This window comes from Ovis aries, chromosome 14 (genome assembly GCF_016772045.2).
Source record: "Ovis aries strain OAR_USU_Benz2616 breed Rambouillet chromosome 14, ARS-UI_Ramb_v3.0, whole genome shotgun sequence".
In the NCBI taxonomy this organism is placed as follows: Eukaryota; Metazoa; Chordata; class Mammalia; order Artiodactyla; family Bovidae; genus Ovis; species Ovis aries.
This window is the reverse complement of record NC_056067.1, coordinates 54,073,302-54,212,521: the sequence shown is the minus strand read 5'-3', so window position 1 is coordinate 54,212,521 and position 139,220 is coordinate 54,073,302. Positions and strand designations below refer to the sequence as shown.

The 139,220-nt window shown below is 52.6% G+C and overlaps 6 protein-coding genes and 1 long non-coding RNA gene across 18 annotated transcripts in view; 4 read left to right on the top strand and 3 right to left on the bottom strand.

The window, feature by feature from the left end:
• Positions 1-3,964, top strand: part of KPTN (kaptin, actin binding protein) — a 9,068-nt gene extending 5,104 nt beyond the window's left edge. The window contains exons 9-12 of the mRNA XM_015100617.3: positions 45-120; positions 1,069-1,204; positions 1,600-1,782; positions 3,564-3,964. Of these exons, the coding sequence (XP_014956103.2) occupies positions 45-120; positions 1,069-1,204; positions 1,600-1,782; positions 3,564-3,692 (524 nt within the window). The 3' untranslated portion in view covers positions 3,693-3,964. The remainder of the gene's footprint in view (positions 1-44; positions 121-1,068; positions 1,205-1,599; positions 1,783-3,563) is intronic.
• Positions 3,965-7,043: 3,079 nt separating this feature from the next.
• SLC8A2 (solute carrier family 8 member A2) lies at positions 7,044-40,962 on the top strand. Its single transcript, XM_027978539.2, has 10 exons — positions 7,044-7,177; positions 11,505-12,198; positions 16,629-17,293; positions 23,735-24,157; positions 30,214-30,317; positions 30,464-30,481; positions 31,898-32,022; positions 32,328-32,427; positions 36,800-37,078; positions 39,465-40,962. Exons 2-10 carry the CDS (start codon positions 11,521-11,523, stop codon positions 39,839-39,841), a joined length of 2,769 nt encoding a protein of 922 aa, XP_027834340.1. The 5' UTR covers positions 7,044-7,177; positions 11,505-11,520; the 3' UTR covers positions 39,842-40,962.
• Positions 40,963-41,638: 676 nt separating this feature from the next.
• Positions 41,639-47,269, top strand: LOC105608443 (uncharacterized). The gene is made up of 2 exons (XR_001045259.3): positions 41,639-41,737; positions 46,913-47,269. It is a non-coding gene; the product is annotated as an uncharacterized LOC105608443 (long non-coding RNA).
• Positions 47,270-55,464: 8,195 nt separating this feature from the next.
• MEIS3 (Meis homeobox 3) lies at positions 55,465-66,828 on the top strand. 4 transcript variants are annotated; one of them, XM_027978538.3, is made up of 13 exons: positions 55,465-55,957; positions 57,650-57,825; positions 58,020-58,179; positions 58,283-58,333; positions 59,542-59,592; positions 59,822-59,920; positions 62,742-62,853; positions 63,040-63,188; positions 64,127-64,203; positions 64,433-64,491; positions 64,589-64,672; positions 65,242-65,311; positions 66,386-66,500. In XM_027978538.3, exons 1-12 carry the CDS (start codon positions 55,946-55,948, stop codon positions 65,289-65,291), a joined length of 1,080 nt encoding a protein of 359 aa, XP_027834339.1. In that variant the 5' UTR covers positions 55,465-55,945; the 3' UTR covers positions 65,292-65,311; positions 66,386-66,500. The 4 variants fall into 4 exon arrangements, with proteins under 4 accessions (XP_027834339.1, XP_012045974.2, XP_060254131.1 ...); XM_012190584.5 differs by having other exon boundaries at positions 59,771-59,920; XM_060398148.1 differs by lacking the exon at positions 65,242-65,311 and having other exon boundaries at positions 66,386-66,828.
• A 15,005-nt stretch (positions 66,829-81,833) lies between these two features.
• Positions 81,834-112,572, bottom strand: DHX34 (DExH-box helicase 34). Of its 6 annotated transcripts, XM_042232234.1 has the most exons (18): positions 108,007-108,058; positions 106,352-106,398; positions 104,081-105,070; positions 102,817-103,128; positions 100,885-101,139; positions 98,375-98,477; positions 97,556-97,773; positions 93,776-93,950; positions 92,264-92,457; positions 91,503-91,604; positions 88,860-89,102; positions 88,491-88,664; positions 88,034-88,151; positions 85,749-85,855; positions 84,360-84,647; positions 83,136-83,312; positions 82,785-82,923; positions 81,834-82,099 (listed from the first exon to the last, which is right to left on the bottom strand). In XM_042232234.1, the coding sequence occupies exons 3-18, from the start codon at positions 104,783-104,785 to the stop codon at positions 81,966-81,968; spliced, it is 3,444 nt and encodes a 1,147-aa protein (XP_042088168.1). In that variant the 5' UTR covers positions 104,786-105,070; positions 106,352-106,398; positions 108,007-108,058; the 3' UTR covers positions 81,834-81,965. The 6 variants fall into 6 exon arrangements, with proteins under 6 accessions (XP_042088168.1, XP_042088169.1, XP_042088167.1 ...); XM_042232235.2 differs by lacking the exons at positions 106,352-106,398; positions 108,007-108,058 and adding an exon at positions 112,461-112,572; XM_042232233.1 differs by lacking the exons at positions 106,352-106,398; positions 108,007-108,058 and adding an exon at positions 112,382-112,494.
• Positions 108,383-120,181, bottom strand: C5AR2 (complement C5a receptor 2). 4 transcript variants are annotated; one of them, XM_042232237.2, is made up of 2 exons: positions 120,037-120,181; positions 108,383-112,597 (listed from the first exon to the last, which is right to left on the bottom strand). In XM_042232237.2, exon 2 carries the CDS (start codon positions 112,580-112,582, stop codon positions 111,569-111,571), a length of 1,014 nt encoding a protein of 337 aa, XP_042088171.1. In that variant the 5' UTR covers positions 112,583-112,597; positions 120,037-120,181; the 3' UTR covers positions 108,383-111,568. The 4 variants fall into 4 exon arrangements, with proteins under 4 accessions (XP_042088171.1, XP_004015386.4, XP_027834335.2 ...); XM_004015337.6 differs by lacking the exon at positions 120,037-120,181 and adding an exon at positions 116,409-116,600; XM_027978534.3 differs by lacking the exon at positions 120,037-120,181 and adding an exon at positions 114,467-115,438.
• Positions 120,182-123,630: 3,449 nt separating this feature from the next.
• On the bottom strand, positions 123,631-137,821 carry C5AR1 (complement C5a receptor 1). Its single transcript, XM_004015336.4, has 2 exons — positions 137,764-137,821; positions 123,631-126,268 (listed from the first exon to the last, which is right to left on the bottom strand). The coding sequence occupies exons 1-2, from the start codon at positions 137,764-137,766 to the stop codon at positions 125,213-125,215; spliced, it is 1,059 nt and encodes a 352-aa protein (XP_004015385.1). The 5' UTR covers positions 137,767-137,821; the 3' UTR covers positions 123,631-125,212.
• Between the last annotated feature and the right edge of the window lie 1,399 nt (positions 137,822-139,220).

The window sequence follows — 139,220 nt, the reverse complement described above, 5'->3', positions numbered from 1 at the left end:
TGGGACCTGTCCGCTCACACCTCCCCCACCTGTTCCTTCGCCAGAGATGGAGGACAGGCCACAGCAGGAGGAGTACAGCGTGCTGGTGGCCAGCATGTTGGAGCCGGCGGTGGTGTACCGGTGAGGGGCACATGGAGGCGGGCGGGCCCTGTGCCTTTGCACCACGGCCTAACCTGTTCATTCTCCACAGAAAGTAAAGCTTTGGGTGTGGTGGTTCAGGGCTGGGTGGGTAAAGGTGTCCATGTCCCAGGGAGAGAAGCACCGAGTGTTTTAATCTAGAACTTGTAGGAGATGTGCTGAGACCTCGGGGTGGGAACTGAGATGTCCAGCCCCACTGGGATGGGTGTGTGCTAGGTTATTCGGTCCGACTCCTTGTGATCCCCATGGACTGCAGCCTGCTAGGCTCCTCTGTCCATGGGATTCTCCAGGCAACAGAATTGGAATGGGTTGCCATGCCCTCCTTCAGGGGATCTTCCCACCCCAGGGGTCGAACCTGCATCGGCAGGTGGGTTCTTTTGCCTCTGCCACCACCTGGAAAGCTCCTTGGGGTGCAGAACATGTCGCAGATATTTAACCACCGGCTCTGTGTGGGAGAAAGCCCTGGTTTGTAACGTCTGCCCACGTCAGTGCTCTCACCATGGTGGGATTTCGAGTCACTGACACAATGCCAGCACGCTCTCAGGGTTTCTGAAAATGGCCTAGTCAGCTCCTGTGAGCCAGTACAAGCCAGCTGTGCACACCTGGTGGGCCGTGAAGGTGTCCAGTATTGGGTCCAGGCTCCAGAGGACTACGCATGTGTCCAGACTGGAGGCGGCAGGGTCCCCAGAAGGAATGGTGTGGGTTTCTACATGGGACTGAGATGATCCCACCTTCAGGGGACCGTGTGAGTGTCCGGATCGGAGATGCCTTGAGCACCTCTGGGTGGATAGGAGGATGGCCGGCTTGGAGACGAGGGTGTCCAGGCTTCAGCAGGAACAGAGCCTCCAGACCTGACACGTGAGGATCTGGTGCTCGGGGTGGTGGGCACTGCACCTGACCCCAGTCTTCCCGCCGTGTTCTGACCCCCAGCGACCTGCTGAGCCGGGGGCTCGAAGACCAGCTTCTCCTGCCGGGCAGTGACCAGTTTGACAGTGTCCTCTGTGGCCTGGTCACCGACATCGATCTGGACGGGCGGCCGGAAGTACTGGTGGCCACCTATGGACAGGTAGGGCCAAGGGGTGGGACTGTCACAGCCCATGCCCTGTGCCGCTTGCCTTCTCCCGTGGGACCCCAACCCCGCCATGTGACCCCAACCCCTCCATGTGACCTTGAGCCATATGTGACCCTGACCCCCTGTGTGACCTTGACCCCATGTGACCCCATCCCCCTGTGTGACCCTGATCCCCTTGTGACCCCGATGCCCACCGTGTGACCCTGACCACCCCATGTGACCTCAACCCCGTGTGACTCTGATCCCCCTTGTGACTCTGATCCCCCATGTGACTCTGATCCCCCCATGTGACTCTGATCCCCCCATGTGACTCCAGTCCCCCTGTGTGACCCTTTCCCACCCCCATGACCCCACGCCCACCGTGTGACCCTGACCCCCCACCCCTGCAGGAGCTGCTCTGTTACAAGTACTGCGGCCCCGGGCGTGGGCTCCCCGGGGCCCCGTGTGGCTTCCGCTTGCTGTGGCGACGGGGCTTCTCCAGCCCCCTGCTGGCCATGGCGCATGTGGACCTGACCGGGGACGGGCTGCGCGAGCTGGCCGTGGTCTCCCTGAAGGGCGTGCACATCCTGCAGGTAGCCAGGGGCCCTGAGGCGGGACTTCTCACCCGCCTCAGTGAGGGCGTGTCCTCAGGGGAGAGGGAGCTCTGGGGCCTGAGCCCACCTTCAGGCAAGGGGGGCAGTCTTGGCTGCAGGCCTCCTCCTGGGTGTGGAGGGCGGGGTGTGACTCCTGTTGGCCCAGGAGAAGGGGGCTGCGGCCTCATAGCGAGGGGCGAAGGGGGCTTGGCTGCGCCATCTGTCACCCCCGTCCCCCTGGCCTCCCTCAGCCCCCCGCACTTCTGTCCTTCCGTCCCCCCGCTCTGTCTGACTCTGCCCCTTCCCCAGCCTGGATCCGTCTGTGAGCTATTTGCACCCTCCCACTGCCCCCTGACTGACCTCGGCCCTCCCCCTGCAGCCACCCCCTCCTCCTCATGTGTGACCCGCTTCACCCTGCCCGGGAATCTCACTTCCAGCCTGTCTCCGGCTTTCTGCCACAGTCTAACCTCGAGCCCTTCCACTCTGGTCTAACCTCTGAACTTTCCACTGGGGTCATGCCCTTGACCTGCTGCCAAACGGCCAGCCTTCTCCTGAACTTTGACCTCTCACCCTCCCACATCAGCTTCACTGCCCTTATGGTTTAACATCCAACCCATTCCCGAGGTCCAAGGTCCAGCCTACAACCATCCCTTTCTACTTAACCTCCAACAAACATAGACAAGATTTCCCCAGTGGCTCAGCAGGTAAAGAATTCGTCTGCAGCTCAGGAGACCCAGGCTTGATCCCTGGCCTGGGAAGATCCCCTGGAGGAGGAAATGGCTACCCACTCCAGTATCCTTGCCTAAAAATCCCATCGACAGAGGAGCCTGGCAGGCTACAGTCCAGGGGGTTGCAAAGAGTTGGACCCAACTGAGCTACTAAGCACAGTGTAGTATAACCTCTGACCTTCTCCCTGTGGCCTGACACCCACCCTTCAGCTATGAGGTATCTCTGTCTCCTTATCTGCTGTTTGCCTTCCCCCTGCCTCTGGCCTGACTCCAGGCTCCTTCCCCACGTGGTCTCACCTGAGTGCTTGAACTGCCTCCTCTGAAGGTTCTGCTGGGGCCTCTTCCTTCAGCCTAGCCATCAGGGGAATGGTCCAGATTAGATCACATAGAGATAGAGGCCGGGCCCCAGGGAAAAGGCGTGAGGTGCATGGCATGAAGGGTGGGCCCCCGGTAGACCAGGATGAGGAGGGGTCTGAGGCTGGGCCAGAGTGGGAGGGGCTTCCCCTCCACCTCGCTCTCACGCACTAGCATCTCTTGCCGTGCTCTGTCAAGCTGTTGCGCAGTGACCTCCCCACTCTGACCCTCCAGCCCGGGTCTGGCTCCGTCCCTTGTGTGGTGACATATTCCTCTCTTGGCCACTGTGGTCTGCTCCTTCTCGGGCCTGTGGGCCTAACCTTTTCTGCCAGGGTCTCACCTCTGTCCCCGTCTGCCGTGCTCTAACCTCAGCCTCTGTTCAGTGGTCAGTCCTTGCTCCCGTGCACCTCGAGCTCCCCTTCGTCTTGATTCTTCCCCTCCGTCCCAAGTTCTAACCTCAGACCCGCACATCTGGGGCTGGGCTTTGTTCCTCCCGCTAGAAATTCACAGAAGGCCATGGCCCTGAGTCTGTGCTTCACCGCATCACAGAGACCCGTTCCCTCCGCCCACGTGGTGGTCCTCTCTCCAACCTCCGGTTGTGGCTAAGCTTCCAGCTTTGAGGGGTGCGGTGTAACCCTCACCCCTCCAGCTCCATCCCAGCTCTGCCCGCCTCCTTCCTCCTCCTCTTGTTCCCCACAGCACAGCCTGATCCAGGCCTCGGAGCTAGTGCTGACCCGGCTTCGGCGTCAAGTGGAGCAGAGGAGACGTCAGCTACAGAAGCTGGGGGACAGGGTGGGTTCTGGGCCTGCTGAGACCCTGGCTTCCTGAGCACCCACTCGTTGCCCACCCCAGGTCTGCGGTAGTGCCTTGGGGCGCTCACCTTCATGGTGGGGGAAACATCCTGAAGGAGGGGCTGGTCCGCCGAGACCCACCCTCGGAGTGATGGAGCCGTGGATCCTGCTCTGACCCTGCCCCCGCGTGCCCGTAACCCGCACTCCCCTCTCTGTGCCTCAGTGTTCCCATCTGAAAATGGGATGATCTCACCCTCCATGAGAATTGGTCAGTGGCGATGATTTCTATATCCAAAGGAACCAAACTCACTCTCGTCTCCATCGTTTTGTTCGGCAAGCGTTTGGCAAGGGCTCACGATGTGCCAGGCTGAATGTCGGGAGCCGGATTTCCCCGGAAGAACTGAGGGAGGGGACTCTGGGGACTGGGGATCCAAAGTCAGACCCAGGAGTGGGACTGAAGTGGAATCGCAGTGTAGATTTCAGAGAAAAGAAAGGAAGTTAGGCCCTCCGAGGAAGATGGAAGTTCATCCTCCAAAGGAAGACTTCGGGGTTAGATGTTTGCACGTAAGCTCAGGGTAGACCCCAGTGGGAAACTCTGGATCTTGGGTGAGGGCTCAGTGGGATGATAAGGAAATTGAGCCTCAGAGGAAAGGAGGTGGCTGGAAAGGACTGTCGTGGGAGACTTCCCTGGTGGTCCAGTGGCTAAGACTCCGTGCTTCTGATGCAGGGGGAAAGTGAAAGTGAAGTCGCTCAGTCATGTCCGACTCTTTGCGACCCCGTGGACTGTAGCCTACCAGGCTCCTCCGTCCATGGGATTTCCCGGGCAAGAATACTGGAGTGGGATGCCAGTTCCTTCTCCAGGGGATCTTCCCCACCCAGGGATTGAAACCGGGTCTCCCGCATTGTAGGCAGACGCTTTACTGTCTGAGCCACCAGGGAACCCATGTTCAATCCCTGGTCAGGGAACTAGATCTGGCATTCTGTAACTAAAAAGATCTCGTATGCTGCACCTAAGACAGCCCAGCCAAATGAATAAATATTTTAAAAAAGAAAAGACTCATGGGGAAGCCACAAGTTGTAACAGAGGGCCTGCGGTCAGACACCCTGTGAATAATGCTGAGTTGGACACTAGCAATTTACTATGGTTAGACCTCACACCTTCCCTGGTGGCTCAGACAGTAGGAATCTGCCTGCAATGCAGGAGATACAGGTTTGATCCCTGGGTCAGGAAGATTCCCCTGGAGAAGGGAATGGTTGCCCACTCTAGTATTCTTGCCTGGAGAATCCCATGGGCAGAGAAGCCTGGTGGGTTACAGTCCATAGGGTCACGAGAGTTAGACACGACTGAGTGACTAACACTTTCACTACTTTCGTACCTTACACCAGGGGTCAAAGTTAACACCCTACAGAAAGTGATTGAATTTAGGTCCCCACAGGGGAGTGCTGAGACGAGCCCCAGGAAGACAGGACTCGGGCTATACTGTGCTGGAAAGGACTAAAGGTAGTCCTAATTGAAAAGCCCGAGAATAGGAGGGGGCACCTCGCCTGGTGGCCCAGTGGTTAAGAATCTGCCTGCCAGGGGACATGGGTTCGATCCCTGGTCCAGGGACTAAGATGCCACAACTATGCCCACGTACCACAAGCCACGACTACTGAGCTTATGCACTCCAGAGCCCATGCTTGGCAACGAGAGTTTGTGCACCGCAATGAAGACTCAGCATAGCCAAAAACATATAACAAAGAAAAGCCCAGGGGATTAGGGGACCCCATGGCTGTAGGAATTGTCCTTCCTGTGGCCACTTCCATGGCACCAGAGAAGGAATCCAGGCCTCCATCACAGGGACCAGAGGAGGGCAGGGGTGACAGGAGAAATACTGCCAGGAGTAGAACCCTGTCCAGAGGGTTGGGGACCCATTCCCGAGCAGGGGAGGGGAGAGGGGGGTCCAGGTTGGTTGGGGATGGGGCGCTGCTTCCTCCCTGGCAGTTGGGGAGGGGAGGGGAGACTCTTGCTTCCTGGTGGGGAGGGGCAGGCACTACGGTCATTCTGGCCATCTGTCCACCTCCTGCCATGGAAGTCCACACGTCAGTCTGACCATCTGCACCACCAGTGAAGACCAGGCTGTCTACCAGTGCCCTGCAGTGGGTCTTCAGGAGGCTGGAGCCCACCAATTCCTGGCTGCCCCAGACCTCCTCACCTCCCGGAGCCCAAGCCCAAGCGTGGGAAATTGCACGCAGCTGGAGCTGGGTCGTCTCTCTCCCTCCTGGCAGTGAGCCTGAGGGTGTCCAGCCAGGACGGGTGGCGGTGGGCATGGGCCACTGGCCAGAGCAGGGTCTTCCTTCTGCTGCCTGTCTGCAGAGGAGAAATCCTCTATCACCTCCTGTCCTGGGTGGGAGTGGACCCTAAGGTGGGATTGGGGGCTTTTAACTAGTGATGTTGTGGCTTCGTGAAGCCTGTGCATGGGTGTGCACGTGTGCATGTGTGTGTGTCTGTTCTCCATTTCAGGATTTGTGAGTTTGGGTTCCCGGTGCTGCAACTGTGTTCCCGATCCTTTGCAACTCACTTCCTGACTTCTTGCCAGCCCCTGAGTCTGGGACTGTGTGTGGTGTAGCAGTGAAGGGTAGAAACTGAAGGAGCACTTTACCATTTTGTGCCTCAGTTTCCCTATCTGTAGAATGGGACGAGTAGCATTTCCTTCACAGGGTCTTCAGGCGGGTCCGTTATGTCAACACGTGTCAAGCACTTCCTAAACATGTTGTAACAACGTCTGGCACGCGATAAGGGCTGCACTGTTATTATTATTAATGGCTGCCTTTGTGGTTGTTTCTGGCTGGCTCTGTGAGGCTCTGTCTGCAGGCCCGGCATGTGAATTTGGATCTTGACTCTGGCTAAAAACATTTTTGCCCTCCCCCTCCAGTTCTGGGAGCCTGGAACTATTTGTAGCTCTTTCGCCTCTTTGGTCCTTGTATGGATCAGAGACTGTGTTGGTGGGGGGCGGGGGCATCGTGGACGATGCTGCTGAATGACCCCCAGAACCCCGCCCCCCCAGACACACACACACACACACACACACACACACACACACACACACACGCCCTCCGCCGCTGTCCATTGCCTGTGGTGCTGAACGCAGAGGGTGGGTGGGAGGCTTGGGCTGCCTCATCCCCCCCCTTCCCCACCCCTCCTCCCTGTAGGCCCCTCCCCTGCCTCCCGCGCCGGCCTCCCTCTCCCCGCCTCCTCCTCCTCCCCTCTTTCCCCGGCTCCGCCTCCGCCCTCTCGGCTCTCCCCCGGCCCCCCTCCTCCCTCTCCAGCCGCCTCCCCCTCCCCCGTGTCCCTCCCCCCTCCTCCTCGCCTCTCCTCCTTCTATCCCCTCTCCCTCCCCTCCTCCCTAGCTCTCCCTCTCAGTCTCCAGCTCTTCTCCCTCTTCCTCTCACTCTCTCTCCCTCTGTCTCTCTCTATCGGGCGGAGTCGCCCACCACTGCCAATCCAGTGCTGGGGGAACCTGCTCTAGGCTGTAGCCGCAGGTAAGAGACCCCCAGTGAGAGGAGGGAGGGCTGGGGGGAAGGATGAGCTACCCCAGGTGGGTGGAGGGGGGCGTTCGAGGAGCCGCTTTTCCCTGGGCTCCGTTATGGAGAGTAGGGGGCTGCATATCCTGGATTGCGGGTACCAGGGCCCGAACGCGGAGTCGGGGGCCACCACCAGCAGCCAACATCCTCAGCCCCTCCTGCGCTTCGGGGAGCGTGGCGGGCCGGGGAGGGGTGCCTCCTGGGCACTGAGGGGGTGCGAACACCCCCGCCCCGTCTGGGGCAGCCCCCCTCCTCGCGTTCTCCGCCTCCGCCCCCGCCCTCCTGTGTCTGGGTCTCGCCTTTCTGTGCCTCCACACCTCTCAGGGTTCTCGGTCCTGCCGAGTCTGCCTGTCTCTGAGTCCCTGACTCCCTCCGTCTCACTCTCTCCATGCCTGGGTCTGGTCCAGCTTTCTGTGTCAGTCCTGGGTCTCTCTCCCTGCCTTCCTCTTTCGCCATCTCTGTGTGTTTCCCTGGGTCTCTGGTCTCTACGCTCTCAGCCTTCCTCTCTGTCTCTCTCCATCTCCGCATGGGTCTTCCTGTCGCTCCCCTTCCTCTCTCATCTCCATCTCTGTCTCCAGGCACCTGCTCCCTGTTCCTCTCTCTTTCCTCCCCTCTTCCTCTCCCTGGTTAACTCTGCCTCCTACACACCTTTGTCTCCGCCCCTGGCCAGGGGAGACCTGGAGGAAGAAGATCCCCCCCCCCCCCCCCCCCACCACCGCCTCAGAGTGGGCTCGCCCGGGAGGCACGGAGTCCCCCAAACTCCGCTCCCTTCCTCCGCCGAGCTCCCCCACCCCGTCCTCCCAGTTGGCACCCGCCCATCCTTCCCCTGAGCTCAGAGCTCCTCTGCTTGCCCCTGCCTGATTTCTGGCATCCCGAGGCATTCTCGCAGTCTAACCGTGCCCTCTGTAGTGAAGACCGAACTGGTCCTGTCTTCAGTCTGCCCTCCCATTCCTCTTCCTATTGACGGGACCCCGTCCCTCTTGCCGTCTCACTCCTGTACCTCTTTTGCCATCTGTCCATTTCGTGACTCATTCATTCTTTGGACAATTACTGAGCCCCTTTCACTGCTCCAGGCAGAGCAATAATAGGTCCTGGGTCGGGCCAGGCCAGTCCTTCCTGCAGTCTTGCCTCCATCCCTCTCCTAGTGTGCCAGCCCCAGACCTGTCTTCCAGAAGGAGTGGAGCTCAGAAGCTTCTCCGCTGCCCCTTGAGGGCTCTGGAAAGGGCCCTTCTGAGTCTTGAGGTCCCTCTTCTTTCCTGTTGGGAAGGGGGGCCCCAGAGGAGGTGGGAGAGATGAGAGGTGTGGGGCTGAGCCTGTAGCCCACACTGATGGGGTGAGGCCCTCTAGTGAGTGCCCATGAGGGGCTCTGGGTGGGTTAAATCGAGCACAGGTTAGGAGCCCCGGGCCTCTGTCCTGCCCATGACTTGAAGCTTCTCGACTTGACCAAGCTCTTTGCCCCTCCCGGTGTCAGTTTACCAATGGATGTATCACAGCCTGAACACCAAGACTGCGTGTGTCTGTGTGGGATCCCCCAGCGGGGACACCATGTGCAGGGCTAGGGGGGCGGGGGGACCTGGGTCGCTCAGGGGCAGGAAGCGGGAGTGTTTAGAAGGCTGTGTCCCCACCGAGGGGCAGGCAGCAGGCACCCCCTGCCCCTGCCCTGAGCGCTACTTACCGACAAGAGGGGGTCCTACCTGGCCTGCCAGCCTGACCTCCCCACCCTGCTCAAGCTTGCAGTCCCCATCCTGCAGATGAGGTGTCTGAGGCCCCCAGATGGGGGCGAGGCAGAACTAGGGCACTCCCCACTGACCCAGCTGGCCACCGGCCCAGGAGGGTGGGGAGAGACAGCCCCAGGGACAGATGATGCCCGCCATCTGCCCTCCGGAGTCCCACCCTGGCCTCCACCTGATCCTTTTGCCCCTGGATACCCAGCTTAGGTTTCAGGGCAGCTGGGGAAACGAGAAAGGCAGAGGCAGGAGTCTCAAGCAGAAGCAGCCCAGCTGTCCCCAGTGACAGGGCTCCGACCTCTTGGTGGCTCATCACACAAGTGTTTATCCAGTGCTTTCTCTCCCTGACTGCTCTTCTCCTAAGGCTGCAGGGAGAGGAAACCAGGTGTTGCAGGAGAAAAAGCCATTGAACCAGGCTGCTTTGCCCAGCTTCGGGGCAAGGAGGGCGGGTATCAGAACACCCACTGGCTGACCCTGGTTTCCCCTGAGGACCGAGGCAGAAAGGACAGGTGGTTGGATGCGAGGCAGAACTTCCCAGGCCGAGGCCCTTCCCTGAGTGAGGGGGTGAGAGGCTATCGATGAATTCTTGACTCCCAGGTGGCCCTGGGTTCTCCTGAAAGCTAGGGGCTGATGAGGAGGGAGGGAGGAGAGAGAGTGAGTCTTTGCTTTGGATCCTGGTGGGTCTGTAATTATGCCTAAGTCGTTGCTAATTAAGGGGCTGCTAATTAGACGTATCATTAGAGGCCTTGCTGAGGGGGTAATTGTGCGGTGGCCCTTTAAGAATCACCCCTCTACCCCGCCTACACACACACACACACACACACACACACACACACACACACACACACACACACAGACACTCACTCACTCACTCCTTCTCAGGGAAGTTCTGCCAACATTCTGCCTCCCTCCCCCGGCTCTCAGTCGTGAGGATACCAGTGTGCGTTGGGGGCAGGCTGTGGGCTAGACTCTGAGAAGAACTTTCTCAGACAGAAATGGATGTTATGGGAGAAATGAGGCTGGTGGCCAAGAGAGGGGTCAGGGAGCAGGCGGCCCTGAGGACCCCTCCCTTCCTTTCTGAGGCCTGTTTTATAGGCTACTGGGTTACCACAGCAACACAAGTTTGGGGCGGGGGAGTTGGAAGTCAGGACCACTCTTGGAGAGAGACACTGGGAGCCACAGAATGGCTGCTGGGGGTCACTGGACAAGTTACTAAGCCTATCTGAGCCTTGGTCGGCTCATCTGTGAGATGGCTGGGGACTCCCCAAAGTTGGGAGGGTGTCATTCCGAACAGTGTGGTCAGGGAAGGTGACCTCTTAGTGGAGAGCTGAAGGAGGAGAGGGAGAGGATACGCTGGGAAGAGTGTCCCAGGAAGGAGGAACAGCAGGTGCAAAGGCCCTGAGGCAAGAACTTGTCCAAAGAGCAGGGAAGAGGCAGTGTGGCTGAGGCCAAGTGAGGGAGGGAGAGAGGGAGAGAAATGAGACCAGAAAGAGAACGAGGGGACCAGATTGTGCGAGACCTTGGACTTCAGTGTTTGGAGAGAGACTGGAGCCATGGGGGGCGTGTGGTGCTCGTGGTTCTGATCGGATAGAAAGATGTGAAATGATTTTGCATTTATAAAGGACACCTAGACACACAGACATAGCCACTCAAGCCCAGGACCAGAGGCAGGAAGATAAGGACTGACCCCACACCTACACACGGGGCAAAAAACCAACCTGGGGGTCACGATGTCACGGCTTCTAAGGAATCTCCCACTTCCCAGAGGCCCAGGTATCCTGGAGAGAGACACGTGCTAGCATTGCGGGGCAGAATGTGAGTGAGAGGCCCGCCAGCAGCCCCTCCCCAGCCCTACCTGAGACAGGAAGAACAAAGAAGCACCTATACAGTCCAAATCCCAAGCAGGAGCCCTCCGAGCACCAAATTGGGAAGCATAGGAATCACCGAATGAGTTGAGGGTCCCCCCCAGCACCTTGCCTCACCCACAGACTTACTCATTCTGCGTCCTTCCGTGCCTAGCTTCCCCCTTCCGTGATATGTCTGTGAGATGCATCTGCGATGTTGGCTGTATCAGTTGTGCACCGCCTTTTCGGTGCTGTATAACATTCCAGAAGTGTGCCTCTTCTGCCCTGTACCTCTCTTACCAATAGGCATCCAGCTTGTTTCAAGCTTTATTATCAATGAAGCTGCTGTAAACACTTGTGTATGGGTCTTTCGTTGAACCCTTGACTTATTTCCCTGGGTACATTCCTGGGAGTGGAATTGCTGAGTCCTGGGATATGTGATGTCAACTGTAGTTTCTCATAGAGGCTACATGTCCATCAGCAGCGCATGGTGCCTTTATCTTTCTATGTCTTTCTCAGCCTCTGCCTAGCACAGAGAGAGTGTCTCTTTGTGTCCCTGTCTCTGAATCTCTGTCTGTCTCTTCTGGTCTCTCTCCTCCCTCTGTTAGTCCCCAGCTTCTCCCCCATTCTCCGCCTGCAACAAGCTCTGACTCCTGAGCAAGAGGGAGGAGGGGTTTGCTCCCCTCACCCAGACTTCCTCCTCCTCCCCCACAGGACCCTGCCCCCCTCCATGGCTCCCCTGGCCTTGGTGGGGTTTGCACTCCTCCTGGGGACTCCGCCATGCTCAGGGGCGGCCACCCCGACCCCCTCCCTGCCACCTCCCCCAGCCAATGACAGCGATGCCAGCAGTACAGGGGGCTGCCAGGGCTCCAACCGCTGCCAGCCAGGGGTCCTGCTGCCCGTCTGGGAGCCCGATGACCCGTCGCTGGGGGACAAGGCAGCCCGGGCCGTGGTCTACTTTGTGGCCATGGTCTACATGTTCCTGGGTGTGTCCATCATCGCCGACCGCTTCATGGCCTCCATCGAGGTCATCACATCCAAGGAGAAGGAGATCACCATCACCAAGGCCAACGGCGAGACCAGCGTGGGCACCGTCCGCATCTGGAACGAGACAGTGTCCAACCTCACCCTCATGGCCCTCGGCTCCTCAGCCCCAGAGATCCTGCTGTCTGTCATTGAGGTCTGTGGCCACAACTTCCAGGCGGGCGAGCTGGGCCCGGGCACCATCGTGGGCAGCGCTGCCTTCAACATGTTTGTGGTCATTGCCGTGTGCATCTATGTCATCCCGGCCGGCGAGAGCCGCAAGATCAAGCACCTGAGGGTCTTCTTTGTCACCGCCTCTTGGAGCATCTTCGCTTACGTCTGGCTTTATCTCATCCTGGCCGTCTTCTCCCCGGGTGTGGTCCAGGTGAGCAAGGATGCACGGGCATCTCCTGGGCGCATGTGTGTCTGCACAGTCCAGAGGGGTGGCCTCCTGGGCTTGGAGAGTCAATGCCTGTGTTTGCCGAAACGCATGCTCACATCACCCACTCCAGTGTTCTTGCCTGGAGAATCCCAGGGATGGGGGAGCCTGGTGGGCTTCTGTCTGTGGGGTCGCACAGAGTCGGACACGACTGAAGTGACTTAGCATAGCATATGCTCACATCTGAGAGGGCCACCGGGTACGGTTGTCCAGGTCGTGCATTGCACAAAGGCATTGGGCCAGAGAGGGCAAATTGGGGCTGGAGTCTGGTGGGTATTCCCCAAGCCAGGTCTGGATGGCATTGCAAACTCTGGAAAGAGCTCATCCATGCAGAACCAGATGCCATTTTGTAATATGCCCATCTGGAAATGGCATCTTTGAACTCTCTCAAGGGTGCCATGTGTGCTAACAGAGTCCTAGTGATCCGTGTAAGGCATGTGACAGTCTAGTCAGGTATTTGCCAGGTATGGTCACATGTTTTCCTATACTCCCTGCCTTTCGCATAATTTATTTCCACTTTTGCAACTAGACATCCCCCATTTGCATAATTCATTTTACAGTTGCAGAATCCAGCCCTGTGTTTTCTGACAGTGCTAATTGATTTGAGTAACTTGGTGCAATTTGCATAGTTTGCCCATGGACTTTGTATCTGCATAATCTAGCTTTGTGTTTGCCAGACATGCAGTCATGGTTTACATAGTTCAGTCATTATTAATAATTGATTACTGACATTGAGATAATTTATACCACTTCACTGTAATTCATACCCATATCGAGTCCAACCTAGGCATAAACCCAGCCCACTGAAAAGACCACTTTGCATAATTTATTCCAATAGTAGGAAAAAAATTTAGAACCATAGCTGCATAATTTACACCCACATTCACATAATCACTTGCCTCTCATTTATCCAGTGTCTTAACGGGCCTATTGCTTAGTCTCCTTTAAAACGTTCGCCTAATTTATTTCCCACAGCCCCACGATTGCCACCTACATTTGCATAATTTATTCATGGGCCTGGCTTAATTCTCTCACACACATGCATAATTTATTTGAGGCTACCCAGGATTCCTTTATCCAAGTGTATAATCTACTCAGACATATCTGTCAAGTTTTGCCAGCTATAGTTTCTTTCCAGGAAAGATCTAAAGTTAGAGGTATAAATATTCTTTGCAGATGTTATCTAGGCAGGAGGAAGGAAGAAACCACAGTGAGGAAAAGAGGGAGGTGGAGCACCAGAAGACAGGGATGAGGGAGGAAGTGAGACGGTTACTGTGACTGACTCCTGACTGTGGTGCTGAGTTTCCTGGCTGCCAAGGTGAAAAGTACAGACGATGCTTCCCATGGTCTCAGGCACTATTTTAAAAAGGATGCTATCCTGACTCGGGTTGTCCCAAGTGATCCGTGACAAGGATTTACACCAAAACTGTGAAATGGATTTTAGACACTGTGGGGAGGAGGTGGGATCGGGAGGGAGGAGGTTTCTCCTGAGAAGGAGCTGGCTCCATCAAAGGGAAGACAGTGTGAAATGCCGCAGGTCTGGGTGCAGAAGTGGTTCTGGAGGATCCCTTCTGGAGTAACACGGAGACCAGACTTCTGGAATGCTTTCACGAAATAACCAAAAGAATGGGCATGAGATCAAGATGATGCCAGTCCCTCCTAGATGCTTTGAACGGGGGCAGGGAGGAGATGGGTCTGGCTCAGAGTTTTCTCTGGAAGTGCTGTGTGACCTCAGGCAAAGCCCATACCCTCTGGGCCTCGGTTTATACATCTGAACCATAGAAGGGGTTGGACTAGACCGTTGGTTCATCTTCTTTAAACAGTTTTATGTGTTGGCTGCACTGGGCCTTCTTTGCTGTGAGGGTTTTTCTTTTACTGCACAGAAATGGGGGCTCCTCTCTAGTTGGGCTTCTCAATGCAGTGGCCCCCTCTTGTTGCAGAGCACAGTCTCCAGAGCACAGCTTCAACAGCTGTGGTGCATGGGCCTAGTCGCTGCGAGGCGTGTGGGGTCTTCCCGGACCAGGGATCGAACCCATGTCTCCTGCATTGGCAGGCAGATTCTTTACCACAGAGCCATCAGGGAAGCCCTTCTTCTTTACATGAGGTCCTCTTTTTTCATTTCTGATTTTAGCGAGGCTCTCTTTTTCTTCAATCCATTAATTTGACTGCAGCATTCAGGATCTTTAGTCGCAGCATGCGAACTCTTAGTTGTGGTATATGGGCTCTAGTTCCTTGAACTGGAATTGAACCCAGACCCCTCTGCATTGGGAGTGCAGTCTTAGCCCCTGGACCACCAGTGGGTGCCCTCACAGGCAGATATGAATCTATTAGAATCACCTTTTGTTTACCTGCAGGGAAGAAAGCAGATCTCAGGTGTTGGAGATCTCGCTTCTGATTAAGAGAGAATCGCCCACAGCGTAGACACTGGCCAGTTCAATGAGTGCAAGGCAAGAGCTCATTTTACAGCTTGCGTGGAAAATTCAGTTTCTTTTCACAAACCTGCCGGTGGCTTTGTGTGGTTGTACTATTTCCAAGTCCAATTTTTTTCTGAACCAGTAAACACAGCAACAAGGGGCTGTGCAATGAGAGCTTAAAGATATTTTCCCTACCAGGCTCATTTTAAAGATACCTCTGGGGCCATCCGATTTGTAAATGCTCTTTAATCTTCTCTTCCTTATCTTTGATGAGAAAGGTGACATATGCATCTTTACATGAATATTTCAAGGAGAACTGTCAGGTATTGGTGGATGTTTCCTATGTGTACCTTCTGCCAGACCATGGACAGCCTGAGCCGCAGAGTGCAAAGAGCTCAAGATAATAGTAATATAGTGACGGTACTATAAAAGTAGAGACAGTGCATGTGGGCTTAGCCGTGTCTGAGTCTTTGTGGTCCTATGGCTTGTAGCCGGCCAGGCTCTTCTGTCCATGGGACTCTCCAGGCAAGAATACTGGGGTGGGTTGCCATGGCCTCCTCCAGGGGATCTTCCTGAGCTAGGGATCGAACCCGGGTCTCCTGCATTGGCAGGCGGATTCTTTACCACCGAGTCACCTGGGAAGCCCACTAGTAATAACGATCACATTAATTTCACATTTTGTCTATCTTCCACGTATCAGTAACTGACAAGGCTGAGTGCTAGGAGTGCGTGAGCTCATTCAGTCTTGGAACGTCCTCATTTTACTTATAAGAGCCTGGGCATCCCTATTCTAGAACCGGGGTCTAAACTCAGCCTTGCCCTGTCTCTCTGGGGAGGTAGCATGTAAACATGAGAACTTGCTTTATGAGGCTGTCAGACGATGAGCCAAACTTGTGCCTCTTTTAGAGTCAGAGTCCAATCCCTAAGGGCCAAAAAAATCCTACGGAAGGAGAATCTGGCAAAGGCTGTATTCACTGGGAGGGGGGGGGGGAGGAGTTGGAGGCAAGGAAGAGGGCAGACCCTGGGTGATGGGTGGAGTTTGGAGAAGTGGAGGCATCTCGGGTGAGGAGGGGCGGAGGGGCAATGAGGTGGGAGAAAAAGATGGAGAGAGAGACCAGCACTGCCCCTGGACAGGGGCTGGGACCACAGGGTGGGGCGTGTCCCTGACTTGGTGGTGGCTGAGGATGTCTGTGTTCTTTGCACGTGAGCAGCGTGACAAACGGTGGATGGATGGATGGATGCGACCAAGGGAGAGAGAAAAAGGGTGAGGGCAGGAGAGACATAAAGACATAAAGAGAGAAGCCGGGGGTACAGGGAAGAATCTCATAGGAGAGAGAGGTAGGTATCTAAAAAAGATATAAAAGACAACGGAGACAAGGAGACAGGGGCCACCAGAAAGGAAGAAACGGAGGAGGAAAGATAGACAACCAACTGACATAAGGACTTCTCCGGCGGCCCAATGGCTAAGACGCGGAGCGCTGCGGTGCAGGTGGCGTGGGGTTGACCCCTGTCAGGGAACTAGATCGCGCATGCTGAGACTAAGACCGGGTGCAGCCAAATAAAGAAATAAACATTAGTTATAAATAAATAAATACCTTTACAGCTTAAACAAACAAACAAACAACAAGCCAGCTGACATAGAGAATGAGACTGGAGGCAGGGAGAAAAAGAGATAAGGACCAGCCTAGCCAGAAAGATGGGGAAAGGCAGGGAGAAGCAGAGACGAGAGCCAGAGAGAGGGAGAGACACAGATGGAGGGAGAGACAGAGACACAGAGAAACGGGGAGAGGCTGAGATGAAGAGAGGCAGGAGGCAGAGACAGCAGGAAGGCCGGATGGGGAGAGATTCAGAAGAGGAGCTCGGGTGAGGGCAGGGACCCGGCGCTGCGGAGGTTGGCGGCGGGCGGGCCGCGAGCGCGCCCCCTGCCGGCGCGGCGATCCTGACCCGCGCGGCCGCCCGCAGGTGTGGGAGGCGCTGCTGACCCTCGTCTTCTTCCCGGTGTGCGTGGTGTTCGCCTGGATGGCCGACAAGCGGCTGCTCTTCTACAAGTACGTGTACAAGCGCTACCGCACCGACCCGCGCAGCGGCATCATCATCGGCGCCGAGGGCGACCCCCCCAAGAGCATCGAGCTGGACGGCACGTTCGTGGGCGCCGAGGCGCCGGGCGAGGTGGGCGGCCTGGGCCCGGGCCCCGCCGAGGCCCGCGAGCTGGACGCCAGCCGCCGCGAGGTCATCCAGATCCTCAAGGACCTGAAGCAGAAGCACCCGGACAAGGAGCTGGAGCAGCTGGTGGGCATCGCCAACTACTACGCGCTGCTCCACCAGCAGAAGAGCCGCGCCTTCTACCGCATCCAGGCCACGCGGCTGATGACCGGCGCGGGCAACGTGCTGCGGAGACACGCGGTGGACGCCTCGCGCAGGGGCACCCCGGCCGACGGCCCCGGCGAGGACGAGGACGACGGCGCCAGCCGCATCTTCTTCGAGCCCAGCCTCTACCACTGCCTGGAGAACTGCGGCTCCGTGCTGCTGTCGGTCACCTGCCAGGGCGGCGAGGGCAACAGCACCTTCTACGTGGACTACCGCACGGAGGACGGCTCCGCCAAGGCCGGCTCGGACTACGAGTACAGGTGGGTCGCCTGGGGGCGGGTGGGCAGGGAGGGCTGGCGGTCCGCGGGTCACAGGCTCCGCCGTCCAGCAGCCTCCAGGCTCCTCCGTCTCCTGGCTGCGTCTGGCGCCCATCCTTACTTTGCGATGGGCCGACTTGCTGGATCCATTCATTCATTCATTGCTGAGAGTCTACTTTGAACCACGTACTATTCTAGACATTTGGCACAGGCTGCTGGACAAGACGGACAGCGTGGCTGTCCACTGACCACCGTGGGCTGCTGCTCCCGGTCCATGATACATCTGTGCCGTCCTGTGCTTGACGCTGCTCTGCGTTCCTTATTATAGCTCCATACCATGCCACTATTAAAGTAAAAAAATATTTTTTTAATGAGTATTTTTTTGGCTGCACTTGGCCTTTGTTGCTTTTGCAGGCACTTCCTCTAGTTGCAGCTCACAGGAGCTACTCCTGGATGTGGTGTGCGGGATTCTCCTTGTGGTGGCTTCTCTTCTTGTGGAGCACAGGCTCTAGGCGCTCAGGGTTCAGTAGTTGCAGCTCGAAGGCTCAGTGGTTGCGGCACATAGGCTTGGTTGCTCTGGGGCGTGTGGAATCTTCTTGGAGGGATGAAACTCATGTCCCTGGCCTTGGCAGGTGCATTCTTACCCACTGCGCCACCAGGGAAGCCCTAAAAAAGTTTACCAATCACCTACTACATGTGCCAGGGGTATACCTCTGTGAACAAGATGGCTAAGGTCCCTACCTTCAAGTTGCAATAAAGTTATAAACTATGAAACATACAAAACCATCAGGTGATGGCAAGTGCTGTGGGGGAAAACGAAGTGGGGTCAAGAGGAGAGACGGTGTCCTCACTGCCTCTGGGTCTTTGGTTCCACCATAAACCCACCCGCCTTCTGAGCCCTCCTGTGTCTCCCTGCCAGCCCCTCTCCTCACCCCTCTTTGAGCAGAACTGTGACCTTAGCCAGCTATTCCTACTGTGCACCTACTAGGTGCCAGAAGTTTTTTAAAATTTTTGGTTGAAATGTAGACTTACAATATTGTGTTCATTTCCACTGTATAGCAAAGTGACTCAGTTATCCATATATATATTCTTTTTTCATATGCTTTCCATTATGGTTATCACAGGACATTGAATATAGTTCCCTATGCTATACAGTAGGACCTTGTTTTTTATTCATCTGCCATTCAGATTTTTTTAAGGGTTCAACATAGACAAGTAAACAAGGTAATAACTTCTGTGTCCTCATGGGACCACAAAATTCTTTATGTATTTGTGCAATAGATCTGTCTATACCACACTCTTTCAAGAATTATAGGTTTACAGTATGTTTTGTTAACTGATGTGCAAGTCTCCCATGCAGTTCAGTTCAGTTCAGTCACTCAGTCACGTCCAACTCTTTGAGACCCCATGGACTGTAGCACTCCAGGCCCCCCTGTCCATCACCAACCCCCGGAGTTTACTCAAACTCATGTCCATTGAGTCGGTGACGCCATCTAACCATCTCATCCTCTGTTGCCCCCTTCTCCTTCTGCCCTCAATCTTCCCCAGCATCAGGGCCTTTTCAAATAAGTCAGTTCTTCCCATCAGGTGGCCGAAGTATTAGAGCTTCAGCTTCAGCATCAGTCCTTCCAATGAATATTCAGGGTTGATTTCCTTTAGGACTGACTGGTTTGATCTCCTTGCAGTCAAGGGATTCTCAAGAGTCTTCTCCAACACCACAGTTCAAAAGCATCAGTTCTTTGGTGCTCAGATTTCTTTATAGTCCAGCTCTCTCACATCCATACATGACTACTGGAAAAACAATACCTTTGACTAGACAGACCTTTGTTGGCAAAGTAATTTCTCTGCTTTTAATATGCTGTCTAGGTTGGCCATAACTTTTCTTCCAAGGAGCAAGCGTCTTTTAATTTCATGGCTGTAGTCACCATCTGCAGTGATTTTGGAGCCCCCCAAAATAAAGTTTCTCACTGTTTCCATTGTTTCCCCATCTGTTTGCCATAAAGTGATGGGACCAGATGCCATGATCTTAGTTTTCTGAATGTTGAGTTTTAAGACAACTTTTCACTCTCCTCTTCCACTTTCATCAATAGGCTCTTTAGTTCTTCTTCACTTTCTGCCATAAGGGTGGTGTCATCTGCATATCTGAGGTTATTGATATTTCTCCCAGCAATCTTGATTCCAGCTTGTGCTTCATCCAGCCCAGCTCTTGTGGTTTCCTATAATAACAACATGTACCATGTGTCTTTTCTGTGCCAGCAACGAACCTGGGCAATGGAGACCAGCAATAAATGAAAGACGTAGAAATCCCTGCCTGTTCTAACACAGCTGACACTCTCTTAGGAAAGACAGGTCATTAGAAAGTGCACCTTCAGTGTATTAAAATATCAGTGGTGTGAAGAGTAAAGAAAAATACAGCAGGATACAGGAGAGAGCGCTGATGGCTGATCTTCTCATAAGTTTCACTTACTAAGTTGAAACCGAACTGTTCACATCTTTGTTCTGTCATCCTGCAGCATGGGACCCCTTTGGCCACCCATGACCTCCTCCCTCCATCCTTTCCCCTCATCCCACATCTCTAGCCTCCTTCGACTGAAGAGAAGGCATTCACCATGTGAGGGCCTGCAGTCAGCCCGCCTCTTCATCCTTCCACTCCAACCCACACCTCTGGTCCGCACTGCCCTCATCAAAACCCCAAGCCTTTGCAAAAGGAAGTGAGTACAGGTATCACTTGCTGGGATCAGAGGCTGCCTTCTCACCTGCAAATGACCTCGGGAAGGAGATGTTTGAAGTGAAGGAGTAAATGCTGCTCAGTGGTGGAGCCAGAGCTAGCAAGAGTTGACACCTTTCCCTATGTCTCTGCTCTCCCAACCCAGCTGATAGTCACAGGCCTGGCATCACTTATCAAGGCAGGTTAGGTCTAGGGCTGGGAGGGAGGACATGTAAGTTCCAGCCCCAGCTTAGCCCTGCCCCCTGTTCCTGGGGTAAGTTCCTGCCTCAGTCTGGGCAGGTAAGGCTGTCACGTACAGTTGTTGAGGTTGTGCACTGCAAAAGAGCAACATGTCTAAGGAAGTGCTATTCACATAGTGGACACTGTAGAGTTCTGTGTCTATGGCGACAGTTCCAGATTCATGGAAAGAGTGTCTTGAAGAAGGGATACCTTTTTCTAACTTGCCCGCAGGCATCACTAGGCTCGGGTGGTTCTGTGGGGTTTTAGTTTCTCCAAATTAATAATGACCTCTATGACCCCCAAATGGCACAGCTCTTCCAAGATTCTGAGATTTAAGCCTCTATAATCCTAACACACTAAGGGTCAAAGGTTTTAAGATTCCAGGATTCCAAGGTTTTAGTATTCTAATCTGTACCCCAGACCATCTCTGATCTGATGGTTCTAAGATTTTTCATCTTCTCAGATTTTGTGCATCCACAAAATGAGTCCTGGGAACCTAGCCTTCTATGATTCTGATACCTGGTTTCTAAAATCCCCATGTTCTTTTTCTCCCCAGCTTTTTATTTTGAAAAATTTCACACCTGCAGAAGGGCTGCAAATATATAGCCTGGTGAACCCTTATATAACCTCCACACAGATATTCACCAATTGTGCCTATTTTGTCCTGTGGGCATTCACGCTTTTCAATATATAATAATAGATTTTTTGAGGTGCTACTTTACTTTTTAAATTTTTTTGAGTATAGTTGATTTACAGTGTTGTGTTAGTTGTGGCTGTACAGCAAAGTGATTCAGTTATACATATGCATATATCCATTCTCTTTCAGATTCTTTTCCCATGTAAGTGATTACAGAATATTGAGTTCCCTGGGCTATACAGTAGGTCCTTGTTGATTATCTCTTTCATATATAGTAGTGTGTCTACATTGATCCCAAATTCCTAATTTATCCCTCCACCCACCCCCCCACCTTTCTCCTTTGGTAACCATAAATTTGTTTTTGAAAAAAAAAATAATAATGGTGGCACTTTATTAGGGTGAGGTGCAGACAGCATGACCATTCACCCATCAACAGAAGCATGCATCTCCTAAGAATAATGACATACTCCCACATCATCCCAACACAGTGATCACACACAGGACATTTAAGATTGAGTCCGTATTATGACCCAGTCTACAGTCCACGCTTGCATGTCCCCAGTTGCCCTTGTCTAACCCTTTATAGCTGTGTTTTCACTCCCTCCCTCTCTTCCCATCTGATCCAGAAACCACTTGGCATATTTGGTCGTCATGTCTCTCTCGCCTTCTTCAATCTGGATCACTCCCTCGGTCTTTCCGTGACTTTGGTGACGCCAACACTTTGGTCTGAATTTTTCTTTAGGCTGTGCCACATGGCATGTGGGATCTTAGTTCCCCAGCCAGGGATCGAACCCACACCCCCTGCACTGGAAGCATCGAGTCTTAACTATTGGACCGCCAGGGAAGTCCCACTCTGATACTTTGGCAAATGATAGGCCACTTACTCGAACAGTCTTCAGTGTGGCTTTGTCTGATATTTCCTCATGATTAGATTCAGGTGATGCACGTTGGCAGGAATCCAAATGTCCTCAGGGCATCATGCCAGAAGGCACATGATGCCCGTGTGCCCCTTTACGGACAATGTCCAGTTCCCCTGTACTAACTCAGTCCTTATAACACTACCACGAGGAAGACAGGGTTACTAACTCCATTTTACAGATGAGGAAACCGAGGCTCAGAGGGCTGCTAAGTCCTAACTGCCCAAGACCACACAGCTGGCTCAGGCAGCTCGGAGCAGGTTGGCCTGCCTTAGCTACCATGGACAGCGCCCTCTGAGCTGAGGGCTGCAGCCACAGGAAGCTCTTATTGCCTCCATCCAGGTCTTGCCATACAGTTCTACCCCTGCCAGAACCCTGGGGTCTCTCTACCTCCCCCACAGAGGAAGGGAGGGGTAAATGACAGATTTTTGACATTCGTTAACACCCCAGAGTCATTACTGTCCCGCCCAAGTTTCACCCTGATGAATCTCTTGGCCTCATTCCCTCCTCCAGCCCATTATACAGCATCTCGCTTGTGCTTTAGCAGCTTACAAAGCCAACACTCTTTTAAACCTAAGCCAGTTGATGTCCTTCCTCTCCTCGGAGGCCTCCATGGCTCTCCTCTCACTGGAGTAATAGCCAAAGTCTTCACCGTGGCTCACCAAGACCCCATGACATCTCCCCCTGGTCCCTCAGTCATCCCATCTCCCACCCTCTCCCTCTCTGCTCCCTTGGATGCGGCCACACTGGCATTCCTGATCTTCCTCAAGCACTCCTGCCCACTGCTGCCTCAGGACATTTGCACTGGCTGTTCCCTTTACAGGAACAGTCTTCCCCAGATCTCCTCCACGTGGCTCCCTCCCTCAGGCCTCTGCTCAGATGGCACCCCCGCCCCCAGACAAGCTTTCCCTGACCACTTTCACACAGCTCCTTCTCTGCACTCTCTACCCTTGTTCCTTTATTTTCTCCACATAGCATCATCACCACCTGACTTCATATGTTTTATTACTTGTCTCCCGCCCTGGAAGAGAAGCTCCACCAGGGCAGAGATTCTTCCCTGATCTGGTTTTGCTGCTGTTTCCCCAACACTACAAACAGTGCCTGGCACACAGCAGATGCTCACTACCTGTCTCTTGAGTGAATGGACTGTAATTAAGCCCTGAGATGTATAAGTGCCACTGTGATGTGGCTGTGCCATGGGGCTCTTCCAGTGTTCCCAGCACCACTGTTCCCATGTTCCCACGCTGAAAGCATGTGTCGAATGACTGAATGATGTCAAGTTAAAGACCGTGGATTTTCTCCTGGGGATATCTGGGAGCACAGAATGGTTTTTATGGGAAGTATGACAATGTCAGTTGTGGGCCGTATGTCCCTGTTACTCCAAGTATGGTCCATGTTGCAGAATCATTAGGGTCCTTTGGGCGCTAAGTAGAAATACACAGCCTTGAAACCCCGGAGCTACTGAACCACAGTCTGCATTTTCACAAGATGTCCCAGAGAATTCCTGTGGACACTGAGAGTCAAGAAGCATGGCTGTGAAACACTCCAACCTCCCTCTCCACCCTAAGATTTTGCATGTACTGTTCCCTCTGCCGGGAGGTCTCCTCCCCACTAAATCTTCTCCCATGACGCCTGCCTTGATCTCACCTTCATCACCTGTTTAATGCCCCTCCCCTGCCACTACTCCTGATGAGTTCCATGGTGGGAGGGAACCCCTCCATGGTTCTTGTTCTCCCTCTGCATCTCCTGCTCGGGAAAAGCCCGCCTTCATTCACCCTCGGTATTGTTTGTTTCACGTCTGTCCACCATCATACTTGTAAGTTCTTCGCGTGATGCGGCCCCCTCCTCCAGGAAGCCCACCCTGAACCCTCCCCCCACCACCTCCCCGGCCCACAGCCCTGAGAGCGACTTCACCCCTTTCTCTCCCCGCTCCTCCACCGCAGCGAGGGCACGCTGGTGTTCAAGCCGGGCGAGACGCAGAAGGAGCTGCGGATCGGCATCATCGACGACGACATCTTCGAGGAGGACGAGCACTTCTTCGTGCGGCTGCTGAACCTGCGCGTGGGCGACGCGCAGGGCATGTTCGAGCCCGACGGCGGCGGGCGGCCCAAGGGGCGGCTGGTGTCGCCGCTGCTGGCCACCGTCACCATCCTGGACGACGACCACGCGGGCATCTTCTCCTTCCAGGACCGCCTGCTGCACGTGAGCGAGTGCATGGGCACCGTGGACGTGCGCGTCGTGCGCAGCTCGGGCGCGCGCGGCACGGTGCGCCTCCCCTACCGCACGGTGGACGGCACGGCGCGCGGCGGCGGCGTGCACTACGAGGACGCGTGCGGCGAGCTCGAGTTCGGCGACGACGAGACCATGTGAGCGCGCGAGCCCGCCGGCCCCTCGCGGGGGAGACAAGGCGCCCGCGAGCGGGGCGGGGCCAGGCCGGGACGCGGTCCGCACGAGGGCGGGGCCTGGAAGTGGGCGCGGTCGAGAGTTGGCGTGGCCCGAACGCGGGCGAGGCCTCCGAGTGGGAGGATCTCGGAGAGGCGTAGTTTTGGAAAGGGCTTCCCTGGTGGCTCAGATGGTAAAGAATCTGCCCGCAATGCGGGATACCGGGGTTCGATCTCTGAGTTGGGAAGATGCCCTGGAGAAGGGAATGGCAACCCACTCCAGTATTCTTGCCTGGAGAATCCCATGGCGAGAGGAGCCTGGAGGGCTAGAGTTCATGGGGTCGCAAAGAGTCGGACACGACTGAGCGACTAACACACACTCAGTCTTGGAACGGGGTGGAGATTTGATGGAGCCCTGGAAATGGGGAGGCCTGGGGAGGCGGTAGAGCCCAGAAAAGGGGTGGGACGAAGGAGAGAAGGGAGGTGACTGGAGTGAGGAGTGGGGTCAAGATGTTGGCGGGTCCTGCTCGAACTGTGCTGGTTTGGGGAGAAGGGAGTGGGACACCGGGAAGAATGGCCAAATGAGGAGAGAGGAGAGGAATTAGGGTGGGGCCTGGGCAGAGGGACTTGGCGAGCTTAACCGGTGAATGGAGGAGTGTGCCCTGAGGTCCCTTTCGATTCCGTGGAACAGAGAAGGGGCAGGGCCCAAGGATCTAGGTGGGGTTTGAGTGGTGGTTGTTCAGTCGTTGTTCAGTCGCTCAGTCGTGTCCGACTCTGCGACCCCATGGACTGCAGCTTGCCAGGCTTCCTGTCCTTCACTGTCTCCCGGAGTTTGCTCGAGGTCGTGTCCATTGAGTCAATGATGCCATCCAGCCATCTCATCCTCTGTCACCCTCTTCTCCTCCTGCCCTCAATCTTTCCCAGCATCAGGATCTTTTCCAATAAGTTGACTCTTCGCATCAGGTGGCCAGAGTATTGGAGTTTCAGCTTCAGCATCAGTCCTTCCAATGAATATTCAGGACTGATTTCCTTTAGGATTGACTGGTTGGATCTCTTTGCAGTGCAGGAGATTCTCAAGAGTCTTCTGCAACACCACAGTTCAAAAGCATCAGTTCTTCAGCGCTCAGCCTTCTTTATGGTCCAAATCTCACATCCTGTACATGACTATTGGAAAAACCATAGCTTTGACTATATGTCAGCCAAAGTAATGTCTCTGATTTTTAACATGCTGTCTAGCTTTGTCATAGCTTTTCTTCTGAGTAGCAATCGTCTTTTAATTTCATGGCTAGGACGCAAGGCAAAGGCTGAGGACGGCGGAAGAGGGCGTGCGCTAAAAGGAGGTGGGCAGGGGGAAGGAGTGGAGCTCTTGGGTAGGGGGAATGTGGGCGAGGCTTTGGGGAAAGCCAGAGTAGGAATATGGGGGGGGGGCTAGGAAGAGACACGGGAAAGGAGGGCTGGGATGTGGGAGACCGAGTCTCCGGAGAGGAGTTGGCTAAGTGCGTATGTAGACAAACAGAACCAACAGGCGCACCGGGCACATGCAGACACGCAAAGTCACTGACACAGAGTCAGGACTGTTCTCAAGCCCAGACACCCGGCCACCCCCTTGCGCAGATGCCCGAGTCCCCCGGTGCGTGTGCCGGCAGCCTCACATCCCGGCTCCCGCCCGCTCCCTGCCGCCCCCGCGCGCCCGTCTGTCTCCCTCCTCCCGCCGCCCACGCTCACCCCACCGAGCAGAGTCCCCACCGCGCCCCCTCCCTCTCCCCATCCCAGCCTCTGTGGCTCGGCCTCCCAGCGCAGCTGCTCAGTGCTCACCCTGCCTCTTCTCGCTGTGCGTCTCTGCGTCTCTCGCTCTCGGGAGAGTTTGCGTCCATCTCTGGATTTCTGTCTGCAGGATGCAGCTCTCTGACGCGGGTTATATTTCACTCACAGCCTCTCCACACCTTTCCATCTCTCTCTGTTCTGACTTGGGTTGAGGACCCAGAGCACCATTCCAGGCCCCATCGCTCACACCCAAGAGGCAGAGGGCGTGGAGGGAGTTGTCTTTCTGCTCGTCCCAGTGCTACTGGTAGTCTAATCAACTTTTCGCCTGCGGCCGCGGGCTTCCACAGGGCTTCTCCTACCCCCGCCCCCACGGCTTCCCCAGGCTGGGACACCCTCTGCCCTCCGCCACCGCCCAGGCTTCCAGCTGTGGTTTCAGGAGACAGAGAGCAGGAGGCTAATTAGCGTTCAGGGAAACACATCCTTTCTCTGATGGGCAGGCGCTAATTAGAGAGGCTTCGAGAAACAGCCAGGCTGGAGGGCTGACCCCAGGCAGGATCAACACGGAGATGGAAGAGAGACGCCCAGAGATATGGGGTAGAAGGGAGAGATGCAAGAGAGAGAGAGAGGCAACCAGATGGGTGAAAGACAGGGAGACGGGAGAGACCCAGTGAAAGAGAGCCAGCGTCGTGGAGAGTGAGAAAGAGAGAGGGCAGGAGCGAGACAGAAAGATGCAGACCTAGAGACAGGTGCCACGAGAGATGTAAGCTGAGAGGGGGAAAGAGGGATTTCCCCGGTGGTCCAGTGGCTAAGACTCTGCCCTCCCAATGCAGGGGCCACAGGTTCAATCGCTGGTGGGGGAACTAAGATCCCTCCTGTCACCTGGTGAGGCCAGAACAAAGAGGGAAATAGGGATTGGAGACTGCGATGGAAGAAGACTGAAAGGAATAGAAGTGCGGGGAGGTAAAGAGAGACATTCTTCTCTCTGAGAGAAATCCAGGCAGACTCAGGGGAGGAAGACTCCTGCTGATGCTACAGAGAGAGGAGTTCAGGTCAGCACGAGAGAATGGGAGATAGGATGAGAAAGAGACTGGGTGTGAAATCAGAGCCTGTGAGGGATGGGAAAGTGGAGTTTCCAGTAAACAAGGAGGGCGTGAGGATGGCAGAATGTCAGGCTGGGGAGGAAGGCTGTTTCCTTTTTAAAAAATGATCAGTTTTAACTGAACTATAGTTGATTTACAATATTGTGATCATTTCAGATGTACAGCTAAGTGGTTCAGCCATATATATATATATATATATATATATATAAATGTATGTATCGGAGGAGGCAATGGCAACCCACTCCAGTACTCTTGCCTGGAAAATCCCATGGATGGAGGAGCCTGCTAGGCTGCAGTCCATGGGGTCGTGAAGAGTCAGACACGACTGAGCAACTTCACTTTCACTTTTCACTTTCATACACTGGAGAAGGAAATGGCAACCCACTCCAGTGTTCTTGCCTGGAGAATCCCAGGGACGGGGGAGCCTGGTGGGCTGCCGTCTATGGGGCTGCACAGAGTCGGACATGACTGAAGCGACTTAGCAGCAGCAGCAGCATATATATATTCTTTTCCACATTCTTTTCCATTATAGGTTATTACGAGATATTGAATATAGTTCCCTGTGCCATACAGTAAATCCTTGTTGCTTATCTATTTTCTATATAATGGTGTGTATCTGTTAATTCCGTACTCCTAAAGCTGCTTCCTTTGACTTCAGGAAGCCCTACCCTCATCTAGCTCCAGTTCCTCTTGCTGTCTCCTGCCGGTTGGGTTTCTCCTCCTCTTGGGTCCCGTGAGGACACACTTGTCAGAGTGCCAACTGGTGCGCGTTGTCACTGGGTGTCAGGGGACCACGGCATGTCTGCAAGCAAATGAATGTCAGAGGTGTGTGTATCACCTTGTCAGTGTGTCAGTGTGTCAGCAGCTGTCTACGTGTGTCAGAGTCTGTGAGGAGCATGTGTCAGGAGACGACTCCACCTGGCTGCAGTGTTTCAGCACCATGGACAGCTCCCAACCCACTCCTAAGTTGGGCGCGGGGGCCTGCCATTCTTTCAACCAACATAAACTTTTAAATGTCTTGAAACCGAGAGTGGGTGAAGGTGGAGGTGCGCGTATGCCCCCTCGTGACTGTCTTGTGTGTCCATCTTTGGGTGTCACTGTGTCCTGGGCGTTCATGTGTTTAGATATGTCTGCATGGTTGAGACCCTTTTGCTTAGATTGTGTCGAGTTTGGCTGTTCCATTCAGTCTCTCCGACACTGAGAGATGGAGATGGGGAGGGGGGAACACGGAGAGAAAGGCAGAGAACTGGGGAGAGACTGAATAAACAGAGACGCCAGGAGGCATAAAGAGTGAGGTATAAGGAAGGAGACTCTACATGGAATCACAGCAGGGGTCCTACAGGTTGGCATTGTTGCCCAGGCTGTGGTGGGGGTGTTGTGCTAATTGGCATCTGGTTCCGTGCGATTTTGCCGCCGCATGGGGAATGGCTGCAGGGTATGATGGTGTGTGGGTGTGGGCGGTGTGATTGGCTGTGCTTCCTCTGCTAGGTGACTGTGTGGGCTGGGTGTTTGTGTTTCTGGGTTCTGGGGCCAAGCCTTGTGGTTCCTACAGCTGAGATAGCTGCTAGTGGCAGAGCTGTGGGTTATTGTGGGGTTGTGGGTCTTCATACTTGGGGGGGGGCTTGGTGTACCTGAAGGGGATGGATAACTTCTAGCTGTTTCTCCCCTCCCATTCCCTGGTTGCTATGGCAGCCAGGATGCTGGGAAAATCAGTTAGTGCTCAGTTACCCCTGCAAATGAAGACAAGGGGCAGGAAGTTGAGGGTCTTCCAGGCTGAAGAATTTGAGTTAACAGCTGTCTATGGAGGTCACACTATATGCCAGGCACTATTCTGGGCATTGGGGATACAGCAAAGAACATAAATGAACAAAGATTGCTGCCTTGGAGGAACGTGCGTCTTAATCTGAAGAGGCAAATGGCAAACATCAAACAAGATAAACCCATCTGGTGGTGCGGTAGAGGATGATTTGAAACAACAAAGACATGGAGCATGGGAACGGGGCCAGGGGTGCTGGGGTAGGTCCAGGCGTGAATTTCAGTATTAAAGAAGGTGGAGGGAGTGGGTCTCATTGAGAAAGAAGGTAAAGTTTGAACAGGGAACTGGAGGAATTGGGGGAATGAACATGGGGGAACCGTGTTCTCAGTGGAAGGAACAGCCAGTGCAAAGACCCTGAGGCATGAGCAGGCTTGTTATTACGTTCTCAGAACACTGAGGAGGCCAATGTTGCTGGGATGAGTGTGTGAGGGGAGAGGGATGAGAGGCCAGGAAGGGAATGAGGGCCAGATTTCAGGGGGCCTTGTGAGCCATTCTCGAGACTTCAGCTTTTACTCTCTGTGAGATGGGAACCATGTGAATGTTGTTTTCTTTTAGGGGGGTTTTCTTGTTGTTGGGGTTTTTTGTTTGTTTGTTTTTTTGGTGGTGCTGGGTCATCGTTGTTGCACAAAGGCTCAGTTCCCCGTGGCATGTGGAATCCTCCCAGGTCAGGGGCCGAGCCCATGTTCCCTGCATTGGCAGGCAGACTCTTAACCACTGGACCACCAGGGAAGTCTGTGTGAATGTTTTGAGCAGAGGAAGCACCCAGTCTAACTTTGGTTTTATCAGGATCCCTCAGGTTGATACTTATTTTGAGTTTTTTAATTTGTTCTTTTTGTTTTGGCCACACCACACCACGTGTGGGATCTTAGTTCCCAACTAGGGATTGAACCCCTGCCCCTGCATTCGAAGTGCAGAATCTCAACCACTGGACCACGAGGGAGGTCCTCAGGTCAATATCCAATACAAACTCGGCAAAGATACGACTCTTTGGAAAAGACCCTTTTGCTGGAAAGATTGAGGACAAGAGAAGGGGGCGACATTGACTCGATGGACATGAGTTTGAGCAAACTCTGGGAGATGGTGAAGGACAGGGAAGCTGGCATGCTGCAGTCCGTGGGTCGCAGAGTAGGACTCAACTGAGCAACTGGACAATAATAGCAGCTTCTTCAGATGTTTCTGAGCTTGTCTCTGTCAAATAGGGATAAGCAGAGAACCTTCCCCCCAGGGTGGCTGTGAGGATGAAATGAGATTACAGAGCCTGAGATGGAGCGAGTGCCCGAGAAACCAATTGGCTAATGGGAGAGTTATTGGTGAGTCATGGGGAGGGGGCCTTATGCTGGGGATTCTGCCTCTTCCTTCAGGAAAACTCTTCAGGTGAAGATAGTTGATGACGAGGAATATGAGAAAAAGGATAATTTCTTCATCGAGCTGGGCCAGCCACAGTGGCTTAAACGAGGGATTTCAGGTGAGGGGTGAGGGGTGGGCTGTGGGAGAGGTAAGGGGTCCAGGGTTGGGGGAACCTTTGGAGATTCAGTTGTGGCCCCTTCAAGTTCATGGATCTGAGCTTCCCAGAGAAGATCTCACTTTCTCCCTGTCTCTGTCTCTCCCCAGCTCTGCTACTCAACCAAGGTGAGTGGAGTTACTTCTGGGCTTTGGGAGGGGGGTCACTGGAGGGAGGGTCTTGGGGGTGGGTCAGGCCTCAAGCTCCCCTCCAGATCAGGTTTGAGGCAGATTGCAGGTGCAATCAATTTGGTGGGACCAGTGTGAAATTGGGGTGACAGAGGCTTAAAGGCCAAGATCATGTTTTGTTTGTAGTTAAGATGGGGAAGAAAGTCCATCATAGAATCTGATGTGGGTTTGTGGTGGCATCAGAGGGAATCAGGTTTGGGGTCGAATAGAACCGGGTTGGGGTTGGGGTCTTGGATCAGTATTAGGACCGGGTCAAATCCCAGGGACGAGGGAGCCTGGTGGGCTGCCGTCTATGGGGTCGCACAAAGTCGGACAAGACTGAAGCGACTTAGCAGCAGCAGCAAAGCTAAAATTAAAACGGATATTGGCTTCTGAGTTTGTGATGGGATCTGATTAGAACTGGGGCCAGACTGAGGTCAAAGCTAAGTATGGAATTTGAGGTGAGTTTGAAGGATTTGAGGGTAGATCTGAGGCCAAGGTCAGAAATTTGGGGTGAGAGTTGGGACTAGGGTCAGGGGCTTGGAGATAGTGACCGAGTAGTTTTGGAGTTGAGATCAGAATTGAGGTTGGGGGTTAAGATTAGGGATAGGCTGAAGATTGTATTAGTTAGGGTAAGTAATACAAGCTGCTGTAAGAAGTAAGCCCACAAATCCCAATAGCTTAACACAATCAAAGTCACTTCTCACTCAAGCATAGTTTTGAGAATGTTCTTGGTTGGTGGGTGGCTTTCTTTTGAGACCTAGGATTGGGTCAGTGCTGGGCTTGGAGCAAAGGGTCAGTATAATATATGTATATATATATATATATGTGTGTGTGCTATTTAATCTATATAATCAATATAAATCTATTTTATATATCAATATAAATTTATATAGATAGATAATATATTTTCTATTATATATAATTATATAAAACCTCTTCCACAGGGTGGTAATGGTGATGGCAGTGATCATAATAAACTAACATTTTTAATTATTGTGTGCCAGGCATTGTTCTAAGCCCTTCACATGAATTAACTTCTTTAACTCTCATAACCACCTTATGAGATCGGTAGTTATTGTACCCATTTTTTAGATATGAACACTGAGGCACAGTGAGACTAAGGCACTGCCCATGGTCACACAGGCCCTCTACTATATGAACCTCAGAGTCCACCAACCGAACTTCATGGACCAGCGTGTGGGAGCTGGGCCTCTGGTTGGGGAAAGTGGTGGTCAGATGGGAGGTAGGGACAGGCTGAGGAAGCCTTACCAAAGAGGCATCCCAGAGAAGAGCGGTGTTTTCTTTATGGACGGGAAGAGGTAGTGAAGGCATCGCAGGTGCCCTGGAGTCTAATTCCCGCCCCTCACGCTGCAGGGGACGGGGACAGGAAACTGACGGCTGAGGAGGAAGAGGCTCGGAGGATAGCAGAAATGGGCAAGCCGGTTCTCGGGGAAAACTGTCGACTGGAAGTCATCATTGAGGAGTCATATGATTTTAAGGTGATTTTCCGGGGGCCCACTTTTCTGGAGTCTTGCCTGGATCATTTATTTGGGGATAGTCCAAGAGGGCATCAACTATGAGGGTCACAGGGAGGGGCACCCAAGGTCTGAGGGCACCCTCCACGTCCCTCTGTTAGCACCATGGACAGCACACGCCTCCCTTGTCCCTTCTTGCTAGTAGAACCCAGCTATGGAAAGTTGGGGACCCTTGAACATGGGGTGTGAGCCTCCATCCCCAGGACCCCTCATGGAGCTGCCCTAAGGTGGTCATGGACCATGGTCTCTCCCTACCCTCTCATCCCCAGAATACGGTGGATAAACTCATCAAGAAAACGAACTTGGCTTTGGTGATTGGGACTCATTCGTGGAGAGAGCAGTTTTTAGAGGCAATTACGGTGAGCGCAGGTAAGTGGGGAGGGAGGAGAGAGGAAGAAGAGAGGGATGAAGAGACAGAGAGAGACATAAAAAGGAGAAGGGAAGAGGGACAAGGAGAAAAGATCAGAGAGAAGACAAGAGAGACACAGGGAAATGCAAAGAGAAAGACCAAGACACAGAGAGACAAAGGAGAAGGCAGGGAACGAATGCAAATAGGACAGACAGACAAATAGGACAGACAGACACACAGAAAAGTACACAGAATCCCGAGGAAGGACAGAGATGCAGAGACATCTTTCAGATACATGAAAGATGTAGAGAATGAGGAGGCAGAAGGCCAGAGAGAGGCAGAAAGTTGGTGGACACAGGATCAGAGGTGGAGCTCTGTGGGAAGGAGGGGTCCCAGCCTGGGCTTTCTCCTGGCATTCAGGCAATTGGAAGGTGGAAACAGGTTAAATGATGCGGCCTCCGCTACTGGGCCTGGGCTCCTCTGTTACCATGGAGACAGTCACCAGGGCACCCAACTCTCCCACCCCAGTGGTTCTCACCCCTTAGGCCTCAGAAGGCCCACACTGCCCCCCTGTGGCCAGATGTATGATGACATGGATTCACAGGCTATCTTGGAGACCCTTTTTGATAGAGATTGGGGAAACTGAGGCCCAGAGACATAGGAGGGACTGGCCTGAAGTCCCACAGGGAATCGAAAAAGGGCCAGGGTGGAACTCAGTACTTCTGTCCCTTGCAAGCATCAGGTTTTCTTCAGGGAGGCCAACCCTGGTGGAAAATAAACACACACAAGGAACTGTGGTTAGAAAGAAACTGGTTGATGGGATCAGAAGAAGCCAGGTATCAGGGATGGAAAAGTGCCAGGTAGTGGGCCCAGAGACACCAGATTGGAAGCCTAATAGAAGGGAAGGGGCATCCACTCTGGAGCCACATTCTTCTTTCAACATCTATTTCTTTTATATATATGTATCATCCATGCGTTTATTCTATTGTACATTTATTTGCATTAGAATCAATCAGCTTTGAGCACCTAAATAGTACACTTGTTTTTGTCGTTGCTGTTCAATTGCTAAGTCGTGTCCGGCTCTTTGAAACCCCATGGACTGTAGCCTGCCAGGCTCCTCTGTCCATGGGGTTTTCCAGGTAAGAATACTGGAGTGGGTTGCCATTTCCTTCTCCAGGGGATCTGCCCGACTCAGGGACTGAACCCATGTCTCTTAGGTCTCCTGCATCTGCAGGCAGGCTTTTTACTAGCACCACCTGTGAAGGGATTCTCTGACCCCAGTCTGATGTAGGGACATTGCTGGAGACAAAGAAATGCTCATGACAGCTTGGGCCCTGTTCTCACAGAGCTCACTGTCCAGTGGGGGACACAGACCTGTCACAAGAGAATGATGAGCCAGGGTGCACAGGCCTGGGTTGGGGGAGCCCAGACCAGGTGTCTGACCCAGCTTGAAGGTCAAGGAGGGCTTCCTGGAGGAGGAGGCGTCTGATCTGAGTTTTCAGATAGGAATAGGAGTTGGCCAGGAAGAGAGTGCCAGGTGGAGGGAAGTGATGTGTATGGAAATGTCGGAGATTATGGCACATTTGGGGACGGTGATTGGTTTCAGGCATGAAGAAGAGAACTGGGATGAGGTTGGAGGTAGCAGGGTCCAGACCCCAAAGGCCTTAGAGGCCACAGGAGGGGGCTGGGGTGTCATTTTAGATGCAATGGGGAGCCATGGAATGTTTTAAATGAGGGAAGCTTCTGGAGAGAGAGAGCCTATAGAAGGAAGTGGGAGAGGGTGGGAGGGGTTATGAGCTGAGGCTGTCAAAACTGGCAGGAGAGACTTCCCTGGCGGTCCAGTGGTTAAGACTCCGGGCTCCCAATGCAGGGGGCACGGGTTCCATCCCTGGTTGGGGAACTAAGATCCCATATGCAGCACGATCAAATAAATAAGTAAATAAAAAACTGGCAGGAGGTGGGTCAGGCAAGGTTTCAGAGGATGTGGCAAACAGTTTGAGCTTCAAGAACAGTGGGAAGCCAGAACAATGTCTGTAGGGACGTAGTGAACCTAAGAAGGTTCATAAAACTGAAACTGTGGACATGAGATGGTGGTCATGGAGGCCACAGGTCTATAGAAAGCAGGTGATTAGAGGAAATAGTGATAATAATAACAGTAACAATAATCACTATGATGATGATAATGGTGAAGATGGGTTGAGTGCCAGGCAGCTTTGAAGTCCATTTCCTGTGGGAAGTCATTTAATGAGTGTCCCCAGAGTATCCGGGTTGGGGATTGAGCCTTCTGTGCTTTGTTCTGCAAATGGCTTTTGGTTCCCCATGTGAACACAAAGCATTCTGGTTCTTGCTTCCTTAGGGGATGAATCGTGTCCCACCTTGCGCGTAGAGGAGCTTTTGTATTTCCTTTACCTCCCATTCTCGGTGGAATGTTCTTTGCAGGCTGGACTTGGTTTTGAGCATCTCTGAATCCCCCCAGGCACTGGAAAAGGCCTTCAACAGCAATGGCCAGAACAATAGCAATCGCAGTGGAGGTGTGCCAGGTCCCAGGGAGACCGCATCACAGGGCCTGACTCATGCAATCATCACAGCCTTCTCGAGGCAGGTCCAATTATTGCTTCCATTTCTCAAATAGCTATTTGGAGGCTCAGGGAGGTTAAGACACTGATTCAAGATCACACAGCAGATCCAGCAATTGATACCAAAACGTCAGATCCAGAACCACAGCATACTCATAAAGCTCCCTCTAGATGAGAGGTGCTGGAGAAGTAAGCAGAGGCCAGAGCCTGTGGGTCCTGGAGGTGTGGGACTGTGGGCCTGGGTCTGAGAGCAATGGAGAGCTAAGGCAGGATTTGGAACAGGGAAGAGGGAAGCCCCAAGAGATGCAGTGATAGCAGCCCCCTCCTTTCTAAGAGTGTGTCCTTCCTGCTCCAGCCTGAGCCATGTGGTCAGTTAGGGATTCATTCAGTGACAGACAACAGAAAAGCTGACCATAAGTGGCTTAAGCACACTAGTTTATCTCTTACATGGAACAAAAAAAAAAATCTGTAGGAGGCAATAAAAAGTTAGCAGCAGCCTAGCAATGTTCATTAAAGGCCCAGGCTCCTTCTTTATTTCTCTTTCCCATTCTCAGCTGTTGCCCTCATGATCACAAGATGGCTGCTGTACCTCCAGGTCACAAGTCCATATTCCAGGCAGGGAAAGAAAAAAAAAGAAAAAGCAAGGAAGCAGAAAGGAGCAGAGTGCCTGTTGCATTTGCGTTTGCAGTTTTAATTCCCAATTCCGTTTTACTTATTTTAAGCCAAGTGGGTATGTGAGCTGGAAAAGTAGGAAAGGGATGTATGAGGCAAATGCACCAGGCTCTCTCTGTCTTCATGGCCACCAGCTGTCCTCTGCTCCTTGACAGTCCAAGGAGCCAGTGGGTGAGACCATGGCAAGTGGCTTCATCATTTGGTGGCTGGTCTTTTATTCCCTTGCTCTGAGCTGCTGGTCAGGGGTTGCAGTGTTTCTTATCAGTACCCCTCCAGATGTAATTCTTGGCACACTCAAGCGTGTTCATTGCTTCTCATTCATTGCTTTCTGCTTATCTGTTTCGGGTGAGGGTAGGAAAACATTTCATTTGCACTTTCCCATTACACAAATCACTGCAGGTCAAAAGTGGGTTAAATTTGGTCACCATAGGTGACACAAACAACTCTAAGGATGAGGCATCCTTTACAAAACTCAGAAAACACACCCATGATAACAGTACCCCTATCGGGAAAGCTAGAGCTTTCCAAAACCCTCTGTTTATGTCTCTTGGCCAGACTGGGTCACATGGCCCCTGCTGCAAGGGATTCTGGGAACCAAGTGTTTAGCTGAGGACATGACTGCTGCTGGCTGCATGGAATTCTGGGAACGTGAATATTTATATCCAAGGACAGCACTGTTGATAGCCTCAAGGGATTCTGGGGCAGTGACTAATGTTAGCTGGGTACGGGGTTCTCTCTAGGTGCAGAGAATTCTGAGAAAGTGGACACCGTTAGCTGAGCATGTGGCTACCATCAGCTGCGATGAATCAGAGGAAGTGAACACTTCCAGGTGCAGACATGACTGCCAGTGACCATAAAAGCTTCTGGAAAAAGCCATATCTTTAGCTAGGGATCTGGCCACCCCTAGCAGAAGGGATCCTGGGAAACTGGATATTTTTAGCTGGACACGCGGCCTCCTCTAGCTTCAGATGATTCTGGGAAAGTGAATATTTTTACCTGGGCCCAGACAGTCTCCTAGCTGAAAGGGATTCTGGGAAAGTAATTCGTCTGGGAGTGAGACTGTCTGGAAGTCGAACAGAAGGGGGGCTCTGTAGGGGAGGAAGGAGGCACGGGCGTGTGCCCCAGCTGGGTTGTGTGCCCACAGGGGACGAGGAGGAGGAGGAGGACGGGTCCCGGGAGGAGCGGCTGCCATCGTGCTTTGACTACGTCATGCACTTCCTGACGGTGTTCTGGAAGGTTCTGTTTGCCTGCGTGCCCCCCACCGAGTACTGCCATGGCTGGGCCTGCTTCGGTGTCTGCATCCTGGTCATCGGGCTGCTCACCGCCCTCATCGGGGACCTCGCTTCCCACTTCGGCTGCACCGTTGGCCTCAAGGACTCTGTCAACGCTGTTGTCTTCGTGGCCCTGGGCACCTCCATCCCCGGTAACCTCTTGGGAGACCACTTGTTGGGGGAGGGTCTCAGAGAAGCTAGGCAGGTGGAGGAGCCTCGGAGAAAGGCCCTGCAGAAATAAGGTGGTAGAATCACACAGAACCGAGTCTGGTGGGTCCCTTAGAAATAGGAAGCTGGGTATAATGGAATCTAGGCAGGGGGAGCCCATGGATTCAGTTTGTTGTTGTTATTTAGGCACTAAGTTGAGTCTCACTGTTTGTGACCCCATGGACTGTAGCCCACCAGGCTCCTCTGTCTATGGGATTTCCCAGGCAAGAATACTGGAGTGGGTTGCCATTACCTTCTCCAAGGGATCATCCTGGCCCATTGAATCCACATCTCATGCACTGGCAGGTGGATTTTTTTTTTTTTTAACCCCTGAGCCATGTGACGTGAATTCTCCCTGAAAGCAACCAGGTAGATTGTCCCATAGAAGTAAGGTGATAGGAAATGGTAGAAACCAGATGATGGATTTTATCAGAAGAAAGTGGCAGGACACTGAAGAGACGGTGTTGGAAGGGGAGGGGCATAGCAAGAAGGTGGGGACTTCATAGAAACCATGCAGTGAGTTCCACAGAAACAAGATATTAATATTCACCTCCCCTCCCCCTGCCAAGGAACCAGATGGGAGAGTCCATGGACCTCTGTTCCTGGGCATGATCTGAACCAGGCCACCAGGCTTTAACCCCACCAGTTAAAGCCATCAAAGCTTCAACTAAGATAAGGGGCAGAGCAGAAACCAGATATGGGAGGAAATGCCATTGAAAGAAGACTCAGAGATGGCAGCATATATTCTACTGAATCACCATGGCCAGGAATCTCTTCTTTTCCCCAAGTCTGAGGCAGGGTCCCTGAGAAACCAGGCGGCACAGACAGAAATTCTTACAGGAGAGAGAAGACTAAGCTCCGAGCCTGACACTTTTCTTTTCCTCCTCATCAAAGGCATTCACCAGCCAGGTGGTGGCGCTGTAGGCCCAGAAAGCAGGTGATGGGGCCTGCAGAAAGCCACCAAGGTGAACAGTTCTGAGGCCTGCCCTCCACTCTAGAGACCTATGAACTTAGCAAGATACCTAGAAATGGATGGAGGCCAGAGCAGCGAAGCTGTAGGCTCGACAGAAGCCAAGCAGGGAACTGATGGGCAAGAGGTGCCGGGTGGGGCCTGACATTTGTCCAGGCAATGGGGTGACCGGGCCTGTGGAAACAGGCAGGAGGAGGTTCATGGGAAACAGGTAGTGATTCCCATAGAAAGCAGGCAGCGAGTCCCAGAGAAGGTAGGCAGCGGGCCCCATAGAATAGAGTGGTTTCCATAACAATATAGAAGTGTGTCCCACTCGAAGTAGACTGAGTTCTACAGAAGGCAGGCAACAAATCCCACAGAAAGCAGGCAGCAAGCCCCATATAGAGCAAGCAGCAGAGCCCATAGAAATGGAGACTGTGGCCGGGAATAATAGAAAGTAGGCAGGGGACCCCACTGATTCAATGTGTCAACGGAATCCTCGCCCCAAGGCAAATAGTGAGATGTCCCATAGAGGTGGTGGGAAATGGTAAAAACCAGACGATAGATTCCATACAAAGAATGTGGCTGGCCATTGAAGAGACAGGTGATGGGAGAGGGTTTCATAGACTAAGGTGAGGACTTGGCAGAAATCACACAGCAGGTCCCATAGAAGCGCTGAGTTCCAGACAGTGGGTCGTGGATCCAGACATTGCATGCAGACCAGTCCCTTAGAAAGCAGGCAGTGGGTCCCCTAGAGACAGGTGATGAGTTCCAGAGAGCAGGTAGTGTATTCCATCAGATGTAGACACCTGCCATAACAAAGCAGGCAGCCGGGCCTGTGGCCAGCAGGCACAGGTCTAGCAACTGACTGACTTTTCCTGGTGGCTCAGATGGTAAACAATCTGCCCTCAGTGCGGGAGACCCACGTTCAATCCCTGGGTGGAGAAGATCCCCTGGAGAAGGAAATGGCAATCTACTCCAGTTTTCTTACCTGGAGAATCCCACGGGCAAGAGGAGCCTGGCGGGCTACAGTCCATGGAGGTTGCAAAGAGGCAGTCCCACACGACTGAGTGACTAACACTTTCGCTTTGCCTCCTGGGTGGGATCAAGGGCCCAGACCTCCAGAAGGGGAAATCGCCTGGTTTCTACCATTTCCCACCGCGTTAGTTCTATGGGACATCCCATTGGTGGCTTTGGGGGCAAGGATTCATACACATTGAATCCATGGGGCGCTCTGCTGGAGCTCTGACCACGCTGGATCCTCGGGGTCAGCAGGGTGCTGGTGGGCCTATCTGGGAACCAGGTGACTGACCAGTGCTTGCGATGGGGGGAGGGTGTTCCCCGCTGAGCCCCCTCTGACCCTCGGTGTCCCCGCCCCGCAGACACGTTCGCCAGCAAGGTGGCGGCGCTGCAGGACCAGTGCGCCGACGCGTCCATCGGCAACGTGACGGGCTCCAACGCAGTGAACGTGTTCCTGGGCCTGGGCGTGGCCTGGTCGGTGGCCGCAGTGTACTGGGCGGTGCAGGGCCGCCCCTTCGAGGTGCGCACTGGCACGCTGGCCTTCTCCGTCACGCTCTTCACCGTCTTCGCCTTCGTGGGCATCGCCGTGCTGCTCTACCGCCGCCGGCCGCACATCGGCGGCGAGCTGGGCGGCCCGCGGGGCCCCAAGCTCGCCACCACCGCGCTCTTCCTGGGCCTCTGGTTCCTCTACATCCTCTTCGCCAGCCTCGAGGCTTACTGCCACATCCGGGGCTTCTAGGGGCCTCCGCAGGGACTCGGCCTCCAGCCTCGAGACCGCTGCTTCCGTGCTGGGCTGCATCTCCCTGGTCCTCCGGAGACGCAACCTCCTCTCCGGGGACTCGGCCCCCCCGTCCCCCAGGGACGCGATCGCCGCCCCCTGCCCGCCACCGCCCGCACCCCCTCCTCCGTCCCCACTAACAGCCTTCACTCTTCCCCTGCGGAGCCTCCCCAGGTCCTCCTGCAAAGAACAGCTCCTCCAGTTACCTGCAGCTCCTGCCCATCCCCGTTAGTTACTGGCTATGTTCCTGGAGGCCCCTCCCCCGAGAACCCTACCCCATCTGTGACCCTCTCCATCTCTCCCTTGAGACTGCCAGCCTTGCTCTATCCCATAAGTCCCCGGGCCTCAAGAGGAACACCCCCACCTCCTTCCAGGAACCTGTGCCCCAGGACCTCAGAACTTAGCCCTCCCTGAGGGGCCCTTGACGGAGGCCTATCCATCCTAGGATGTCACTGATCTCAGGCCTTCCCCCAACCCTCAGGGAGCTTCGTCGGCCTGGGGGGTAGGGGGACAGGTGGGTGCGTGCATGGGGGAGGGGACACACCTCCCTCCTCCCCCACCTCCGATTTCTCCACTCAGGCCCTTGGGAGGACGCTAATTCTCTAATTCTCGAGGCTTGGAGAAGGGAGGGAAGGGGAGACGTTTGGGGTTTCAGAGCTGGAGGAGGCGCACTTTGGACCTGTCACTTCTCACATTCCAGAGCCCCCACTTGCCTCCACTACCTCTAAGAGCCCAGCCATGCCTTGGAGGGGAGGGGGCCTGTGTGTGTATATAGTGTGTTTGGGGGAGGGGGGATGCGGGAGGGTGCATGACTTGGGGAAAGGGGGGGATGACAGACTTTTCTTTTGAGAGGGCAGCAGACACCCCCAGCCGTGAGAAGCGGCTTTGGGGAGGAGGCCGGGGATCCACGGGAGTATAGCCAATCTCCCCCGACAATCTAGAAGGCTCAATTTGCCCTCAGTGCCAGCCAATTCGGGCAGGACCCTCGAAGAGGAGACCGAGGGTCCCAGAGGACCAATGCTACAAGCCAGCAAATGCTGCCACATCTCTGCCTGATGGGGAGCAGGGGTGGGTGGGAGGGTGGGGGGGGTCGGGGGGTCTGGGCGGGCGTTTTTAACTTTGGAGGCCACCTATCTGTTGGCTGGCCATGTACATATTCTTACGGTTGATGCTTCCTGCCCAAAGGACATACTTGGGGTGTGAGGAGTGCTGTCTACTTCTTGGGGCCCTGAGGATGACCCTGCAACCCCCATAACACCCTGCTTCCCACCGGTTTTTAGCGTCCTATCCTCCTGTTGTGCATCACCCCCAACATTCCAGACCTGTTGCCTACTCCCTTCTGTACACGCAGCTCATCAGCACTAGTCGCTGTCTCTGTGATTTCTGTAAAAGTTGCCATAAAACTGAAATTTTGCCTGGGAAAACGGCCTCCCTGTGGGAGGTTGGAATTCACGACGAGAGAGCTAATGAAGTCTTTAAGATTTGGGCAACTGGAAAATACACGAAGTAACCTGGGTTTTTCCATGTTCCCAGCATCCTCTGCAGGACACGCCCGCTTGCACCAGCCACTCTGAAGGTCCGCCCAGAGCTTCCCTTCTCCACGCCCCCACTTATTACCCTGGAGCTTCACTAGCCACGCCCCCATCCGTCACCCAAGAGCTTCCCTGGCCACGCCCCCACCCATCACTCAAGCGCTTCCCTGGCCCCGGCCCCACCCACCCAGAAACTTTCCATAGCCATGCCCCCATTCCCTCCGCCACAAACTTCTATGTCATCGGGTATCCTGGGAACACAAAAGAGGATCCTGCGTTGCCTGAGGAAGAGAGCTGGGGTTGATGGGTTTCCTAAAGAAATCAGGTAACTTTCTCAGAGAATTTGTGTGTGTGTGTGTGTGTGTGTGTGTGTGTGTGTGTGTGTGTCCTGATAAAGGGCACGGCCTGTTTAAAAGTGTCCAGCCTTGTGAGTTAATGACTGGTTGTCTTGCAAGTGGTTGAATCCTCCAGGCGAGAATGGAGTGTCGACACGTGGGGAGTGGATCTGGGAGGGAGGGACTGGACAGTGTGAAGAATTTCCAGCCCGGAGAGTGAGGGCTTGGAGAGCCAAGTGGGGATGAGTACAAAGGACAGGCTTAGAGGATTCAGGTGAGTTCATGCCGAACGTGAGATGCCTGTGAGACATCTAGAGGGTGAAGAGACATCGGTGGGGACACCTTGAGCTCAGCCCAGGGAGCTGCACTTGAGAGAGATTCAGGATTTGTTGGCAAGGAGGTGTCACCAAGCCACCGGAGGGGGTGGGGCTGCCCTGGGGTCTGGGTAGCAGAAGAAAGCAGTGGCCTTGAGGACCCCTAACATCTAAGGGCCACATGGAAGGTGGGAGACCTGTCGAGGAGAAGAAGCCAGAGAGGTTGATGGGAAGCCAAGTTCCTGGGTGGCGTGGGGCCGTGGCCAGGGAAGCGCTTGGGTGATGCCAAGAGAAGTTTCTAGAATGAGGGCATGGTCAGCAGGACCCAAGGCTGTGAAGAAGTGGAGGAAGATGAGAGCTTAGAGGCTCCCCTTGGGTTTAGATCTTGATGTAAGCAGTTGAGGGGAGAATGTGGGAGCAGAAGTCAGACTGAAGTAGAGTGAGGAGTGGGTAGAAGGTGGGGAAGCTGACTCCGAGCATGTAGATCAGAGTTGGGAGAATCTTGAGAGAGAGTTTCTAGAGGGAGTTATGGGCCTGAGAGGGCTTTTCCTGCAAGGTGGGAAGAGGAGTGGGGCAAGAGGGCACTGAAGGCAAGGGGTCTGAAGCTGGTGAGAACAGTGCCAACAGTGGCGGGCACTAAGGAGGGCCATGATGCTGGCACTGTGCTGGGCTCAGCCTTACGTGGTCTGCCACCAGTCCTGAGTCAATTCCTTCTACTGAGGCAACTGAGGCTCAGAGAGAGGAAGCAACTTGCCCACAGTCCCACAGCGAGGAAGGGCAGAGATGACGTCCAGGGTGCAGAGCAGGAGCAGGACACCTCTAATTCTACCAGACGTGAACCAGGACAGCAGGGACAGAGGCAGGGAAAGGAAAAGGAGTGAGGTCTCTGTTTCAAACAGGGGCGTTTCCGGGGCTTGGGATGTGGACACAAAAGAGCATTACAGATGCCAGTTCACCCAACCAGCAATGCCATGTTCCTCGCCTGGATACAAGGGGTTCCCAGGGGCAGCTTGGGAGCGGTTTGAATTCTTTGTCGTAGGAAATGACAGAGCATAATGCTTCACTGTCTCAGTTCCTTCATCTGGAAAATGGGGATAATAGAATAATAAGATGGGGCTTCCCTGGTGGCTCAGATGGTAAAGAATCTGCACGCAATGGGGCAGACTTGGATTCAGTCCCTGGGTCAGGACGATCTCCTGAAGAAGGGAATGGCTACCCACTCTGGTATTCTCGCCTGGGAAATCCCATGGACAGAGGAGCCTGGCAGGCTACAGCCCATGGGGTCACAGAGTTGGCGATGACTGAGCGACTTTAACAGTTTCACTTTCAATAATAATAGGAACTAACAGTGCCTAATAATAATAAGAACTAATAATAAGAAGTCCCTGTTTCACAGGATTATTGTATTGTATTTAATTGTATGATTATTGTATTAAATATACATATATATATTTTTAGACTAATACCTAACAACAGTAAGAGCTTAGGCAAGAAGGTCAGGGGGCTACAGAAGATGAGATGGTTGGATGGCATCACTGACTCAATGGACATTAAGTCTGAGCAAACTCTGGGAGATAGTAAAGGACAGGGAAGCCTGGTGTGCTGTAGTTCATGGGGTCCCAGAGACTCGGATACGACTTGGTGAGTCAACAACAAAGCAAGAGCTTAGGAGGTGGGAATAGTTATACTTTCCAGTTTATTTGCTCATTTACACACATACACCCCATCCAGGAACAACTAGCCTCAAAAGGACAGAGAAATGCAAGACTTCCATGACCTGCTTTGTCACCTGAGTCCCAGTTCAATCATCAAGCCCAGGGGACAAGAAATAGACAGGGGGAGTATGCCTTCCTCTCCCTGCAGACCCTGGGATTCTTTCATCCTCTTGTCCATTGGGTGCCTGCCTGTGTCTGGCACCGTACATGGGACACTGCAGTAACCAAAATGTCGCTGGGCCCTGTTCTTCCCAGGCTGACAGTGTGGTGGAGGGGACAGATGCCCAACAGGGTGCCAGAGGGACTTGCCAGGGTGCCACAAGAGGGCAAGGACTCTGTAGTAAGACACCGCAGGACGCCCATGTCACCGAACTGGGTGACTTAGGCAAGGGTTAAAAAGGAGATATTAACAAGGCTGTGCACAGTATAGGGAAACAGACAAGGGATGGTGGGCAGTCTGGGGCTAGAAGATAAGATGTTCCCACTCCTATCCTGCCGGGCTGGTTTCTGGAATCTGGAGAGGTGCTCTATGTAAGCCCTCTTAAGTGTAAAATGTTAGTCGCTCAGTCGTGTCCAACTCTGCGACCCCATGGACTGTAGCCCGCCATGTTCCTCTGTCCATGGAATCCTCCAGGCAAGAATACTGGAATGGGTTCCCATTTCCTTCTCCAGGGGATCTTCCCAACCCAGGGATCAAACCTAGGTCTCCCGCATTTGCAGGCAGATTCTTTACCCTTTGAGCCACGAGGGGAGCCCTGTAAGAGCTCCCTTATTCATATTTTTATTAATAGCAATTAGGTATGAGTTTAGATGTGACTAGCAGGGATCCAAAATAGTAGTGGTTTAAGTAAAATTAGAATTTACTTCTCTCTTGTGTAACAGTTACAGCTGGGTCTGCAGCTCTATTTCAGGAAAGTGAACGTGTTAGTCGCTCAGTCCTGTCCGACTCTTTGCAACCCCAGGGACTGTAGCTCCTCTGTCCATGGGATTTCCCAGGCAAGAATACTGGAGTGGGTTGCCATTCCCTTTTTCAGGGGATCTTCCTGACCCAGGGATTGAACCCAGGTTTCCTGCACTGCAGGCGGAGTCTTTCCTGTCTGAGCTGCCAGGGAAGCAGCAAAGCAGCTGCTCTACTAGTCACTCTGACAGAGCTGGTCTATGACCCTCAGCTATGTGGTCCAAGATGGCGCACCTCCGTGACGTCATCATGCCGCCGGAAGGAGGGAGAGGGGAGGAGAGGTCCCGGATCCACCGTCCTCTGCAAGGCTTTGACCCAGGAGTTCCACGTATTGCTTCCTTCGACATGTTAGTGTCCAGGTCTGAACCATCTGGCTTCACTGAGCTGGAAGAGGAGCTAGGGAAAATATCGTTTTAGTTCTGAGTCATCTTGCTAAAAGTCATAGAGGATTTTGAAAGAAAGATGAGAGATTGGATGTTGAGGAGCAATGGACAGTCTCTTCTGCAGAAAGCTTTGCAGAAACTCATAGAGTTGATGCTCTGAAAAGCAATCAGATTCTAGGTATGAAATCACCACTGAAATTAATGCCAAAGAGCCCCAGATTCTTTGTATCGCCCGCTCTTTAAACCTTCTCATTTTGTATTGGGGTATGGCCGATTAACAATGTGATAGCTTCAGGTGAACAGCGAAGGAACTCAGCCATACATATACATGTATCCATTCTCCCCCGAACTCTCCTCCCATCCAGGCTGCCACACAACACTGAGCTGAGTTCCACATGCTATACAGTAGGTCCTTGTTGGTTATGCATTGTAAATATAGCCATGTGTACATGCCCATCCCAAACTCTCTAACTATCCTTTCCCCGATCCTTCCCCCGCTCTGGCACCCATCAGCTTGTTGTCTAAGTCTGTGCATCACCTGTTCCGAGATTAAGGTCTTCATCTGGATCCAGTCCTGATCCTCTAACGTTCCCAGACTCTGAAATGCGCATTTCCTCTGCTTCATCTGTCTTAACAGTTCCCTGAGTCCTTAATCTATTTCATCCAAATAAATCTTCAGCCTAAAACCTCCCCTTAATCCCTCAATTTCCTCACCCACCTTTCTGTGACAGTCCAAGCATCTCATCCTGGGTACGTGTTGTTACCTAACAACCACCCCAAACTTAGCGACTTAAAAATGACAAGTTGTTATCTCTTGTGGTCTTGTGGTTGGCCCCAGTTCACTTAGCCTCTCTGGGTGGACTTGGGTTCTCTCACAATTGTGATCAGCTGTCAGATGAGACTACAGTTATGAGGGCAACCCACTAACTCCTAAGATAACTTCCTCGCGTGGCTGACAGTTGATGCTGACTGTCAGCTGAAAGCTGAGCTGGGGCTGTTGACCGGAGCCGGTGTCTTTCTTGACAATTTCTGTTTCCCTTTCTTTTGTATCTTGTCTGTGCACTGCTGTCTCCCTCCCCACCACGCTGTCTGTTTCTTTCCAGAGGTCTCTGTCTCTCTTTGATGCTGTCTCCTCCATTTCCTTAATTTCCCCTCTGTGTATCTCTGCTTTGCTTTCTCGATTGTGTCTTCATGCCTTCCCTCTTTCTCTCTCTCTTTCCAAGTGTCAGTCTCCCCCCGCCCCCCACCTCCCCCGTGTCTGCGTCTCTCTGTGTGTAACAGTTATCTATGACTGAGCAGCAAACCATTCTGAAACTTGGTGGCTTAAAACAATGATCCTCACAATTCTGTGTGTTGCTGCTGGTGGTGGCTGAGGTCACCGTGTGGCTGCATTCATCTTGGAGCTTGGCTGGGGTTCGAACGTCCAAGGTGCCTTCATCTGTGGCTGGCAGTGGGTACTGTCCGTGGGCTGGGCCACTTCAGCTCTCCCTGGAGCCCCCTTGGCTAAGTGAACTCTTTAGGGCATCGTATCTGGATTCCAAGAGAGCTGCTTTGAAAGCTGTAAGCCCATGTCTGCCATATCCCCTGGGTCAAAGCAAGTCACAGGATTCAAGGGGCGGGGTAATAGACACCACCTCTCAGTGGGTGGAGAGGGTGCCTGGAAGAAGGGGAGGAGTTGTTGGAGACCATCCGTGGTAGGCTGAATGATAGACACCCCCTCCCCCCCACTGCAAGAAGATATCCACGTCCTGATTTCTGGAGACTGTGAAATGTGTTCACTCATGTGACAAAACAGGATTTTTCAGGTGTGATTTCGTTAAGGATCTTGAGATGGGAAGATGATCCGGGATCAGCCTGGATCAGCGTGGATCCTCAGAAGGGGGAGACAGACAGGAGACAGTGCCACGCACAGAGGAGGAGGCTGTGTGGAGATGGGGCAGAGATTTGAAGATGCTGGCCTTGAAGATTGGAGCAATGTGGCCACAAGCGAGGGAATGCTGCAGCCCCCAGAAGCTGGAAGAGGCAAGGAACTGATTGTCCCCTGGAACCTCCAGAGGGGTTGTAGCCCTGCTTGATTTTGGCCCATGGGGACTGATTTTGGACTTTCAGCTTCTGGAACTGTGAGAGAATAAAGCTGTGCTGTTATAAGCCATTGACGTTGGGCTGGTTTGTTACAGCAGCAATTACGCCATGTCTGGAGTTAATTCACCACTGCCACTTGTCTGTGAGCTTCTATAGATCTCTATATCTTGAACTCTTTTTATAAAAATTATGATGAAATACACATCACACGCTTATAATTGAGGCTTCCCTGGTAGCTCAGGTGGTAAAGAATCTGCCAGCAATGCAGGAGACCTGGGTTGGGAAGATCCCCTGGAGGAGGAAATGGCAACCCACTCCAGTATTCTAGCCTGGAGAATCCCACAGACAGAGGAGCCTGGTGGGCTCTCATCCATGGGTTTACAAACAGCTGGAACACGACTCAGTGACTAAATGACAAGAACACTTCACATAAAATGTACTGTTCTAGCCGTTTTCAAGGGCACGTTGTGGAGCCGCCATCACTGTCTAGTTCCAGATCTTTCTCATCACACCCCACCCTCGAGCAAACCCCCATACCCAGCCACTCCCGATTCGCCCCTCCACCCCTGCCCCAGGCAGCCACTAATCTTCCTCCTGTCTCTATGGATTTGCCTATTCTGGATATTTCATGTAAATGGCATCCTGCGATATGTGGGGTTTTGTTTCAATGTTTGAATTTTCTTCGTGTATGCATCTTTGCCTGTGCTGGGTCTTCGTTGCTGCAAGCGGCGGCTACGCTCTAGCTGGGGTGCACGGTCTTCTCACGGCGGTGACTTCTCCTGTCGCAGGACACAGGCTTCAGTAGTTGTGGCACCTGGGCTTACTTGCTCCACGGCTCGTGGGATCTTCCCGCACCGGGGATCGAACCTGCGTCCCCTGCATTAGCAGGCGGACTCTCAGCCACTGAACCTCCAGGGAAGTCTATCACTCAGCATGAGTAACGTTTTCGAGGTCCATCCACGTGGTAGCATGAGAAACTGAACCGACAGGATGCATGGGTAAATAGGTAATAAAAGATTCATTTTAAATCATTGGCTAATGTGATTGTAAAGGCTGAAAAGTCCAAAATCAGTGGAACTCGGGGAAGCACTGAGGTTGCAGCTCAAATCTGAAGACGGTCTGGAAGCAGAATTCCCCTTTGCGTGGGGAACCTCAGTCTGTTTTTCTTTAAGGCATTCAACGGATTGGGTGAGGCCCACCCACATTATGGAGGGTAATCTCCCAACTCTGGGCAGGATAGCTTAGTCGAATGAGCATATACAATTAACCATCATAGCCAAGGGTGGGGATTCCCTTCTCCTTTTACCCCCTTTCTGCTCATCCACCATGTCCCTGGCTGGCCGCTGTCCCAGGCTTGTTTGTAAGGTGATCCCAGGAAATACTGGAGGAGAGACAGGGAAGGAAGGCATTAAAGGGTGTGTTGATGAACGGGTCACCTACTTCCTATGGGCAGTGAGATCCACTGGGGATTCTAGAACCCTCTTTGGGAGCCCAACCTGGAGTAAAGAAGTTGGGGTCTTTATTAACTCCCGGCTGATGAAAGGGAGGGCTGCTTCATTCAGTGGGGAGTCACAGGTGCCAGCGTTGGGGGCTGCTGTTGGGTCAGAGGGGTGTGAATGGGGCTTCCCTCTTCCCCCAGGAAAATGCATGTTAGTTGCTCAGTTGTGTCCGACTCTGTGATCCTATGGACTGTCGCCGGCCAGGTTCCTCTATCCATGGGAGTCTCCAGGCAGGAAAACTGGAGTGGGTTGCCATTCCCTTCTCCAGGAGATCTTCCCAACCCAGGGATCGAACCCGTGTCTCCCGTGCTGCAGGCAGATATTTTACCATCTGAGCCACCATGGAAGTTCCTTAGGCACCAAGGAATGAGGGGGGCACAATTGTGCCCAGGTCTCCTCCCTCCCCTGGCCCCACACCCCAGCTCCCTTCTCAGCACTCGGCTTCTGCAATCCCAGCAACAGGGATGGGCTTGCTCCCAGCATCTCCTCTGTGTCCTCCCATCCCCCTGAGGACTGAAGTCAAACTCTCAGGAGGACTTCCAGACAACTCAAGACTAGGGGGCCGGGGTTGGGGGGCCGGGGAGAAGGCCTCCAGGGGCTTCCAGGGCGCCTGCCAACTAGCTCCTCCCCCCTTGCCCTCTCCCTGCAATTTTCTCTCCCTAAGGTGGAGGGAAGGAAATGTCAAGGATGATGGATTGAAAGGGGGCAGCTGGGGTCAGGAGAGGAGGGACCGCAGGGTGGAGGGGAAGGGGAACACACAAGAGGCAGGGGGGAGGGAGCAGGGAAGGGAGAGGGCTCAGAACAAAACATCATCAGGTGTGGGGAGGGTAACAGAGAAAGACGAGGAGACAGAGAACGAGGAGGAGGAGAGGGAAACCAGAGCCCTAACACGCAGTGCTGAGCACGATGGGAGAGGCTGAGAGAGTCCGGCAGAGACGGCCCCAGGTTGAATGTAATCCTCCGGCCTCTTACCCAGCACACAAAGCCAAAGAGAGGCCACCACTTGGAGATGCACAGGAGAAAACCAGAGATTGAGAGACGGAGAGACCGGACCTGAGCAGGGCAAGGCGGGAAAAGGGAGAAACGGAGAGATACAGACAGAGGGAGTTAGAGAGAAATGGAGGCAGAGAGTTACAGAGAGACCCAGGGGCGGAGACAGACAGAGACAAACAGTCCCCAGGGACCCAGGGTTGGGGCATAGAGGTGGAGACAGGGAGAGAGAAAGAGATGGAGAGACAGAGGTCCCCAGAGACAGAGACGGGGCTGGGGGTGGGGGAGGGGGGACAGAAAAAGAGATGGAAAGTGAAAGAAAGAATGTGTGAGAGAAATGGAGATAGAGACACGCACACAGAGAAAAAGATGCAGAGACAGATGGACAGACGGACAGACAGACACACAGCCAAGCACACAGTGAAAGAGGAAGGGAAGAGGAGGGGGACGAGGATAAAGGAGTGAAGCGGGAGACTCAGAAAGGAGACAGGAGGTAGATTCGGAGAAAAAGGCCAGAGAGATGGGAAGGGGGCTGGGGCGGGGGGAGTCGCGGCCTGTGCCCCTCCCCCTCCCTGGTCAGGCCCGGTCCGCCCCGTGGCCTCTGCCGAGCCATGGCTAATGGTATGATTGCTTGGCGGGGCGGCAGGCAGCGGGTGACAAATGAGCCGCCAGAGTCACCAGCTCTGGTGATGGATGGCCTGGCGGCGGGCAGGAGGGGCGGGCGTGGGCTGGGGCGGGGGGCGCCCATCAAGATAAATGTTTCCTTCTCCTGGAGCCGGGCCAGGCACAGGGGGAGGAACTGGCGAGGAGTCTACGAGAGGCCTGGGCAGCGAGGTGCAGGAAGGCAGAAACTCGGGGACAGGGGTGGGGGCGCAGAGAGGTGCAGAGACAAAGGCCAGAGACACGGGTCCCCAGAGACGACGGAGTGGGGACGGCGGCGGGAGAGAAAGAGACAAGGAGAGATTGGGAGCAGGAGAGAGAGATGGAGACACGGAGAGATTGTCCAGAGAAAGAGAGACAGAGGCAGAAAAGTAGAGCAAGAGACACGTGAGGCAGGTGGCTGGAAAGACAGACACCCAAGACAGACACAGCCACAGGGGGCCCCTGACTCAGGACCCTGTCTTCCCCTACCTCTGAGATACAGACCCTCGGAGAGAGACCAGGAGTGGGGGAGGGGGCAAAGGGGGACACAGCTGATGACAAAAGGGGGAAACTGAGGCAGGGAGCGGGCAGGCTCAAGAGAGAAGATGCGGGAGTGCTGAGCGGCTCCTGGCACGGTTCCTTCCCACCACCCACTGACAGCTTGGATGCCACGCTGGAGGAACTGGGGCTGGGGAGACCTGGGAGGTCCCGCCCCCCAGATCAACAGCGGGGGTCTAAGGCCTGGGATGAGGTTAGGGGTTGAGATCCCTCCTAAGGCTGGTGTTCACGTGGGAGTCTGCGCCTCTGCTGAGATGCACTCACACGCACACACATACAGATGAAGAAACACATCCAGACACACACATCCAGAGAGTGTGTTAGTCGCTTAGTCGTGTCCGACTCTTTGCGGCCCCGTGGACTGTAGCCCACCAGCCTCCTGTGTCCATGGGGATTCTTCAGGCAAGAATACTAGAGCGGGTTGCCATGCCCTCCTCCAAGGGTTCTTCCCCACCCAGGGATTGAACCCAGGTCTCCCTTATTGCAGGCAGATTCTTTTACCATTTGGGCCACGAGGGAAACCCAAACACACATCCAGAGAGAAAGGCATGAGAGCAGGTAAGAGGCTTCCAGATACCTGCACACCGGGGCCCACACAGCACCTCACGGATGCGGACAGCCAGCAGACACTGGCACCCTCCCCTGCCTGGGACTAAGGGTCCAAGGGTCCAGCCAAGAACCATTGAAGGGAGACAGCTCTGCAGAGAGTTGGGCTGGTGTGTGTGTGTGTGTGTGTGTGTGTGTGTGTGTGTGTGTGTGTGTCCGGGTGAGACAGACTAGGGCAGAGGGAGTGAGAGAGCCCGCCTCCCCCCTTGTCCCCCCTCCAGCCTCTGGCCTTTCCCATCAGTTTCTCTCCCAGACATTCCTATTTTCCCCTGCTCTTCTCTTTAATTAAAAAGATTTATGCTCCAGAGTCCAAGCCCCTCCTCCTTGTTTGGGGGCTGAGCTCAGAGCTACGAGAGGAATAACTCTGTCTCTGTCTCTCTGTGCGTCCCTCCCTTCCTCTCTCTCCTCAGTCTCTCCCCCTCCTCTCTCCTCTCTCCGCGACGCTCTGGGACTCGGGCTGACCCCCTTTCCTTCTTTCTCTCTTTCTGCTGCTCTGTTTTCACCTCTCCTTGAGCCACTCAGCCCCTCAAATTGGCCTCACCCAGACCCCCACCCAGTTAAGACACAACTGCTTCCTTCCTTCCATCCACTCCCCCCACCCCCGACCCCCATCACAATCAGATGGGCCATCCTTCTTGTCTTCAGGACCAGCTTGGGCCTGGGGACCTCAGCACCCCCCTCCAGATCCAAAGCAAAGCTGGGGGCCTAGATCCCAGACTCCCCCACCCTAAGCCTCGACTGAGGGCTGTAGAGGGCGGGGAAAGGGGGGCGCACCCAGAAGAGCTTTGCATCTTTAATTAAAAAGTGATTTAAATTAATTTTCTGCTCCAAAACCCCTATCTGGGGGGCGGGGTGCGTGTGGCAGTGATTAAAGGCTCTTCTCTACCCCTCTGCCTTCCTTAAAGGGCCAGTGTCACCGAGGAACAAGGCCTGGGAGAGTTTCAAGGGGAGCATCCATTGGGATGAGGACCCCAGACTCAGTCAAGGCGGCTGGAGTCTGGGTGTCCCGGCACCTTCCAGTTTAACCATTTAGCCATCACTCACTCTCTCGGGCCCCTGTCTCATTCAGCTGACAGGGAAATTGAGGTTTAGAAAAGAAAGAGCTGATATGAGGTGGGTGTGGACCCCAGATCCTTGGAGATGGCCAGGGAGGAAAGCTGATGGTGTGCCGAGGCGGGGGGGGGGGGGGGGGGGGGTGTCAGAGGACAAGAGTCAGGGACACAGAGAAAGACAGGGACAGTCCTCCTGTCTGAGACAGAGGCAAGGGGGTGGGTCGTGTGGATATGAAGCTGAGCCCTGGGTGGATGAGAGGGGCCTTCCTGGGAGGCTGGGGGGCCGGGCCATCACCCTCGCCTTCCCGCTCTGGGAAGTGCTGCTGCTGTCCTGACCTCAGTCCTTCTTGCTGTAACTCCAGCGGTCTCACCCTCTTCCCCGGGGCCTGGGTGGTTTCCTTTAATTTCCACATGACAGGAGGAGGAGGGAGCAGCAGGGTGTGGCAGAGATGGAGCTGTTTATGAGGGTCATAAAAATATCCTTAGAGAGCCCAGCAGGGGTGGGGGTATGGTCTCCAGCCAGCCCTCTCAGCCCCCTTCTCTCTCTCAGACTCCGTCTGCCCACCTCTGCCCCTCCTTTCCCTGGGTCTTCGTCTCCTCCAACTTCTGTCCCCTTCTCTCTGGATCTCTGCCTCATTTCTTTTTTAGAGTTCTTCCTCTGGGGTGATGGTTTCTAGCTGTTGGGGTCAAACATCCTTTTTGGTCATAAGATGAAAACTATGGGCCATCTCCCTGTAAAATCATGTAGGCACCAGGTCCATACTTTGCCAGGAAGACTTGAGGGAGTTCACAGGCCTCCTGATGCCCACTTACACATCCCCTTGAGAATCTGAGGTCACCAGAGGATAAAGACCCTCCTGAAGGGCTTCCCTAGTGGTCCAGGGGTTAAGAATCCGCCTTGCAATGCAGGGGACGCTGGTTCGATCCCTAGTCCGGGAAGATCCCACATGGCAAGGAGCAGCTAAGTCCATGCACCACAGCTCGTGGGCCTGTGCTCTAGAGCCCGTACTCCGCAACCAGAGAAGTCACTGCAGTCAGAAGCCCATGCCCCCCAACTGGAGACTCAGCCCTGCTCCCCGCAACTAGAGAAAGCCTGCATGCAGCAGTGAAGATGCAGCACAGCCAGAAATAAAATGAAAAAAAAAATTAAGGAAAAACACATGTAAGGACTACCCCGGTGGCCTAGTGGCAAAGAATCTGCCTCCCAGCGCAGTTCAGTCCCTGGTCCAGGAAGACTCCACGTGTTGCGGAGCACCTAAGCCACTGAGCCGGCGTGCTGTAAGTACTGGGCCCGCATTCCACAAGAGAAGCCTGCACACCGCAGTGAAGACCCAGCACAGGCAAAAATAAATAAAATTGTAAAATTAACAAACAAAATACATGCCTTTTTTTTTTTTTCCCCAAAGACCCTACTGTAGAAAAAGCCAGTGAGAGAATGAATCCCAAGTCTTGCTCTCCCTCCCCATGCCCCCTCCTGCCCTTGCTGGCCTGGAAAACATTCCTGCCCCAGGCCCTTTGCACCTGCCATCCCTCTGCCTGGCATGATAGGCAGACACCTGCAGAGCTCCCTCCATCCCCTTCTCCAGGTTTCCCCTCAGATGACACCTCCCCTGAGGGCTTGCCTGTCCAGCTTTTGTCATCTCCCTGTCTTTATTCTGCTTCATCTCAGAGCACCTATCACCTCCAAGTGTGATTTTATACTTACGCATTTATTTACCTGACTCTCCTCTCTCCCCCACACCATCCCCAGGAGCATGTGAGGGCCAGGAGGCCAGGAAAGGTTGTTCTTCGCTCCCTGTGACATCTCCAGAACATCACCCAGCACACAGTAGGTGCTCAATAAACTTCTGTTGCAGATACCTTCTTTATTTCACTAGAACACCAGTTTCAAAGGCTGCCTGGGCCCCAGGCTCCTCCGGGAATCCTTTGATCTCCAGCAGATGTGTAACCAGCCACATCTTAACCTTCAGTTTCAGAGATTCCACCACAAACTCCTGAGAACCGCTGAGGGGGATACAGGCTAAGAAACTTGCAAAAGGCAGAGGTCAAAAGTGGGCAGAGGGATAGAGTGAGGTTTCTAGGCACACACACTTAAACACCCCAAACTCACCCAAATTCATACACAGAAACAACACACCCATAACAGGCATGAACCAACCATCGGGCACAAAGACACACACACACACAGATGGCTTCAGGGAAGCACATAAGTGTCCCTGTCTCCCAGAGGTGGGAAGTTGCGGGCTGGGGAGGGGTGGTCTGGAGCAAGAAGGGAAAGTAGAAAAAGGGGTTTGGGGACTTCCAGCCTCTGGTTCTCCTCTGATCTGTCTCACAGTCAGAGACAGACAGACAGACAGGGAGAAAGAGAGAGCAAGGAAACGGTGAGGCGGGAAGGGGGCTGTGGGGAGCCTGGGGGTCTGGAGAGAGGCATAGATATATGGCGAGGGGGCAGAGATGAGAGAGAGAAAAGGAGAGACACAGCGAGAGACAGAGACACAAAGAGAGAGACAGGAAGACAGACTTGAAGATCTAGAGGAAAAGAGTGAAGCAGGGAGATGGAGAGAGAGAGACGGGGAAGGGTGGAAAAGGGGGAGAGAGAGAGACAGACAGACAAGGACCCGGGGCGGCCGGGAGGGGGAGAAGGCGGAGGAGACCCGAGCGCGGCGCGGGGAGAGGGGGCGCCGCGGAGAGAGGGAGGCCGGAGGGGTGGGGACCCGGGCGGAGCAGACGCGCGGAGGCTCCGGTGCAGAAAGCGGCCGCAGCCCCGGGGAGCGCCGAGGGGGAGGGCGGCAGGGCCCCGGACGCCCCCGCCCCGCCCCGCCCGGCCCGCGGCCGAGCCGCCGGCGGACAGCGGGTTAAGCATCTCCGCTGTGGAACTTCCGGATGTGACCACAGAGAGAGGCAGAGACCGGGAGAGGGGGAGAGAGCGAGACGGAGCCGCCAGCATCCCTCCGGCCCGCCAACGCCGGGACCCCGCACCGCGCTGGGAGCCGCCGCGCGCCCCCCCGCCGCCCCCCGCCGCCCGGGCCCGGGCCCCCCGCGCGCCTCTGTCCCCCGCCTCGCGGCCCCCGGGTCTCGGGCTGGTTCCCTCCTCCCAGGACCCGGGGGAGGGGCTGGGGGCCCCGGGGAGGGGGCCTCGGGCGGCCCTCCCTCGCCCGCTCGCCCCTTCCCTCGCCGTGACCCCCGCGGGGGCAGGAGGCTGGGGGTCCATGCTCGGGGCCTCCGCACTGCCGGGCGCCTGCCGCTGACAGCGGTGGGGGTGGGGGGGCCGGGCACCCAGCCTCCTGCCCCACCCCCTGGCGTCGGCCCCGCGGGCCATCTGGGGCCGCTGCCCCCGGCTGCGCCCTCCCCGCCGGCCAGGCCCTGGAGGGACCCGGGAGCTGCCGCCGGCATCAGCCCATGGCCCGGAGGGTAGGTGTGAGGGCGGGCGATCTTGCGCCCCGGTCGGTCGTCGCACCCGCACCCCCCTTCGCATCCTTCCATCGCCTCCCTGGGGAGCTGTGGCCCCCTTCAGCCCCGCGCGCTCGCTCCCTTTCTCCCGTCCCCTCTCCCTGCCCCTCAGTCCCCGCTTCTCTGCCCCGGCCTCCCCCTCCATCCCAGGCCCTTTATCCCACCCCCTTTCTCTTCCTGCCCTCCCCCATCCTTCTCCCACGTCTACTTTTGTTCCAAGTCCTCTCGGAGGGTTAGGGGTGGGGACAGGGCTGGGGAGGTGCGTCTGGCCAGGCAGAGCCAAGGGATTCTCTCTCTCCTGGTCCTGGGGGATGAGAGGTCAGCGAAGAGGTGAGCATGCATCTTTGGAAGTGGAGGTGGGGGGTGGAGGGGACAGGAACACCACAGGATTCCAGGCCGTCCTAAGATGTGCCGCGAGGAGCGGTGGGGGGCTGTTGGATTCAACTTCAGGACTCAGGAGAAGTTAGAAGAGGGCAGAGACACACACTCAGAGCCCTGCGCGATGGCAGGAACGCTGAAACCCACCCCCCCACACACACCCTGTTCAGTCTCTCTGCCTCTTCGAACCTCAGTTTCTCCCTCAAAGGAAAGGGTGGGACCCGGGTGCCTTCAGATTTCCCTGGCTTCCCCGGTGCGTTTGCTTCTGTGATGATAGGAGAGAGAAATCTCAAGCTTGGCTTCTCTTTGGGACGGTCCGCACAAGTGGGTTTGTGTGGTTGTGCTGGGTTATACTTGGTTTCAACAAGTGTGTACCGAATGTGTGCCAGGCACGGTGCTGAATGTCTGATGCCTTCCTCCCTCCCTTCCTTCCTTCATTCCTGAGCCTGGCTTTTGGCTCTGTGTGTGTGTGTGTGTGTGTGTGTGTGTGTGGGTGTGTGTGTGTGTGTGTGTGTGTGTGTGTGGGTTCACATGGGGAGTGGAGTGTGACAAGTTGTTAAGATGCACTCAGACGTGCATACTGGTCTGTGAAATGAAATTGAAGTCGGGGAGATGGTATGCGTACATTTGTGTACAAACAGTGCACTGCTTTGAGAGGCAGTGTCCACGAGCAAAAATCAATCTCTCGCTCCTGCTCCCCTCTCTCCCCTCCTCTGCCTCTCGGTCTCCATCTCTCTCTGCCTGTTCCTCCTGCATCTTCTCTCTGTGTCCCTCTCCCTCTCTGCTCCTCCCTCTGTCTCTGCATCTCTCCTTATCTCTTGTCTCTTTCTCTCTTTTTTTTACCCTCTCCCAACATTTCTCTCTCTGTCTCTCTCCCTCCCTCTAAGCTTTCTCTCTCTCTCTCATTTCCCTCCCAGTCTCTCTCTTCTCTCCCCTTCTCTCTGAATATCTCTCCCCTCCTCACTCTGGGAGAAGCTGACAGTTACCAACTAGCCAATCCCTGAGGCTCCGACCCTCAGATCTGAGACCTGGGTCAGTCTCTCTCCCTTGGACCCTCCTGCCCATGCATCGGGAATCTCTGATGGGACATTTTTCACAGTCCTTGGGTCCGAGTGAAAGCTTGAGGATGGAGCCTTCAGTCCCACCCGGACAGCTCTATGCAGACAGGAGGGCAGGTGGCTGGGCAGGGCGGGGGCATCTCCTGGGTGAGAGGGTAGGGAGGTTTCTTGTTGTGTCGACACCTCCCTGGGGCTTCCCCTCTCACCTCCCCCCCAGTACGATGAGCTGCCCCACTACCCCGGCATCGTGGACAGCACCGCAGCCCTGGCTGGCTTCTCGGAGGCAGTGTCCTCGGCACCGAGAGCCCCCGGGCCCTATGGCCCCCACCGGCCTCCCCAGCCCCCGGGCTTGGACAGTGACGGCCTGAGAAGGGAGAAAGATGAGATCTATGGGTGAGTGGGACAAGGGATGCGCCCCCCGCCACCCCGTTTCCTTGTCTCTCTGGATGTGTTTCTCTCCTTCTACGTCTGTCTCTCCACCTCTTTCCTCTGGGTCTCCTGTCCACCTCCGGGTTGCACCATACCTCCCAGCCCCACCCCACCCCCGCCTACCCCTCATGAACCCTCTCTCCTCCTGCTTCTCCCAGCCACCCGCTCTTCCCGCTGCTAGCCCTGGTCTTTGAGAAATGTGAATTGGCCACGTGTTCTCCCCGTGATGGGGCTGGGACTGGGCTGGGCACACCCCCGGGCGGTGACGTCTGTTCCTCCGATTCCTTCAACGAAGACATTGCAGCCTTTGCCAAGCAGGTGGGCACGCACCATCCACGGTGTCCCAGGAGAGCCAGTGAAGTGGCGGGGGGCGTGGGCAGGAGATGGGATGTGCCCTCCCCTGCCTCTCTCTTTCTCCCAGGTCCGCTCCGAGAGGCCCCTCTTCTCCTCCAACCCAGAGCTGGACAATCTGGTGAGACCTGGGCCCTCCCCAACACCCCCTCCTCCAAGAGAGTCTCCTGTTCCACCCTCCGTAGCCGTGGGGTTGATTGTGGGAGCAGAGAGGAGACCACCTGACCCACATCCTCAAATAGTGATAATTTTTGCCATGTGCAGTGCAGTGTAGCTTAGAGTTTGTGAATAGGGATTCGATGGCCTCAGTTCAAATCTCAACTACACTTACTAGTTCTAAGATCCAGGGCAAGCAGGTCTACCTCCTTGGGCCCTTTTTCCTCATCTGTAAAGTGTAGCTAGTAATAATTTCTATCGTGTAAGGCTATTGTGAGTATGTGCGTGCTAAGTCGCTTCAGTCGTGTCCAACTCTTTGCGACCCTATGGACTGGAGTCTGCCAGGCTCCTCTCTGTCCATGGGATTCTCCAGGCAAGAATACTGGAGTGGGTAGGATTTCCTCCTCCAGGGGATCTTCCTGACCCAGAGATCAAACCCACCTCTCTTTTCATCTCCTGCATTGGCAGGAGGGTTCTTTACCACTAGCGCCACCTGGGAAGCCCCATTCTGGGTATATACTGAGTCAATGCCTGGCATAGATTGGGGACTCATTAAGTTAGCTAGTTCTATCAGTCAGCAGAACAGAGTCCACACCTAAATAAATGAAACCACTTGGCTGCAAAGGAGAGAGGAGAGGAGAGAGAAGGGAGAGAAAGACAAGAGAGGAGAGGAGAAGCAGAGAGGGATAAATACCCCAGCTTGTACCTTCCTTTCTTGGTCCAGCTCCCACCAGGGCTTCCTATTGGCTGAACCCTTTGGCAAAGGACTCTGGGAAATGTAGTTTTCAGGTGAAGGGTGGGACCTAGATCAGAGGCCACGCTGGCAAAGGATGGGGTGTTTTTATTAGAGCTGACCTTAGCTCACGCCTCTTGTGATGAGTCCTCTTCTGCCTCTGGCACCTCTTGCTTCATTTCTTTATTTCTGATCTCAACCTCACACTGCCTTTTCCTTACTCCTGGGCCTCCGTCTCTGTTGTCAATTTCTCTCTGCCTCTGTCGACTGGTTTTTGCTCTTTGTACTCTCTCTCTGTCATCCAATGCACTTCTTCTGTCTCTCTGTCTCTGTTCCTCCTCCTCCTCCTCGCCTTCTTTTTTTCACCTCCGCCTCTTCCTCCTCCTCTCTGTCTCCCTCCCTTCTTCCCTCCCTCTCCCCCCTCCTCTGTTTGTTTTCAGATGATACAGGCCATTCAAGTGCTCCGCTTCCACCTACTGGAGCTGGAGAAGGTAAGTGCTTCTCACTTCCCCGCACAGCCTCCCCTGCCCCCCATCCCTCCCCTCCTCGCCCCCTCCGCCCCTCCTTCAGGCTCTCTCCCTACCAGAGTTGGAGCAGGCAGCCACCCCCACCCCCGCACCCCAGCCCTGGCCCCCGGGTGGCCCCCCCAGTACCCCGGTGCCCCCTCAGGTCCACGACCTGTGCGACAACTTCTGTCACCGCTACATCACCTGCCTCAAGGGGAAGATGCCCATCGACCTGGTCATCGAGGATCGGGACAGCAGCTGCAGAGAGGACCTCGACGACTACCCAGCCTCCTGCCCCAGCCTCCCAGACCAGGTGGGCTCGGCATGGGGCAGCAGGCACTGCCCTGCCGCCAAAGGCATGCCCAGAGAGCCGGGGGTGGGTCGTGCACACCGTGACACAGCCTCAGGCAAGGCACAGCCAGGCACAGCCTGACCATGGGATAGGCGCCGACGGTGCCACAGCTGTGCAGACTGCGGTACAGCTGGACGGGAGCACGCACGTACACCCCAACAGCTGCAGGTACCCCCTGTGAACTGGGCTACACCCACACAGGTTCACACACAGCCACATCTCACAGCCAGTTGATAACATGCATGCACTCTTAAGCACACACAGCCCAGCAGCATAACAGGGCCGTAGATCTCACAGCCTGCCCGAGACACTGCCGTTCTAGAGTGTGTGTGTGTGCGTGCGCGCGGTGCACAGACCCCAGGCACAAAACAGCCACCCACACGGCCCCAGCTCCTGCCATACAAACTCAGCTGCAGTCACACTTAGACCCAGAGCAACCACGGTGCCTGCCCACAGGCACACACGTCACCCCAGTCCCCTAACAGTCGGACTTCAGCTGGCGTGGGCACACACCTTGCCAGTCCGTGACCACGTGGCTCCAGATCCATTCAGTCTCAGATGCCATCAGACGGCAGTTTCATAGACTTGAGCACCCAGGTAATAGTCACACAACAGCCATGCAGAGCCCAAGGAGGCCCACGCCCACAAGGCAGTCAGGCTACCCACACACTCAATTCTACAACACGACACCCGCCCCCAGATACAGGCGCATAGCCGCACCACAACTGCGTAGACTTGAGCACGCGCAGACAGAAGTCACAGGTGAGCCTCTGCCCATGAGTGCGTGTTCTAAGTCGCTTCAGTCGTGTCCGACTCTTTGCGACCCTATGGACTGTAGCCCACCAGGCTCCTCTGTCCATGGGATTCTCCAGGCAAGAATACTGGAGTGTGTAGCCTTTCCCTTCTCCAGGGGCTCTTCTCGACCCAGGGATCAAGCCCACGTCTCTTGTATGTCTCCTGCATTGCCGCTGGAGTCTTTACCAGCTGAGCCACAAGGGAAGCTCAACAACCCATAATACGCACCCTCTCAGTGGCACACCCTGTGCGTGTGCTGACCCGTTGCAGCTCCCTCGGAGGCACAGTCACATTCCATATCTTCACTCAGCCACCAGCACACTCCCGCGGCCATGACACCTCCCTCCACACACACAGAATCATGGAGTCGCCGGGCAGCTCATGCAGGAATCACGATAACCACACACACTCCCGGCCCTTCGAACTAAAGCCACCAGCTTAGAAAACTAAACGTAGCCTTGCCCTCGTCAGATACAGCCACTTGGCCAGTTCCGAGAGTGACACAACCATGCTCAAACACTGCTGCGTGTCTCAGCTTTGCCCAGGTGACAACCATGCCACAGATGCCTCCTCTCCAGGGTCGCCCTTGCCGTGATGGGCAGGGACGTAAGCACGTTTACACTTACATGCCTCACGGCAGACTCGGGACAGCATCGGGCGCACTGATGTGCTGGTGGTAAAGAACCCGCCTGCCCATGCAGGAGATATAAGAGACACTGGTTCGATGCCTGGGTCGGGCACGGCAACCCACACCAGCGTTCTTGCCTGGAGAATCCCATGGACAGACGAGCCTGGTGGACTGCAGTCCATAGAGTCACAAAGAGTCGGACACTACTGAAGCGACTTTACACGCATGCACCCGCAGCATCCGAATGGATCCAGAGCCAGAAGGGGAGGGTGACAGTTCGAACGATGCTCAAAAGCCTCCCAACCTGATGATCCTACCGTCTGCACACAACCCATCCCCAAGGCCCACAGACTCTAAATTCCGCACAGATGTTCCGAGCACAGAGGAAACTTCTCTAAGCCACCAAGTGTTTCAGGCTGAGCCCTGGCAGATGATACATCCACTCTGGGTTATTTGCAGGGCTGGGGGACTGATTACAACGCAGTGAGCAGGGTCTAGGACATTCAGCAGGGGAAAGGCTCACTCTGGGGCTCAACAACTGCCTGTGGCTGTTTCCACCCCCATTTTCGCCCAAGCTGCCTCCCAACAGTTGAACGATAGTCTTGATGCTTTTGATGTATCTATCCGGGTCGGTAGGCCTCCTGGGACACAAAGCTGGGACAGAGGTGAATTCAATGCATCGTCAAATTCCTCAAAACCTGTAGGAGTTTGGATAAAGAAATATGGCTCTGGACTCTCTGATTTGTAATTTGGAGCCCCCCAAATCTCTGAAAACTGAAAGTTGGTGGGGTTTTTTTCCCCGTTCAAGTTTAGTGCAAACTCATTTGGCAGCAAAATCTGACCTGAACTAATGAGAGGCTATTTATAGCCTTTATTTATTCCACTTAGTTAAGTATTCATCCATTTTGCTGCAGAAATGTTAATGAGTTTGATGACGAGGTTATGCCCCATTCCCTGCTGTGGGTGTTAGGAAATACATGGCATGGGCATGGGCACTGGTTTTACTGCTGAAAGATGTGGAAAGTTTAGAGTTTTGCAACAGTGCTGGTTTCCAAGGATTTCAGATAAGGTTCGGGAGATCCGTACAAGCTCATCTTTACTGAACAGTTGCTATGTGCCTTTATGTAAATTAACTCATTGCATACCACTCTGGGAGGGGGTAGGTTGGACGGTTATTGTTTTCCATTTTTCCAGTTGAGGCACAGAGAGGTGCAGTGACTTGCCCAAGGTCACACAGCCAGCAAAGAGACAGAGACAGGCTTCACACTCAAGAGTCCTAGCTCCAGAGCCTGTGGTCTTAGTCACTGTAGTATATTGCATCCCAAGCTTTGACACTGACTTCCAACTCCTACTTTCCAGAATACTACGTGGATTAGAGACCATGAAGACAGCGGGTCTGTACATTTGGGGACCCCAGGTCCATCCAGCGGGGGCCTGGCCTCTCAGAGTGGGGACAACTCCAGTGACCAAGGTAAGAAACTTGAGAAGCAGAGGGGAAAGGCAGGGGTCAGGCTGCGGATTGCAGTTAGGCAGCAGGTGGGACTTCCAGAGGGGCAAGGGTCACTGGGGTGTGGTGTGGTGCCTCAGAGGAGGGTTCTGGGTCCCTCTGGCCCCCCACTTCCCTGTCCACAAGCACAGCATCCCTCTCCCCACTCAGGAGACGGACTGGACACCAGTGTGGCCTCTCCCAGCTCTGGGGGAGAGGATGAGGAGCTGGACCAGGAGCGGCGGCGGAACAAGAAGAGAGGGATCTTCCCCAAGGTGGCCACCAACATCATGAGAGCCTGGTTGTTCCAGCACCTTTCGGTGAGAGTGCTGGGGCCCTGGGCAGGAGATGGGCAAAGAGAGAGACAGGGCAGGATGACTGCCTAGAGACTATGACCTGGAGATGGGAGGCTGAGGCAGGGAGAAATTGAGAGAAACTCTCAAGCAGATGGGAACTGACAAGAGCAAACATCCGTGGATGCCACCTGTGTGCCGGGTGCCACCAAGGACTCCTGACTCGTTCAGTCCTCCTCTCCAACCCACCCATCCATTCACCCACCTGTCAATCATCCACCATCCAGCCAAACATATCCTTCTGAGGGCAGGGATGTTATTAGCTCCATTTTGCAGATGAGGATATCGAGGTCTCACGCCCAAAGTGGGTTCAAATGCCGGCAGTTCGGCCTTAATCACTGCACCCCTCTGCCTCTCAGACAGGGATGGTAAAATACAGACAGGAAGATAGACAAGGGGAGGCTGAAAAGAAGATGGGGATGGGGAGATTTAGGGAGCACTGAATCAGAGCAAGAAAGACACAAGGGGAGATTGAGTCACAGAGGGGGAGAGCCAGCCAGCCAGCCAGACACAAGGAAGGATAGAGACTGGGACAGGGAGAGACATACACAAGGACCTAATGGACTCAGCAAGGGCTGGTGCTGGGCTTTGCCTCCCTTCCCCAGGGTGGTGGAGTCCCACCCAACCCCAGCTCCACCTCCCTAATGAGAGTTGGCCAATTAGCCTCTAATTGCTGGAAGAGGTTGTGGGGTGGCGGGGGGAGAGGTGATGCAAGGGTAATTGCCCAAAGCTTGGCTCTGCCTCCATCCGTTGGGCTCCGGGGAGCATAGAAGCTTAGACATGAAGGCTCTCCCAGCCCTGCCCCCACCTGGGCACGCCAAGCCCTCTGGGGAACCTGGGCAGGCCAGGCCTTGGGGATCAAAGGGCAGGCAGGCAAGCCAGGTAACTCTCGCTGGTGGCTACAGCACCCGTACCCCTCAGAGGAGCAGAAGAAACAGCTGGCGCAGGACACGGGGCTCACCATCCTGCAAGTCAACAACTGGTGAGTTTCACAGGAGGCTTGGGCGGTCCGTGGGCCTGCCCGGGGTGGGAGGCCGGGCGCTGTCCGCGGTGCTGAAGGAGGCCCCGCAGCCCCTCAGAGCCTCTCTTATTCCGGCGGCCCCTGTTATCTGTCCTCTCTAGCCCACTCGCTCTCTGCCTCTCAGTGTTCATTTCGGCCTCTCTTCTACTCACTCTTTGCACCCTCCTCCGTTTCCATGACCCCCTCCCAGGTTCATTAACGCCCGGCGTCGCATCGTGCAACCGATGATCGATCAATCCAACCGCACAGGTACAGAGAGAAGGTGGGGACAGGGGGCCTCGTGTTTCTAGGGGAGTGCTGAAGCCTGGACCAGGTATCCTGGGGCTCAGCCTGCATCCCTCAACAGGGCAGGGTGCGGCTTTCAGCCCAGAGGGCCAGCCCATGGCGGGCTACACCGAAACTCAGTCACACGTGACCGGCAGGCCTCCAGGTAAGGCCCCGCCCCCTTAACTAAGCCGCACCCCAGGGCACCAGGCCCCGCCCCTGAACAAGATGATGCCCCTCCTTCTGGGATTACGGTGTTGAAATGCTTCATTTGCATAAGAGGGGAGTTGGAGATGCAAACACAGGTTTCCTGCTCCGTGTTTTCCTCCCAGAGTTTGCTTCTTCCAGACTTCACCCATCCAGCGGAAAGCTCCATATTCGCTTAAAGGAACAGCACCCTCTTAAACAGGCTTTCCTGGTGGCTCAGCAGTAAAGAATCCACCTGCCAAAGCAGGAGACACGGGTTCGATCGCTGTGTCGGGAAGATCCCCTGGAGAAGGAAATGGCAACCCACTCCAGTATTCTTGCCTGGGAAATCCCACAGACAGAGAAGCTTGGCAGGCTACAGTTCACGGGGTCGCAAGAGTCAGATACAACTTAGCAACTAAACCACCACCAGCCTCTCAAATGATGACTCAGCTTGTCCTGATAGAGGAGTCTCTTCAGGAAAGAAGCGGGAGGGGCATATGGAGGTGTCTGGTGAACACCCACTAATATCCTACTTTTGTCTTCCAGGATCAATGGGGATGAGTTTGAACTTAGAAGGAGAGTGGCATTATCTATAGAGGCTGAAGTCAGGAGAAATGTGAGTGTCCTAGGTCTAGGGACATTGGGTTGGGGGTTATGCTACTCCCAACCCTTTGTGAGACCTTCAGACTCCCGTAGTGAGCCCACCCACAGCAGGGTGCCCAGCCCTGTGCTGGGGACACAGCAGTGACTATGCCACCTCAGCTCTGCCCATGTGCAACTCACAGTCCAGACAGGCCTGCCCCTAGATGGTAATGACCTACAGTAAGCAGGGCTGGAAGGAGGGAACCCAGGAACTGGAAGAGTCCAGAGTGGGCACTGGACCCAGGCTGGGAAGTTCAGGGACAGCTTCCTGGAGGAGGGGACTTTGGAGCTGAGACCAGGAGAATAAGAGGAGTGAAACAGGAAAGGAAGGAATAGTATGTGCAAAGGCTATGAGACAGTCCTTTGGGCCACACGCCTCTTCCCCCCACAACCCCACATAACAAAGGGCTGGGCCAGCCTGAGGTTGGTAAGTCAAATGGGTAAATAAGTTCATACTCAGGGCCCGTAGAAAGGCTGGGAGATGAGAGTGGAGACCCGCGAGGGCTGGCATATGGAGGACTCTGGAAGCTTGAGCCTCGGAAGAGAGATGGACAGGTTTGTTCAGGGCCTGGCGGGTCCATGGGCATCACAGCTCTGCCCTGACCAACCATGGACAGGCAGGCCCTGGTCCCAGGGGACCTCTGGGACAGCAGTGGTGGAGGGAGCATCTCCTCCTGCTGCCCCAGGAAGCTGCCTTTTCTCCTCTCTCTCCACTCTTTTCTCTCTCTCCCCAACCCTTGCCTTTTCCTTTGTCTTTCTGTTTCTCTCACTCTTTCTCTTTCCACATCTCCAGCTCTGATTCTCTGTGTCTCTTCTCTGTCCTGCTCTGTCCGTCCCTCTCGCCTGTCTCTATCGCTTTGTCTTGACTGCCTCCCTGTCTTTTTATTTTTCCTCTCTGTCTCTCTCCCTCTCCCATGTCTGCCCCGATTCTCTGCCTCTGTCTCTCTCTCTGTGTCCCTCTCCCTCTAGGGTTGATGGCACAGAAGGCCGGATCGAGGTCCAGACCCCTTGCTGCCTCCTGACTTGGCTTCTCCTCTCCTCCTCACAGACCCCACCCTCTGGACTGTGACCGCTTCAGGCTCTTACCTGCTTCTGGTTACCACCTGGCCCACCTCCTACGCCGCCCCCCCCAACTCAACGCCTACCTCCCTGGGACCCTGCTGTGACATGAGGGGCCTGAGCGCCCACTCGAGGGTCTCTCACGGACAAAGACAAGGCCTCCCAGCCCTGCACCCCACTGTGCCATCACCTCTGCTCAAAACCCAAGCTGAGATCTCAGGCCTGGGTCTTCAGAAGTTGCCGGCTGGGGACACCCAGGACAGAGAAGGGGTTGGGGGTGGGCTGGGGCCATCAGGGAAGGAAGGTCACCTGGATCTGACATTTGGGGAGGTTCCCTTCATCCTCCCAGCCCGCCACCCTCTTTCCCCTCTCCCCCTACCTCCCTCTTCTGGTGTCTTCTCTTTTTTTTAATGATAAAGTCTTAAAAAGTCACCAATCTGAGTTCGTGGGTCTCTTCCAGGATTCAAATTCTCATAGTGTGAAGCTCATGAGTTGCTAATTATAACAGTAATTGATAGTCTTTCCCCTGCTCTCTCCCCAGGCCCTCCGCGTGTATCAGTCAGCTCTCACCATGTAACAGACCACACCAAAGCTTCATGATTCAAAAGGCCAATTAACTTTTAGCTCATTTTTCTATGGGTTAGTGTCCTAGGCTCCGCTGAGTAGTTCTGGTGGCTTCAACAGGGCTCTCTTGTGTATCTGTGCCCAGTCAGGGGTTAGCAAAGAGGCTCTGCTTGTAGGCAGTGGGGACAACAGGAGTGACTGGGCTGCATGGTGACAGACCAGCAGGCTGTTTGGTTTGTTCAGTTAGAATACAGGCTTGGTTGGACCCTAAGAGAGAACAGAGGGGCCCGTGGCCTCTTGAGGCCCCGGCTCAGATCTGGTCCATCTCCACTATCTTCTCTTGACCCCCAGAAATATGAAGAGCCAGCCCAGATTCAAAGGAAGAAAAATACCGTCCACCCTTTACGGGGGGTGTGTGGGGAGCTGCAAGCTCAAATTGAAAGAGATGTGGATAGAGGGAGGGATGAAGGACTATTGCATCCACCTCCCACGTGGTGGCTCACAGATGGCTTTCTCCACCTGCCGCTTGGGAGACGAACAGCCTGGGAGGCGAGGAGCCTTGCCCATTGAGAGCAGTGCTGACCAGTGTGGGTTCAGACCCCGCCTCTGCGACATAATGGCTCTGGTGCACTGAGCAAGTGGCTTCACCTTGCAGGGTCTCAGTGTCCATATCCGGAGAGTGGGCGTGCAGTTATCTACCTGATAGGATGGCTGTGCTGGTTCATGGAGGTTTCCCAAGGGAAGTGCTCAGAAGGGCACCTGGCAGGTCGTCTATGCTCACCAAGGGCAGAAGCTGTTATTTGTCACTGAAGAGACTCAGTCTGCCCGCTGATGGGCAGACTGAGCCAGCTGGGGCTCTCGGCTTACCAGAGCTGCCTCCCCAGAGAAGACAGACGAGGTGGGCACCACGCTAGCTCTGTTCCTCCCACTCTGTTTCGCTCGCTCTCTATCTTTTTCAGTTTCTGTCTCCCCACCTCTAGCCCCTGCTCTGAGCTCTCTGCCTCCTTTCTTTCTGGGTTTCGATGACCTGTCTCCCTAGGAGGAGGGGCATCTGCCTGCTCACCCACCCCCGGGGGGGTCGAGTACATTCGGAAACGTGCAGAGAGATGTGGAAACACACACACACACACACACACGTGTGCTGGGGAACTCGAGGAGCAGCCACAGATCAGCCACCTACATATCGGTTTTTACACACACACTCACACCACAATGCTCCCACTCACACACACGCAAGTTCATTCACACTTGTGCTCACACACGCCAGTGTTCGCACTCTCCCAGACTCCCAGCATGTCACACCCGCGTGAAGGGTGCCCGCAGGACTGTGGCAGAGGCTGACACACACACAGTCAAGCAGGTGGCTTTGCTGGTGACCCGGGCAAAGTTCCAGAAACAGAGTTGCCCAGAACTCTCCTCGGAAACAGCCAGACAGCAGGGAGGTCACGAATCCAGACTCCAGCCCACCATTTCTGGGTTCAAATCCCCACTCGGATACTTACCAGCCATGCAACACACACTCGGAGGTCTCAGACATGCTTGGAGACATATGGAGACCCTCACAGCCTCCTTCAAGCACCCCCCCACCCCACCCCCACACACATCTCCTAACAAGCTGCACTGTGCAACAGGGAAACTGAGGCTTGGGGTCTCAGGTCTTCTCTGTCCAAGGCTGCGTTAGGCCTGAGATGACTGGTGTGAAGGGGCCATGACTCAGGAGACCCAAATCCTAAGACTGTAAAAGGAGATTTTGTTCATTCGTTCATTCATTTGCTCAGCAGATGTCTGCTGCCCACTCGCTGCCCAGCTCCAGGGAGAGCCACTCGGCCCCGGATGAGGTGGTCATGGGTCAAATGTGCCTCATCCAAACCTGCTTCAGTCGTGTCCGACTCTTTTGCGATGCTATAGACTGTAGTCCTCCAGGCTCCCTGTCCATGGGATTCTCCAGGCAAGAATACTGGAGTGGGTTGCCATGCCCTGCTCCAGGGGATCTTCCTGACCCAGGGATCAAACCTGCATCTCTTATACCTCCTGCATTGGCAGGCGGGTTCTTCCGCTAGCGCCACCTGGGAGCCCCCCTCATCTGAGGATCGGTTGCTATTGACTCTGGGGTCTGATGGTCCTGCGTTTGTTCCCAAGACACCAGTGTAGATTCTAAGATGCTTAGGTCTGGACCTTGTTTGTGGTAAATGACCAACTCTGTCCCCCTTTGGGGCATCTGTCCTAGCTCTTCCCTATGCCTGGGACAGCCTCCTGGCTCACAGGTCACCTCTGTGAAGACACAGGAACAGCCAAAGCAAAGGACCCCCTTCCATTCACCGCTCTCTCACCACCTCCTTCCCTGCCCGCTGTCAGCCCCTCCCTGGAACTCTCCATCACCTATTTGCCCATCTCCTTGGGGGCTTCCCTGGTGGCTCAGGTGGTAAAGAATCTGCTTGCAATGCAGGAGACCTGGGTTCAATCCCTGGGTCAGGAAGATCCCCTGGAGAAGGGAATGGCAACCCACCCCAGTATTCTTGCCTGGAGAATCCCATGGACAGAAGAACCTGGCCAGCTACAGTCTATGGTGTCGCAAAGAGACGGACACGACTGCGTGACTAACACTTCTTGGCTGGAATCTCAGCCCTTCCGGAAGGCAGGAACTTGATTTTCTCTGTCACTGCAGTGACCAGGGGCACCAGACAGCACCTTACACCCAGCAGGTGCCTGGGAAACAGGTGGAGAGCAGAGAAAGCAATTCTGTAGTTCTGAGACTCAGCTGCTTTTCCTCATCCTTCATTCCTCCTTGGCTGCAGGCATATCCTGGGCACTCACCCTCTGCTCATCGGTGAACAAGACAGAGACCGACCCTACCCTGGGGCGAGATCGACATCCTAGTGGGGAAGACCATGATGAACACGTCATTTAGTCTGTTAGAAGTTGATGGTGTCTTAAGAAGCAGAGCAGGGTAGGGATGTGGAGTGCCAACGCTTCTTTCATACATTTATTTACCTGAAACTGCTTGCAAAGCAGGAGATGCGGGTTTGATCCCTGGGTTGGGAAGACCCCTTGGAGAAGGAAATGGCAACCCACTCCAGTATTCTTGCCTGGGAAATCCCATGGATAGAGGACCTGGTGGGCTACAGTTCATGGGGTCACAAAGAATCGGACATGACTGAGCGACTAAAACAACCAAAGACTGTTCTAGAAGCTTTATATCTACCAACCCAGTAAACTCTTACACTAAACCCCAGGAGGAGGTGTGATCACTGACCCAATTTCCCAGATGAGGAAACTGAGGCCCAGAGAGGTGAAATCGCTCACTCGGGGTCACAGAGCTGGAGAGTGGAGGTTGCCATTCTAACCTGCGTAGTCTGGCAGCTCAGAAGCCTGTGCGCTAACCACTTGCTTCACAGCCTCTCATTTAAAAAAAATACTAATTCTAAGAATCCTACCACAAACTGCTTTCTGAGTCAGATATCGTTCTAGTGACTGTGATTAGAGTTTGTCTCTCCCCAAACTTTCGGGGACTGAAATGGGATGGATGAGAGCTAGACAGCAAGGACTTCCAGCGGCTTCCCTGGTGGCTCAGACAGTAAAGACTCTGCCTGCAATGCAGGAGACTTGGGTTTGATCTCTGGGTCGGGAAGATCCCCTGGAGAAGGGAATGGCTACACACTCCAGTAGTATTGCCTGAAGAATCTCATGGACAGAGGAGCCTGGCCCGTAGGATGGCCAAGAGTCTGAGAAGTCGTGTCTGAACACACTCACATACACAGGGGAGGATTAGAGGGAGGGGACAGGGCTGGGCCAAGACCTGAGAGCAACTCCGATAGGAAGCTCTCACATTGGTGTGACCTGGCCTGGCTGGCGAGGGGGCAGCTTGGGAGGTTGGAGAGTGGGGGAGGGGAAGCTCCTCTCTCCCCCTCCCCCACCTTCTCCAGCGCCGACTGGAAATACCTTTCATTTAATCCTTTCTAATTAAACCAATTGAATGTGCCATGGGGGAGAAGAGAAATTGGACGGAAGGTTAATTGTAACTAAAAATACCTCCCCCCACTTCCTGAGGTGAGGAACCAGCTGAACCCTTACTTTCTGGGGCAGCCTGCGCAGCGGGTGGGTGTTGCTGAGTGGGGCGGGCCCAGGGAGGTGGGGACTCTAACGGGTCTGCGGCGTGGCCTGCATGCTGGGTGGTAGTGGGTCCGGGTGGTGTGTGTGTGTGTGTGTCTGTGTGTGTGTGTGTGTGTGTGTGTGCGTGCGTGGCTGCTGGTGTAGTGGCCGCCACCAGGACTGAGTCCGCCGCCGAGCCTGTTCCTGAAAGGGATGTATGTCATTGGCGAAGGGCTGTGTGGTGGCTGTGGCTGTCACGCTGTCCCTCGATATAGGTTGTATGCCTCCGTGTGAGCGTGTGTCCATGACTACGAGCCTCTGGGTGGGACTGTGGGGCACGGTGGGTCTTTGTAACTGGGGACCACCTTGCGTGTGTCCATAGCCTTGGCTGTGTCCCCACCGCAGCTCTTCTCTGCAGACCAGACCTCATGGTGGCCGCCCCTGAACTGGGCAACTTAAACGCAGTGGAGAATCATCGGATCCGGGCGGCTGGGACCAAGACGTGGCACCGAGCAGCCAAAGGCCGGGTGGGCGTGACCACCACGTGATGGGCGTGACCACCGCGTGTGGGCGTGGCCACCACGAGGGACAGCCCGGCAAACGGCGATCAGAAGAGGCCCTGGTAGTTGATTTTGACACTCCTAGGGGAAAATAGATACCCTGTCCACTAAGTTCTTACTTGGTCTGTATGCGTGGGAGAGTTCTGGGTCTAGTGAAAAGTCAAACCCGAATCCTAACACCGGATAATCACGGCTCCTCCATCAATCCCCAGGTCACAGATCCAGGACTCCTCGAATGAGGGGAGACCAGGACCCCTCAATTAAGGACCCCAGTACTCTGACCCAAATTCATAGTTAATCGTTTTACCAGTTTTCCCCAAAGGGACTTAGAGCCTTTGACCAGGGTCACTGTGCACTGGGGGAAAATAAATAATCAGACTTTCAGGGACTTCCAGACACTGCTATCTGAGCTAACGCTGATTTCTGAAGACCTCAAATGTCACCGTGGCCGTCAGTCAGAGGGACCTCGTGGATTTCAGGAGATTAGTTTTTATTCTGCTCAGACGCGTCTCACCGTGGCCCAGGGCATCCCTGAATCCGTCGTGTGATAACTTGCCCGATTCTGGAATGCACAATTGAGGTACACATTCTCAACAGCTGGCAGAATGCCCACCTTGGTGTCTGACTGGGATGGTGGACGAGGCCACGGGGCTACCTGGTATGGCCCATAGCTGTGTCTGGGGATGTGTCTGGGTGGGATCCTGTGGCCAAGCGAGTCTTTATAACTGGGGACCTCCTTGTACACAGCAGTTTCTCTGTGTGTGTGGCTTTGTAGCCTCTTGTGAGTTTCGTGTCCACAGCAGTGTGGGGTCGTCGTGAGCGGACGCGCTAGAACGTAGGACCAGGCAATGAGCTCGGGCTTCCTCCAGAGGGCGCTGGGGCGCCAGAAAGATAGCAGGCTTGTGCCTGCTAGGTCGCTTCAATCGTGTCCGACTCTTTGCGACCCTATGGACTGTAGCCCACCAGGCTCCTCTGTCCATGGGATTCTCCAGGCAAGAATACCAGAGTGGATTGCCATGCCCTTTTCCAGGGGATATCTACGACCCAGGGCTCGAACCCCCGTTTCTTATGTCTCCTGCATTGGCAGGCGTGTTCGTTACCACTAGCGCCACCTGGGTGGCTTTATTGGGCTATAATTCACATACTATAAAATTCACCGATTGAAAGTGTATAATTCAGTGCCTTCGGTGTGTTCACAGAGTTGTGCTTCCCTCACCACAGTCGATTCTAGAACATTTTCATCACTCCCTAAATAAATTCTCAACCCCTTAGCACTCGCTTTGGATTCCCCATCCCAAGGCCCAGGCCCAGTCAACCACCGATCCCTTCTCTGACTCTATGGATTTGCCTGTTCTGGACATTTCTTATTAAGCAAAATATAATAAATGTGAATCTTTTGATTATACATGAAATCATACTACATGAAGTCTTTTGTGTCTCCCTTCTTTCACTCAGCACAGTATTTTCAAGGTTCCTCCGGCTCGTGGCTGATAATATTCCATTGTCTTGGAAGAATGTAGAGCAGAGAAAGGACAGAATTGGGTTTGCACTTTGCCTCTCAGGCTGCCACGTGGAAAAGTGGACTAGGGGGTGTTACGAGTGGAATTCTGTCTCCCAAAGAGATATACTGAAATCCTCACCTGTGAATGTGACCTCGTTTAGAAAGAGAGTCTTAGCAGATGGTCAAGTTCAGATGAGGTCATGGAGGGTGGGCCTTAATCCAACATGACTGTTAATATGTTCCTTATAAAAATGTTGCTTATTAAAAGGGAACATTTGGACACAGACAGACACTCCAGAAGGAAAAGACAGTCACATGAAGACGGAGGACTGGAGTGGTGTAGATACAAGCCAAGGAATGCCAAAGATCGCCAGCAAATCACCAGAAGCTGGGCGAGACAGGGAATGCTTCTCCTGTGGGTTTCAGGACAGGGGAGCCTGGTGGGCTGCCGTCTATGGGGTCGCACAGAGTCGGACACGACTGAAGCGACTCAGCAGCAGCAGCAGCAGCAGGCCAGGGCAGGGACATGGGGAAATAGGGCCAGTCTGTCTTTGCGGTGCACAGCCAGCTCTAGTTGCAGCGTGTGCGATCCAGCTCCCCAATCAGGGACTGAGCCCAGGCCCCCTGTGCTGGGAGTGTGGCGTGCTCACCACTGCACCACCAGGGAAGTCCCAGGGCCAGACTTTTTAGAAGTAAGAGCGCCACCCAATTTCTACATGGCACCTGAAGATAAAGTGCTGAACCCTTGGCTCGTGGCAGGTGGGGAAATGGCAGAACGCACTTGCTCCCAGAGAAGATGGTTGCTTTGGCATTGGGAGTGGGAAAAGGAGGTTGCTGCTACTGCTGCTGCTAAGTCGCTTCAGTCGTGTCTGACTCTGTGCGACCCCATAGACGGCAGCCCACCAGGCTCCCCCATCCCTGGGATTCTCCAGGCAAGAACACTGGAGTGGGTTGCCATTTCCTTCTCCAATGCATGAAAATGAAAAGTGAAAGGGAAGTCGCTCAGTCGTGTCCGACTCTTCGCAACCCCATGGACTGGAGCCTACCAGGCTCCTCCGTCCATGGGATTTTCCAGGCAAGAGTACTGGAGTGGGGTGCCACTGCCTTCTCCGAAAAGGAGGTTAGTCCTGGGAAAAAAGGAGTGAGCCATTGGCTGCTGATTATTATTAAGATGAGGACGACCTAGATGAACACCAAAGACTAACCACTGAGGCCACCACTGACCTTGACCAAAGCAGTTGTGAGTGTGTGTGTGTGTGTGCGCGCGCGCGTGTGTGTGTAGGGGGAACCCTGGGAGAAGAGGACATGTCGTGAGTCTTCTATATGAGCCCAAGGGTTTTACTGGGTGTCATTGTGTGTCCTCTTCATTTAATTCTTCTCTGTAGCTAATCATGAGTATTTCTCCAGGTCATTCTAAATTCTTTCTAAATTAAATTTGCTGGAAGCTGTGCAATATCGCTTTGTTTGGTGTGCCATTCTAATGATTGTAAAAAACCTATTTCCTATTCCACTTCTGGGCTGTTTCTGGTCTCTTTTTCTTCCAATAGCATGATAGCAAACATCTTTGCATATTCTTTTTTTGCGGAAATTCTTTTTTTTAAAGTTTTCTTCATTATATACAATTTAGAAAAGCTGGAAAAAGTAATAAGGGGGGAAAAAAGTCCTCTGGAATGCCACACCCAAGAGGCTTTGAGCATGAGGTTAGTTCAATGAATCCCATTGTGAATGAAGGCAGAGCCCATATGCTTTCTGCACAAAGCATCCAAACATAGACACACTCCGGTTATTACAGGTGCGTCTGACCCCTGGGTTAGTAGACACAGAGGCCTCCCTCCCCCACGACCATGACGATGATTCCTTCTGTCCTATACAGCGCTCTGATGGACCTGCCTTACACTTGCCTCTTCCTTATACTTTTCCCCAAACTCCTGGCCATTTCCTTAGGATACATTCCCAAGATCTTGTACAAGCAGTGGGTCAAAAGTTAAGAGCATTTGTCAGAAGTCTTGAGCACCGATTGCAGAATTTCCTCTCCTTTGAACCATCTGTGCCCAAGCATGCATGCTAAGTCGTTTCAGTCATGTCCAAATCTTTGTGACCCCATGGACTGTAGCCCTCCAGGCTCCTCTGTCCATGGGATTCTCCAGGCAAGAACGCTGGAGTGGGTGGCCATGCCCTCCTCCAGAGATCTTCCCAACCCAGGGATCAAATCAGTGTCTCTTACATCTCCTGCATTGGCAGGTGGGTTCTTTACCACTGGTGACACCTGGGAAGCTCTTTGAACCATCTCTACTTCTCTCCAATTTCCAAGTGAAGTTGCACGCACTTTGGTGTAATTGCAAACACCCAAATAATGCTTACTATGTGCCAGGCCCTGTTCTAAGCATTTTATATAACATATATGGATTCACTTAATCTTTTCAGATGAACTTAATCTTTGAAACAATCCAGCAAGAAAGATATTCTCATTACCCTCCATTTTGCAGATGGAGCAGGTGATGCCCAGAGAGTTTGGGTAACCTGTCCAAGGTTGCACAGCAAGTATGTAGCAAGGCTAGGATTTGAATCTAGATCGTCTGGCTCCTGAGTCCATTTTCTTTTTTTAATATTTATTTTTATTCATTTACTTTGGCTGCACCAAGTATTAGTTGTGGCATGTGGGATCTTTAGTTGTGGTATGCAAACTCATAGTTGTTTGTGGCATGTGGGACCTAGTTCCCTGACCAGGGATCGAACCCAGGGCCCCTGCATTGGGAGCTCTGAGTCTTAGCCACTGGACTCACTAGGTGAGTCCCCTAGTCCATGCTGAGTCCATGATTCTACCCTGAGTGGAGACTTTGCTTTTTCTACAACCAAGGAGAGCTCCAGGGCCAAATTTACTCAGCCATTACTCAACTGATGAGAGTCTTTGTGGCTTTGAATTTTCTGTTATAATGAGGTAGATCCAGGTTTTATGGGGCCTGAGGTTCATACGATTTGGGGTGCCCTATTTTGGAAAAATATAGAACTACCAAAGCATAAGGTGCAGGATCTTGAAAAAGGTCCGAACAAGTAAGGGTCCTGAGGCCTCGGATGGCACCAGCATCACAGTAAACTCCCCTCTAGAGAAACAGCCGAAGCAAGTAGAGGCACAGAAGCACGTCACACGGTCTGCACACGTGTGCAAGTGTTTGCGGTGGAAAGCTTCCTAAAAGCCGAGTTTAGACTTCCCGTCCAGATTCCTAGAGCAGTTGCTGCTGCTGCTGCTAAGCAGCTTCAATCGTGTCCGACTCTGTGCGACCCCACAGACGGCCGCTAACCAGGCTCCTCCGTCCCTGGGATTCTCCAGGCAAGAACACACAGGAGTGGGTTGCCATTTCCCTCTCCAATACATGCATGCATGCTAAGTCACTTCAGTCCTGTCCGACTCTGTGCTACCCCATGGACAGCAGCCCACCAGGCTCCCCCGTCCACGGGGTTCTCCAGGCAAGAACACTGGAGCGGGTTGCCATTTCCTTCTCCAGCCTGGGATATAATACATGCTTAATAAACAGTTGTGGGATATATTTAACAGGACACAGAAAAACGAATTGTACGGAAGATTGGACAAACTGAAGTATGTTAAGACTAATAACTTCTGCTCTTCAACAGACATCGTTAAAATAGAAAGGCAAACCACAAATAAAAAGACATTGGTAGTACAGACTACCAATGCAGATACAATACAGTATTTGTATCCAGACTATCTAAAGAACCTCTGCAAACGAGTAGGGAAAAAAGACAACCCAACAGAAAATAGATCTAACACATAAATGGGTGCTGCACAAAAGAGACGATCCAAATATCCAATAAGCACATGAAAAGATGCCCCCCCCCCCCCGTCATCATTTGTCATCAGGGAACAGAGAAACGCAAATTAAAAACCACGAAGTGGATCTACTGGAACATGCGCACTGTGAGAGGAAGGTAAATGGAGGAACCTCTTTGAAAACTGTTCAGCAGCTTCTTTTAAACAGAAACATACACTCACCTTAAGTGTAGCAATTACCTAAGGCAGCGATTCCGGTCATTAAGTGTTTACCCAAGAGAAATGAAAACAGGTCCACATGAAACCTTACATATGAACATTCATAGCAACTTTATTTCATAAATAGTACCTCCCCGCTGGAAATAACCCAAACATTTACAGAATGAAGAGGCTGTGGCATATTCAGACAATGGAATACCACAAAAAGGACATGCTGTATGACTCCATTTATGTGAAATTCTAGAAAAGAGATGGAGAAGGCGATGGCACCCCACTCCAGTACTCTTGCCTGGAAAATCCCATGGACAGAGGAGCCTGGTAGGCTGCGGTCCATGGGGTCTTGAAGAGTCGGACACGACTGAGCGACTTCCCTTTCACTTTTCACTTTCATGCATTGGAGAAGGAAATGGCAACCCACTCCAGTGTTCTTGCCTGGAGAATCCCAGGGATGGGGGAGCCTGGTGGGCTGCCATCTATGGGGTCACACAGAGTTGGACACGACTGAAGTGAGTTAGCAGCAGCAGTAGCAGCTAGAAAAGAGAAATCTAATAAATGGTGACAGAAAAAAGATCAGCCTGGGGCTGAGGCTGCCGTGAGACACTGACCATAAGAGGCAGGAACCATGGAACTTTCTGGAGTTTAGAAAATGTTCTGTCTTGATTGGAATGGTGGTTACACAGCTGTGTTTGCCAAAATGCACGGACGTTTTATTGTATGTAAACTGGACCTCAATACAGTTAAAAAGAAAATCTCTCTTTCCTGCCTCCCCTCCCCTCCTCTCCCTCCCTCCCCTTTGCAGAGACGACCATTAGTTAAGTTTGCGGTGAACCTGTTTCAGCTGGTGTGTAATGCTATTCAGGTACCTGAGTATATGCAAAGGGCATCCAGGTATGCAGAGGGCGTCCCGGGTGGGTGGCTCGGGGTAAAGAATCTGCCTTCCAGTGTAGGAGACAAAATAAATGTGGGTCCGATGCCTGGGTTGAGAAGATCCCCTGGAGGAAGAAATGGCAACCTGCTCCAGTATTCTTGTTTGGAGAATCCCATGAACAGCAGGGCCTGGCAGGCCATGGGGTCACAAACAGTTGGACATGACTAAGCACGCACGCATGCAGGCACACAAAATGTTTCCATTTTTCAAAAAATGGGATCATCTGACACATGGTTCTGTAACTTGCTCCCTTTCACTTAGTATAATTTGGAGATATTTTTTTGTATCAGTACAAAGCCTGCTTTTGTTTGGCATGTCTGCATAGTGGTCCATTATATTGGGTGGGGTTTATTAATATTTAAGCGGTTTCATATGGAGAGACATTTAAGCTGTTTCCCATCTTTTGCTCCTACAAATAAAGCCGGCATGAATATCCTTGACCGTATGTCATTTTCAGACATATGTGTATCTATAGGATAACTTCCTGGAGGTGGAATCACTAGTCCAAGGGAAGGGGCATTTTTACCAGGTCATTTGATAGGTTCTCGAATGTCCTACCAAACAGGCTGTACTGAATTAATCATTCTTATTTCCCCTAATTGCAAGTGAATCTTAGCATCTTTGTACACTGTTCTGGGCCATTTCTATTTCCTCTTCTGTGTGGACTCAAATCTTTTGACGCTGTCCTTGCTAGGCTCTTTGTCATTTTCTTATTGGTTTGTAGCAGCTCTTTATATATTCTAGACCTTAAGCTTCATCATAGATGTTACAAACACCTCTCCCAGTCTGCTGCTTGTCTTTTGGCTTTGTTTATGATGACTTTACCCCCTCAAAACATTTCTTTTATTGTCTCTATCCCTTTTCTGTTATGGCCCCTGAAAATGACTTCCCAACTCAAGGTACTGAAACTAGAGAAATAGGGATTTCCCTGGTGGTGCAGCGGGTAAGAATCTGCCTGCCAATGCAGGAGACATGCGTTGATCCCTGGTCTGGGAAGATTCCACATGCCGTGGAGAAACTAAACCTGTGGGTCACAACCACTGAGCCTGAGCCCTAGAGTCCGTTCTCTGCAATAAGAGAAGCCGTGGCAATGAGAAGCAGCCGCACTGTGATGGAGAGTAGCCCCCGCTCCTCCTAGAGACTGCACACAGCAAGGAAGACCCGGTTCAACCAAAAATTAAGATAAAATAAATTTTATAAGATTTTAAAATATGTGAAAGAAGGGAGGAAACTCTAAATGCCCAGAGATGGCCGGAAGAGCATCTATCAGAATTGGGTCCCAGCTCCTCAACGGTGATTTCTATGGCCTTCCTTAACAGTTCCAGAAGCTCTTACTATCCATTAGTTCCCCAAAGAAACATGTCTATTCTGATAGGTGGCCCAGACTGACCCGGATTAAGTGCTGGTGAGGCTCTTGGGGAAAAGGGTGCTTTCATCTTCTTTGAGGGGAATTTGTACCACTTCAGTGTAGCAGGATCTCTCAAAATGCAAAGTTGACAGGCATTCATTCACCAACCTTTAAAAATTTGCTCTTGAAGCATGATATACAGAAAAGTGCATGCATCTTTGGCTTGGTGAATTTTCCCAGAAAATGAAACCTACCTGCGCCACCAGCATCCAGCCAGATCAAGAAACAAACCATGAGCGCCCCCTCCAGCAACCTGGTTGGTGCTGCCGCGACCCCCACTAGGTTGCATGGAGCTGTGGTTTAGGCCCTTCTGTTGTAAGAATTGATCACAATTTACTTAACTATTCTTTTGTCGATAGGCATTTGGTGGGGTTCTAGTTACAAATAATGTTATTGCCAACACACAACACACTTGTGCACTTCTGCAGAGTGTGCGTTTACAAGCGGAACTGCTAGGTCATAGAGGACGCGCCCAGGCTCAATTTTAGGAGATTCTTGAATTTTTTCCCCAGTCATTTTACCAATTAACACTCCCACCAGCAACGTATGGGAACTCTGCTTGCGCCACATACTGACTTAGCATTGGGTTTTTTATGTTAGCCGTTCTAATGAGCGTTATTGTGATATTTATTGCAGTTTTAATAGCATTTCCCTGACAGGTAATGATGACAAGTATTTTTTCATGGGCTTATTAACCATGTTTTTCTATTTTGGGGGTTTATATTCAGTATTTGCCACTTATAAAGCAAATTCAAACCTTATTGATTTGAATTTTTTGTATAACATGGTTTCTATATTTATGTAATATGTACAGTTAATTATATGACATATTTGCCATATATATATTTTCTCCAAGTCTACACTTGCCTTTGCATTTTTTGTTATTTTTCTTAGTATCTTTTGTAGGGCAGTTTTCTAATTTGGTTAATTATCATTTTATTACTTGTACTTTTGTTTTTATTATTGATTCTAATTGTTTATTAATTTTATTTTTATATTTATTTAATTATTAAACTTAAGTCCAGGACTTCTGTATCAAAATGAACCTTCTGAGAAAAATAGTTCAGCTGCATTCACTTGACAGAGGAAAACAACGCTGGAGCAGAGAAGTTAAGGGGCTTTATCCAAGGCCACAAGGTATTGAAATCTGTCAAATGCCTTTTCTGTTTTTAATAGGGTGAATCACATTAATTGACTTTCAAATGTTGAATCGACTTTGTTTCACTAGAGTAAATGCCACCTGGCCACGATGTACTACTGTTCTTTATCTGTGGCTGACTGTGAATTGTAACCTTGAGGAAGGGGTTCTGGGTCTGGTTCTGGCATCAGGGCAGTGCTGGCCCAGAAGCGTCCTCTTCCACACTGTGAATGAGCTGCTGTTGAGTGTCATGCCTTCAGTCCCCGTCTGCTGGAGGTCACCAGTGAACCCATCCAAGCCTGTCCTCTGCGTCTCTAACTACGAATTAGATTGCCTTAGTACTAAGTTGGCCAAAAAGTTCATTCGAGTTTTTCCGTAGGCTGCTATGAAAAACCCAAATGAATTTCTTTGCCAACCCAACAGATACACAGCATTGTGCCGTTTATCTGTTTCTTCTTGGGCTCAGGTAGTTCGTGTCTGTTTCCTTCTCGCTGGGTCTCGTTCTTTCCTCCACCCCACGACAGTCTCTGTCTTGACCACATCCACCTGCCTCACCCAGATTTCAAACCTGAGTTGCAGAATTTACTTCCACCGTTGTTTACAGCATTCCCTCTCCCTTCACGTCCGTCGGGGAGACGTGGTCGAGGAGTCCCGAGGGGACGGCTGAGACGGGCCCACGGACAGCACAGCAGAATGGCCCCCGTGCCCAGGCAGCCCGTGGGCCGCAGAGCACTGGCCCCTCCCCACCCAGCTCCTAAAGCCACACACATGAATGGGCCAGGCCGGGGTCTCTGAGTTCGAGGGAAAGCAGAGGCCGTGAGACAGACTCAGAGAGAGCAGTCGTCAGGGGCGATCAGACCCTGGACCTGGAGTCTGAGGTCCCTGTTCAGCCTCAACTCCCGGGATCTACCCCAGGACACATCAGGTGGCCGCTGCAACAGGAGGGATAAGAGTCAGGCCACGGGGAGGACCAGCAGAGACGGTTGTGATTTCTGGATGTGTGTACACACGTGCTCAGTCACATCTATGCGACCCCATGGACCACAGCCTGGCAGCCTCCTCTGTCCATGGGGATTCTCCAGCAAATATACTGGAGTGGGTTGCCATTTCCTTCTCCAGGGGATTTTCCCGACCCAGGGATCCAACCCGCCTCTCCTGCGTCTCTTGCATTGGCAGGCAGGTTCTTTACCACTGCGCCACCTGGGAAGCGCACTTTATGGATGGGCAGGCTTACAGACCCGAGTCCATCTGTGAGAGTTTATTCACGTATTTATGCTCCCTCCACCTCGGGGCTGGGCTCAGACCACAGTTCCGAGCCTAGGCTGGGAGCGAGGGCGGCAGTCTGGCCTTGGCCCTGGTCCGGGATGGGCTGGGTTCACACGTGCTGCCTCCGGTGCCGCAGGATTTCCGTGGGCGTGAACAGAAAGTCCTTCTGGCAGGCCTCGCAGTGGTAGGGCTTCTGCAGGGCAGATGCCTTCTGGGGGGGTTCGGGGGCAGCTTCCTCAGCCCCTAGGGGAGAGGAGAAGGGGGTTGAGGGGGGTGCTCCACCGCGTGCTCTCACCCCCACCCAAATACCAGGAACCTCTGTGGCTCAGGCTCTCTCCTGGCCTCTGGGGAGCTCCAGCTCTGACTCCTCCAGGAAGCCTTCCTTGATTAACACACACACACAGAGGCAAGTCTTTACTCTGTGTCCCCACGGGGTGAGAGACAGAGAAATAACGCAAGTGCAGACATAGACACTGAGAGAGACAGGGCGCGCCCTGGGGTAGGACCGCCTGGCCCCACAGCCATCTCCCCGTGAGCGCCAGTGTGTGGCGTGGGACGCACCACAGGAGACTCTGCCCAGGTCTGCCCACTGCGGCGTCCTCCGGGTGACAACAGGATGGGTGTGGCCGCGGCAGAAACGGCTCTCGGACAACAGAGAAAAAGAGACAGAAGAGCAGAGGCAGAGATCAGAGAGACGGCGGCGGATTCCAGAGAGAGGCAGGCAGAGGTGCGGGAATGAGGTGGCTCCAGGCCCCCGTGTCCCGGGCTCTGGGTCTCAGGGACAAAGCCCATCGTGGCACCAGCCAGGCAGAGGGTTGAGGTCATGGATCCCCGGAGTGTGGCATGAACCCCCAGGTGCACGGAAAGAACCCCAGGCTGAACGGACAGCGGGGTGGACACAGGCGTCTGGGCCCCGCCCCAGCCTCACCTGGGGGGCCGTCCTGCGGGGCCTCGGGGCAGGTGTTCTCATGGGCGATGCGCTCCAGGGGCGTCAGGGGCATGTGCAGGCCGCAGTGCGGGCAGGTCCAGAAAGTGCGGAGACAGTCGCTGTACAGGTCTGCGTCGCTCTGTGACAGCAGGCTGTGTCAGGGCTTGGCTCCCTGCCCCGCTCCCCACCGCCAGCCTGGGACCTTCCCAGAAGCCCTCGGGGCTGCAGGCCCTTTCTGAAACTGCATCCCTGGACTAAGCTGGAATGTGTTTGGGGGTGCTGGGGGGAATCTCTAAAATCCCACTCTCAGGGGCAGGAGGATGAGGGGCCAAGGTACGCATCCATGCTCACCGTGAGGCAGTTGTAGGTAAGGAAGTCAGTGACTGCGTAGCCCCCTTTGGTGGGGTGGGGGGACAGGGCAGAGTTGCCAAAGAGGCCAGGGAGACTGGGGGCAGCCGTGATGGTCTGGGGTCCCACATAGAGGTTCTGGGCTTCCAGCCCTGTGAGCCGCCGGAGGCTGTAGGAAACCTGAGCAGAGAGAGACAGGAGACAGAGCAGACAGACTCTATCAGCAGACAGGAGATAGGCAGACATAATGGGAGGACCTGGATCCAGCTGTGCCTGAAGTCCACCCCTGGACTTTTCAGTTAAGGGGGCCAATTGCTTAAGCCACTCACAGCCTGGTTTCAGATACTCATGACCAAAGGCTTGTCTAGAACGCTCCCTTACCTGCTCTCCCCAGGCCCCTTCCCTCCTCATCCCTTGTGAGAACACATTCAGATCTCAAGTCTGACCCTCAAGTGTGGCCACCTTGCCCCTTCTCTGGCATGTCAGCCCATTCCCCCTTCTCCAGTCCTCTGGGTCCCACTGCATCCACGTGTAGTAGAATCAGAAGCAATTCTCAACCCGCGTACCACATAAAGAAGTGGGGGTTCGGTTTCAAGCATGCTCTGTCCAATTCTTCCCATCTGTCTTCCATGCACCTCACAGCTTCTCTATCATATCTTACACGCCCTTAACTGCTACTAAGGGGTAACCTGTACCCCAGGTGCAGAGAAAGCAATGGGACCGCACTCCAGTACTCTTGCCTGGGAAATCCCATGGACGGAGGAGCCTGCTAGGCTGTAGTCCATGGGGTTGCGAAGAGTCGGACGCGACTGAGCGACTTCACTTTCCCTTTTCACTTTCATGCATTGGAGAAGGAAATGGCAACCCACTCCAGTGTTCTTGCCTAGAGAATCCCAGGGACAGGGGAACCTGGTGGGCTTCTGTCTGGGGTCGCACAGAGTTGGACACAACTGAAGTGACTTAGCAGCAGCAGCACCCCAGATGCAGCAGGTATTAATACACACCTGTTGAATGAGGGCTGCAGGGGTTAAGGCGGTGGCTCCTGGAGTAAATCTTGGGTTCACCCTTAGCAGTTGTGTAACCCTGAGCCTGTCATCAACCTCTCTGGTTTGAAAACCCCCAAATGTGGGCGTCTTGATGAGCTGGAAGCCAGGGCCCTCCAGAGCCTTCATCCCTGTGGCTGACGGCCCCTCCAGCCAAGGGCGCAGGTGCCCAGGAGGCAGGTACCTTGGATGCCGTGAACTGCAGCAGCTCCCTGCTCAGGGCCGCCACCTCCTTGTGGTTGACAGGGGCTTCCTCCTCTTCCTCCTCCCCTTCGTCCTCCAGCCGCCGCCGGGCCTGGTGGGCCAGCTGCCGGTCCAGGGCACTTTCCCAATGGGCCCGGAGCCGCAGGGAAGCCGCCAGGAGCCGGACAGCACTCTCAGTGTCTGCGAGCTGGAGCTCCAGCCAGCCATCGGCCACCAGGCGGGAGCAGTCACCATTGGTGTCCAGGGACCGGCTGAACAGCAGGAGGGACTGGAAGAGAGGGGGCAGCAGACAGGAAGCAGTGGATAGGCATCTCAGAGCGGTGCCTGCCGGACTGGGCTCCTGCCCGCCCCCCATTCACCCAGCCCCATCCTCGGTCCCCGCCACCATCCCCTCCTGTCCTGTGATTGCAGTCACCTCCTCACTGGGCTTGCGGACTCTGCCCCGTGTCAGTCCCTGATCCAGCTCTGCTCAGAACCCTCTGGTGGTGGGGAGGAGGAGATCTGGTCTCACCTGCCTCCTGACCTCACCTCAGCCACTCTCCCCGACCCTGGCTCTGCTCCAGCTGTCCCCTGTTCACACCCTGCCTGTGGTGCCCCAAGGCCTTTGCACTTGCTCTTCCCTCCGCTTAGGTCGCTCTTCCCCCAGAGGTCCCTGCAGCCCTCCCACCTTCAGGCCTTTGCTGACCGCACCTTCTCAGTGAGGCCACCCAGATGGCCTCAGTCCATACCAGGGCCTCTCCCCTCCCCTCCCCACCCCAGTCCCTTGGCCCGGTCCTTTCCGCTCTCTGCTCTGTGAGTCAGAGCTGCACCGTGTCCCCCGAGCCCCTTTGCCCCATGCTTTTCGCTCTCTGCTCTATCAGTAAGAGCTTCACTGTGTCCCCCTCGTCCCTTTGCCCCGTCCTTTCTGCTCCCTGCTGTGAGTCAGAGCTTCACTGTGTCCCCCTCGTCCCTTTGCCCCGTCCTTTCTGCTCCCTGCTCTGTGAGTCAGAGCTGCACTGTGTGCCCCCCGGTCCCTTTGCCCCGTGTGCTGCACCGTGTCGCCCCCACCGTCCCTTTGCCCTTTGCCCCGTCCTTTCCGCTCTCTGCTCCTTCAGTCAGAGCTGCACTGTGTCTATTGCTCCTGCCCGCCCTTCCCAGCTAGATGTGAGCTCCGGGGGGCAGGGACCGGGTCCCGCCTCGCCTCGTGTGTCTTCCCCAAGTGCTGGCACCAGGCAGGCGCTCGGCCAGTAATGAATGGATACCAGGAGGAGGAGCCGGCAGCCAGCCTGAGGGAAGATGCTCTTCCAGGCACTCCCCCCCAACGCCCCCAGGGCTCTTGCCCCAAGGAACATAGCCAGCAGTTAGGCGGGGAGGCTGGCACGGGACCCACCTGTAGAGCGGGGACGCGGACACAGTTCACCAGGTACGGTTTGTTGGTCTCCAGGAGGGAGACGAAGGTGACAAGCTGGTGCTTGCTGCTCATCTTGTCCCTGTCGTCTGAGAGGGTCAAGGGGACAGCTCAGCATCCTCTCCCCCTCTACACACACCTGTCATTCCCCCCAGGGGCGGTCTGTCCCGCCCCCGCTATTCAAGCGAAGTGTTAGTCACTACAGTTCTGTCTGACTCTTTGCGACCCCATGGACTGTTGCCCGCCAGGCTCCTCTGTCTGTGGGATTTCCTAGGCAAGAATACTGGAGTGGGTAGCCATGCCCTTCTCCAGGGGATCTTCCCGACCCAGGGACCAAACCCAGGTCTCCTGCACTGCAGGCAGTTTCTTTACCGTCTGAGCCACCAGGGAAGCCCCATTCAAACACCCACACAAAGAACAGGCATAAGGATAAAATGTCTGTGGCATCTTCTTAAACACTCTGCCAAGCTGAATGTGATTTCAGCTATTCAGTGATATTAAGAATTGTTGCTAATTTTGTTAGGGCTGATGGATGACAGCACTGTGGTGATACAAAATAACAGTCCTTATGAATAGGATTTTTATTATTATTACTAACTGGTAAGATGTCTGGGACCTGCTTTAACATACTCCAGCAAAGACAGGGGAAAAAAATCAAGGGGACAGAATAAACAAGGATGGAAAATGCTGACAGCTGCAGCTGGGTAAGGTCACAGAGGGTTTATCACAGTCTCTCTACTTAAGAGATGGCCGGAACTTTCCAAATGTTTTCAAAAAGGAGAAAAACGGGATTTTCTGGTGGCTCAGGGGTAAACAATCCACCTGCCAAGGCAGGAGACATGGGTTTGATCTCTGATCCACTAAGACCCCACATGTCCGCAGAGCTGCTAAGCCCATGCACCGCAACTACTGAGCCTGTGCTCTGGAGGCTGGGAGCCGCAACGAGAAGCCTGCGCGCCACTAGAGAAAAGCCCGTGCAGCAGCAAAGACCCAGCACAGCCAGAATAAAATAAGCAAGTAAAACCAGTTTTTAAAAAGGAGAAAAACAATGTACAATGAGCCCTCTACATACAAACCTCCAGGCTGCAAACTTTCAAAGATGCGAACATATTATAAACCTATTATAGTATTGCATAACTGACTGTTAGACGGGTCCTAGCTGTGTTAAGACCTATAAACAAATAGGACTTATGAACATGTTCTTGGAACGGAACTTGTTCCTATGCAGGGGACTTACTGTAATAGGAAGAGGATAAATTGACTAGGAATTTACGGAACTTAAAGATTAGAGGGACTTCCCTGGTGGTCCAGTGGCTAAAAGTCTGAGCTCCCAATGCAGGGGCCCCGGGTTCAATCCCTGGTCAGGGAAATGGATCCCACACGGCCCAACTAAGAGTTCGAATGCCTCAACTAAGACCCAGTGCAGTCAAACAAATAAATAAACATTAAAAAAAAAATGTCATGTTGATGTACGGCAGAAACTAACATAACACTGTAAAGCAATTCTCCTTCATAAAGAATAAATGAATTTTTTTACAAAGAAAAAGATGAGCGAGAAAATTTCAAATTCCATCTTTGGTGTTTAAAATCATAAACTTCATCTTGTGGGGTATTTGCCATTTTAACGCAGTGTGTTACTCTCTTTACAAACAAGAGAAGGATGAGTTGTGTTTCAGTGCTCAGACAAAGCACACAACACGGAAGGCGTGAAGCCCCCACCTGACTGCAGGGCCTGCACCTGGGCAAGGGCGCCCCCTGCAGACCGGCCTGGCCTGAGCACAGCCTCAGCAGAGGCCACCTCTCGGCCTGGATCCCACTAGAAGGTAGACGGAACGCAACTGCCTGAACGCGGGCTGGGGGACCACTCGCCCTGAGAAGGACCAAGCCCTGAGGTTCACGGAGCTCCCTTGAGCTCCTCAGGCGCTGCTCTAATGGCGCAAACCTCAAGCCTTGGGACGGGCTCCGGGCAGCCAGCACTGCATGGGGAGGGCGAAGCTCGGCAGAGAGAGGGGTGGACCCCCCAAGGCCACCCAGCCAGGTGTGGCTCCAGGGACCTGCGGGTCCCAGGTCAGCAGCCCCAGAGAAGGCGGAGTGTGGGAGGTGTGAGGGGGTAACCCCCGACGGCAAGCGGCACCCCGAGATCACTGTGCCCCCTCACACCCCTGATGGAGGGCTAACCCCCGATGGCGAGCAGCACCCCGAGATCACTGTGCCCCCTCACACCCCCAACAGAAGGCTTCCCCCACCCCCGCCGGGGCTCCCGGTACCTCGGCTCCCATCGCTGCCCTTGGCCGCTTGCTCCTGCGTGTGCAGCACCTCGGGGCTGTTGGCGAAGACGCAGGTGGGGTGCAGCACGACGCCCTGCTTGGTCTGGGTGTGGAAGATCTGGAGGAGTGGAAGGCGGATGCCAGGGGACAGAGGCTCAGACCTGCTCTTTCCGTTGCCAGCTTCCCTCCTCCTCATCTCAACTCAAAACTCCCTCCTCCAGGAAGCTCTCCCTGATTCCCTCCCATGCTGATCAGGTCCCCCCGTTCCCTCAGCTCCTGGGTCCCCATCCCACTCTGGGTCACTGTCTGGGCATGAGTCTCTCCCCTGCCCCCATCATTAGGCTGCACCCCACAAGGACAGGGCCAGGGCTGCCTCGGTCACTGCTGTAACCCCAGCACAGAGCAGGCACTGGGAAGGGATGACAGATGACAAGACACAGATGGGAAGGAGACACACCTGGTCTGAGTCCTTGCGGCCGCTGTTGAAAGGGTCGGGGACGGCGAGCTGCGGGTAGAGGCCCCGGCCAAGCACTAGCTTGAGCAGGGCCATCTGGTCCCGAGTCAGGGCCTGGGCCGAGCTAGCAGCTGCCTGCAGCTGCTCCAGATTGTGCCGGAGCTTAAACTTCACATCCTGGGTGGAACACAGGGGAAGGTGGGTTCCTGAGGCCCTCCCCACCGCCCAAGGAGTTGGTACTGGAGTCTGGGGATCCCAGGGGTCCGGTAGACACCTGTCCATGGAAACCTACCTCCTGAGATGAGGAGTCCCCCGCTCTGATAAACGCCATCCCCACCGCCCCAGGCCCCAGACCACCCCATGGTGCCCCACCTGGATGTCCACGCTGTCGCTGGCCCCCTGGGAGGCTGAGCCACCCCGGTCCTCATCGCTGGACCAGCCGTCCTGGTTGTCCTGGACTCGCAGCACTTTTCGCTTGCGCCCCGCACCCTCCTCGTGCCGGCGCTTCAGCTGGTAGAGCGCCTGGCGCTCCCGCCGCTGCTGCAGCCGACTATAGCTGTCCCCCGGCTGCGGGGCCCGGGCCCCAGCCAGCAGCCCGTGGTCCTCCAACAGCTCCTGGGGGGGGATGGAGCCCGAGTGAGGGACACAGTCAGGTGCACTCTGGGCCCAGACGCACTTTCCAGTTGGGGGCCTGCAGCTGGCTGGCACGTGACCTCACCCTTAGAACCACCCTTGTGCCCAAATGACAAACGGGGACCCTCCTGGGAACTCCCAGCTGGGACTGAAAGGGGCTACATGAGAACCACTCTCTGGGAATTCCCTGTGGTCCAGTGGTTAGGACTTGGCACTTTCACTGCCAGGGCCCAAGTTCCATCCCTGGTCAGGGAACTAAAGACAACAACTCTTTACATGGTGCTGGGCGTGCGAGTGTTCTAGAAAAGAGAACTGTCTTCATCGCTGGCCAACGGAGCACCCAGGCCGGGGGACAGGAGGGAAGAGGCTGGGCGATCGTTACCGTTCAGGGTCCCCTCTGGGGGCTCAGGTCACACGCCCTCTCCACCCAGCTGTCCCCGGGCTCTGGTTACACGCCCACCTGCCCCTCCAGGCCTGCACCAGCCCCATGAGGTTCCTACACTAAAATGCTTCTCGGAGCGTGGTGCTTTGGCCAGTCGCGGCAGCAGCATCTGGGATCATCTGGAAAGTTGTCACAAATACCGGGGCCTCCCTGGTGGCTCAGTGGTAAAGAACCCGCCTGCCAACGCAGAAGACTCAGGCTCGATCCCTGGTCCGGGAAGGTCACACATGCCTCGGAGCAACTAAGCCTCTGTACCACAACTGCTGAGCCTGCGCTCTAGAGCCCGGGAGCCGCAGTTACTGAGCCCACACACCCTAGAGCCCGTGCTCTGCAGCGAGAGAAGCCACTGCAATCAGAAGGCTGCGCGCCGCAACTCGAGAGCAGCCCCCGCTCACTCCCAACCAGAGCAAAGCCCACGCAGCAGCGAAGACCCTGCACAGTCAAAAGTAAATAAATAAATAAACGCCAAGACCTGCGCCCCACCCAGAACAGCTGAATCAGAACCTCCAGGGCGGGGGGGCGGGCAGTGGGGTGTGGGATCTAGACATCATGGACCCTCCCCGTGATTCCAACACCCCTGAGAGGCCTCCTGCCCATGCCTCCAGAAAGAGCATCCCAGGGACCCTACTGGATTGACCCTGTTTCTCATCGAGCCCCAACCAGTGAGAAGAGGCAGGTTATCTGATGGGACACAGAGAGTGAGAGAAGGAAAAGCACCCCCACTTTCCTTCTGTTTCTCAGCATCTGGGCCCAACGAAGGCTGAACCACCACTCTTTAGAAAAAGTCAGAGACGTTGAGAGATGATGTCAAGCACAACGGGGATGTCTGAACGTGGGGACCCACTAACGCATGGGAGGCCTTGGTGGTAACTGCACACTCCGAGGTCTGCAGCCAAGGGGAATGGCTACCTCAGAGGCTGTTTTATTTTCATTCCGTGGCATGCCACACAACCCGGGGCTAGAATTCCCCAGCACCAGAGCTTTTTTGTGCTCGAAGGGAAAGATGCCTGTGGAATATTAAGGGGAATATTAAGGACACAAACCACCTGCAGAACCACATCTTAATAATAACAATAAAAATTGCAGGGCTTCCCTGGTGGTCCAGTGGTTACAAATCCACCATGCGATGCAGGGGATGGCAGTTCGCTCCCTGGTCCGGGAAGATCCCACATGCTGCAGAGTAACTAGGCCCAGAGCCACAGCTCCTGAGGCCCACCGCCCTAGCGCCTGCGCTCCACAACAAGGGAAGCCGCGGCAGTGAGAGGCCCGGGCACGGCTACCAGAGAGCGGCCCCGCTCGCAGCAGCTAGAGAAAGCCTGCACTCAGCAGTGAAGACCTAGCACAGCCCAAACGAACGAATAAAGCAGATATAAAAAAACTGCAATGTATAACTCATTCAGTCCTCACGGGAATGCTGGAGGCAGGGCTATTTTTTGCTTCCCCATTTGCTGAGGGAGAAGCGGAGGCCCTGAGAGGCCCAGTAACTTGCCCGCGGTTGAACTGCCAGCAAGCGGCGGAGCTCAGACTCAGGGCTGACGTGTCCCGCTCCTGATGGTGCCTCCAACCACCACTACGGAAGCCCACCCGCCCTAGAGCCCGTGCTCCCAGCACGCGGCCTGCGCGGCCACCTCAGCACCCCAGCTCGAGAACGAGGCTCTTTGTGAGGATGTGACTCGTGACGGCAGACCTTGTCCACCCCTCCAGGAAGCCCTCCTGGATTTTCACCCCTGTGCCCTGACCCCACCCCACACCTAGCCATGTGATGGTGGAGGAGGTGGGTGTGGGGAGGGGCTCTGATGATGCTGTCAGAGAAGAAGCGATGCCACGCTATGGAGGGTGTTCACGCATACTCTCCCTCTCCTCCCACACCCATGCCCCAAGTTTGTTCCTGGCTGCCTTCCACAGTGGGGCCGGCCCCCACCCCTCCTCCCAGGCCTCACCTTGAACTGGCGCCGCAGGTTGGCCATCTCGTACAGCCGGTGCTCCTCGATGCCCCGGTGGCGGCACCACTTGCGTGAGTTTCTGCCCCGCTCAGATTTCACCTGAGTGGAGGTCCAGACCCCAGGAGGTCAGGGCCTGACCAGCTGAGGAAAGGGGTGCGGGTGCTGACCCAGCACCCAGACAAGCCACAACACCAGCCGCTGGGAAGATGTGAGGCTGGCGGGAGCCCTCCCTCAACAACACCTGCCCTCCTTCTTTCAGGTCTCAGCCCCAATGCCTCCTCCTACAGGAAGTCCTCCCAGACTACACAGGGTCAGACAGCCCTCTGGGGCTCTCTGAGCCCCCTGGACTCCCCACTGCAGCCCATTCTGGGTGGTCACTGTCCAGGGACGGTCTGCCTCTCTGTGCTGGACTGGGAGTTGCAAGATGGCAGGGCCAGGTAAGTTTAGTCACCACCGGGTCCCTAGCACAGCTCAGGACGGGACCAGGCCTGGTCAGGGAACATGTGTTCAACACACAGACACCCCCTAAGGCATCTGAAAAGCCAGATAGCACTGGCTTTAGTCAGTGCTTAGAGACTCCAGGCTCCCCTCAGCACATGCTCGTCCCATGAAAAGTGGATTTGGGGTTCTCCCCAGACAAGCCCGGTCTGCAGGGGCCTCAGGGGCCCTCCCTGGGGTGGAGGTGGGGCACAAGGCCCTGACTCCGTGAGAATGACGGCCAGGCGGCTGGGCCGGGGGAAGGGTGCTGCCAAGCTCACCTGCACCCAGGTGTTGAAGACGTTGAAGAGCGTGAAGGGGTCACCCTGGTCACTCTCCAGGGGCCGCCGCGCCGCCGCACACTCGGGGTTGCTCTGGGCGCTGCGGGTGAAGGGCGTCTGGACACTGAGGGCGGCGGCGATGGTGAGCACGGGCTCAGCAAGGTGGAACATGGAGCCCAGGATCAGCATCTTTCCTGGGGGTGGACCAGCGCTGAGCCTCCTGGGCGCCCGACGGCATTCCTCACTCCTCGGGGACCCCTGACCCACCCTCCACCTCACCCCCAGAGGGCCTCGGGAGCCAGGGGGACAGAATCACACCCAGAATCAGCTCCCAGTGTGACGGAAGACTGTTTCCACCTGCCCAGAGGTCAGTGACCTGACTCTTCCTCACTGTTCCCCTGCCCACCTTTCCGAAAAGTTCCTGTTACACAGCTAGCCTCGTAAGATAAAGGTGGGCAGAAAAACAAGGCTGTCCAGCTTAGCTCTGTCACCTCGGGCAAGTCCTTCCACCTCTCGGTGCCTCTGTTTCTCCATCTGTGAAACGGGCTAACAGCAGCGTCTACGTGCTGTGAGCATGAACCGTTTCGCCTGGGAAGCACTGGGAGCTTACTGGCACGGAGGAAGACCGGTGATGAGCCACCTGGGCCCAGCATCGCGTCATCTGTGCCTCCCTTCCCGCAGAGCCCGGGGACCGACGGTGCCAGCCTGGCTGAGGCGTGCCTCCCTGGCGAGCTAGTGATGCACTTTCTCTGAGCCTTGGTTTCCTCATCTGTACAACAGGGACGCCTGGAGGGCCTACCCTCACCAGATGAAGATGAAATACGGGCCACGGAGTCTCCCACACTGGCATACAGCAAAGGCTCACAGAACATTCTCTTTCCTCTCAGATCCGACTCTCGCACTAGCCCTGTCCTCTTCTAACACAAACAGAAATAACCACTTCCATGGCTGTGGGTGGCCCTCGGGGTGGGCGGTACCCAGCCTGACGCCCATATTGCTGGTCTAGCGTGTCAAAGGATGGGGACTTTAATGCTGACAAGGGCAGCAAGCTCCCTTGAGCACCACACTTGGGAAATGATGCCCCAGGTGGCAAAGCTCAGCTGGGACTATTCTCTGGGCCGTGGATAGTTAACTGGTAGGTGCAGAATGTCCTGAGTCAGGAAAATTGGGCAAGATGAAGATGAATATGCCTCGGTTAGCAAGCTCCTTGGGAGGGGCTGGGATGACTCAGGGATGAGTAAGAGGAAGAGGCTGGCAGTTTTGACATCCTTATAACCACAGGAAAGCGGGTACCAGGGTGACGCTGGGGCTGGGCTGGGCACAGGGAAGAAGCATCTGTTTTATTTACTGCTGTAACCCTGGTGCTAGAACTGTGTGTGGCACAGAGGACTTGTGAATAAATGGACGGGGCCCAGAGACAGGACACCCTGCCTCCAGGTCACTCAGAGAGTGTGGTCCCATAGCCACTTTCAGGACCCTCAGTGATCACCCCCGGGGGGCGGTGGTCCTTACCAATCACGACGTCCACTGGCAGCTGCGCCAGCAGGGACCCGATGGGGGTGAGGGCCTCTGAGCTGTCCAGCGCCCCCTGGTCCCGGAGGTAGAGGATGGCCGTCTCCAAGCTGGTTGGTGGTGGGGGCTCGATGAACGGGAAGGTTCGGGGGTCCCCCACACTCATGCTCTTCATCTGGAATGACAGTCACACCCCCTCAGGAATGGGCAACACAGGAGCCACTGGGGACACTGGGGGACTCAGGGATCACAAACCTGTGACTCTTCAAAATGCCCAGAGGGAGGGAACATGCGTGTACCTATGGCTGATTCATGCTGGCATATGGCAGAAACCAACACAATACTTTGAAGCAACTATCCTCCAATTAAAAACAAATAAATAAATTTTTAAAATACATCCAATGCCAAGGCTCACTGTACAGAAGTGGACAAGGCGGGCCATTATCTGTCTGTCCTCCAAGCAGTTCTTCTCCCAGACCCTGGCCACAGAGCAAGCACACGATCTAAGCTGGACCATCTGAGGTTTCTCAGCCCCTGGTCACAGCAACTGACAAAGGGATGAGCATGTGACCTGAGCTGGGCCAATCAGAATCCTTCCCTGGGACTTTGCAACCTGGAGCTGAGAGAGAGAGGAGCTCCTGCACCCACTCTGGTTCTGAGGGGCCAGGGTGGAAGCCTCAAGCAGCTAAGGTTATTTTTCCCACTGCCTGGGTATCAGCCAATCCACAGCCGATGGAGAAATCCTTTATTTTTCCTAAGCCCGACCTCCCCCAACATGGACTCACAAATCCATAAAATCCCCTTTTCTGAATACAACAGCTTGAGTCGGGTTTCTTTCGCTTTCAACAAGAGCATCCTGATTAGTTCAGTGGCACAGAGGGACTCGTGGGGAGGAAGAGGTGAAGTCTGTACCCATCACCAGACCTGGCACGGCTCAGGGGAAACAGCACCCCTCTGGAGAGGGGATGAAGGTAAGGCTGGCATGGAGGCTCACGTGACTCTGAGAAAGGACAAAGCTCAGAGCCAGGGGCTCAGCCAAGGTCTCTGGGTGAAGTGACTTCTCCCCTGGCCCTGATCTGGAGGCCACCAGAAGTTCTAGGCCATCCAGCCCTCAAGCCATCCCACCATCCTCCCTGGTTACCAAGCCCTGGTACTGTCTGGCAGACCACTAACACTGGTTAAACGACCTTCAAATTAGGAATTCTGGGTGGGAGGATAAAGCACGGATGATTTTGACTTTTTAGGCACTCCAGTGATTCCAACATGTAACTGGGACTGCAAATCATTGCTCTGATCCAGTCAGGCAATGCCCTCCCTTCCTCCTGGACAATTACAGGTCAATTACAGGTCACAGAGTGGACACATGACCCAGTTCCACCAGCAAGGAAGGATGGGAGACTGGCCAGGGTTCTGAAAAGTTCCCATGGCCTTAAAAAAACAAGACCCACAGGGGCCTCCCTGGTGGCTCAGAGGTAAAGAACCTGCCTGCCAATGCGGGAGACATTGGCTCGATCCCTGGTGCGGGAAGATCCCACCTGCCCCAGAGCAACTAAGCCACGACTACTGAGCCTGTGCTGTAGAGCCGGGGAGCCACAGCTACGGACGCCGAGAGCCCTGCAGCCCTTGCTCTGCAACAAGAGAGGCCACCGCAAGAAGCCCCAGCGCCACAACGAGACAAGCCCATGCTGCAACAAAGACCCAGCGCAGCCAAAACTAGAAATAAAATTACTTAAAAAAAATGAGACCCACAAAGAAGGGCAGTTCATCACTTCTGCTGCCAAATAGGTAAAGGAGGAGGAGGTGCTATCTGTGGCTACCGAAGTGAAGGGGCATGCACGAGGCAGGCTCTGGAGCCTGAGAGCCTCCGAGGAGTCCAGGCTCTGCCCCTGGCCAGCAGTGCCACATGGATCAAGGTATTTTACCTCTCCGTGCATCTTTTCTCTCATCCACAAATTGGAAGAAGCTCACTTACTGCACAGAAGTTGTGTGAGGATCAAAACAGTTATATGTGTCACTTAGAACAGAGCCCAGCACGTGAGAAATACTAGGTAAAATTATTTTCTATCATCGTCATCATCATCATTACTGTTATTAGGAGAGCTGCTGCTAAGCTGAGGTTGGAAAGCTAGCAAAAACCCTGGCGGTTCAGTGGTTAAGACTCTTGAGCTTCCACTGCAGGGGCTGTGCTGTGCTTGGTCGCTCAGCCGTGTCCGACTTTCTGTGAACCCATGGACTGCAGCCCGCAAGGCTCCTCTGTCTGTGGGGATTCTCCAGGCAAGAATACTGGAGTGGGTTGCCATACCCTCCTCCAGGGGATCTTCCCAACCCAGGGATCAAACTCAGGTGTCCCACATTGCAGGTGGATTCCTTACTGTCTCAACCACCAGGGAAGCCCAAAAATACTGGAGTGAGTATCCCTTCTCCAGGGGATCTTCCTGGCCCAGGAATCGAACCAGGGTCTCCTGCGTTGCAAGTGGGTTCTTTACCAGCTGAGCCACCAGGGAAGCCTCCACTGCAAGGGGTACAAGTCCACTCCCTGGTCGGGGAGCTAAGATTCCACATGCCATGAGGCACAGCCCCAAAATAAAAATTACGAATACATACATAAATTAAAAAAAAAAATGGTCCTGTATGACATCACCAATCTATTTAAACAACCAAGGCTGTAACCTCCTTATCTTAAGGGTTCTCATTATGTGAAATTTTGTTCAAGCCAATATTTTCCAAACAGCAGGTTATATGAGTCAGGAACTCCAAGAAGTGGGTCAGAACTGGCACTTTTTCCAAAGGAAATCAAACAAATACAGACTATCGGTGTGCACCACCCTCAGGAAGGGGGCTGGTTCCAGCCACTCCCCGGCCTGGGCACGTGTGAGCCCGCGGCACGTGCCGCCCACTGTCCTTCTGTGCTTCTTCCTGAGCACGGGACTACACTTCCCAGCCTCCCCTGCAGCGAGACATGGCCGTGAGCTCTCACCGGGGTGAGTGCAAGGGAGGCACATCACTTGTGGACCCACCCTCCCCCTCCCAAACCCAAGTCCCACGCTCTGTCCCCCTCACGGGCTGACACAGATGATGAAGGCCCTGGGGAGATGGAGCCACGAGAGGGAAAAGGCCTGGGTTTCTGAAAAAGGGTTTCCCCAGTGGCCCAACTGTAAAGCATCCACCTGTCAATGCAGAAGACGTGGGCTCAATCCCTGGGTTGGGAAGATCCCCTGGAGAAGGAAATGGGAGCCCTCTCCAGTATTCTTGCCTCAAGAATCCCACAGACAGAGGAGCCGGGCGGGCTACAGTTCATAGGGCAGCAGAAGAGTCAGACATGACTTAGTGACTAAACAACACCTGAATAAAAGAACTACCCACCAATCCAAAGGCTAGCATTCTGCTGTGTTGGCGGTTATGTAAGTGGGTCTGTTCATCACAGCAGCCTAATCTAAGCAAAACTAAGTACTGAGATACAAGCCATGACATAAAGCACATTGAGAAACCCCCGTTTTAAAAGCCACTTCCTAAAAAAAGGAAAAAGCCACTTCCTGATGGGTTTTCTGTTTCAGCTGAAAACACTCTGCTTGAGTCACCAGTTTCTTCCCACGACCCTGTGGACTGAGGGGAACAGTTCCCACCCAATGCGGGATCTGACATTTGGAAGGAGTGAGTTCTCCTCTGTGGCTGGGCCCACCCTCCCCTTCCTGGCCCTGAAGCCCTGTCTGACTATCTCCTGGATCCCTCTCTGGCACCAGCGCTCAGGATCCAGTCTCCTCTCCGCACCCCCTGCCTTACCTGAAGCACCAATGCATCCAGGGCGACCCTCCGAATCTCCGGGACAGGGTAGGGGGCGAAGGCGTCATAGTCAGATTCAGCATAGAGGCGGAAGCAGACGCCGGGGCCTGTGCGGCCTGCCCGGCCCTTACGCTGCTCAGCACTGGCCTGACTGATCCAGAACTCCTGAAGCCGCTGCAGTTTGGCCTGTGGGTCGTAGCTCATCTCCTTCACCTTCCCTGGGCGGGCAGCAGGGGAGCAGGAAGCAAAGGGAAGGTGTGTGCAGGACCCACGTGGGCCCTCCACGTGCCTGGCCCTCCACCTCACTTAGGACTGTTCCAGTAACACTATCCCAAGCTTAGTTTGGGCCCCACTCTCCCATCCTGTTAATGTATTCTTCAGTTTCTTCATTCTTGCGTCTTTTCATGTACTTCTTCAAGCCCTTCTTTATTCAGAGATTCAGTCATCCAACAAAGTTTATTAACACCTACTAGGTGCCAGGCTTCCCTGATGGCTCAGATGGTAAAGAATCCACCTGCAATGCAGGAGACCTGGGCTGGGAAGAGCCCCTGGAGGAGGGCATGGCAACCCACTCCAGTATTCTTGCCAGGAGAATCCCCACGGACAGAGGAGCCTGGTGGGCTACGGTCCATGGGGCTGCAAAGGGTCGGACACGACTGAGGTACTAAGCACACAGGCACAGGTGCTGGGCACTGTACCGTGAACTAGGGACACGGCTGTGAGCAGAGCAAAGTCCCTTCACTCACGGGCTGAACAGAACACCAGATTTCATCAACTCAAGACCACGCTTTTTTCACTCAAGCCAGGAGGCGCCCTTACCAGAATCCACCACGAAGCGGATCCCATCAATGGTGACCGAGGTCTCAGCGATGTTGGTGGAGAGGATGCATTTCCGGACTCCAGGGGGGGCCACGTCGAATACCTGGGGGACGGCCAAGAGGTGGCCTTGGGGCCTTGTCTTTGTCCTACCCCACCCAGTTAGTAGTTTGCACAACTAACATGGCACTCACTGACCCCCGTGTCCAGGGGCCTCCTGGATGCCTCCTGGACCTCCCATGGGACCTCACAGTCGTACATCTCAAACAGCCTAAGCACCTTCTACCAAACCCTTTCCTCCCTGGGCCCCCATCTCATGTACTGCATCACTGGGGTCAGAACCTGGGCCATCCTGGGTGTTCATCTCTCCTCACCCATCCAGCCACAGCCGATCCCCTTGAATACCCCCAAACCCACAGCCCCTGCCCTGGTCCATGCCTATCCTTTCCCAGCCAGATCCTGCTCCAGCTTCCTCCCTGGTCTCTGGTCTCACCCTGCCATCCAGCCTTCACATCCAACCGAGGGATCTGCTAAAGCAAACAGAACTGCCCGCCACCTTGCTCAGAACCCTCCCAAGATCCCCCCGTGCCCTCAGGACAAAGTCCAGGCCTACATGGGTCTTCCAGGCCCCTGGTGGTCTGCCCTGTCCACCTCCCTGGTCCCAGGACTCCCCCCTCACAATCTGGACCCAGCCACTCTGCGCGTAGTTTCCCAGCTGCCCTGTCTTTCTCTCACCCCAGGCCCTTTGCACAAGCCCTTCTCATGGACCCAAGAGACAGTCAGGCACAGAGGTTAAGAGTGGCAGTCAGCAACTACAGCCTGTGCGCCAAATCCACCCTGTGACCTGTTTCTGTGGATCAGATTTAATGGAGCACAGCCTCACCTGGTGAGTCTACAGCTGCTTTCTAGCTGTAACAGCAGGGTCGCTGCGACAAAGACCATATGCCCATGAAACCTGAAGGTTCCGCCCTCTCCACAGAAAATCTGCCAACAGCTGGTTCAGAGCGTGGGCTCTGATACCAGATTACCGAGTTCTACAGCCTGGCCCTGCCAATCATGTGACTGCCTGAGTGCCTACGCCTCAGTTTCTGCAGCTGTCGAATGGGGACACAGGACACGGCAGACAGGCTGGCTCAGACACCACCCAGCACAAAACAAGTGCTCTGCACACTTTAGTTGGAACATGCGTTTCCCTGGCCCCCGTCCCAGAATGGGGCTTTCTCAGGTCTCCATCTGCAAAGTCCCTTCCCCCAGGAAGCCTTTCCTGAATCCACCAAGACTCTGCTGTCAGAGTGTCCGAGGCTTTCCTCTACTACTTGTAGAATCGTTGATTACATGCCCATCCAGCCCCCAGCAGACCAACAGCTTGAGGGGAAGCACCCACTGTGTCCCAAAGGGGCCCCCTGGTGCAAGAGAAGCACTAGGAGGTGCTCAAACGTCGTTTTTTCCTTTTCTCTCTTTCTTCTTCTTTTTTTTTACTTTTCGGCTGTGTTTTGTTTGGTTTTTTAACTTTATGGCTGCACCCCACAGCATGTGAGCTCTTAGTTCCCCAGCCAGGGGTGGAACCTGGGTCCCCTGCAGTGGAAGCATGGAGCCTTAACCACAGGACCCGACCACCAGGGAGGTCCCTCAAAGGTTATTTCTTTAATCATTAAACGACATGTGACCTGAAGGGACTCTCCTGGAGGTGATTATGGCAGTCAGCCTCCAGGATGGCCGGGGCAGTCTCACCTCATGGGATTCACAGCCTCACCTGGTACTGTTCCTTTGAACAGGGCAGAGGTGATGGTTTGTGATTTCCACAGCTATGTCATAAAAGATGCTGTGGCTTCTACTTTGGTCTCTTGGGAAGAGCTGGCCACCACACTGTGAGAACTCCCAAGTAGCCCCCTAGAAAGGCCCCCCACCAACAGCCAGCCATGTGAGTGCATGCTCCATCTCAGAAGAGAATCCTCCAGCCCCAGTCAAGCCTTCAGATGACAGCAGCCCCAGCTGACACCTGACCACGACCTCCTGAGAGACCCTGAGCCAGAACCATCTAGCTAAGCTCCTCCGAGATTCCTGACAGACAGAAGCCATGTGAGGCAATGAATGCTACAGGGACCATGCTGCCAGGTCCTGGGGTACTTTGTTAGACCGACAGTGACCCAGAGGCCTGTCCCCCAGCACCCTTCCATTCCAAGCAGGCAGTCTCTTCCCTTTCCCCACACCTGACTCCCAGATTCCCCCATCCAGGCCTTTGCTCAAGCTAATGCCCCCAACCTAGATTGCCTTCCTTCCTCTTCTACTCAAAATTCTCCTGTCTGCCAAAGCCCAGCTCCAGTGCCCCCCACCTCATCAGGAAGCTCGCCCTGACGCATCCTCCCCCAGCTAAACGATGTGAGCGGCCCCTCTCTGCAGCCCACAGCCCGGGGCCGCGGGCTGGCCTCAGTCCTGTCAGCTGCCCCAGCCCCTCCTCCTGGGCTACGCAGCGAGACGCCCCCTGCCCAACTCCGCCCAGCTACACTCCACACCTTGTCCTGGTCGGCCACAGAGAGGGCGCTGTGCAGCGGCAGCACCACCCAGCGCTGGGTGTGGCTGGCATAGGTCTGGGCGGGCTCGAGCACAGCGCTGATCTCCGCCATGCCGCTGAGGAACACCAGGAGGTCGCCTCGCTCCTCAGGTGGGTACTTATTGTCGATGGCCTCCAGCACCCTGAGGAAGGGCCTCGGGTCCAGCTTCTCGGACTTGGACGTGGTCGGCTCGGCCTCCTGCGGCTGGTACACGACCTGCGAGGAGACAGCCCCAGGCAGGAGCAGACCTGGTCACTCCAGGTGACAAGGGGGCAGGAGGGCTACAGGCTGATGGAGAGGACGCAGACCAGCCAGGCAGCAGAAAGAGGACAGACTGTCTCAAATATTCAGCTTGAAGAGGATGTGAGAAAAGGACAAAGTATCAAGGTAACTAGGAGGTTTCCGGGGTGCTGGTAATGTTTCATGCCTTTTAACCTAGATACTGGCTCCATTCAAGTATTTTTAAAAAATTTGTCTTGTGATTAAAAACTAAACATTTTTTTTATTTATTTGGCTGTGCCAGGTCTTAGCTGCAGCACGTGAGATCTAGTTCCCTGACCAGGGATCAAACACGCCTCCCCAGCATTGGGAGCTCGGAGTCTTAGCCACTGGACCGCCAGGAACGTCCCCGTTGAGATATTTAATTTGTGAAAATTAATTGAGCTGTACACTTGCGATACAGAAAAATCTTTTGTAGTTCGAGTATAACTCCAACAATAACAAAATTTTAAGGGGTGGAGTCAGAATTAAAACCCTCACAATCACTTCTCTGAAAGCACCCTCGCTGTTTTTAATGACTACTTAGAAGATTGATGGGCACTGAGATCCAGAAACCACAAAGAACACTGCATTTCCTGCCGCTAGGAGCCTCAGAGCTGTTATCAAGCCTTGGCCCCAAAGAACAAGAGGAAGGAGCGGTTATGAAACCATAAAGGAGAGGACTGCGCGGAGAGGCATCCTGGAAGGGGGTGTGAGGCCCAGCCCACTGCAGACCTCAAGGGAGGGGGCGGCCTCTCCTTTCCCACTGGCCAAGGAGAAGCCGGGGGAAGTGGGGTCCGTTAGTGCCTGCAGGGGCAGACAGGAAGGTAGGGAAGGGCACAGGAGATCTGGAAGGGCAAACAGAAGCTACCCGGCTCGGTGCCACGTCTATCTGTGAGCAGGATTTAAGTCCTGGCCCTGCCAGTTCTGAGGGATGCTGATAAACACCCTGCAGGGCACAACCAAGAATTATCCAGCCCAAAATATCAACTGTGCTGAGTCCTAGAAACCCTGCCCAGTGAGACGGTAAAGCGATGAGAAAGGAGGAGCTTGGGTCCCTGAATGACCACGTGCAACACAACTGCCAATCAACCTGGACCAGCCTGGACCAGCTGGTTCTATTCTGTTAGATAAGAAAAATGTCTGTGTTACTTGTGCCTTTAAATTTTGGGCTCTCCTCTAATAAGAACTTAGCACTCTCGCCAGGACACTGCAAATGCCCAGAAAATAGCAGCTTTAAAGAGAGAGAGAGAGGACTTCCCTGGTGGCACAGTGGATAAAATCTGCCTGCCAATGCAGGGGACATGGGTTCAGTCCCTGGTCTGGGATGATCCCGCGTGCCACGGAGCCACTAAGTCCATGCGCCGAGCTACCGAGTCCGAGCTGCAGAGCCTGTGCTCCGCGACAAGAGAAGCCCCGCAGTGAGAAGCGCATGCAATCCTGCAACAGTGCAGCAGCCAAACAATAAACACAGACAAACTGCGAAAAGAGAGAGAGAGGTCATTAAAGGGACGGGGAACAGAGGAGAGCAGCGACAAGCCCAGCTTGGCGAGGGACCGGGTGGGGGTCTGGGGGTGGGACCGGGTGGGGGTCTGGGGGTGGGGGGGGGCGGCGGGAGGCGTGGGCTGCGCTGACCGTGATGGGGAAGAGCCGGCCCGGCACCTGCACCACGGGGGCGTTGCCGAAGTAGCTGGAGAAGAGCGAGATGTTGATGGTGGCCGACATGAGGACGACCTTGAGGTCGGGCCGCTGGGGCAGCAGGCGCCGGAGGACCCCCAGGAGGAAGTCGTTGTGGAGGTGCCGCTCGTGCACCTCGTCCACGATCAGCACCTGGTACTGGGGCAGGCTGGGCTCCCGCTGCATCTGCCGGAGGAGCAGCCCCACCGTCAGGAACACGATCTTCGTGGCCGCTGAGCGCGTGCTCTCGAAACGGATCTGGTAGCCGACCTGGGGGTGGGGGGTGGGAGGGGGTGGTCAGAGAGGACCCTGGGCCTGTCCCGCAGCCCCTGACCCTCCCCATATCGAAAACCTGAGTAAGTGTCCCACGTTAGAGCCTGGAGACCAACAGGCTTGGGTTCGAATGTCACCTCTGCCACTCAGTGCTGCCGACTTTGGGCAATTCCATCCCGGAGACATACTTTTTCCTTCTAGATGCCCTGAGAATTACATGCGCTAATGCACATAAAGTACTTGGCACGGAGCCTGATGTATGATACTAATTAATTACAATAGTAATGATTGACCTTTCTCCGAGTCCCTTCTATGGACCAGGAACTACTTTAAGTCTTTATGTATCTCAACTCATTTCATCATCACAACTACCACACAACGTAAGCACTATTATTACCCTCATCTCACAGCCAGTCATCCGAAGCAAACAGGCTAAAGAATGTTATGGAGAGGAAACATATCTTAACCCCTGCCTTACATCGCACACACATCGATTTCAGATGTGTTTCTCTCGTCAGGGCACTTAGGCTTAGTTGCCCCATAGCATGTGGGATCTTAGTTCCCCAACCAGGGATAGAACCCAAGTCCCCTGTGTTGGAATGTGGATTCTGAACCACTGCACTGCCAGGGAAGTCTCAATAACAATTTTTAAGTGGTTGAGCCAGGATTAGAACCCTAGACATCATTAGTAAGAAACATCCCCATTCTCTTTTTTCTGACTGCCTAGAGAAAGACTGATAAACATTTAGGCATTTCCAATTTTTTTTACAGTACTAAAGTGGCTACTGTTAGCGCCTTTGTCATCTGGACCATATCCAGGCCAATCTATAAAGACATTTCTAGGAGAAGTATTGCTAGGTAAAAGGGTAGTGTTTTCGTAACTTATCGATACTAACTTATCTCACAAGGTTATGTGAGAAAACCTGGAAGCCAGTTCTGCCCCACTTACCTGTGAGCCGTACTGACTGAGGCTCTCGAAGCCAACGCGCTTGGCCAGCGAGACGCAGGCGATTCGCCGGGGCTGGGTGCAGGCCACGTGGCTGCAGCCGGCGGCCAGCAGGTACTGGGGCACCTGGGTGGACTTGCCGCAGCCCGTGTCCCCCGCCACCACCACCACCTGGTGCTCCTTCAGCGTCTGCAGGATGCGGTGCCCGTACTGGGCAATGGGTAGCGCCGCCCGCTCCCGCTGCAGTTTGGCCAGTCGCCCAAACGCCTGCTTCTGGCAGAAGTCCAGGTAGTGCAACAGGGCTCGGTGGAACTCGGACACTCTCTCCGGGGGCAGGCGCCTGCCCGGCCCCCGAGAGTCCCGAGCGTCCGGGCCGAGGACGGAGAGGTTGATGCGGTCTCGAGGGTCGTAGGCGCGAGGCAGGTTGGCCAGTGCTGGGTGGCTGTGCTTGGGTTGCCTGGCATCTTTCTCCTCCTTCCTGGTGGTCTTGAGATTCTGGAACCTCTGCAAGCGTTCAAAGAAGGCCCAAAACTTCTGACACTCCTCGGAACCCTGCTGGATATAATCCTCATCGCCGAAGAAGGCATCCTCGAAGAGGCGCCGTGTCTCGGGACGGTTCCAGTCCCAGTTCTCTGGGGCCGCTTCAGGACTGGGAGCCCGGGGTCGGTCCCGGGGACCCCTGCCCTCCCTTGTTCTGGGAGGCGGCATGCCGTGGCCAATCCCAGGGCTGTCACAAAACTGGCCTCAGTTCTGAGCCCCTGGACCAAATATTCTCGGACATTCCCCACTTCCTGCAGTGAGAGGCCCGTGCCTGCAAGGCAGCACTTTCTTCTATAAGAGCTGATCTCCTCTTCAGTGGTGCTACAGGGTCGACACAGGTGTTGGCAGAGCAAATGGCCTGCAGCATGGGTCAGGCTAGTGACCCACAGGGCACCTCACGACTCCTGTGGTGACCTCTGGGATGGACACAAGTTCATCCTGGGGCTGCAGGCCCTGGATGTTTGCGGGAAAAAACCAGAAGACAGTCATTTATTAGACACATTTACTGACAGCCTGCTGTTTTGCAAGCACTGGACTAGGGGAAGGGACAGCAATGGGTAAGACCACACTGAGTGCCCACAGGGGGTCCTGCCACCAGACTCTGACAATCCAGAGATGGGGGTAGCAAGAAAGGAAGCCTGGGGGCTGCAGGAGCCTTCCTTGACTATGCTTGGGAGTCAGGGAAGGATCCCCAGGAAGGGGATTTTGGACTTGAAGAAATGTAGGTCACATGGCCAGTCAACAGCAGAACTTGGTCATGAGACACCATAACACGAGAGAGGTGTGGTCCACTGAGTTTCAGGATCCCCGGAAACCCTTTGGAATCCAGTGCTTGATTTTGCAAGTGTTGCCTGGTTTGTTTTTGCCTGCCTGGCACTGTCTGCTTTTTTTCTTTTTGAAAAACAAATGCGCCTTCCTTGGGAGAGTAGCCCTTCTTGGAAATCCACATGGTTTCCACTGCCTATAAGTCTGAGAGCTTCTATTGGTTGGGCAAGTGACAAAGGCCTGGCCAATCATGGTACCCTACTCCTCCTTTAACCAGTGACTGGTCTGAGGAGTAGACACACGACCCAAGGAGAGACAGTCAGGGCCTTTCCCGGGAATTTACACTAGGCTGCTAGGACAGAAAAGCTTATCTACTGTTGGCAAAGCAAGGATGATATAAGCAGGGAGCTGTTTGTAGCAGGTCTTAAATAGTCTTTTCCTAGAAATCTTTCCTACAGAAAAGACTGCATGTAGGCACAAGGAGGCACACACAAGGATGGTCACCAAGCAGCCACAAGGAGAGAAGTGGAAGAGGGACAGGGGAGAAGCTTGGCAACACCATTCAGTGCTTGAGTTCCTTCCAAAAGTCCATTTCACCGTTACACAAGAAAATGTCTTTTTCCTTAAGGCCTGGTTTCTCTTAGCTGCCTAACTCCTAACTAATGAAGCACATCCCCTTGTATATGCTATTTTCTGGAGCGAAGCCCACCATTCAGATTCTTAAAGGAGTTTATGATCTTCAAAGGATCCTAAGGGACTTTGCTGGCAGTCAAGTGGTTGAGCCTCCATGCAGGGAGCACAGGTTCGATTCCTGACCCGGGAACTAAAAATCCCACATGCCATGTAGCATGGCCAAAACAGAAAAAAATTTTAATGAAAAAAAAATTGACAAAAGGGTCCTGAGCCTTCCATGGTAAAAGACTTCACAGTCAGGTAGATCTGAATTTCAGCCTCAGCTTTATAATTTACCAGATATGTGTCCACGTGCAAGTTAACTCCTTTGAGGGTTTCTTCACCTGTAAAATGGGAACAATCCCCATCTCAAAACACTGCGATGTTTATTACCTAGCCTGACACTGAGAAGCTAAGCAGCAACTGACATACAAGCCCAGTGCTTTCTCTCCACGATGACTGACAGAGAAAACAGTGAGAGGAACCGCAGGCATACAACCTGGAAAGAATTTTACACTCAAAAGGCCACAGTTCACCTTGGTTTATTAGCAATGCTTTCTTCTACCCAGCCGTCAGTCTCTAAGGGGCACCACAGAATAGAGTTCAGAGGTTCTATCTCTGCAGTCTCGGAGGGACCCAGACCAACCCTGGGCGTTATCAGAGCCAGGGAAGAGCCAGTTGAAGAACCTGTGGACTGGCAGAGCTGTACCCATAAAAGAGTAACCTTGTGAGGAGTGCCTACCACTTCCTGGTAAACACGTGGGCTGGGCGATGCCATAGCACCTTCAGAGGGAATTCCTGTCTACAAGGGAACAAAAAGGAAAAGGCCTTGAAAGTCTGTTGCCATGCTGGGCCGGTGAGTCTCAGAAAAAGACAGGGACAATGAAATGGAGGGGAGCATTCCTCCCAGGCTGCTAACTGCCTTACGTATGTATGTGGGCCAGAATGGGGGCATCCTTAAAGCTCTCAAGGAGTCTAGTTGTAGGCTATCTTTTGGACTTCCTGGCTTGACTAAGCTTCTCTCTTACTGTGCCTCTGACCATCTCTTGGCCTGTATTTCCTAGGCTCAAGGCTTTTAGAGATTTTTCTCTACTTCCCTCTCTCTCCTCTCTGGCTCTCCATCTTCAGGTCTCGTCTTTTTTTCTGGTCCATCTTGCTCGCCACCCTTAGCTCTCTTCCCTCTCCTTGACTGGTCCCAACTGTTTTCATTGCTCTGATACTCTCCCACCCTGATTCTTTTTTCACTCTGATTTTCTCTCCAACTGTCTTTCTCCATTTGATTCCACTCCTCCTCTTCAGTTTTTCATCTCTCATTTTGTTTGAATTTTTTTTTTTTTTTGGTGACTCTCCGTTTTCTTCTTTCTCCATCACTGACTCTTCATTTCTCCATCTAAAATTTGTCACCTAGTTTGAAGCTCTAATAAGAGCCAACATTTACCTAGGGCTGACACATATCAGGCACTACTCTACATCACTCATATATATTTATATGCTTACGTATACACCATACACGCACATATGTACACTTTTCTCAAAACCCTAGTTTCCACTCTCATCCTTCTACTTTCTTTACATCTCCCAAGTTCACGGTGCGATCACACTTCTCTCATGGACCCTGCGAGCCTCTCTCCATCGGATCCATTAGTCTCTCGCCCTCGATCTCTCCAGTTTTCAGCTTCTCTCCTCTCTCAACCTCCCCGTCTCTCAGTTCCTCAGTTTCTCGAAACTCCTTTTGTGCCTCCATTTCTTTCAACCTCTCTGACCCTCAGTTCTCTTAGCAACGCTCAAGCTCCATCTCCATCTGCTTCTCCCGGCTGCTCGGCTCTCTCCAACACCTTGCCTCATCTCGGGGTCTCCCCGTTCCCGTCAGCCCGCTCCCAAGCTGTCCCCGATCCCGATCGGACTCCAGTCGCCGCCACCACCGCCCCACGCAGCCGCCCCACCCCCCTCACCTCGCTAACCGCCGAGATCGCCTCAACTTCCGGTCCCCAGGACCGCTCACGCGCCCGAAGCCTGTTCTGCGCCTGCGCACGCCATTCCCACGGCCCCGCCCCGCCCCCACGGCGGACAGAGGAACCAATGAGCAGCTGCGAGCGCCCAAGGCTCACTATGCGCCTGCGTACAGAGTGATCAGGCCCCGCCTCGCTTTGGGCGGAGCTTCGGGAGACGCTGCGCCCTCTGGGGGCCAGTGGAGGCGTGACGGTGGAGAATTGGTCTATCCTGCCTCTGAAACAGCTAGTTGTATCCGTGGGTCGCCCGGACGCCGGGATTTAGCCAAAATAAGACGCTGGCCTGAGCCCAGACACTATCAAAACACCCCCCCCGTGATTTAGTTATTATAATTCATATTATTAATGTATTATTAATACATTGATGTGTTCAGTTCCATCCACTCGCTCAGTCGTGTCCTACTCTTTGCGACCCATGGACTGCAGCACGCCAGTCTTCCCTGTCCATCACCAACTCCCAGAGCTTGCTCAAACTCATGTCCATCGAGTCAGTGATGCCAGCCAACCATCTCGTCCTCTGTCGTCCCCTTCTGCCTTCAATCTTTCCCAGCATCAGGGTCTTTACATTGATGTATTATAATTCACAATCATTAATGTAATCTATTCATGTATAATTCACCCTATAACTCATTAATGAATAATACAATTCAACTTCCAAGCTTTCTGTCTTGAAGGTCCTAGGTTCTCCAGAGACAAACACAGGGATTAGATAGTCGGTGAATGTTGAATGAATGACTACTTGCAGGAGAAAAGTGACTCCTCTTTAGTCCTAGATGGGTCAGTCATTGCAGCACTGAGCCTCAGTTTCCCTATTTATAAAACGAAGATAATGCCTACTTTTCAATTGTTGAGGAAAACAAATGCAAAAGTATACATACATAAAGTAGCTAAACTTTTTTCACTATTATACATATAGGCGCTTGATAAATGTTTGTTAAGTAGCTCAGTCGTGTCCAACTCTTTGCGACCCGTGAATTGTAGCCTACCAGGCTCCTCCCTCCATGGGATTCTCTAGGCAAGAATACTGGAATAGGTTGCCATTTCCTTCTCTAGGGGATCTTCCCAACCAAATCTTTCATTTTTTATATCCTTCCCATCATTCTCCTTTTTCCTTTGGATAGCGTCTTGGTTAAGAAGGTACAACTTTCATTTCTAGAATCAGTTATAGGTACTGAGGATACAGAAATGAACATAACAAAGGAGTTTATGTTTTGGTGAGGGAGACAGACACATAGATTAAAATAAATATATAGAATGTCAAGCAGAACTGCATTTTCTATGAAGTAAAACAAAGCAGGGAAGGGACAAGGAATGCTGCTATTTGGTCCAGTGATAGTCAAGAGAAGGTATCTCCCAGAAAGTAACATTTAGGCAAAGAGCTAAAAACAGTGTTGCAAGCCATGGGGATCCCTTGGCCAGAGCATTCAAAGCAGAGGAAGAAACAGAGGCAAAGACTGAGATAACCACATAACTTGGAGGGTTCATGGGTCAGCAAGCAGGCTTGTGTAGTTGGATAAAGGTTGGAAAACAGTAGGGAATGAGGTGGGAGAGAGGAGGAGGATATAAGTGAGGACTTTGGCTTCCAATCTGAGTGAGGTGGAATCCATGGGCAGAGTTCCATGTGACTTAGATTTTAACAGAGTCCTCTGGCTCCCATGTGGGGAACAGCTTACAGGGATTCAAGATAAGAAGAGGGGCCCAAGGGAGAGGCTGCCACAATAGATGGCTGGACCAGGATGATGGTGGAGAAGATTGATGCTTTAAGATCGAATCTGCAAGGATTGGCTAATAAATTGGTCATGGACTGTGAATATGAGAGAAACGGAGGTGGCCCAAGGTTCTTGGCCTGAGTGCCTGGAAATAGAGTTGCCATCAACTGAGATGGAAAAGACGCAGGAGGATGGCTGAAAGAGAAAATCCATACTTCTCTTTTGAGCATATTAAGTTATTTATTCTACAGTGAGTTGGGATGTCAAGGGGTAAGATGTATGTAACTATTGAATCCTTAGGAAGCAATTAGAACATCGAGGGGTCAATTCTTATGTCATTATCAAAAAAAGAAGGGGAAGAAATTGACTAACATCTGCTTAAAATGTACAAAAGAGAAGTACAATTTTTTTAATGAAAATGAGAGAAAGAAAACAACACATATGAAGTTAGGAAGAAAATAACAAACTACCAAGGCTAAGGATTGAGTAGAAAAGGTGAAACTAGTTCTTGGGAAACCTTCTAATTGGAACCCTAAAGAACTTGATACATTCATGCTAAAAATAAACAAAAACCGAAGAAGAAACTTGAGAGCAAAAGGAGGAAGTTACAACGAACCAAAAGCAAGGCTCTTTTTCATGATCAAAGGACTTCTATGGACAGTTGCTCAGAAAGACTCTAAAAGGTTTCATGAAATTGATTCTTTTTAACAAGAAGTAACACTGATGCACTAAGAAAGGAAACCAAATCTCGAAAACTACAAAAGACTATTTACAAATGTACAAAGGACTCTCCTAAATGGCACCTGGCCCCAATGGATTACCAGCAAGATTTCTTCCAACTTTTTGTCCCAGGACAGGATTCACTTGATAAGGCAATTTTGGATCATGCATGAGAATTCTGGTGGTTTAGTCTCTTAAATTATGTCCAACTCTTGTGACCCCATGAACTGCAGCCTGCCAGGCTCCTCTGTCCTCTGTCCATGGGATTTCCCAGGTAAGAATACTGGAGTAGGTTGCCATTTCCTTCTCCATGAGAATGCTGAATAAAATATCAAAAAATAAAATATGTGTTGTTGACCTAAGACGTGTCCCTGTATCAGATTTTTTTTTTTAAGCAAGAAAAAGATCTCCATCATTGGGTAGCTCACAATCTAGTTGGAAGAAAACTCTGTACACAAACGTAGTTTGGCTCTTTTTAAAGTTTGGGAAGGGTGGAGGCAAGACAGAAGTTAAACTAGCCCAGATGTTGTCCTTGGAAATTTTACAGGTTAGCTGGGAACGTTTGTTCCAGAAACTTGGAGAACAGAATGTTCTGTTCCCCAGGGAGGGGACTGAATCAGGGAGACCTCCCTGGAGGGAGTACTATTTGAAGAAGGCATTGAAGGAAATTTTCAGTGATCGAGAGCATGGATACTAGAGTCAGGTAAACATGGGATCCAATCTCAGCTCTATAATTTCCTTGTGTGTGTAATCTTGGGCAAATGACCTCTGGGTTGTTGTAAGAATTACCTTAAAGGAGAAACTGTGTGTAAAGTGCTGTCCTGGAGTTAAGAAGGTATCACTACAATGTGATTTCAAAGAGCTGAACAAGTGATATTCTAGAGCAACCTTGTCCAATAGAACTTCCTGCAATGATGGAAATGTTTTATATCTGCACAGCACATGGCAGGGGCATAACAAATGTTTGTTGAATGAATAAAAACAAATGACAATATCATTAAGCTCCTCGATCCAGCTATGCCTGAAGCCTGTCTTGCAAAATGGGATAGGAGGATAGAAACCGATTTCCCCCTGGCCTACACTTCCATCTCTGAGACCAGGTCGTGGCTAGTCGATTTCTTGCTGACCATACTTTCATCCTCACTCTGTGGCTCCTTCAGGGCCCAGCGACATGCAGCTGGCAGAGACTGGCGGAGTTGAGCCTGCCCAAAATAGAGGAAAAGCACGGGATTGAGGCAGCTGTGAGCAAGGGCCAGGCCCACCACCAAGGGTTCAGCCCGCAGGGCCTGGGCCAGGAGGGTGGAGTGTGGGGCCGCCAAGGTGAGTATCAATCCCAGCGCGTGGTAGGGGGCCCAGCAGACAAAAAACCCCACCACGACGGCCAGGCCCAGTGGCCAGCGGCGTCGGGTAGCACGACACAGGAGGGCACCATGGCAGACGACCACGACCACCAGCGGCGCCAGGAAGCCAAAAATAAACCGGGCGGCCGTCACTGAATTTTCAGCCACAGTCGAGCCACCGTAGTCCACCACACACTCCAGCCGGTGCGGGAAATGCTCCTGATGCAGCCGGCGGTAGATGGCTGAGGGCACAGTGAGCAGCAGGGCCAGCCCCCAGCATGTCCCACAGACTGCCCGCACCCTGCACGCCCGCCCGGCTGCCCCCCACCAGATGGGCCTGAGGGCCAGCAAGCAAAGGTCCATGCTGAGAGTGGCCAGGAGGAGGACGCTGGCATACATGGAGAGCAGGATGACAGAGGGCAGGGTCCGGCAGCCCACTGCCCCGTACAGCCAACGGCCCTTGTGGACGACTGACACCGCCAGGATGGGGAGAGACAAACAGCAGAGCAGGTCTGCTACGGCCAGCTGGAGGAACCAGATGGCACTGACCCTCTGGCGGGCCTCTTTCCAGGTCACCCAGGCCATCATGGCATTGCCCGGCACCCCCACCAGGAAGACGGCGGCATACAGCAGGAGTGGGGTCGAGTGGAGGAGGTCAATGGAGATGCAGGAGCTGTCAGCGCAGTCCACTGGGAGATCCGGAAGGTCGCTGTAATCCCCATACTCGTTGCCAAGAGAAGTGTTCTCCATCCAGGCTGCAGACACCTGGGAAGGCGAGCAATGGTGTGAAAACTCAAGAGACGAAAACTGTCAGGCCCTCGGAATCCTAGTGGATAGGAACCTCAGCCCATTAGCATCTCGGAAACCAGGACAGGACAACGTTAGAACTCCAGTGCAGGGCCTCCCTGGTGGCCCAGTGGTAACGAATCCACCTGCCAATGCAGGAGACACGGGTTCGATCCCTGGTCCGGGAAGATCTCACATGCCACTAATCCCGTGCTCCACAACTACTGAGCCTGTCTGTGCTCTAAAGCCCAGAAGCCACAATTACTGAGCCCGTGATCCGCAACAAGAGAAGCCACTGCAATGAGAAGCTGGGGCTCCGGAACGGAAAAGTAGTCCCTGCTCACAGCAACTAGAGAAAAACCTGCAGAGCAACAAAGACTGAACATAGTCAAAATAAATCAAGCTATAAGAAAAAAAGAACTCCGGCACATTAGAATCTTGGAATTCTAAAATGTTACAGTGTAAGAGCCCCAGCTTATTAACGTCTTGGAATTCTAGAATATTACCATGTTAGAATTCTAACATGCTAAAAATCTTAGAATTCCAAAATACTAAATTCTTAGAATTTAGTAGCTAGCTAGCCATTTATTGCTTGGCATTCTAGACCAGCCCCGTCCAATCGAACTTTCAATGTTGATGGAAATAGTCCATATCTGTGGTCCAATACAGTAACTGCCAGCCACATGTGGCTACCGAGTATTTGAAATGGGAGCCAGGGTAACTGAGAAACTAAACTTTCTATCTTATTTCATTTTCATTGATTTAAATAGCTACACGTGACTGGTGGCTCTAATGAAGCTCCAGAGCATTGACCACTAGCCAGTTAGCAAACTGGAACTCTAGAATCTAAACTATTGGAACTTGAATATTCATTGAGACAAATGTGAAAGTGTTAATCATTCAGTCGTGTCTGACTCAGTGTGATCCCATGGATGGCATGTAGCCCGCCAGGCTCCTCTGTCCGTGGAATTCTCCAGGCAAGAGTACTGGAGTGGGCTGCCGTTCCCTTCTCCAGGGGATCTTCTCAACCCAGGGATCGAACCCAGGTCTCCTGCATTACAAGGAACTTTTAATTCCTTATAGTGGAACTTTAAATGAGGGGTCAAGGAAGGCCTCTCTGAGAAGGTGACATTTGAGCAAAACCAGAAAGGAGGGGATGGAGGGCAGGAGGAGAAGGGGGGGTGGGGGAACAGAGGATGAAATGGTTGGATGACATCATCGACTCAATGGACATGAGTTTGAACAGACTCTGGGAGATAGTGAAGGACAAGAAAGCCTGGTGGGCTGCAGTCCGTGGGGTCGAAAAGAGTCAAACAGGGACTGGACAACAAGAAAGGAGGTGGGGAGGGAGCTGTGCCGTGATCTGGGAGAAGTGAATCCCAGGCAGAGGAAAGAGCCAGTGCAGGTGCCCTAAGGCGGGGACAGGATGGTACACGTTAGAACTCCATCTCCTGTGGAATAGATGGGAGGTAAAAACAGAGGTATCAGTGCCTCTGTAGGCACTGTAAGCTCCTCATCTTTTATTCTGCATGGGACGGGAGCCATGGGAAGGTGCTGAGCAGAGAAATGACATTGTCTACCATAGAATGAGAATCATAACTACTACTACAACCCAGGTCTCCCATGTTGCAGGCAGACTCTTTACCATCTGAGCCATCAGGAAATCCCCTTTCATTATTATCATTATTAAGCCCCATCTAGTGAGTACTTTGTGTTCTGTGCCAGGCATTGCTCCAAGCCCCTTTACATGTTATATCATTTAGTCCTTACAACAACCCTCCAGTTTTCACATCATTGTTAGACCCATTCTGCAGACAAGAAAACTGAGGCCATAGAGAAAGAACTTACCGAAGGCGGCGCAGCTAAGCAAGTAACAGAGCTGAATTTCAAACTGTGTTAGTTAGTCCCACTCTGAAACTCCAGGCCCTAGAACATCATCATCCAAAAGTCTTAGGTTCAGGAGAGTTGGAAGGCCGGACAGCCAGTGACCCTGAGCAGACCTGGCCTCTGTGACTCTGAGTGCACAGTTTCGGCCGGCTCTCTCTCTGGGTTTCCTCATCTGAGAAGCTAGTCATGGAGATGAGCCTACCTCACCAGTTTGGGGAGGCTTTGAAGAGTCAATATCTGTAAAGCTTGTGGCATGGATCAAGGGCTCAGGTAGAAAATAGACTCGTCCGCATGATGTCATAATAACCTGACCCTGAGGCTCTCTGCTGACTCTTTTGGGCTGACTGGCCCTCCACAGGGCATCAGCTGGAGTTGACACAACAGGAAGGGCAGAAGGGAAGTTGGGGCACTCCCCTTCCCCCCCTCCATGCCAAGTAGCTACTAAAAGGGCAAGCCATTGTGTGTGTGCGTGTGTGTGTGTGTGTGTGTGAAGTTTAGCACCTCGCTTCCATATTATTTTCATCTCTAACATGAAGCTATGTGCAGGCTTTAAAAATTCAAACCCTCAGGACTTCCCTGTGTGGTCCAGTGGTTAAGACTCCACACTTCTTCAGCAGGGGGCAAGAGTTCAATCCCTGGTTGGGGAACTAAGATCCCACACATGCTATACAGCGTGGCCCAAAAAAGAAGAAGTATAGAATCTCAGGCCCATCCCCAGACCTACCAAATCGGAATCTGCATTTCAACAGAATAAAAATTCAAGCCCTCACCAGCTGTGTGGCTTTGGGCAAACCACCAAACCTCTCTTTGTTGCAGCTTCCTCGTCTTCAAAAATGAGAACAATAGACTCACCTTCGAGGGTGTTAGGAGAGTTCATCAACTTAATAGGCATGAAGAGCTGAGCGCATCCACCATGAGCGTTGGAAGTGTGTTGGCCGCTTAGCCCCAGATCCACGTGCACCCTCTCCCGACACCCTGAGACTCCACCCTTCCCAGGTCTTCCTGGTTCAAATCTGAGTTTTGCCTGTGTAAGCAACTCAGTCAATGCTATTTCCCTTTTAACACATTAAACAGAAATTCAAACACTCCCTGTGCCATTGCTTAATCTTTTCCATTTAATGCGTCTCAGATTTACTTTCCCCATCTGGACACAAATCAACTCATTTCTTCATAAGGTCAAAATCAATCCCCAGTCTGGGCGTGCCATGCTTATTAACCAGCCACAGACTAAAGGACATTTAAGGAGCATCGTGGATGGTATTATTATCTTCTGATTTTATACACCAAAAAAAATTGTATTTCTATATTTATACCTATGTGTGTGCTTGTGTGCTTAGTCACTCGGTCACGTCCATTTCTTTGCGACCCCATGGACTGCAGCTGCCAGGATCCTCTGTTCATGGCGATTCTCCAGACAAGAATACTGGAGTGGGTTGCCAAGCCCTCCTCCAAGAGATCTTCCCAATCGAGGGATTGAACCCAGGTCTCCTGCATGGCAGGCAGATTCTTTACCCACTGAGCCACCAGGGAAGCCCAAGAACACTGGAGTGGGTAGCCGAACTCTTCTCCAGGGGATCCTCCCAGCCCAGAAATCGAACTGGGGTCTCCTGCATTGCAGGAGGATTTTTTTTACCAAATGAGCTACCTGAGTATGACAATGTTCCTGAGCTCAGGAAGCTCACCCGAGTGTGATAATATTAATATATGGGGATCCTTCAACAGAAGCTTTCTGTGGACCTGCTCAAGTAAATTCCAAGAGTCTGGGATTCTGATGCGATTCCACTGCGATGGTATTAAGACTCCACTCCTGAAATTCTAGTTCTGATTCCCAGATGCTGAAAATATGAGTCTATATAACCAGGACTGGGGAAATGCCCCCCTCCCTTCTTCCCTCCATCCTTACCGTCTCTTGAGGAATGGTCCCCAGTTGGGCCAGATGCCACGGCAGGGGGCAAGATCCAGGCTGACAGCCAAGACCTTCTGAAGTCTCTCCCTCCTGCATCTGGCAGCTAGTGAATTCCTGCGAGCTGGTTCCCAGAGCTCCTAGGGGACTCCGCCAGGCACTGTCACCTCACAGGTCCCAGCCAACGCTCTTAAGCAGGGAAAAACAGGATTGGCCTTTTCCTACTGCCACTAGCGTCTGTCCCGGATTCTTCCCATGACTCACACATCCCAAAATTACTGGGCAGCGGGCAAAGGTGGGTGGGAGCTGACCCTGTGTCCCCAGCACCAATCTCCATGTCACCAGCTTCCTGGAAGCCAGATCTACATGTGGCTTGACCTTTGGGGTCTGGGGGTCTTGGCCTAGACTCGCTGTCCCAGCAGGGCCCTCTGAGGTCTTCCCCACCAAGTCCCCACAGCCCACTACCCCCACCCACTCTCAGACTCCAACTCAGCCCCTCCCCTCCCCTCTGCCCTTTGCAGAGCCTTGAAGACCAGTGTACCTCCCGCCTCCCACGTTCTGAGGGAGACAGCTCAAGGCCACAGCCTCCAGTAAAAGGACAAGGGTGCCCAGCACAGGGCCCAAGGCGTCAGAGGCAGACAAAACACAAACAAGTCCTATCTGCTCTGTGGGCCTCGGTTTTCCCTCTTTAAAATGGGAAGATTTGGGGGACTTCCCTGGTGGTTCAATGGTTAGAATACTGCGCTTTCGCTTCCGAGGCTCGAGGTTCGATCCTGGGTCAGGAGTCTAAGATCCTGCAAGCTGCACAACTAAGCCAAAAGCTTAACAAAAAATAATAATAAATAAAATGGGAAGATTTTGAGCATAGTGGTTCCTAACCTCTCTCCCAGCCTAGCATAGAGTCTGAGAACATGGATTTGAGAGCCAGAGCAATAGGATACATATTCTAGGTTCCCCATTGACAAGCTGCTTGGGCCTCAACCCTTCTGAGCCTCAACTTCCTCATCTGTGAAATGGACATTTTAGCTATGAACATTAAATGGATGAAGAGATTTAAAATATACATGCACATTAGCGCCTGGCACACAGGAGATGCTGTGTACACATTTGTTAAATTAGGAACAATAAAAAGCATATGTTATCAATTCTTAAAAGCTACATTTTAGGAAGAAAGGCTTAGCAAGAGGAAGTGACCCTTATTCCAGACTCAGAATCCTTTATTCAGTGGTTTTGGTGTTTGCGCCACTGTGTGCATGCTTCAGAGGTTGAAGGGATATATTTATACATTTCTTTTGTTGTTGTTTGGAGAAGAAACTCTCGTTGGTAGCGGAAGTTGTTTTGGGGTCAAGAGACAGTAACTCTCAGTGTGAGCGGGGGTGTCTCTGGGCGACCTAGTCTTGGCTGAGCCTGACCTAGACCACTCCCTCTCACCACCTTCGTCCCCCACATCCCACCAGCCCTAAGCTCCCCGTGGGAAAAGTAACATGGGAGAAGTCCCAGAGGGTGGGGGCAGGTATGGGAGAGGATGCTGTCCTTTATGAGCTCAAACCTCCTCTGATCTTGAGGTTACAGAATGTATTTCTCAGATCACTTAAACTGCTTGATCACCGAGTCCCAGGCAACTGTTTCTCGGATTCTAGGAAGCTAAGGTTTGCCACTGTCTCTGGAGCTGGAGGTTCTTATCTGGGGAGCGGGGGGATGCTGTGAATGGAGACAGGGACACAGATGTTATGAAAAGTTGGGGGGTCATTTAGGGAGTGGGGTTCCTTTTATAGACGCCCTTTGAGATGCTGAGTATCAGCCCCTCAACACTGGATACAATGAGAACATCTTAGAAGTCCGATTATTTGGGGCCCCATGGACTGTAGCTTGCCAGGCTCGTCTGCCCATGGAATTTTCCAGGCGCGAATACTGCAGTGGGTTGCCATGCCCTCCTCCAAGGGGATCTTCCTGACCCAAGGTTGGAACCCTCATCTCTTAAGTCCCCTGCGTTGTACGGCGGATTCTTTACCATTAGCACCACCTGGGAAGCCCTCTAGAAGTTTGCTCAATTCACTCATATGAAATTTGTCATTTTTTGTGAGTCATAATAGGTTGAAGTCTGGCAAATCTGTGGCAACGGAAAGCAGATTAGTGATGGCCAGAACCTGAGGGGAAGTGGGGGATGTGAATGGAAAGTTACTGCTTAATGGGTTCTTCCTTTGAGGGTGATGAGAATGTTCTAGACGGACTTCCCTGGTGGTCCAGGGATTTAGACTCCATGCTCCCCATGCAGGGGTCGCGAGTTCAATCCCTGGTCAGGGAACAAGATCCCACATGTTGCACAGTATGGCGCATATATATATATATACGTATATATAAAATATTAAATTTTAAAAATAAGATGTGTTTTTTTTTTAAAGAAAGTGTTCTGGAACTAGTTACATACAATAGTCTGTTATAAATGGTACTAGTTAGAAATAGTCAGAGTTGTACAACATTGTGGAAATAATAAGCTGTTATAACCCCTCACCCCAAAACAGGATGAAATCTGGTAATTTCATAAAGTTCAGCCTAATGGGACTTCTCTAGTGGTTCAGTCGGTAAAGAATCCACCTGTAAAATGCAGGAGGCCAGGGTTCAATCCCCAGGCCCGTTAGATCCCCTGGAGAAGGAAATGGAAACCCTCTGCAGTATTCTTGCCTGGAGAATCCCAGGGACAGAAGAGCCCGGTGGGCTACAGTCCATAGAGTCACAAGAATCAGGCATAACTTGGCGACTAAACCACCACACCAGGGGCTAATAGAATTCCAGAAGCCCAAGAGGGTGAGTGGCCCAGACAGGGAAACCAGTCTCTTTTGAATAATATATATTATTACAAGATATCTGATGCATGAAAAAGAGTGTCTGTAACGTGCAAAGTGAAAAGTACCACAAAACAAGCAGCTGTAAAAATCACCACCCAGCTTAGAATCTGAATTTCTAGCTCAAGAGTAAATTTTTGGTGAGGGAACTGAGAGTAAGTATGCTAGCTTTTGCTGGTCAAGAGGCCATTCATATTCTCTGGCAGAATGAAGGTGGCCACAGACTGCATGGCATGGCTGTGTTCCAATAAAACTTTATTCACAAAAACAAGCAACAGGCAGGATTTGGTCCACAGGCTGGAGCTTGCTGATGGCTGAGCTAGGTCAAAGACTCTGAAGCCTAAACTGTTGAAATCACAGACTCTCAGAACATTGGAATCACAGGCTTCTTGACCCAAGGGATCCTACAATGTTAGCCACACACTATTTGAATCACAGGATTCTAGAATGTCACACCAGAATCTTCGCATGTTAGAAGTACAAACTCCAGCAGTTAGATGTTAAATTTTTGTAGATGATCTGAACATTAATCAAGGAATTATATAGCCCTGAGCTGTCCAATACGGTAGCCACTGGCTGCATGAGACTGCTGAGCATTTTAAATGAGGTGGATCTGAAATGAGAGCTGCTGTGAGTGAAAGCTACATACCAGATTTCAAAGACTTGGTGTGAAGAAAAATCAAGGATGTGAACTCTCTCAATAACTTTTTGTACTAATCATATTTTGAAATGACAGTACTTGAAATATATTTGGTTCAGTAAAATATAACATTCAATTATTTTACCTGATTCGTTTTGCTTCTCTTTGCTTGTCTCTTGCTTGGCTGCTGAAAAAAATCTAAAATTATGTGCGTGGTTCACGTCATATTCCTTTCAGACAACACGAATCTGAAGTAATACCATCCTGGAGGTTGGAGATGGGGTAATTGCGAAGGTCATATGGCCCAGATGCAGAGGATTTGGGAGCTCTGCCCTCCCAGCTTAGCCAAACCCATCATCCACTTCCTTTCCCCACCACTTCCTCTTTGGTACTTGTTGACCCAGCAGATTCCTTGGGCTCCCGATTTTGCAATCGCCTGGCCCATCAATCCACTTCCCTCCTGGGCAGCACTGATCAACACCAGGCCTTAGAAAAGCCACTTGGATCCCACATGTTGGTATCCAAGTTTTTCTAGAAGACCACTGTGAGGCCCAGGTTCTGGGAAGCAACTCCTCTCCAAATCAGGGTGAAGGAAAAGACCCCACTGCCTACAGCTTATTCCCCCAACCTAGGAAAGCCTGAGGGTGGCCAGGAACAGGGATGGAGTGCAGGGATAGGGAGATGGGAGGAAGAAGTCAGGGAGAGCTTCCTGGAGGAGGCTGCACCCTGAAGGAAGGTAGAACAGCAACAGGGGCGGTCTTTTAAAAACAGACCAGGCAGCGAGAGACCAGGCAGGAGAAAAGGCAAGGACCCAAGTGAGAGAGGATGGAGGGCTTGAACCAGGAAAGATGTGGAATGGGAAGAGGGTGGCTTCCAGAGTGGGTCCCAACTGAGGCTTGGGTGACTATATGAACCGTGGGGGCAAGCCCTTGAGTAGGGTATGAGAACGGAAGGGGAAGTTTGGGAGAAGACACTGGGATCATTTTGAGTGAGGTAGGTGTAGAGGCCAGACCCTAAAGAGAGCGAGAGAGCTGGGAAGGTACTGGATGACATCACAAAAGTAAGACACACGTTCAAGAGAACTCTAGAAAGCCAACATTTAAGGGCAGAAGAAGAAAGTCTGTAGAAGAGGCGGAGAAAGATCATGCTGAAAGTGAGAGATTAACCAGCCCACCTGGAACAAGCCAGGGAAGGCCCCAAGTGGCTGGGAGGAAGGCGGAAGGAGGCAAGTGGGCTGTCCAGGTAGAAGGGACCTCTAAGGTCACAAGCATCTTTATGGGGGTACCAGAGCAGAAGGTAGCTGGGGCTCAGTTCCTCCCCCAATGACCTTGCTGCCAGAGAGTCTGTATGGGTACCAACATTTACTATCAAAATGCACGCACAACCTTTTCTGGAAGTCCTGCCAAGCACCCGGCACTCTAGGTGCTCACACAGCATCTTCTAATAAAATCGTCCCCAGGGCAGACACGACAACATGGTAATAGCAGGATTCAGCTGCAGTTCCCATCAGAATCAGATAACATCCATGTCCAGTGCCCCGTGCTGAGGCTGCTCCCTAGACTCAGCCAGCTCTTGCAAAGAGAAAGAAGGAGCTGATATCTACGTGACTGTCGTATTCAGGGGCCACCACCTCTGTGTGGCTCCCTGGGCACTTGAAATATGCCAGTCTGAATGGAGATGTACTGTGAGTGTAACACACACCCAGGATTTTGAAGACTTAGTACCCACTCAACCCCCCCAAAAAAAGTAAATTGGTACAGCCACTATGAAGAACAGTATGGAGGTTTCTTAAAAAAAAAAAAAAGAAAGAAACCTAAAATTAGAATTGCCATATGACCCAGCAATCCTGCTTCCAGGCATATGTCTGGAGAAATCTCTAATTTGAAAAGACACACGCACCCTAATGTTCATGACAGAAGTGTTCACAAAAGTCAAGACATGGAAGTTACCTAAAGGCCCACTGACAGATGAATGGATGAAGAATACGTGGTATATAAATACATACACTGGGATATTACTCAATCATAAACTAAAACGAAATGAAGCCACCTGCAGCAACATGGATGGGCCTAGAGATGACCCTACTAAGTGGAGTAAATCAGGGAGAGAAACACAAGTATCATATGACGGCACTCACGGGTGGAACCAACAAAAGTCACACGAATGAGCTTATTTACAAAGCAAAAGTAGACTCGCAGGCATAGAAAACAGATTTATGGTTACCAGGAAGGAGAGCAGGGCCTGGAGGACAGAGATAAATTAGGAGTCTGGGATTAACACACACACATGTAGTCGTGTCCAAGTCTTTGCCACCCCACGGACTATAGCTCACCAGGCTCTTCTGTCCATGGAGTTTTCCGGGCAGGAATACTGAAGCTGCTTGCCATTTTCCTACTCCAAGGGATCTTTCCAACCCAGGGACCAAACCCACATCTGTGTCTCCTGAATTGGCAGGTAGATTCTTTACCACTGCGCCACGTGGGAAGCTCTTAACATATGAGCCATTGCCTTCTCCAATATGCACACTGCTGCTGCTGCTGCTGCTGCTGCTGCTGCTGCTAAGTCTCTTCAGTCGTGTCTGATTCTGTGCGACCCCATAGACGGCAGCCTGCCAGGCTCCCCCCGTCCCTACTACACATAAACTAGGTAAACATCGAGGGCCTACTATATAACACAGGAAATGACACTCATCATCATGGAATAACCTATAATGGAAAAGAACCTGAAAAAGAATATATGTATATATATATATATGTATAACTGAATCACTTTGCTGTTCACTTTAAGTTAACATAACATTGTAAATTAGCTATACTTCAGTGTAAAAAAGAATGTAAAATGTAAAAGATCTTAGTAATAATTTTTCACGCTGATTACATGCTGAAATAAAAATACTGAGTTAAACAAAATATATTATTAACTATATTATTATTATTATTTATATCATATATATTTTTATATGGCAACATAAATTATTATTACTATATATTTATTATTGTTACTATGATGTATTCATACATATATACATTAATATAGTATTATATGGTTTATGTTATATAATTATATATCATGTAGTTGTAAACATGATTATATAATACATTTACACAGTATGTTTATATTCATATATCATGTGATATGTAATAAATTATTATAATATAATTAATATAGCATTCATATCCTTGTTGTTAGTATAACATAATTGCATTACATCATTGGAGAGCAAGGAGATCAAGCCAGTCTTTCCTAAAGGAAATCAACTTGGAATAGTCATTGGAAGGACTGATGCTGAAGTGGAAGCTCCAATACTTTGGCCACCTGACGCAAAGAGCCAACTCATCGGAATAGACCCAGGAGGAGAAGGGGGAGACAGAGGATGAGATGGTTGGATGGCATCATCGACTCAATGGACATGAGTTTGAGTAACCTCCGGGAGTTGGTGATGGACAGGGAGGCCTGGCGTGCTGCAGTTCATGTGGTTGCAAAGAGTCAGACATGACTTAGCTACTGAACAACAACATTAAATATATTGCTATTGTCTTTTATTTTTATTTATTTTATTATTTTTAAACATTTTCATGTATCTACCGGAAAATTTTATACTTCTGTGGCTCATGTTGCATTTCTGTTGGACAGTGCTGTTTGCTGTCTGCTGTCTGTACACTATTCCTAGCCAATGCAGACACACACACACACAAAACCACTAAGTAGGAATATTTCCAGGTCAGTTATAAACAACACATTTCTACACTTATTCTTTATTTTCATTTTTCAGCTGGTGCATACCAGCGATCTAAAAGTCCACAGGTTACATGCTATATGAGTCCATCGATACAATATTCTCGAAAGTATCAAATGACAGAGATGGAGAGCAGATTTGTGGTTGCCAGGGCCTGGGGACAAAGCTGGGGAGGGCAGAGGGCAGTGGAGGTGGCTAGAAAAGGATGTCACAAGGGATTTGGCAGCTACAAAAACATCCGGCACCTTGGCCATATCCATGTCAACATCTCGGTTGTGATACTGTAATACCATTTTGAAAGATGTTCCTGTTACAGGAAACAGGTCAAAGACAAGCAAAATCACTTTCATATTATCACTTACAACCCAACCTCACGAGACGCTAAACGAGGTCAAAATGAAACGGTTAGTTTTCTTTTTCAGGGCAGACAAAACATCAATTGACAGCCCCGAAGAGCAAATTCCCCTGGGACTCCACCTCCTGGAGGGACCCAATCAGTGTTTCCCAACCCTAGGTATCTTCCGCACTGGTTGCTTTTCTCCATAACCACATCACATCTTTTTACTTAATACTCTCTCTCTCTTTTTTTTTTTAACCTAGTGAAGTAATGTACTAACTTACTGCTTCTCTCTTTTTTTTTTTGCCACATCACACAGCATGTGGGATGTTAGTTCCCTGACCCGGATGGAACCCACACCCCCTGCAGTGAAAACATGGAGTCTTAACCACAAGACCATCAGGGAAGGCCCTTACTGTTTCTCTTTAAACCAACTCACTCTCCAAAGCTGAGATTGGTCCACGAATTTAAAAAATTTTTTTAAATTTATTTATTTTGTTATTTATGGCTGTGCTGGGTCTTCCCTGCTGCGTGGACTTTCTCCAGGTGCGGGGAGCAGGGGCTACTCTCTATTTATGGTGTGGAGGCTTCTCTTGTTGTGGAGCACGGGCTCTCCAGCTCAATAGTTGTGGCACGTGGGCTTAGATGTCCCAAGGCTCGTGGGATCTCTGTGCCCTCCGCCCCCGACCAGGAATCAAACTCCTGTCCCCTGCACAGGCAGGCAGATTCTTTACCACTGAGCCACCAGTGAGGCCCAGTCCGGGGATTTTTACTTTGTCCTAAACAAGAACAACTTTTGAGATTCCAGTTTTATATACATAGATTTTTTTTTTTTTTGGTCAACTCTCCATAAAATAAATACAGAACTCTTTTTTCATTGTTGTTCAAAGTTGGAGTGTTTCTGTTTGTTTTGCTCTCTGATATCTTCACACGCTCTGCACAGGAACGTCTTATTCTATGGGAGGGTTCCAAGTATGTTGGTTGCTGTTTGTTTTCCAAAGTCCTTGAATGGAAAGATTGGGGCGGGGAAGGGTCCTGGAAGAACTTATCAACCTTGGAAAATGAAGAACGGTAAGATGGGTTCGCCTAGAAGAAGCAGGACTAGTCCAGGAAAGATGGAAGGAAAAGGTGGCGAATTCGTTCAACCAACACCGCCCACCTTGTCCCGGGCTGAGTTTCAAAAAGCAAAGTGAATGGACCGGAAGTTTGGCAGAGCCCCGGAAAGCTGGCGCTCAGAGAGGCCTCCCCTTACACCGCCTGGCTCTTCAGGGCCGGGGTGTCCACCGTGGAGAGCGTCTGGGACTTGCTCTCCCTGCGTACCGACTCTTCAGTCAACACGCCGCGGACCCTGGCGGGGAGGGTCTTCAGGAACCGGGCGTGAAAGCCCTGGGCGGCGAACACATAAATGATGGGGTTAATGCAGCAGTTGATATAAGCTAGGGAGACGCACAGGGCGTCTAGACTGGACACGAGTTTGAAGCTGTCCCATTGCGGCTGGAAAAAGGCCAGCATCATCCCCGTCACCTGGTAGGGCAGCCAGAAGACAAAGAAGCTGGTCACCACGGCCACCACCACCTTGAGCGTCTTGGCGGAGCGCGTGGCAGTGCGGCTCCATGCCCGAAGCAGGAGGAAGGTGTAACAGATTGCAAGCGTGACCAGCGGCCCCAGGAAGCCCACAGCCAGCCGGACGATGGCCACGGCCTTCTCCGCATATTCATGGCCCCTACCGTATGCGACGACACACATCGTCTTGGGCGGGTAGTGCTCTACGTAGACCTGACGGAACACAAAGGAAGGTATGGTCAGCAGCAGAGCCAAGCTCCAGGCCACGGTGCAGGCCAGCCAGGCCACACGGGCCCCTCGGTAGTTCTGGCACCAGACGGGATTGAACACCAGCAGGAAGCGGTCGGCGCTGATGGTGGCCAGGAGTAAGATGCTGGCGTACATGTTGAGAAGGATGAGAGAGGGCAGGATTCGACAGGCAGCGTCACCAAAGGACCAGTGGTTCTGCTGGATAATGGATGTAAACAAGATGGGCAGTGCCAGGCAGGAGAGGAAGTCGGCCACCGCTAGGTTGAGAAACCAGATGGCGTTGACGGTCCGCTTGACCTCGGACCCTGTCACCCAGACCACCATGGCATTGCCAGGCACCCCGATCAGGAAGACGGCAGCGAAGATCACCAGGGCAATCACATCTGGGGCTCGCAGTCTGTGGGTGTAGGGAGAGTCATCCACCCGGTCGTCGGGGTTCGAGGTCCATTTGTCATAATCAGAGTAATCAGGAGTGCTGACAGCCATGGAGTCCTGGGTGGAATCAGAGAGGCGGGGAGAGTGTGAGTGGCAGGTAGCAAGGAGCTTGCCCATCAGAGCCACTGAAAGCCCATCACGCCATTTCTTTAAGCCTCAGGTGTCTCCCGGGGAAACAGGGATGCTGAGGGCTGACAGCCAGCTGGGGTGTGTCACACCCCTGATTCAAATGTTGACCACCGGACTTCCCTGGTGATCCCGTGGTTAAGAATCCGCCTGCCAAAGCAGAGGACGTGGGTTTGATCCCTGGTCCAGGAAGATCTCACGTGCCACGGAGCAGCTTAGCCCGAGAGCCACAGCTACTGAAGCTTGTGTGCTCTAGAGCCCCCGCTCCGCAGTAAGAGAAGCCACGGCAGTGAGAAGCCTGCCCACCGCAATTAAGAGAGTAGCCCCTGCTCGCCCCAATTAGAGAAAACCCATAGGCAGCAGTGAAGACCCAGCACCGCCAAAAATAAATAAGCAATTTTAAACATACTTCGAGGAGAATGAACTAATAATCACATGCAGATAATTCCAAGATTGATAGCCCAAATCTTGAACTATTACTTAAATTTTTTTTTTTTTAATTTTTACTGGCTCAGAGGTTAAAGCATCTGCCTGGAATGCAGGAGACCTGGGTTTGATCCCTGGGTCAGGAAGATTCCCTGGAGAAGGAAATGGCAACCCACTCCAGTACTCTTGCCTGGAGAATCCCATGGAGGGAGGAGCCTGCTAGGCTGCAGTCCATGGGATCACAAAAAGTCAGACACGATTGAGTGACTTCACTTTCACTATATAGTTGATTTACAATGTGTTAATTTCAGGTGTACAGCAGTGAAGATACATAATATCTTAGGGCAATATTTTAAAGAATCAAAATTAATGCCTCTCCAAAAAAATTCCACGCTGGAAAAAAATAAAGGCAATCTGCTGCAGTCGTTTGTTTGGTTTATGACCCTGCCTTGTTACGCGAGAGGGATCTTCAGATGAGCCCACAGTTTTCATTCCCAGCTGGGGGTGGTTTGCAGGTTGACACTGTCATGCAAACATATCAAGCAATGCAGGATTTTAAGTATAGTCAAGAGTTGGACCATAGAAAAGGCTGAATGCCGAAGAACTGATGCTTTCAAACTATGGTGCTGGAGAAGACTTGAGAGTCCTTGGACAGCAAGGAGATCAAACCAGTCAGGCCTAAAGGAAATCAACCCTGAATGTTCATTGGAAGAACCGATGCTGAAGCTGAAGCTCTATACTTTGGCCACCTGTTGTGAAGAGCTGGCTCATTGGAAAAGACCCTGATGCTGGGAAGGATTGAGGGCAGAAGGAGAAGGGGGCAACAGAGGATGAGATGGTTGGATGGCATCACCGACTCAATGGACATGAGTTTGAGCAACTCCAGGAGACAGTGAAGGAGAGGGAAGCCTGGCATGCTCCAGTCCATGGGGTCAGACAGGACTTAGCAACTGAACAACAACAAGTCAGAAGAACTGGGGCTCCTTGGAGAAAAGTTGGTTCCTGTCCTGGGACAGAAAATATCCAAGATGAGGCCAGAACATCTCACACTAGAAAGTAAGAAAAAGTTTAAGTAACAACAGGGACATATCAAAAGCACTTCCCCGATGGTCCAGTGGTTGAGATTCGACCTTCCAAGGCAGTTGGTGCAGGGCCGATCCCTGCTCAGGGAATTAAGATCCCACAAGTCACATGGTGTGGCAAAAAAAAGAAAAGAGAGAGCCTGAAAGAGCCCACACTAGCCAGAAAGTGAAAGTGAAAGTCACTCAGTCATGTCCGCCTCTATATAGTCCATGGAATTCTCCAGGCCAGAATACTGGAGTGGGTAGCCTTTCCCTTCTCCAGGGGATCTTCCCAATCCAGGGGTCGAACCCAGGTCTCCCGCATTGCAGGCACATTCTTTACCAACTGAGCTATGAGGTAGCAAGGAGCTTGCCCGTCAGAGCCACTCAAAGCCACACTAGCCAGAAGACAGGACAATTTGAGTATTTAATAATAATGATAATAACTGATGGAGTAAAATGTATATCAATAATAAAGATCTATGAGTTCATAATGATAATAAAATCAAGTAAGTCAGTGGTCACATTTTTATTCTGAAAAGGGAATGAATCAAGCACTTATCCTGCCGTTTCTGTACAGAGTATTATTACAGAGAAATAGAGAGTCATTGTGGGAGGTCCTTCTTTAGAGAAGACTCTAAAAATAATTCCTGCAGAAGGAAGGATAGACTGAAGGAAATATGGATCTGGATGATGAACAAAAACATCTCATAAAACCATCATGTAAAAAACAGGCAGGAACCTTGCAATGACTCGGTGCTGGCACCGCAGACCCTCCCATCAACCTCAGCACTCGGAGAAGAGAGACGAGTGGATATCTGCTCGGATGTGACGCGGTAAAACGACGATACAGCACCAGGGCTCCCCTCGCAGTTCATTCAGTAAAGAATCTGCCTGCTATATGGCAGACTCGGGTTCGATCCCTGGGTCAGGAAGATCCCATGGAGAAGGAAATGGCAATGCACTCCAGTATTCTTGCCTGGGAAATCCCATGGACAGAGGAGCCTGGTGGGCTACAGCCCATGGTGTTGCAAGAGTCAGACACGACTTAGCAACTAAACCACCACCATCCATGGAGTAATTTTTGCAAAAAAAAAAAACAAAACAATGTGACTCTAATCAAGGTCTTAGCTCTAAAACTACCAGTTTACAGGAAAAGCAGTTGAGAGAGGAATATGATAAATAACACCACAGGGACAAAACCAGCCCAATCAAGAGCTCAGGAAACTCTGCAAGACAAATGGTATTGTTTCTCTCGCAAATAAATGGCATTTTTAAAATAGGAAGAGGAAAAAAAATGGAATTGAAAGTGTCGTGGATTAGAAGAGATTTATAGATAACTAATAAGGACCTACTGTCGAGCACAGGGAACGCTGGAATCAACTATTTATTGTTGTTTGGTTGCTAAGTCGTATTGGACTCCTTTGCAACCCCACGGACTGTAGCCCGCCAGGTTCCTCCGTCCCTGGAGTTCTCCAGGCAAGATTACTGGAGTGGTAAGGTGATAATTCCAGCTGGGGACAAAGCCGATGTGAGGGTTAAGAGTGTCTCATTTAGTAACGACATCAGCGTCTCCTTGTGAAGTTGCAGCCTGTGTAATAATGCACATGTTAAAAGGGTGCATTAGTCAGTATTGAAGAAGGGTCCTGTAAAGTCATCCAGACTTGCTATGAACGCCATTTGAAGCCACTGGGTAGACAGTGGCTCCGCCCTAAACCACATTTTAGCAATTGTATTTTTTTCCTGATTATATTTTTAATGTCCTTCGCTGTTTATGTTGATGAGTTTTTTATGTACTTTTGGTGATGTTTCAGTTTTATGTACTCTTGTGACATCAGAAAAGTACCGCTGGTTGTTTGCAGCCTTATTGTGTAATCAGCCTACCACAGGCTTCCATATATAACAAAGTAATTAATATTGTGCAAGCGCAAAACACTTCTGTTGTGAAAGCAGTGTTTGGAAAATGAGAAATTATTTTAAACGGTTACAAAACAGTGGTCAGTTCCATAATCCCCACTTTCCGCCCTTAAATGTTTGCTTTATCAGAGAAAGGGTCCCTTATTTGTCATTGCAAGATTCTTAGAAAACGTGTTTAATCCTCTTAAATACAACCAGTACTAAAAAGTCTGTATTATTTTGGTCTGTTGGGTACAGAGTACAAGTTGCAGTCACAGGATGGAGAGGACGTTTCCCACTGTCTCTCTTAAGCTGTACAATTTTTTTTTTCTCCAGTGTTTTGTTTTATATAGGTTTTGAATTCCTTTAACTTTTGTCAGAGAAGGCAATGGCACCCCACTCCAGTACTCTGGCCTGGAAAATCCCATGGATGGAGGAGACTGGTGGGCTGCAGTCCATGGGGTCGCAAAGAGTCGGACACCAATGAGTGACTTCCCTTTCACTTTTCACTTTCTTGGATTGGAGAAGGAAATGGCAACCCACTCCAGTGCTCTTGCCTGGAGAATCCCAGGGGTGGGGGAGCCTGGTGGGCTGCCGTCTATGGGGTCGCGCAGAGTCGGACACGACTGAAGTGACTTAGCAGCAGCAGCAGCAGCAGCAACTTTTACTGTGTCTACTAAATACTGCACGTGTGCTGTTCTGATTGTTTGCTCCAGTTGACTACCAATAAAAGACCTGTTAATCACATACAGAAAAAAAGAATACTGGAGTGGGTTGCCATTTCCTCCTTCTGGGGATCTTCCCGACCCAGCAATCGAACCCACATCTCTTGTGTCTCCTGCTTTGGCCTGTGGATTCTTTACCACTGGGCCACCTGGGAAGCCCACTGTACTATAGGAAAAATGTTCAAAGGAGAGAGAGATTTAGGACATAGATATACCAAAGATAATACGGAGACCAAGGCTGGATCCTGATTGGAATAGTCGTATGGAAAATAAGATATTTTGGAGACATCTGGGAGATTTTAAAATAGACTGGATATCCAACAATAGTAAGGAACCATTGCTTATTCTATTGAGGGTGATAGGATATTGTATTTATGTTTTCAAAAAGTGGTAGAAGACAGTTTCTGATAGAGATTTCACATAGCAGGTGAAATAGGATGTTTTGGGTTTGCTTTAAAAATTCCAGGAAAAAAAAAAAAAAAAGAAGAAGAGGAGGGAAGGAGGGAGGACCAAGGATGACTAAGAATGACAAAGTGTTGATAACTGTGGGAGCTGGGTCATGAGTACATTGGACATTCACAACTTCGTTCTCTCTGCTTTCGTGTGTTTGATATTTTCCATAATAAAATAAAGAACTTTCTTGCCAGGAAGTGTCATATCCCCCTCCAAAGAGAGAAAGAGCAGCAGGTGAATGAGAAACAGTCTTGGACACAAAACAATAACCCGGAGGCACTAGACACAGGCAGAAGAAAAATCCCCATGCAGGACGGGGAGCGATGGCGCTAAGGCAGCCAGTGTTTACTGAGCATCTGCTATGTTTAAGTACAGCATTAGCTCTTTCAGTCCTGACCACAACCCTACAAGTAGGTCCTATGAATATGCCCATTTTATTGACAAGGAGACACAGGCACCGGAAGATGAAGTAGCCTGTCCCAGTCATGGAGATGGGAATTCAACTTTCTTTAGATTGGTATGCAAACCCAGAGAGGTTGCCGTTGGGCAGTTCCAGAGGTTGGAAGGGGGCCTCCAAGGACACCCAACGGGCAAACTCTGTGGCCCCTGGAGCCCATCCCTGAAGGTGATTTTGTCACCAGCCCGGGGAAAGGAGGCAGAGAAAAACAGAGATCATTGTTACAGAAATATTCAGAGCTGGATTTTTAGGGTACTTGAATCTGCAGGCTGAGGTTTTGACCCACTAAGCACCCAGCTCATAGATTAAATAAGATGAAAAATCTTCAAGAACCTGGCAGAGTGCCCGGTACACAGTAGGGAGATAAGAAATGGCAATGCTCTTGTTTCCCATTGATCTTACAATTATTGGAGAGCTCAGATCTTTCTCTGAACCACTTTTTAATTTCTAGTTCCTTTATGTTTCCTTAAGGTCAACCAGGTCAGCCAGGCTGATGCTCCAGCATATGTGCTGGTATGGCCATTAGCGGAGATCAAATTATCCAAAGGGGAAAGGTCAGTTCATCCGAAGAGTGGATGAACTGGGCATGGTATATCCGTGTAGTGGAATATTATCCAGCCATAAAAAGGGATGAAATATTGACATAAGCTACAATGTGGATGAAGCCTGTAAACATGCTGAGTGAAAGAAGTCAGATCATACTATATGATTCCATTTATAGAAAATGTCTAAACTGCAAATCCATAGAGATGGGAGATGTGCTTGTAACAGCCTCGAGCTAGGGGAGCAGGAGCAGGGAGGGATTGCTTAGTGGGCACAGGGTTTCTTTTGAGGGTGATGACTAGTTTCTGGAAATAGATGAAGTGTTGGAGACAGAGCTTCCCCGGTGGCTCCGTGGTAAAGAATCTTCCTGCAAGGCAGGAGACTTGAGTTCAACCCCTGGGTCAGGAAGATCCCCTAGAGGAGGGCATAGCAACCCACTCCCGTATTCCTGCCTGGAGAATGCTATGCTCAGAGGAGTCTGGTGGGCTATGGTCCATAGGGTCACAAAGAGTTGGACATGACTGAAGCAACCTAGCACGCACGCGGTGATGGGGCAGCACGGAACATACTTAGTGCCGCTGAATGGTGCACTTCAAAATGACGAAGTCTAAATTTTGTGGCATTTTGGTTGATTAAAATTAAAATGCCAGTGTCCTAAAGATAAGGAAGGGCCAAAGGACTGTTCCAGATGAGTCGGGACTAAAAGACCAGGACACCCACATGTGGTGTGACATCCTGGACCGCAGCCCGGAGCAGGAAAGACAAATTCACTCTGAAGGCCATTATTCGGACCACGGAGCAACTTTTAACCTGATCTATGGACTAGATCACAGTATCACATCAAATGCTAACTTCCCTGATGGTGATCACTGTACTCGTGTAAATGAATGTCTTTGTGTTTGAGAAGGAGACCCTGAGATATGTAGGAGCAAAAGATGCCTGCAACTTCCTCTCAACTGGTTCAGAAAAAAAAGAAAAGGTGGTAGATGATAGATTAATAAACAGAAGGGACGGATAGATAGAGCAAACCTGAAGAATCTGTGTCCAGAGAGTATGGAAGTTCCCTGTATTATTCTTATAATTTTTTCTGTAAGTGTGAAGACGTTTCCAAAAAGTTAAAATGGTTGCTTTATTTCCACTGATAAAGAGACTCTGCCCTGAGTCACCCCCAGCACGCTGACCTCCCTTTTTCTACTCTGGGACCCCCAAGCTCAGATCACTAAAGGGTCAAATCTGGGCATGGCAAGAGGCCCCAGATCCTGCCCAGGGGGACCCTGCACTGTGGTTAAATGGTTTAAGTGTCCACCTCGGACATGATAACATGCAGCTAACTTCGATCTCTGCTCGTTTCACAAGCTCTGGACTATGCTGCAGAATAATCCAGGCCCCAGAAGGGGGACGCCTCCCCACCCCCTGCTCCCACGCTCGCCGTTACCCCTCACATCAGATGACAAAGATCCTCGCCTGGGATGAGCTCACGCAGCCCTTCCCTCTCACTGACTGCACAGGGGCAGGAAAAAGATGCTGATTCTAACGCTCTGCGGTTTTTAGGATCCTCCTGATGTAAATGGCTTGTAAAGTTTAGTCACGGCTGTATCTCTATAAAGAAGGGAAACAGCTGAAGCGTCCAGGCAAGAGGCGACTGGCTCAATAGTGATGACACTTTCAGGCAAAACAATTCTATGCAACCAGCAAAAGAATGAGGAAGTTTACCTAAGGGTGGGTGTGGAAAGAACTCCAAGATCTAGGGTGAAACAGGACAAGTAAGAACAGTATGTGAAGCAACACTACCTGCCAAAGAGAGTCATTCTTCCTCCCTGCTTCCCTCTCTCCTCCCAACCCCCTCTCCCCTCCTCACCACTTCCCCTCTGTCGATTTCTCTCTCCTAAGTGTCTGCACAGACTAGCTCCAGAAGCAGGCAGAGGAAGTCTGGAAGAGTGGTTGCCCCAGGGGAAGGGAAGTAGGAGGTTGGTATACTTTCTGGGGGGAGAGGGGGTGGGGTTGGTCCCTGCTAAGAGGCCTGTGGGATCCTAGTTCCCCGACCAGGCATCGAACCTGCTTTGGAAGCCCAGAATCTTAACCACTGGACTGCCAGGGAAGCCCCTCACCATATATGCTTTTCTTCTTCTGGTATGTAAGCCACATCAGTGAATATACCACCCATTCCGCTCTCCCCAGAAATGGATATTATACAGCCTCTACTAAAGAATTTGTGGTTCTACCATTCTAGAAGGGGCTTCCCAGGTGGCTCAGCAGTAAAGAATCCACCTGCCAAGCTGGAGTTGCACGTTTGCTCCGAGGGTCAGAAAGATCCCCTGGAGAAGGAAATGGCAACCCACTCCAGTATTCTTGCCTGGGGCATCCCACGGACTAGAGGAGCCTGGGGGGCTACAGTCCACAGGGTCTCAAAGAATGGGACACGACTTGGCACCCGAGCACACGCAAGTGCCATTCTAGGAGTCTAGGAAAGAGGCTAAGCATATTTCTTCATCTCATAAACGTTACCAGACTAGAGATCGGCTCCTGACATACCTGGCACCTGTCCTTGGAGAGGTTATGGTCTCCTGCGAGAGGGAAATTTATCACCAGGGATGGGAACAGAGTGTGTTCTACAGAGAATCCAGCCTGCTGGGGGATCAGCAGAAGGGTGTTGGAAAAATCAAGCCACAACCCCGCGCGATCCACTCCAGTATCCTTGCCTGGGAAATCCTATGGACTGAGGAGCCTGGAGGGCTACAGTCCATGGGGTCGCAAAAAAAGTCGGACATGACTTAGCCACTAAGCAACAACAAAGAACAAAGTAGAAATGGAAAAAAAAAAAAAAATCACTGCAACATGGTCCAAATGAAATTTCTGCACTGATGGGAATGTCCCAGAGGTGTGCCATCCAGGATGGTAGCCGCCAGTCACCTCTGGCTGTGGAGTTTGTGACATGCGGCAGATGTGTCTGGGAACTGAACTTGTACTTTGCTGTCATTTTAATTAAGTTTCACCAGCCCCATGTGGCTGGTGGCTTCGTCTCAGACTCCAGCGGTCTGGGGCTCCTAAGCGATTCCTAAGTGCTTCCTAGGTGTTAGTTTGTTAATTCTCTAACCACAGTGTTTACGGTACAACAAGCCCAAAGGCGGGTACTCTTTTTTTCCTAAGATCAAAGGCTCGTTTTTAAGAGCCCTTGCCTACTGTGTGGAGAAAGGGCCAGATCAGAAGCTGAGAAGGAGAGGTGATTGGAATTGCCCAGCTGTGGTGAGGGATGATGGTGGTTTGCACTAGGGTGGTGAGTGTGAGGACTCATGAATGGATCAGAGGAGGCGAGGGCTAAGGAGAAGATGCTTAGGAGAAAAGCAATCAGAATCACCAAGTTCTAAGTCCTTTTCCTGTATCAGCTCTTCTTTTTTTGCCACTGCAATACCCACTTTGCAGATGAGAAAACTGAGGCTACAGACAGCTTAAGAGACCTTTCCAGGTCCTCACTGTTAGCAAGTGACAGAGGTAGGAGAGACCTTCAGAGAGTCCAACCCTAGAACCTTCTCTGAGAGGTTACCAGGCCTCAGGCGTGGTGGGAGTGAGGGGACCCCATGCCTTCAAGGCAAAGGGTCACACGGTAACAGGGAGGATGTCACACACCAGAAGGTGAAAGAACACCAGCGAGGCTGGCAGGTAGCCAGGATGAGGTTGGAGGAGCCACAGATGTCATGTTAAAGGAGATGTGTTTTATCCTGGGGTCATGGGGAGCCGCAGATGGTCTTTGAGTCACAGAGGGACTAGATGAGCGTTCTTGTTCAGAAAGCTTCCTCTGGCTGCTGTGGGGAGGTGAGATTAGAGGCAAGAGGACCAGAGAGGAGGCTGGGGCTGGGACTCAGGCCAGCAAAGACGGGAGCGATCCCCAGAGGAGGAAGAAAAGTAGGAGCGTTAAGAGGGGCCACACGCCCCTTCCCTCCCTTGCAGGGCTTCCGTCTTGCCATCTTCAGGGCAGGGAACGTCCTGCCAACTGTCCCCTTCTTTATGGCGGAAATAATAGACTCAGAGATGCTGTCAGGCCTAGGAAATACACAGAAGGCACGGGCTGCTTTTTTTTCTGGAACATCCCTCTCCCCATTTCTACGTGGACACAATGTCTTTAAACAGTCCACCCACAGAACCACATAAAACCACTAAGGCATCCTCAGAAACTGGGATACAAGGATGGGGGTGAGCATCTCGACTCATCCTCTTGAATCTGCACAGTCTTTGAGACTCAACATCCCTGAGCACGAAGAAACACAGGCATTTGCATTTTAAAAACGATGTGAAAAAGACAAGCCTCCGGATCCTTTCAGGATGCGAGGAACTACCTTTCAGGCTGGCAAAAAGCAAAAATAGTTCCATCTGAACATGCAGATGGGTGTCTAGACAAGTAAATACTCTCCTGCTCTGAAGATGAGGAATATAAATTGGTACAGGTTTTGGCAATATCTGTTAAAATAAAAATTGTCTGTGTCTTAGATTCAGCATTTGCAGTTCTGAAAACCCAGACATGAATCCAAAGATATAATTCTGGTGTTTCAGGGTTTGCGTTTTTTTTTTTTTTTTTTTTGGCTGCCCAGCCTGTAGGATCTTATCTCCCTGACCAGCGATCGGACCCAGACCCCTGACAGTGAAAGTGCTGAATCTTAATCACTGGACCACCAGGGAATTTTCTAATTACAAACAGCTAAATTTCCACTGATAAGCAATGGAAACTCTCACTGGCATATCCCACAGCTGATGAAAAGATAAAGGGAATTTCCCTGAAACACACCAGGATATACCAGTATGTTTCTCACAGATTAAGCTGACGTTTGTAAACGTCAAGTGCCTAGCACAGTGCCTGGCATGCAGGTGGAGGTTGTCAATAATATTATAAGTTATTCACGTAAGAAAAAAAGCGAGAGGTAGGATATCGTGTAAAAAAGACTTCTCTTTGTAGGGTAGAAAGGATAGACACATCACAGGCATTGAGAGCCAGCTGTATGCCAGCCACTGCTGAAAGCGCTTCCCATGTATTATCTCACTGAACTCTCTCCATGACCCTGTGATACAGACTATCCCCATCTTAGTGACAAGGAGAAGGAGGCTCAGACAGACGAGTCTCTTCAGCTCCTACACAAGATAGGCAGGATTTGAACCTAGTTTCGGTATGATCTCCATGTCAAAATATTCCTTACTCTCTACACTGTCATGGACTGTTTCCAGAAGTGTTAGCCACAAACTGTTGCCCTGATTCCACCCTCCTACGTTTCTGGTTACAAGAAACCAGAGCTACGAGGAATCTGAGTCTCTGGGCAGGGATGGTCCTTTCACTGAGTACCCTTTAAGGATTTGGGACTTTTTTTTTTTTTTAATTATTAGTATTCAGAAAGAAAAAGCTCTAGTCCATCTTTTAATTAAAAAAAAAATTCTGACATTACAGAGCTAAAGTGAAATGTATTAATATTCCACTCCTATATTTCCATGACAAAAAAAAAATCTCATGAGCCAAAAAAACACAGGGATTAGCTTATAAAACTAAATATGGATCTCAGCATCAACTGAGCAGAGAAAGGAATTAAAACATTTCAATTTTAGAAAATCATGGGTGAATAATAAAATGTGTAGAAACAAAATTTTCAAACTATTTTGGGATTATTTAACAGAGAGGAAAAGTCAAAGCTAATCACGGGCCCTATAACCCCTTGACAGTCTTACTTCTTAGCTGCTTCCCAGCCCCTGAGGGGGAGAGGAAGGTGAGGAGAGAAGGGGAGAGGTCAAGGACTGGGAGGAGGAGGAAGGAAAAAGGGAGCAGATGGTGCCAAGAAGGGAGAGCACACACATAGGGGGTGTCTGCCCCCCGTTCCCCTCTAGACTCACCATCTTCAGGTCTCTCCCAGATTCTCCTCTGATCAAAGGCTCCCAAGGGCTGTGGCTTGCAAGCCCCAAGGGAGGGTGCAGATAACCAGAGAGGAAATGACCCGTCTTACCCCTCTGGGGTTCTCATTGGTCTGGGGCTTGGGGTTTCTTCCGCAAGGCACACACCCAGTGAACCCTGAACACCTCCTCCAGCCGCTCCATGGAAGGGGCCAGGAGGAAGTTCCAGGTCCCAGGAGGAAGGAAGCCAGACGTTAGAGACTCCCACCTTGTCGAGACCTGGCCCCTCTCCCTGCCTTGAGTTCCCCATTTGAGAGGCTGTCTCTTTCCTTCTGGAGAAGGAAATGGCAATCCACTCCAGTACTATTGCTTGGAGAATCCCATGGACAGAGGAGCGTGGTGGGCTGCTGTCCGTGGGGTTGCAAAGAGTCGGACACGACTGAGCGACTTCACACACACACACTCACTCTTTCCTTCTATGGCCCCAGGTAGCCCTGAAAAAGCTCAGGGGTTCAGTTGGCTTCAACCTGGGAACTGGGAATTGATTGTGAGCCCCAGCCTCCCAACTGGGTTCCATTGAGACCCAGAGAGGAAAAGCAAGTCTGTGAAGATGGCCCAGTACTTGAGGACTATTCAGTCTTCCCGTCTGCTGCTGCTGCTGCTAAGTCGCTTCAGTCGTGTCCGACTCTGTGTGACTCCATAGATGGCAGCCCACCAGGCTCCCCCGTCCCTGGGATTCTCCAGGCAAGAACATTGGAGTGGGTTGCCATTTCCTTCTCCAATGCATGAAAGTGAAAAGTGAAAGTGAAGTCACTGAGTTGTGTCCAACTCTCAGCGACCCCAGGGACTGCAGCCCACCAGGCTCCTCCATCCATGGGATTTTCCAGGCAAGAGCCATCACCATCTTTTCCAGTCCCTTTCTGGGTTATTGCTGAAACATGCTGGAGTCTGGGGTGGGGAAGAAACTATGTTATTAGTTTCTCATTGCTGCTGGAATAAATGGCCATAAACTGAGTGACTTAAAACAATAGAAATGTATCCTCTTACAGTTCTAGAGGCCAGAAGTCAACAGGGCTATATTCCCTCTGTAGGTTCCAGAGGAGAGTGTGTTCCTGCCTCTTCCGTTTCCACTGACTGGCAGCACTCCTTGACTTGTGGCCACATGGTTCCAATACCTGCCTCTAAGGACAGAGACATCGCCTTCCCTCCAACTGCGCGTCACAAGTCTCCCTCCGCCTCCCTGGTATAAGCACCCTTGTGATTACATTTAAGAACCCTCTAGGGGACATCCTTGGAGGTGCAGTGGATAAGAATCTGCCTGCCAATGCAGGGGGCACGGGTTTGATCCCCGGCCGGGGAAGACTCCACATGCTGTGGAGTGACTAGGTCTGAGAGCCGCAACTCCTGAACCTGCACGGTGCAATGACTGAAGTCCAGGCGCCTACAGCCTGCGCTCCGCA

Coding starts and splice junctions, on each gene's coding strand:
- SLC8A2 (XM_027978539.2), top strand. CDS start 11,521: ATGGCTCCCCTGGCCTTGGTGGGGTTTGCACTCCTCCTGGGGACTCCG. Junction 17,294..23,734: donor GGCTCGGACTACGAGTACAG/GTGGGTCGCCTG, acceptor CCTCCACCGCAG/CGAGGGCACGCTGGTGTTCA. Junction 32,428..36,799: donor GGCAATTACGGTGAGCGCAG/GTAAGTGGGGAG, acceptor GTGTGCCCACAG/GGGACGAGGAGGAGGAGGAG.
- MEIS3 (XM_060398147.1), top strand. Junction 58,180..58,282: donor TTGCAGCCTTTGCCAAGCAG/GTGGGCACGCAC, acceptor TCTTTCTCCCAG/GTCCGCTCCGAGAGGCCCCT. Junction 64,204..64,432: donor ATCCTGCAAGTCAACAACTG/GTGAGTTTCACA, acceptor ACCCCCTCCCAG/GTTCATTAACGCCCGGCGTC.
- DHX34 (XM_042232235.2), bottom strand. CDS start 104,785: ATGCCGCCTCCCAGAACAAGGGAGGGCAGGGGTCCCCGGGACCGACCC. Junction 92,458..93,775: donor GCCAGTGGACGTCGTGATTG/GTAAGGACCACC, acceptor GTCCACCCCCAG/GAAAGATGCTGATCCTGGGC. Junction 82,100..82,784: donor CCCGCAGGACGGCCCCCCAG/GTGAGGCTGGGG, acceptor CCTCTCCCCTAG/GGGCTGAGGAAGCTGCCCCC.
- C5AR2 (XM_004015337.6), bottom strand. CDS start 116,507: ATGCAGGAGGGAGAGACTTCAGAAGGTCTTGGCTGTCAGCCTGGATCT. Junction 112,598..116,408: donor GGACCATTCCTCAAGAGACG/GTAAGGATGGAG, acceptor TCGCCTTCCCAG/GTGTCTGCAGCCTGGATGGA.